Below are 137,069 nucleotides of genomic sequence, written 5' to 3'. Positions count from 1 at the left end.
GTACGTAGAAACAAAAGACACTACATTTTTAAAAATACTGTCAAGCCTGAGATATTTCTACAACAGAAGAGTAAATAATCTGCACATGAGCTGCCCATCATCTAACACCATCTAAACCACATTCTTGGCTTTTGACTATACAGAGAGACACAGAAAGGAGGAATCATTCCAATTAAGATACTCATATTGATCAGTTAATCCAAGAGATCAAATTTTGTCTTCTCTGGTAATGCCATCTACAGGCAATTCTCAACTCACAGAGCAAAATTTATACACTTTAACGTACTGTGTGCTTGAAAACTTTATGTTCTGATATGGAGTGTGGATCTAGAACTAGTACAGTCTGCTTCTGTGTTTTAATTTGAACATCTTGCTACTTACATATTTTTTCCAAGGAACAAACTAACTCAGATAAGACATATACACTCCTTGGAATCACAGCAATTGTGAAACACCAAAAGTTGTTGCGTTTGTCTGTTGAGAAATGATCTTAGAACTGACATTCTCTCCCATCCTGAAATGCTCACTGGCCTGCAATGTTTAGGATCACCAGTTTGATTAAAGACTTAATGAACAAGAAAGGAGATTCCTAATCAGACAGATTTAAAATAATGTTCAGAAAAACTGCAGGAAGCATCCCCCCATTCTCAAATTTAGGAAGGAATGGTCCCAAGCTGCTGTTTTTTAAATGGCATCCATGGCTGTCTTCTATGTGTATGATCTTGTTCAAGATTTTATTTATTGCTCATTACAATGGCTCTCTGGGCAATGTTATGATTGCACACTGTAAGCAATATAAAACAGCCAGTTCATATAATACTGAACATAACAATTAACGATAATGGTGGGACCCAGGGCAGAGTTCTGCACACTGAAGTGTGGGAGCAATGCATTTTTTGCCTACTCCCCAAATATGCTCTCGAGAGTAGGAGGATCCTCTGGAACAGTATGAGAACCTCCACAGAAGGAACCTCATTGTAGCCAATACAGTCCTTCTGTTCACTGGTGGCTTTGATTCAGCATAAATCCTGCCCCTTAAATGCAATGGTGAAAGTGGTCTTCTTGCTGATGATCCTCCTCTTTCCTCTGGATTTCCTGTCCCAATCTACTCCAGAGGTGGTGTGTGTGTGTGTGTGTGGCTTTAGGTGGTGAGGAGTGCTGCAGAAGAGCAAGGGTTAAATCATTTAAATCACCAGAACCTTCTGTTCATAGAAAGATAGCCCTGGAGACAACCCAGTACTTTTAAATATAAGAACTTCTTAAATGTACAGTTAAGATAAAAGGGCAGCACATAAACATAACAGAACAACTTTTAAAAGAACGCTGTAGCAACAGAAGACAAAGAAAAGGAGAGAAGAAATTGAAGGCTATGAAACTAAAATAGAAATTTGACCATAGCAAAATTTATCTATTTATCCTGTAATCTGAGAGTTCACTTATTATAGTCAACACATTTTAAACTTAGTACTAGTTCATTCCTCTTTGCACAAGATGCTCTCTTTTCAAAACAAATTAATCTGCTCTGGATGACTGGGGAACTGTCAGAACTAAGGGTCACACAGGTAAGCTCCACTGTGTATCAAAGGTTATTGCACTATCAGAACTATTTATTACATAGTTTCAGCCCACAGTTGTAAATTAATAGTGGTTGTCTCTGACAAGCAAACTGACCACCACAAACAGTTGTCACTGAAACAGAGGAATATATTGTGGCTTAATTAGTAATTTCATATGTTCCTACTCTGCATGGTATTTGCCTACCTGAACTACATGTTCCAAGTGTTATTGCAACAGGGAAACTGTTACAAACAAGTCTGCTCCAAGTCCTACTGAAACTAAAGTTGCTATTTTATTTAGACAAATGACAACAACTTTGGGCTTCGTGCAGATTTTTGAAGGTAAAAAAGCTTCTGCCATGTTGCAAAGAGTCCTAAAGTCTTTCAAACTAAATAGCATATGCATTTATTGAACTTTAGGTTCTTCCTGTTTCCTCCCCACATCCTACACTAGCAACCACACTCAAAGCATCAGGACAAGCAAGTGAGCTGTAGAGCATGACATGGCTGGAAAGCCATTGGAAACTGCCTAGAACCATAGGAAGAAACCAAGATTAGAATGCTAGCCCTGAGAACTGCAGAAAAGTAGCTTGATTAGAAGTGTGTGGGAAGGTGCAAGAAGTAGATGAAATGGGAAAAGTGACAAATGACAAGGAGGAGGAATAACAGAAGGAACTTCTGAGGAGGTGGAAGCTCTGGAATTGGGATGGGGCAGGTGCCTGAATCAGTGAGCAGGCGTGGTAGCCATTTCATGATACATGAATAATTGCCTCCTCCAGTTAAAAATTCAGGCTACAGCAAAAGACAGCCAGCAGTAGAAACTCCTCCAGACTCAAAGGATATTTTAGATTTAAGAACTGTTCAATGTGTCTTTACAATCCCCACTGATTTTGATCAGGTTCTAATTTCTGCTTACAAAATGAATCTGGATTGATTATGGTACACCCTGTTCCATGAAAAAAGATCATTATCACTGCCTTTAGCCAATTATAGCTTTTACAATTTTTCTTAAGTAGCCAAAACATTTGTATGGAGTCTCAAAAACAATCGAGGAATGTGGACATCTTAACTACAGTAATTCAAAAATTTATTGGTTATTGACTTTAGAAATTACTTTGAAAAATATGCAAACCAACCATTCCCCAAGTGTTTAGAAAATAACTTGATTTTTTGGGGGGGAGATACCTTCATAAATTGGGGGGGGGGGTGTTGAAGTCCTCTTAGACTTACAGCACATCATGGCCTCATATAAACAAACTTACCAGGATGTTCCAAATTACAGTAAATACAATCCTGTGACTCAGCCAAAAGATTGACTGCCTTGTTAACTCAAAACCTATAAACCACATCACCTTTCTTGACACTTAATATGCTTCTCACATGACACACAAGTGCATGCTTCCTCAGCCCAAGTGACAGGGTCTCCCTAGCAAAGCAGACACGAGGTCGTGTTCCAGACTGTCGCTCTCTTCCCACCCTAGCAACCGACTGCGCAGGAAACCTGGCAAAAAAATCTTTTTGCCCCTATCGCGTCCTTTTTGCGGTTCCCCCACCTTCTTCCGGCGTGTGACTGCAGCGTGAGCGGGAAGCAGCGTGCTCGTCATCTGCATGCAGACAGCAGAGAGACGGGAAAGCCACGCTGACCCAGCCCCGCCAGATGTCCTCTCCACTCTCCCTTCACCCCCTCCCCGCACGCCCCAGTGGTGAGTCACACTCGGAAGCGCAATAGCCCCGCCGTGGCCAGGTAGCGGCCGGGACATGTCTCAACTTGTTTCCTTTCCTCACCTCAACGAACCGAGCCACGCAGCAAGGGGTGGAGAGAAACGCCCCCGCTTCCTTTCCCAGAGTCACGACTCACAGCGAAGCCCATTGATACAATTCGGGAGTGTGTGTGTGGGGGGGGGGGGGGAATCTGGCGTGCTTCGTTCGCGCTGTCTAGGATCGGATGCATCTCTTGGGCAGAGGTAGGCACCAAGGGCGGACTGGCCTTTTCTAACGGAGCTGCAGTCACCCAGAGTATGGGAAGAGGCGGCTAATGACTACTCATTAAGAACTGTCCCAAATCTTTATGCACGCGGCGTCCCTTCTGAACCCGCTTTAAGACAAGCGGAGGCGTAATCCGAATTGTTGAGGCTGGCGCTTGTGATTGAATACACTTGTTCCCCTATTTTAAACACGCACGATTTCACTAACGTACGCGTGTGTGTTCGTGTTTCTCCCCCACCCGCCACCGGCAATCCTTGCTCTGTTCCCTTGGTTGCATCCTTCGCCTCCCAACTGGCGGGGGCTTTCAGGGGTACACGCGGCCCGGTGGCCCCCCAGAAAGCAGCGCGGCGCCGCCCGGCGTAAAAAAAGGGGGGGCATCGGGCAAACGACACGTCGTCGCGACTGGGTTTAAAGGTCGAGAGACACGCCGCAGAGACAACCCCCGATTGGCCGGGCACGGATGGAAAGGAAGCGGGGGGCACGTGGCGCGCGCGGCAGGGCCATGTAAACCCCCACCCCATGCAGCATGGCGGTGGGGCTTGCAGGCTAACCGACGCCCTCCCCCCTCCGTGCCGACCGCAAACATCGAGGAGATGCTTGTTGCTGCTTCGCTCCCTCCATCCGCGCGGCTCCTACTTCTCCCCCACCCCATCCCGCCACTTCCAGACAGTGGCGACGCCGCCGCCTCCCTCCCGCCCAGACGCCTCCTTCGGAAAGGGCGTCGAAGCCCCCTTCTCTCACTCTATGCCTCCCCTCCATGGCTCAGTCGAGTCAGGACGCGGCCATCTGCCGCCGCCGCCGCCTTCACAGCGACGTGGGGAAAGGAACCCAGAGAAAGAAGAACAGGTTGAGGGAGCGGCGTCCTCCTCCCTTTTCTAGAAGAGAATGGAGGCTTTGTGTGCCGCCGGCGCCTCGCCTGAGGACGGCGCCTCAGCTGGGAAGGGGGGGCGCTTCCACGACATGCCCGCCCGCCTGATGGAAACGCCGTCGGGGCCCAAGGAACAAAGAAACGAACATGGAGGGAGAGAAAGAGAGAAGGGGGGGGGAGAGGGGAAAAAACGGTGATTAGAGGCGGCGAGAGGGTCGCCCGTTACTCACAGGAATATGGTTACTCATTGAAGACTGTAGCCTGATCATACAGCCTGGGTGCTGAGGGCGCCACCGCCGAGGGCAGGAGGAGCTGAGCCTGAGGGAAGCGGAGGCGGCCGCGGAGGTGGTGGTGCCGGAGCAGGGCGGCGGCGATGGACCATGCAGGGCGGAGGAGGAGCCGGAGGGGGAGAGAAAGAGAGAGACGGGGGGAGGGGGAGAGAGACCGAAGAGGGGGGGCGCGCGCGCGGACACGAGGAGGAGGAGGAGCTCCTCTTGCTCTCGCTGCTGCTGCTGCTTCTGGTAGCGGCGGCGGCGGTGTTGCTAACGCGGCTCTGACGGCAGAAAGGAAAAGCGGCAGGGCGTGGGAGGGGCTCGAGGAGGAGCTGCGGCGGGGCCTCTGCTCGCGCGCTCTTCTGCGCAAGGCAAGCAGAAAAGCGGAGAGGCTGGAGTGGGCGGAGCTGTCTTTAAGCGCCGCCCCGCTCTCCGGCGCGCGCGTGTCATGCGACGCCCCGCCCCGTTCCTCTCCAACCCGCTAACCCGTTGCCTTTACGAAAAGCAGGGTTGGGGGGGGGGAAGCTCGGAAGCTTTGCCGCGTCACAGACGCCTTCCGCGAGCGGCGGCGCCCGGCCAATCGGAGGCGTCGGAAGGAAGCGCGCGGCCACGGTCAGGCGTGTGGCGGTGGGCGGGGATTTAGAAGAGGAGGAGGGAGGAAAGGGCGGGGAAAAGGAAGAGGCTAAAGGCGGAGGGAGCCGGTGAGAACCGGTTTGGTAGAAAGCCGGCCTGCGAGCAAGCAAGCGGTGGCCGCGGGCGGGGAGGTGACGCCAGCAGAAGGGCGGAGCGAGGCAAGCGCCGGCCCTGATTGGTTGTCCTCGCTGCGAGCCTCCCTTGCGCTGTTGGCCTTTGAAAGGCCAGAGCCGGAATTCTTCCGATAAGCGGCTGCCTTGAGAGGCGGGTGCTCCTGACTGTATTGAGTCCCTTTGAGAAGAGAAACCACCTCAGCTTTGCAGTAGAGCATGAGCGCGCACACGCCCCACCTGCTCAGAAATAATGTTGCAGTCCCTCACAAGTTTAACAGGTGTGGTGTATTGCTGCGGCATAAACTCCCTGCAGGTTGAGAAGTTTCCATTTCATGAACTGCCTTCCGCGGGGGCAAATTCCTGAGTCGCACATAAAGATGTTAAGGGTGACGGCTGCCGTCAGTCGCCGCTCCCCGGCAGCAGAGCCAGTGGTCGGGAACGGTGAAAGCAGCAGCGCGTCGACGTCTGGGTGTGTAGGAAGGAATCTGTCGGGGTTATCCCTGAAATAAGTTTTGTGGCACCATAACAGATTCATTGTGGTCCTCTTCTGAGAAGGTTGTTTTGTGTGCTTGTGTCAAGAGGTAAAAAGGTCCCACGAGACTTTGCAAAGTTTTTGTTGAATTGAAGCAATGTAAATTTACACTGCCATGTTGACAGCGGTGACCTTAAACAGCTGCTTGCTATGTGGTTTGTACAAGAAGTGTTGCAGCTCAAACGCACTTCGGAGCAAGTCCTGTTCAGATCCATGAAACTTACATGCACAAAACCAGAGCTATAAGGATTGCAGCCTAAGGGGGAAAACATTTCAGGTCTATCCACAACCTGGACTGCTCTGTAGCAACTTTGTTTCAACTGCAGTATACTTCTGGAAGCATGAGCATAGCCGGAGGGGGGGGGCAGAGGGGCAGCTGCTAACTGACCAATCACATCGATTATGCTCCCCCTAACAAAAATCCTGGCTATGCTCATGTCTGGAAGTATTGCTGAAATTCTAAAATGGGAGATGCCTGGGGCTCACACCCTCTTCACAGGAAACTTTGGGTTGCACTGGGTGCCAAATCTAGGGGGTGCTGCAGGGCACTGCAACTATGACATAGTGGATCGAGCAGAAAAGAAGGAAAGGCAGGAGGGGCATGTGCTGAATTTTGGCCTCACACAGGGCGCTGCTGAAATTTGAAAGACCAAATTCCACCCTTGTTCCAGGTCAGCAATACATTCTTACTATGACTTCCCTTGTTCCAAAATTGCTCACTGGCATTGAAATGGAGACCAGCACTAACTCCTGGTGAACTTTTACACAGTTGATTTAGCTTCCTCTATGGAATTTATATTTCTTTTAATTGGAAGGAAGTGATCCTAGCAGTAACTCTAGCACTATACAATAGGACAGCTAAAACAGTTTATAGATGCAGGTTAACTACTTATTTTTTCGAGACTGAAACAACTAGACTCCAGTGCATAGCTGTCAACCTTCCCTTTTTTTGGTGGGAAATTCCCTTATTCATGCGCCGTTTCCCGCTGCTATCCTGGATTGTTAAATATCCCATAGACTGTCCCCGGGACAGGTGAGGCTGCTGATCCCTTATTTTCGACGCTGCTGATATTATTTTCAGATCTGAAAGTTGACAGCTATGCTCAAGAGCATCGGTCTTCATCTGGTTGATCTGCATCCACTAGTGGATTTAGGTGGCCGGACCTAAGGTGTGGGTCTCTCACTTACAAATATATAGTGTAAAACTGAAAAATGGATTCTTAGATGCATGTCTGGACTACAAGTGGGTCCTTGGTCTGAAAAGGTTGAGAACTATTGCTATAGAGCAGGTACTGGGAACCTTTGGCTCTTCAGATACTACTGAACAACAATTCCCATCAACCCCAGAAAGTACCGTATGCCTAGTGGCAAAGGGTCCCCACACCTGCTCCACAGTGACCTTTGCCAATGCAACAATCATCCCATCACTCCCTGCCTTTCATTCCTTACTTTACTCTGTGTTAAATGCATATTGATTGCAAACAATGGTGGTTATTCCTGAAGTTCCCATAAGAATAAAACTAGGAGGGAGAGAAAGTCTGATACTCAGTTTAGGATTCAAGAGGGGATAACCTTTCGTTTCCAAAACGATCAACAAAATGTAGACGAGGAATAGACTTTGAAAGGGATTTTGCCACAGAACTGAAAGGTGGCATTAAAAATACTTAAATAAACAAAACTGATGGATAAACTGCATGTTGTTAATTTGGGGAACGGGGGGTGGGGGTGGGTACAAAAGTGCTTCCACAAGCTAGATAAATTTTGTTCACATTTAAAAGAAGAAAGAGTTTTCCAAATCCATCCACAGCATCACCCCCAAGATGCTATTCAGTGCCAGAGAATTTCTTTTAAAATACACTTCTATTGATATCAGGCCAGAATAACTGCAGTTCTGTGAACATGAGACCAAAATCATTTTGCATTTCAACATCTTCAGATCAGAAAGCACCTCAAATCATCTTTAGAAATGTGTTTGTTGGGTTGCCTCTGAGATCCTTTTACAACCTCCAGGCAGGCATCCATATTACAGATAGAATCTGACTGTAGGAAAACGTGTTTGGCATTACAGAAAAGAAGGTGCAGTGGAACCTGCAGCTGTTTACAGGAAACATATTGACCTACCTGTTTGCGCATCAGCCGCACCTATTAAGACAAACCCTTTTGAGTTTCGTGATTATAAACCAGGTATGTCCTGGTTTAAAATCCAATATGCAGGTTTTATCTGCTTATGCCTATACAGTAATTTGCACCCTTCTTAATGCTTTATTCATATAAATTAGCACTATATTGAGATATGACTTTTTAAAAAGTATTTATTTGCTTAACTCTCACCCTAAAGTTGCATAGTCAACATTTTCTGAGCACACTGCTATTAGAAAAGATTACTAGGACCTGATTTTCTGTCTTATATTTGTGTTGGCTCTGATCCATAACAGGAAGTGGCTGCAGGGCTCAAAGTGTAAAGAGAAAACATGTGGGATAGGTTGGTTTCAGATTAGGAGAGGCATAGTTATCTATGTAAAAGAAGTGGGATTGTTTTTAGTTCATCTGAGAAAGTGGAATATCATTCCACCTTACTTTGAGCATTGCTTTAGGGCAGGCATGGCCAAACTTTGCCCTCCAGATGTTTGGGGACTACAATTCCCATCATCCCTGACCACTGGTCCTGTTAGCTAGGGATGATGGGAGTTGTAGTCCCAAAACATCTGGAGGGCCTAGTTTGGCCGTGCCTGCTTTAGGGGGACACACACTACCATCCTTAACCAACAAAGAGGAGATGGGTCAAAATATGGTGGCAGACAAGTCAGTAGCAGAATACTATGGGGAGTCCCCAGATTGCATAATCACTTGGAACAAAATCAAACTTCTGGTTGTCATTAAGTGCATTTCCAAAGAATTGGTCCCATTGCACAAGGAAAGTGAAAAGGGAGGGGTTCAGGAAGACTTCATTTGTTTTGCTTTGTTTTGCTTTTCTAAAAAATGTACCAGGACTGTAAGCATAGGAGAGTGAGGAGATACACTTTCACCCAATGCTGAAAATACAAAATGCTCCCCCAAATAGCTGATATTAACTGCAGAGAGGAGACAAACATACACTCAGCTTCGGCTGGGGAGGGTGGGATATAAATAAAATTTATTTATTTATTTATTTATTTATTTATTTATTATTGTGCTGGTTCACCATTGCTTCTGTGGTAAATAGCAGTTTGGGAAGATCTACATTGATATGCTAGGGATCTGCCTTGAAGAACTGGCATGCATCAAAGGGTGAACTCCTTTCTCCACACAAACTGGGGGTATATCAAACTGCATCCCACACAGCTCCTTCCTCTCCCCCAACAACAAAACTTTGGGAAATCATATCACATTTAATTCCAGTATTCTCTGCCACAGAGAGGTAATAATTAAGGACATATACTATATATGAAGTGCTTTTGGTATTTTAAAAAACTATAAGTGAAGTAGACTAGAGCATCATGCCAGAACTGTGTTCTCATTCAAACAAAAAATCTCTTGAATCACCCACCCGTGCTTGGTTCAGGACTGGTATAGATTGGGTAAACTAATGGTACAGAACATAGACAGCTTCAATTAAATTATGAGATGCTTTGAATTGCATCACTTTGTTGTTGTTGTTGTTGTTGTTGTTGTTGTTGTTGAATAAGCAGACATGCTCGTAGATAATCCCAACAAAACCCACAAAGGATTGTATTTGTTAACACCTGATTGTTAACAGTTCAGTGTACTGGATGAAGCAAAGATCACCAGTGTTGAAGCAATGATTCTTCAACATCAACTTCGTTGGACTGGTCATGTTGTGTGGAAGCCTGATTATCGTCTTCCACAGCAACTACTCTATTCCGAACTTAAAAATGGAAAGCGTAATGCTTAAACAAAAGAGGTTTAAAGACTGTCTCAAGGCAAATCTTTAAAAATGTAGTATAAACACCGACAACTGGGAAACATTGGCCTGTGAGCACTCCAGTTGGAGAACAGCCTATACCAAACGTGTCATGGAGTTTGAAGACACTCAAACTCAGAACGCAAGGTAGAAACGTGCTAAGAGGAAGGCACGCTTGGCAAATCCACACTGTGATCAACTCCCACCCAGGAACCAATGTCCCCACTGTGGAAGGAGGTGTGGGTCCAGAATTGGCCTCCACAGTCACTTATGGACTCATTGTTAAAACCGGGTTTATGGAAGACAATCTTACTTGGCTACGAGTGATCGTCAAAGAAGAAGTAGTTCTGGAAACAATGGAGGGTTTGGGCAAGGAAAGTTCGTTAATTTGATTACACATTTTACTTAGCATTGCAAAGAAATGGCTTCAGGCTCCAATGATAAAAAAAAATACCTTTAGGATCTAGAGATGAAAGGAGCTAAGGCTACAGAGTAACAATGGTGTCATTTTGAGTTTTAGATATAAGAGAGGCATTTTTATTCTAATGGAAATTCTAATGGAAAACAAGAAATTCTTACAGATAATCAACAGTGCTGGATTTCCCTCCCTCTATAATGACTGCTGCAGAGACATTCCATAAAATTTGACCTGGGAGTTGAAATAGGGCTGAACTGATATAATCTATCAAAAAGTATCCTTTGAACTATAATTATTTGCAGTGGGTTGTCTAGCTGTTTTGAAAAACAATTATCGCTTGTTCCTACTGATAAGGTTTGTGACACTTCATAATCTCTCCAGCATTTGCCCATCCCCATTCTTAAGATCAGAATCTTTAGATTTAATTTGGATCAGATATCATATAAAACAATCATTATATAGAAACACAAAGAATCCCTTGCTTTTTTAAAATTGTGTAGGGCTTTTGCAGTTACAACCACTCCTGCAATTTTAAAATGTATACCATTTATTGGTTTTTGTATCTTTTTACATAACAATACAGTTAAGGAATAAGAACAATAAAAATAAAGGTCAATAGAGGATCCTAGCAATTTGTAGTGCATTTCTATATATTTAAAGGGAACGCAAACGGAATAGAACATAAAGACATAAGAAGAGCCTGCTAGATGAGGCCAATGGCCCATCTAGTCCAGCATCCTGTTCTCACAGATGCCTGGGAAGCTTGAATGCAGGACCTGACTGCAGCAGCATTCCCTCCACAGCAGCTGCCTTCAACAGTGGAGGCAGTGCAGGCTTCCTCAACCTCAGCCCTCCAGATGTTTTGAGACTACAATTCCCATCCTCCCCGACCACTGGTCCTGCTAGCTAGGGATCATGGGAGTTGTAGGCCAAAAATGTCTGGAGGGCCGTGGTTGAGGAAGCCTGAGGTAGAGCATAGTCATTGTGCTCATGTGATTGGAAATGGGCATCCTACTGTGTGCTTGCATGCTCATTCCTCGTTCCTTCACTGCAGGAAAAACTTAAGGAATAACCCAGGGAGATCTTGCATTTATTTCCCTCCCTTGACTTTACAAGGCATAATCTTCTTAATTGCCACATGCAATAGTAATGAACGAGCTGACAGTGAGGTACTTTTGCCACGTAAGTGAGTAGACCTGTGACAAAATTGAAAAGAGCCCCGAAGGATCTCAAGGATCCTGTGCCAATCTAGTTGTTGCTGGACTACAACTCCCATTAGCTCTGACCAACATGCTCAATGGTCAAGGATGATGGGAGCTGGAGTCCACCTCTGGTATATCTAGTCTAGCACTGTGCTCCTCACCATGACATTCTGCTTCTGAGCTTGGAGACATCATATTGCCATCATGAGTAACAGATATATATCAAGAGGCCTATGCTACATTAATTCATCTTTCCCAACCATGCGCTCTCTAGATATTCTGGACTACAACTCCCATCATACCTAGTCAGCACAACACCTGAAGGGCACCAGCTTGGGAAAAGTTTGTCTGAAGCAAAACTGGCCTGGCTATCTTTTTAAGACCAGGATATGCCCATTGACTCATGCCTTATTTCCTGTCGTTTAACTCTAAAGACTAATACAGTGGTACCTCAGGTTACATACGCTTCAGGTTACATACGCTTCAGGTTACAGACTCTGCTAACCCAGAAATAGTACCTCGGGTTAAGAACTTTGCTTCAGGATGAGAACAGAAATCGTGTTCTGGCGGCGCGGCGGCAGCGGGAGGCCCCATTAGCTAAAGTGGTGCTTCAGGTTAAGAACAGTTTCAGGTTAAGAACGGACCTCCGGAGCGAATTAAGTTCTTAACCCGAGGTACCACTGTAATCCATAAGAGAGGCTCTTCCTACTGCTTCAAGATGAAGGTGTACTAATTCTGTTCAGGTTGTATATTAAGGTTCTTAATAAGGAATTTAGAAATTCTAACATTATATACAATGTAGAAATGAAAGAGTGAGATTTTCCAATAAAACAAATCTTAAAAACCTTTCCTACTCCTACAGAAGCTAATGGGAAGAAAGTTCTCAAGAGAAAATATATACAAAACATTTTACACAACAACACACTTAAATATTTGACTGTAAGTAGTTTGTAACCTATAAAACATTAAAAAGATACATATTTGGAAATGACATTAGAATTCAGCCTAATTCAAAATTGCCACTTACCTGGGTGTAAATCTCATCAAATCCCAAAGGACTTACTTCTGAGTAGGCATGGATTGGATTGCACTGTTGTACTAACTTCTAAAAAGCTTGTTATACCTGGAAGGTTTTGTTGTTTTGGGTTTAAAAAAATGTTTTTATACTGTCTATCCATTCCTGCATGACAGAACTTAAATGATTAGTTAAACTTTCAAAATTACCATACTATTATACATGAATAATGTTGGGTGCAGTAAGTAGTTGGCAAGATCATATTCAAAACAACCAGGAGATCCATACAAACAAGCTCTTCCTTGAGAACAACATGCATTACAAACCTGGATTTCAGACACAGCATATCAGTGTCAGCAAGCTGAAGCAAGGTATGAACCTTGTGGTACTCTGTGTTGATGCTCCCATTAAAAACCCTCACGAGACATATAATTTGCGGAGACTCTTGCACTAGCCTTGCACATTCACCTTCCACCAGAAGCTGCCAGAGTTTGTTTTTATATAAACAGAAGGTACAACAAGCCACCTCCAGCTCAAATAAAGCATAGGCCAGAAATCCCTCTGTAGTAAACAATGCTCTTGTTTGTGGAACTTGCCACAAATACGGCTTTGTGTTTTCATGGGTTCAGAATACAATTATTCTCTCATTAACAGTGCTATCTTCCTATCATGCCCCCAAATCATCTTTTTCCGTTTTTGTTTTTATTAAAGCCAAATGAATTCCTAAAGTTCTTCAACTACATTTGATCATCACACTATGAATGTGATTGGATGGGAGCCGAATGCCCTGTAAAACTGTACCTGGTTAACATTCATTTACTTTCTTTCTCTAGTACATTTCTATCCCACCTTTCCTCCAAGAATCTCAAGGTGACGTACACAGTTCTCCCCTCATTTTTTCCTCATGACAGCCCTGTGAGGTGGGTTAGGTTGAGAGAGAGCGATTGACCCAAAGTCACCCTCTGAGTTTCATGACTGAGTGAAGATTTGTACCCTGGTCTTCCAGACCCTGGTCTGACACTCATTTAGTGTGAAGCTTCGAAAACTATTTCTGATGGTGTTGAGGAGGATTTCAGTACCCAAGATAGCTGAGCCTTATTTCCTGTAATGCCAGCTGAGGCCCTTCTCTATGTCCCTCATCCTAGAGAGGTTCGAAGGGTGGCAACATGAGAACAGGCCTCTTCTGTGGTGGCTTCCCAACTGTGGAATACTCTCTCAGAAAGGCTCTCCTGGCGCCATCATTACACATCTTTAGGCGCCAGGAAAAAATATTCCTCTTTACCCTGGCCTATGGCTATTAAATAATCTATGGCCTGTGAAAGTATAGGGCTAAAGATTGTAATAACTATTTTATTATTTGCCTGCCTGTTAGTGTGCTGTTTTGTTATGTTTTTATTATTGTTCTGTAATGTGTTTTTAATGTTGTTGTACACCGCCCTGGGGTCTTTTGATAAAGGGTGGTATCTAAATTGAAATATTAATAATAATAATAATAATAATAATAATAATAATAAAAAAAAAAAATACAATGCTACACACTCATCATTTATTTCAGGTGTCGCTACATATTTTATGTGAACAGGGAGTCACAAAAGGAGAATTCCCTACCTTACTGGAGCATCCACTGGATTAAGATGAGTTACCTTCCTTCATCACTGGGCCTATCTGCCTTCCATGGGATGTTTAAAGTTTCAAAAGGGGAAGGTAGCATTAGCCCAAGCTAATTGTAGTGGCTAATCTGATTACAAACATATTGCTCATACTATCTATTTACATGAGAGTAGTAGGGAGAGGTGGGTCTGCTTTTTCTTTATAATTCAGATGAAACTCAGTAGAAAGGGGTTTCTGCAAACTTTACAGTTTCAGGGCTTGAACTAAGGACTGTAAACTTTGGGTGGGAGGAGGATCAGCTATATTTAAAAGGTCAAATATTGAATTAAATAAGGTTCAGTTCAGACACAGAGAATGGTGAGGAATTCTCCCCCACTTTTCAGTTTTCCTTAACACAGATTCCTAAAAGCTCATTGTCTTCTTTTCACTGCCATATTTTCCCCACAATCTACTTTTCTCATTAAAGGCAGTGGCATAACTGATATTTATTAATTCAGTGGAATTGATGCCGTATTAAAAAATCCCACCTCTTCATAGTGGCTCACGTGTGTCTTATACCTTAACAAAAAGATTTCTGGCACTTTAAAAATAAACTGGGATTTTTTGGGTGTCAAACCAGTTGTAAAAACAGATTTCCACATGATTCACATAGACAGCCTACACAATAGTTTTGCAGAAGGAAGTGATGCTGGTGCTGCCTTAGAGGGACTTCCCACAGGTAGAATTTATTTTATAACCAGTGATTTTCCACAATTAAAATTATTGTTCCAAACAGCTATTAATAAAACCCGAAAGAGCCACCCCCATGGCCAAGATGCTTCTATAATGCTTTAGTTTAATAAACGTTATATTTAAACAAAATCCTCTGCAATTTTAATTAGAAACTTCCACCTTCTGCCTCCAATTGCTTCCTGTTCAACATTACTGCAGGATTACTGATCCTTGGCATGCTCTCTCCCAGGAAGTGCCTTCTAGTACCATCTTTAATATTCATGTGATGCCAGGTGAATTTGAGGGCTTCTTGATTTTAATTCTGGTTTTGTTTTATTCTGTTTAATATATGCTCTGCTGTTTTAAATATTATCCATGAGTTTTATGCATTGTCTTGTTTAATCATTCCCTTTTAGCTATTGCCAGTTACTATGGCAACCACTTTGGGGTTGAAGAGTAGAGTAGAAATGTACAAATACGGATGAGTTGCTCCTTATTGCCCTTAAGTACTTAGGTAGTTCCTGTTCCTTAAGGGGATTCACTTTAAAAAAAACCAAAAAACGAGTGGATAAAGTTTAGCAATTCCAGACTAAGGCTGCAATCTTAACCCTAATAATCCAGATGTAAACCCCACTGAATTCAATATGACATGCCTTTGAGCAGATGTGGTTGGTACAGTGCTGTAAATTAGTAATAGCATGTGGAAACCAGATTTCAACCAGATGTTGCAGGTGCTGAATGGAGAACCACCATGGGGGAACAATGTCCCTACAGCCTTCATGTGGGTACCTTAATATATGAAATGCCCTGCAGAGACTGTAGTTATTAGTTTGCCATTTGGAAAATGAGCAGGTGCTGCAAATATAGTTCAGCTGAAATGACCCGTGGCATCATTATGACTATTGTTATTGCCTTTTCCTTACAGACTATCATTTCTGAATCCATGGGGATAACATTTATTAGGTCTACAGTCTTTAATTGCTAGGTTAACAATTTGCGGCTGGTGACTGTGTACAAATTATGCATTTAAAGCGCATTTAAAGCATATTTCCCCCCTCAAAGAATTATGGGCATTGTAGTTTGTTAAGAGTTGCTTTGAGTTGTAACTCTGTGTAGGGTTGACTACAGTGCCTAGAATTCTTTGAGTGGAAATAAGTTGCTTCGAATGTGCTTCAAAGGTATAGTGTGTACACCATCCTAGTTAATTATTCGTTGGAAGCTGAAAGGGTGTGTTTATTGTTTTTGATTGGTTTGGTTCATTATGCTTTGTAATAGGGAATAAAAAAGAAAATATTTAAAATATGGTTCCCCCCCTCCAGCAGTTAAGGATACCCTTTGTTAAATAGTACAACAATTTCAGTATTCCAAAAGGCACTTGCACTGTCATTTTGATAATATTAATGTGTTTAATTTAAAATAATTTGTTTAAACGTGACTACGCAACTTGTTGTCGGCATCCATCTGTCTTGAAAGATCATGGAGTACGGTACATCTCTGGGATGAAGTCAAACTGCTGCGTTAGTAACACCAAAGTATAAGCCTGGGTGGTGTATATGGAAGTCCTGGACTACCCAGATGACAAGAACCCCCTCTTGGCCTTGCTGATATTGTCCAAAGGAAAGCAGAGCAATATGTTTGGTGCCAGCTTGACTGCAGGAGTTGCCAGAAGGAGACATACAAGGCACCATCCAACTGTTTTAGGGACTCCCCTCTGGATTTGTGTAGGGTTTACTCCTCCTTTCCTTCTCCTGAAAAGATCCCTCAAGGCAGCGGAAGTTTAGGATCATTGTTCTCCTAGATGGGCTACTTCACCTTCGTGACCATTGGACCCATTATTGGTCTCACCTGCTCAGTCCACCAGAGCTTGTCTTTGCATGCAGGAAGTATTCCCTAACTTTCTGAGGGTTTGAGACCCATTGGCTACCCTCACCTGGTGTAGTCAGCCAGTTGAAGCCTTTCCCAGGGTGTGGCAGCTGCCTCATGTCAACAGCTTCTAGAAGCCACAGATGAGAACTGAGTGCAGAGTGGGGACCAAAGCTGGACAAACTACCCCAGAAGGCGCACAATGTGTCCCCCACCAGAGGTACTACCCCTCCCCTAATGCCACCCACCCACCCCAATATGCAACTAAGACATCTTTCATTGGTTGACAGTGCTACTATTTAGTGATGCTTTTAGTAATGTACATTTTTGGATTTATATTTGGAAGTAAACCTAACATTTTTAGACTTGGGCTCTAAATTGTTGGCAGGTGCATTTCAACCCTGGGATATCAAATGTTAATAGACCAGAAAAATGTTGAGTTTTAAGTTCTCTTAACTAAGCAGTTTATCACCATGGCAAGTGGGCTTAAAGCATTTATTTACAGAATTGCAAGGGCAGTGATAAGGTAGCTTCCATGTAACTTCTGGGGTGACCTAAATAAGAACAATGGTTCATTTTGTCCTCTACCCTTTAACCTATATTGAGCATAGGTGCTTGATGGAGTTAACAAGGAGAAAACAAAGGTCTTTAAGAGTTCCAGCACAGTTCCATTGATGCTTCCTGACTCAGGTCTAAGCATGATAGTTCTTGCCTCTAACCTTTCCTGTAAATTACAGTTTCTCTTGTTTTTTCATCCTTTGGATAGATGGGAAATATGTCCAGGTGCTGTTCTTGAAAGGGCAGCAAGGACAGGGCATGGAAGACGTTAAATGGAAGTGACAATGTTGCCATAGAGAATGAGACAGATGAATCCAGGAGGAAAGGACCCCACTATGGAAAAGGGCACATACATAGAGCCATTGGCCACTTTCATATGATCACATCTTGCCTTAATATGCTGAGATATGTACAAGCTTCATTCAGCCACAGAAATCCCATTTTCTCCTCTCTTCCCATGAGAAAGTGCACAAGACTGGAAGCTATAACCTGAGACCTCCGGGTATAAGGCGGTATATAAATAAAATAAATAAGTAAAGCTTCCCATTATATACAAATCAGGGGTTTCATACTCTGGGTAGTTTGAAAGCCTTTAACTATAGTTTTCTGGTTCGAATGTTGACTGTGGTTCCTGTCTTGCTCCACTGCTCAGATGAAGGAAGGAGCAAATTAACTGTGTTGAAGCTCATGTATATCTTGACTGTGTGAACACATCTGTTGACTGAGCCAAGCCCTGCCTACACTTCCCTTTCTATGTAATGTGCGGGGTCCTTATAACATGCCCATCAGCAGTAAGCTGATATGTCCAGTACTGCCTAGTGTCCCCCAAAGCACAGATGAATAAAAAGAAAGAAGATGAAAGCTTGCCGGATTATACCATTTCTCCTTTGCTTCCCTGCATAAGATGTATTTTTCACTATAAAAAGGTAAAGGGACCCCTGACCATTAGGTCCAGTCGTGGCCGACTCTGGGGTTGCAGCGCTCATCTCGCTTTATTGGCTGAGGGAGCCGGAGTACAGCTTCCAGGTCATGTGGCCAGCGTGACTAAGTCACTTCTGGCGAAACAGAGCAGCGTATGGAAACGTTGTTTACCTTTCCACCAGAGCGGTACCTATTTATCTACTTGCACTTTGATGTGCTTTCGAACTGCTAGGCTGGCAGGAGCAGGGACCGAGCAACGGGAGCTCACCCCGTCGCGGGGATTCGAACCGCCAACCTTCTGGTCGGCAAATCCTAGGCTCTGTGGTTTAACCCACAACGCCACCCGCATCCCTATTTTTCACTATAGTGGGGCTCTTAAAAGACTTACACCACTGAACAGTCATACTGTGGTGTGCATACAAGCAGCGGCATACTTAGGGGTTGGTCAGGTTGGTTCCTGCCAAGGGCGCAGGCCTAAGGCTGGGTAGGGGGAATTACACCTCTCCACTCTGGCCTGGAGTGGCCAGGAGTCCAGTTTGCACACTCCCCAGGCCGCTCCTCCATTGCCGCTGCTCCTCTAGTCAACTCAACAGACAAATCCAGTTTCTGGCGTGGGCTGTCACGGCAGCCCTGTGGGGCCCCCTCCGCAGTCAATGAAAAGCAGACTTTCTGGTCTATTGTCTCTCCTGGCCTCAGAGGCGCCAATACCTCTCCTTGCCAGGGGGGCAAGGAATGGGGCAGGGGCAAAACAACTCCTTGCCAAAGGCGCAAGGGACAGGGTGTGTGTGCCCATAGAGCTCCTTGTCAAGAGCACAAGTTAGCCTGTTGTTGTTTAGTCATTTAGTCGTGTCCTACGCTTCGTGACCCCATGGACCAGAGCATGCCAGGCACTCCTGTCTTCCACTGCCTCCCGCAGTTTGGTCAAACTCATATTAGTAGCTTCGAGAACACTATCCGACCATCTCATCCTCTGTCGTCCCCTTCTCCTTGTGCCCTCCATCTTTCCCAACATCAGGGTCTTTTCTAGGGAGTCTTCTCTTCTCATGAGGTGGCCAAAGTATTGGAGCCTCAGCTTCACGATCTGTCCTTCCAGTGAGCACTCAGGGCTGATTTCCTTAAGAATGGAGAGGTTTGATCTTCTTGCAGTCCATGGGACTCTCAAGAGTCTCCTCCAGCACCATAATTCAAAAGCATCAATTCTTCAGTGATCAGCCTTCTTTATGGTCTAAGAGAAAATGAAACCAAGTTATTGTGAAATGCACAGGGTTGTTAACAGATCCTAATCTGACCTCCTGCTAATCAGTAGAAAGTCAGCCTTGAGAGTTAAGACCTGATTGTCCAGAACTGACTTTGGAAGAAGAAGCTAGCTTTACCAGTCACATTTAAAAAACAACAACAACAAAAAACCTTACATCAAGGATGAATGGGTGATACAAGGGTGTGGATGGAATGCTTCCATCTGATTCTAAATTTATTTTAACCAGCATGTAGCACTGGCACAACATCCTAAATCAGCTGTTTAAAGAAAACAGTGTTTAAATCCATGCACTGTAAGAGCCAGGGCAGCATAAACTATCATTAGCAACCATACATCTCTGTAATCACCAGTGCCATTATGGTTACTTTAAGGACTCCTACCTGTTTGAGGCAAGTGTTATGTAAAGTATATGGTAACAGAACAGGAAGCTGAGTGATGTGAAGTAGAGTTCTCTGTCTTCCACATCTAATGATAGAAAAGCAATGTTGTAGTTAGGGAACCATAAATATATCATTTAAAAAAACACCTACCTTCATCTATTGAATATGGCACGGGATATCTTAGGAAACATACTGCCCTACTCTTAGCTTCTTCGGCTCTGTAATTTCTTCTTCCTGCCTTTCTAGGACAACTTTCTTCAGGGCCGGCCCTACCATTAAGCAGAGTAAGGTGGCCACCTCAGGCAGCTTATTTTATGGGGCCTCCCAACATCTTTTTATTGTCCATTCACAATTATTTGTGCTTGTGATGGTTTCAGGGCAGTTATGCTTTCAATATTGTTGGCACCTGCAAAAGTTTTGGGTCAGACATACTGCTTTTCCAGTGGGCTCATGTTCTGCAGTTTCCTGCTGGAAAGGAAGGGAACAGGGCTTTCTGAACAACTCTCAGCCGCTTTTTAAAAAACTACGGTTTCCAGGATTGTTTAAAGTGGTGTCAAAGTAGCAGATGGGGGCCACATCATTGAGCTTAGTGGGGGGGGGGGAATCAGTCATAGGGTACTTACATATGGAGAACAGGAAACAGGATCCTCCCCCTGCAAAAGCTATCACTCCAATTTGTGGGATATGATAGTCATAGCAGGGGGTGAGGCTGAGATAGTGCATTCACCCTTGCTCTTCGCTGTTACAAAATTAAATCTCCCCAACATCAACAATTAGCCACTCCTGCCTCCAGCAGTGGAGCACATTGTTCCATAACTAGTCATGTTTATGTGATGCATACTGGTATTGTTTTCATTTTTCTAATCTTAAATTCAATTCTCCACGTTTCTGCAGCAATTTGCAATTTTAAAAACGGGGGGGGGGGGGATCCTCATGAAAGTTCTTGAGCATTTTAGTGTGAATTTCTTCCAATAAACACATTTTTTTCTGTGTAATTTTGAATAATGAATTTTCGTATGCTCTTTTCAGTAATATATTCATTTTTATGCACATTTCCTAATAATTTGTGCATTTTTCTAAAAAAATTGTTTCAGAAAATGTGAATTTGATTGATTGATTCAGCTTTCAGAGCAAACTAAACTGAATTTCTCCCCCATTCAATGAGTAAACGTGCATAGAATTTCACTATAAGTGTGGCTATGTGGGCATCATTTTAAATTTCTTGAGGAATAATAAATCCTACTCTTCCTGCATATTTTAATACATTCAGTCCTGAGGCATGATTCAATTAGGTGATTAACCTCTTTATAAAAAAATTTTTTTCCTTCCAGTAGCACCTTAAAGACCAACTAAGTTAGTTCTTGGTATGAGCTTTCGTGTGCATGCACACTTCTTCAGATACAAGTGTGCATGCACACGAAAGCTCATACCAAGAACTAACTTAGTTGGTCTTTAAGGTGCTACTGGAAGGAAAAAAATTTTTTTGTTTTGACTATGGCAGACCAACACGGCTACCTATCTGTAACTAACCTCTTTATGTGTCTGTAAAAAGGGAAATATGTGCAAAATAACAACAACAACAATAATAGATGCATGGATGTCAATGCATTCCCCCCTCCCCATTTTCTTTTTCAATTATAGTTAAGAATTCAAGTATCATCAAGTATCATCATTGTCAAGGATATCAGAAAGATGATTTCCAAACAGGGTTTGACTAGCATCTGCAATAAAAAAAGGCAGCCATACGTGTGTGTTTTACAATTCCAGGCTTGGGGCTGCTTTTAGAAAGCTGATTTTCGGTTCCGTCAAATGGACAATGAATTAACTAGAAAGAGTCAAAGGGGCAGAATGTCTAAACATGAAAGAGTTGGCTGTGGCAGATCTGAAGCAATAAAGACTGCTTTGGGGAAAGGATAATTGAGGGCTAGATTGTTACTATGCCATCTGTTCTGTAAACACACATTTCATAAGTTTCTTTTTGTCTAAAACTACAAGACCAATGGTTCCCAAAGTATAACAGTAAGGGCAGTTACAGTGAGCTTGGAGTGACTGGAGAAGTTGAAAACAAAGCTTTCCCCTTATAGTTATTCGTAGTGAGGCCTGATTCAAACATTGCAGCTTCCCCACTGAAGACCACCGTCTTTAAACATTTTAATGTGTTGACATCACCTGAGCACAGCAACTTTTGCAAGCTGCATACCACATGGATCACTCCAGTGCCCATGTAATTACCTGTTTTCATATAATATGTTCGTTATCAGGATGCCAGATTTCCTTAGGATACAATATTCAGTCAAATATATCCCTCTTCGGAGTTGGCAGAGTGTTCCATTTCTCTCTGTTTAAATGACAGTGACAGTGTGAGACTAGGATATATTTTATATATTTAAAAATGGTGCACTTTTTTCAATGTGTTGCTATTTGGACTGTAAGTGGGGGAAATCCCCTGGAAAGTATTTCTGTTAAGTATAACTAGATGTCAAGATACAGATAGGTAGCCGTGTTGGTCTGCCATAGTCAAAACAAAAAAAAATTTTTTTTCCTTCCAGTAGCACCTTAAAGACCAACTAAGTTAGTTCTTGGTATGAGCTTTCGTGTGCATGCACACTTCTTCAGATACGGTATCTGAAGAAGTGTGCATGCACACGAAAGCTCATACCAAGAACTAACTTAGTTGGTCTTTAAGGTGCTACTGGAAGGGAAAAAAAATTAAAAAATTTTTTTGTTTAGATGTCAAGAGACATCTTGTGGAGGGGGCACACAAAGAAGAGCTTCAGATGATGATAGCAGGGTCTGGGATGCTGGACCAGAAGGGTCTTTGCTTTAATCCAGCAAGGCTCTTCTTAAATTCATTAATCTTTTGTTTGTAATTGTTGGGTTGCGTCTAATGAGAAGTCCCAGTCACACAAGGACTTCTGCTTGCACAACAGAATTCTCCCTCTCCTTTCCCTGTGCACCTCAAGAATCTGCTCTGGAAGGTTGGCGAAAACCCCAGAACAGATTTAGGGTGCATGTGGAGAGACGAGAAGGAGGGAGGGTTCCACCTGTACATCCTTGTTTTGACGGGCTTTGTTACAAACTGTCCTTTCTGCCTCCTATACAGTATGACACACTTGGATTTGTTGGAGTGATTCAGACCTGACCTACCTCTGTTGATTTACCATCATTATCACTGTAGTCCTCAACTGCATAGAACCATCATGTCACCCACTATGCTGCTGATAAACAAGACCATTGTATTTCAAAGGATGATTTTATTGCACCTGATATGGACCCAGTGGTATATGATGCTCCTTCTTATCACCAGAATGAAGATTGGGAAGGTTAATTCCTTTTGCATTTCACTCGTTTTTCTTTTCAAAGCTCTTTCGGTGAGAACTCGGAAAAGGCTGTAAACCTTCTGTTCATCTATCATATGAGCAAACTTTATTCCATCTCATAGTAGATGATACATGCAGTGCTGGAATAATCTGGTATAAAAGGCTCTCTGCATACAGCTTTGGCATCTTGTTTGCAGTAAGCATTTTCAGCCTGACTGCAGAGGTACCTACCGGCTGTGCATGCTGAAGGCCGCTCCCTAGAAGGCCCTTTCCACCTGGCCTACGGGGGAAGGACCCAGGCTCACTCTACCCTACTTCAGTGATTCCTGGGGGACTGGAGGGACACCTACTGGCTGTGAGTGCTGAAGGCTGCTACCTGGAAGGCCCTTTCCATCTGGCTGTGGGGGCTGGGCAGGCTTACCCTGCCCTACTTCAGTGACTCCTGGGGGACTGCAGAGGCACCTACCGGCTGTGAGTGCTGAAGGCCCTTTCCATCTGGCCTATGGGGGAAGGACCCAGGCTCTCCCTGCCCTACTTCAGTGATTCCTGGGGGACTGGAGGGACACCTACAGGCTGTGAGTGCTGAAGGCCGCTCCCTGGAAGGCCCTTTCCATTTGGCCTGAATGTTACGGAAAAATCTAGGTGCGAGGCTGCTCAGTCACCCAGCTCGTCGGGCAGAGCTGTGGAATAAAGGAAGGAGTCCAGTCACCAACCGGAGCAAACAGCTGTAGACCAGAGTTTATTGCGCAACAGGTTCAAAGAGGAATTTTGAACCCCGAAGAGGGGGTGACAAGGACTTTTTAAAGTTTCTATCTTATCCCAGCATACAGTTCATTGAGCATCATCACTACATCATTGCTACATCATTGCTTCATCAGAAAAGGGGAGGATTAACACAGGAAGAATGTGTTAGGGCAACAGGCTGATACAGAATATGTATTGGGAAGTACATTCTAAGCACCTACTACAGTGGGGCAATAGAACTTTGGTTTGCATAGTCTGCCACCTGGGCAAGACCTATAAGTACATGACCTCCTGCTTGACCGAGTGGTTTCCAAGTCCTTGAGCAATGAAGCAAATTGGCGGTGGAATGAAGGAAACTGGCAAAGGAGTTGGTTTTATATGATTTTTACAGCTGGGTAACTTCCCTGAGTTGTCAAATCGAAAGGATACATTTATGCATAATACTTGTAACATTTAACAACTTTAAAGATGTGCCCCCCCCCCGTAATTTTCGTAACACCTGGGTGGGGGGCAGGCTCACCATGCCCTACTTCAGTGAATGCTTTAAAATGTTTTTAACTAGTTTTAATTTGCGGTGTTTTAAATTTTGGTTTATGGTTTGGTTTTTGCTGTGTTGGGGGTGGGATTAATGTTTAGTTGGGGCTGGGGGGTAAGTTTCCATTGCCCTGTCCCAGCTCCTGCTAACCTAGCAGTTTGAAAGCACACGAGTACAAGTAGATAAATAGGTTCCACTGTGGCGGGAAGGTAAATGGCGTTTCCGTGCGATCTGGTTTCTGTCATGGTGTTCCGTTGTGCCAGAAGCAGTTTAGTCATGCTGGCCACATGACCCGGAAAGCTATCTGTGGACAAACACCGGCTCCCTTGGCCTGAAAGCGAGATGAGCGCCGCAACCCCATAGTTGCCTTTGACTGGACCTAACTGTCACGGGGTCCTTTACCTTTTACCTTTATCTATTGTTTCATATAGTTTGTATTTGGTTCTTAAGGGGAGAGGGTCAGGGCTGCTGGGGAGTGAGCCCCAGCCAACAGAATGGCTGGGGCAGGTTCCATGGGGGGGGGGGATGCACTGAGACACCCAATCTCAGTGATCACGGGTAGTAGAAGGAGTTATGTTAAGACCAGATCATGTCATTACCGAGGACGCAGGTTTAGTTGTTATTTGAAGACTATCCTTGCCTCCAGGTCTGGTCTTGACCAGACGGATACTGGAATCAACAGGGGAGACCCACATGAGATGAAGGTGCTGCTGTGTAATACCAGGTCAATGATTCATAAGACCACTGCCATCCACGACTTGATCATGGATAGAGGACTTGACCTGGCATGTTTGACAGAGACTTGGTTGGATGAAGCAGATGGGCCTGTCCTTGCCGCTGCTTGTCCACCAGGTTTCTCGTACGCACAGCAATGCAGGTTATATGGGCGGCGGGGTGGTGGGGTTGCAGTGATTTTTAGGAAGTCACTAGTTTACACTGGGCGTCCTATTGGGAAGACCCAGTTCTCTGAGTGCATGTTTTGGAAGCTGGGCAATAGGAAGAGTACAGGATTCCTTTTGGTATACCGACCTCCCCGCTGCACCAAGGATTCCCTGGCCGAGCTGCTTCAAGTCGTGGCGGATGTGCTCCTGGAGACACCTAGCTTGGTTGTCCTAGGGGATTTTAACATCCACGCCGACATGACCTTACAAGGGGCCGCTAGGGACTTCGTGGAAAGCATGTCCTCCATGGGGCTGTCCCTGAATAAGTTTGGCCCAACTCATTGCCGGGGACATGCCTTAGACCTGGTGTTCACATCTATGGATGTTGCTGATCTGACATTAAGTAAAAGTGAAACAAAAGAAGTGCCATGGTCAGATCACTTCCTGGTGCAACTGGACTTTTCCGTGACCCTTCCCCTCTGCAGGGAAGTGGGACCAATTCGGATGGTCCGCCCCCACCACTTAATGGATCCAAATGGTTTCCAGAGAGTGGTAGGGGATGTTTTATCCCATGTTGATGGCCTTTCAGCTGATTCCCTGGTGGCCCGCTGGAATGTGGAGTTAACCAGGGCTATCGACTGTCTGGCTCCGAAGCGCCCACGCCGACTGCATGAAGCCCGGACAGCCCTGTGGTTCTCCCCGGAGCTGAGGGCAATGAAACAGTCGCTGAGACGGCTAGAGCGCCAGTGGCAGAAAACTCATTTTGAATCGGCCCTGACACGGGTTAGAGCTCAACGTCGAGCCTACCAAGTGGCGATAGCGACGGCGAAGAGGACTTTCTTCACCGCCTCTATTGCATCTGCAGAAAATAGCAGCAGGAGACTCTTTCAGGTGGTTCACAATTTAACGGAACCACCTTTCTCATCGGGCCCTGGTAAAGACCCCAAGATCTCCTGCCACGATTTTGCAAAGTTTTTTGCAGATAAAGTTGCTCAGATTCGGAAAGAGGTAGACTCCACCATGGGAGCAGGGCCGAGGCGAGAGAGTGCTAGAGTCCTGTCTAATCAAGTTGCATGGAATCAATTCCAATCTGTTACCTCCGAGGATGTGTACAGGCTGCTGGGACGAGTGAAACCAACCACCTGTCTCCTTGATCCTTGCCCATCCTGGCTAATAAAAGCAAGCTGGGAAGGGCTGGCTGATGGGCTCTGCGGGGTGGTGAATGCTTCGCTCTGTGAGGGAGCCTTCCCAGACCCGCTGAAAGAGGCAGTTATTAAACCGCTTCTTAAAAAAACATCTTTAGACCCAGCCAATATGGCCAACTATCGCCCAGTCTCAAATCTTCCATTCTTGGGCAGGGTGATTGAGCGGGTGGTTGCTGAACAACTCCAAGCACGCCTGGAGGATGCGGGCCATTTGGATCCCTTCCAGTTGGGATTCAGCCCTCATCATGGGACTGAAACTGCCTTGGTCACACTGGTCAATGATCTCCGGAAGGCTAGGGACAAAGGTAAGAGCTGTTTCCTAGTTCTGCTGGATTTCTCAGCAGCCTTTGATAACATCGACCATGATATCCTTCTGGACCGTCTAGAGAAGCTGGGAGCTGGGGGCACTGTTATACAGTGGTTCCACTCCTTCCTCCTGGGGCGTGTCCAGAAAGTGGTATGGGGGGATGAGTGTTCGGACCCCTGGGCTCTCACTTGTGGGGTACCTCAGGGTTCCGTCCTCTCCCCCATGCTTTTCAACATCTACATGAAGCCGCTGGGAGAGATCATCAGGGGGTTTGGGCTGGGTGTTCATCAGTATGCGGATGATACTCAGCTCTACCTCTCTTTCAAATCGGAACCAGTGAAGGCAGTGAAGGTCCTGTGTGAGTGTCTGGAGGCGGTTGGAGGATGGATGGCGGATAACAGATTGAGGTTGAATCCTGACAAGACAGAAGTACTTTTTTTGGGGAACAGGGGACGGGCAGGTGTGGAGGATTCCCTGGTCCTGAATGGGGTAACTGTGCCCCTGAAGGACCAGGTGCGCAGCCTGGGAGTCATTTTGGACTCACAGCTGTCCATGGAGGCGCAGGTCAATTCTGTGTCCAGGGCAGCTGTCTACCAGCTCCATCTGGTACGCAGGCTGAGACCCTACCTGCCTGTGGACTGTCTCGCAAGAGTGGTGCATGCTCTGGTTATCTCCCGCTTGGACTACTGCAATGTGCTCTGCGTGGGGCTACCTTTGAAGGTGACCCGGAAACTACAGCTAATCCAGAATGCGGCAGCTAGATTGGTGACTGGGAGCGGCTGCCAAGACCACATAACACTGGTCTTGAAAGACCCACATTGGCTCCCAATACGTTTCTGAGCACAATTCATAGTGTTGGTGCTGACCTTTAAAGCCCTAAAGGGCCTCAGCCCAGTACACCTGAAGGAGCGTCTCCACCCCCATTGTTCAGCCCAAACACTGAGGTCCAACGCCGAGGGCCTTCTGGCGGTTCCCTCACTGCAAGAAGCAAAGTTACAGGGAACCAGGCAGAGGGCCTTCTCGGTAGTGGCCCTGTGGAACGCCCTCCCATCAGATGTCAAGGAAACAAACAACTATCTGACTTTTAGAAGACATCTGGAGGCATCTGTTTAGGGAAGTTTTTAATGACTGATGTGTTAATGTATTTTAACATTTAATGTATTTTTAACATTTTGTTCGAAGCTGGAGAAATCCAGCCAGTTGGGCGGTGTATAAATATTATTATTATCATTATTATTATTATGAATGAATCTGTATTTGCATCAGCCACCAGCCATAGCAATAAAACAACAATACAATATACAAAGAATAGAAATAAAAGGTGAATTATATAAAATACATTTTAGGGTTTTGAATCAGTAGTCAAATAGTGGATCTTATTCTGATTGCCCCAGCTAAAAACCTTGCAACCTTTGCTGTCACCTACTCTTATTGATCTGTCAAGAGAAAGGACACTGTGGCAGTGGTTGGGCGACCCGGAATGGACAATAAAAGAGGGGTGATAATCTCATTCCTTGAGTCTTTATAAAGAGGACAAGCCAGAAGGGGATGTGCCACCGATTCGGTACTGTTATTATTATTATTATTATGACAAGGCACAAAGTCTCTGCAGCAACTTGGGAAATCTTCTAGGATTTTACTAATAAACATGCTAGCCATACAGGACTCAGCAGCACCAAAACACAGATTATCAAAAGAAGGTCAAGTATAGCTGTGAGATGTTAAAGCGAACTTGAGTCACAGTACTGAAGATAATATATCATATATTTCAAAAGTGTTAGTATAATCAGACTCTCTCAGGATCAGTGTGAATGAGTCAAGGGTGCTGACTAAGAGTCTTGTGGCACTATACAGACTAACAAAATTTATTATGGCATAAACTTCCACGTACTAGAATCCACTTCATCTGAAGTATGAAGTATAATTCTCACTTGTACACATGGTGATAAGGGGAGGGGATTGTAAGCAGTCAGGCCAGAGGCACATAAAATACGAAAACTCCAGATAGTGACAATTCAAACAGAGCTAGAATATATGCAAGATAAGCACAGTGACACCTTGCAACAGCAGTGATAAGACATAAAACAATCAACTTTGTAATACTGAATACTGTAAATTAACACCTGTAGTTGCAAAGAGAAGCATTGCCTCTGTTCAGACACAAATGAATAAAGTTGAACTTCTTAATGCAGTTTTATGCTGGAGCCTTTCTTTGAAACTCCTTTCTTAAAGGCTGGTCACCTTGAGACCAATAGCAGAGCAACACCCCTCTGGAAATTGTTAGTACAGTGGTACCTCGGGTTACATACACTTCAGGTGACAGACGCTTCAGGTTACAGACTCCGCTAACCCAGAAATAGTACCTCAGGTTAAGAACTTTGCTTCAGGATGAGAACAGAAATCGTGCTCCAGCGGCGCAGCGGCAGTGGGAGGCCCCATTAGGATAAGAACATTTTCAGCTTAAGAACGGACCTCCGGAACGAATTAAGTTCTTAACCCGAGGTACCACTGTATGTGATTCTCAGTAACAGAAATGGAGCACATTCTATATAATATTATTGCACAAAACAGAGAATGTCTCACGGTGAATAAATATATGTTATGTACTGAGTTGAATAGGATCCAAAATGCAGCAGTCTGATTGGTCCTAGAACAATGCAGCAGTATGATTGGTCCGCAGGAGCCACCCAATCCAGCTTCAGGTGGAAGTGAATCCGCAACCTGATTGGCCTACAGGAGAATCCCTGAATTACAGTAGCCAATCATGTGCGACCCATTGTGTAAATAATGTATATAAAGCAGATATTTGGGGGGAACTTTCATTCCTCACTACCATGAGCTGAATAAAAAGCATGAAATCCACACTCGACTCCAAGTATATTTCAATATACTTTAAAAAGCCTAAGAATGTACATATGGCAGCTGTAACTCCCAAGCATGTACATATGACAGCCTACTTCTGACAAGCAGCAATGAGTAGTTATGGGTAACCTCTCTGGACTATACCACAGCAGGTGTGGGTGCCCATGTCAGGATACTCATGAGGAAGAACAGAAGTAGGATAGGACCTTTAACCATGACAACTAGCATTCTATGAGCAAAAACAATTTGTCTTTTCTTCTTTTTCGGAGGGAGGGGAATTCTATCATGAGACCCCAATTTGCATTGCAAAGCGGTGCAGTTCAAGCACAGGTTTACCACCTCATTTACTGTCAACCTGAAGTAGTCCTCCGTTGGCCATGGGTAGGCAAACTAAGGCCCAGGGGCCTGATCCAACCCAATCGCCTACTAAATCCGGCCAGCGGACTGTCCAGGAATCAGCGTGTTTTTTACATGAGTAGAATGTGTGTTTTTATTTAAAATGCATCTCTGGCTTCTTCGCCCTGCCAGACCTGAAATTGTATTATGAAACATCATGCCTCTGTTGGTTGAAGGAGTGGATGAGATTAGAAAATGGAGAATTGTTAGACTTGGAAGGATTTGATAACAGATTTGGTTGGCATGCATATTTATGGTGTGATAAGAAAAAAATTCATAAAGGTTTTGAAAACCACATCTTCAGAAGATCTCTTATAGAAGTTTGGGATAGGTATAAAAACCTACTAGAACCAAGGATACCACACTGGTTGTCTCCATTAGAGGTGATTAGTGTTAAGAAGATCAATGAGGGGGAATTGGGTAACATGGGAATCTGATTGTTAAAGAAGGAGGTAAATGGAAATTGAAACCCTATGAGGAAGTTAAAGAATATGTTAATGATTGGTTGCATTACTATCAGGTTAACGAAATGTCTAAAAAAGAACTAAAAGAGAAAGGTTATGTTGAAAAAGAATCGAAATTTCAAATAGAGATATTGAATAATGACTTTAAAATTCTATCTAAGATGTATAAATTGCTGCTGGAATGGTATACCAAAGATGAAGAAATTAAATCGGTTATGATCCATTTGGCTAGAGATTTTGGATATAATATACAGTTATGTGGATAGATAAAACTATGGAATGAAACGTTAAAATTCATGGCCTGTACTGCGTTAAAAGAAAATGTTATGAAAATGGTATATAGATGGTATATAACACCAGTGAAGTTAGCAAGAATGTACAAAATGTGTAATAAATGTTGGAAATGTAAAGAAAAAGAAGGGACTTTTTATCATATGTGGTGGGAATGTAAGAAGGTGAAAGGCTTCTGGGAAATGATATATAATGAATTTAAAAAAATGTTGAAATATACATTTGTCAAGAAACCAGAGGCATTTTTGTTAGGAATGGTAGGAAATGAAATAAACAGAAAAGATTATAAGCTTTTTTTATACGCAGTTACAGCGGCAAGAATACTTCTAGCCCAAAAATGGAAAAAAATGCATATCTGGGTTATTTGTGGTGCATAGGAATTCGTTCATTCCCCCTCCCCCAATATAGTCTGCCCCCCCCACAAGGTCTGAGGAACAGTGGACCGGCCCCCTGCTGAAAATGTTTGCTGACCCCTGCCATAGGCACCAAGTATAAGGCTGGTCGCTCTTGAGAGTCCCATGGACTGCAAGAAGATCAAACGTATCCATTCTTAAGGAAATCAGCCCTGAGTGCTCACTGGAAGGACAGATCGTGAAGCTGAGGCTCCAATACTCTGGCCACCTCATGAGAAGAGAAGACTCCCTAGAAAAGACCCTGATGTTGGGAAAGATGGAGGGCACAAGGAGAAGGGGACGACAGAGGACGAGGTGCCTGGACAGTGTTCTTGAAGCAACAAACATGAGTCTGACCAAACTGCGGGAGGCAGTGGAAGACAGGAGTGCCTGGTGTGCTCTGGTCCATGGGGTCACGAAGAGTCAGACATGACTAAACGACCAAACAACAACATAAGGGGCACAGGTCCCTTTGCTTTCCTCCAATGTTGAGAACAATCTGTTGTGGAGGAGGCTGAGAGTGGAGCTGAGGGGAAGGAGGGGGGAAGCAGCTCTGGGCCAGTGACAGCAGCAGGAGGAGGAAGAGGCCAAATGCAGTATGACTTCACAGTGAATGGCAGCTCCTCCTCCTCATGCTGCAGAGGGGAAGGAGGGTGGAAGCAGTCCCCAGCCAGTGGAGGCGAGAGGAGGAGGCCGAATGCCAGAGAAGAGGAGCCACCAGCCATTGAAGTCGCACTGTCACCACATTTAGCACCACCCCTGGCTCCTCCTGTCGTCATGCGCACATCATGGCATGCGTCATCGGCCCCCTCAATCTTCTGCTCAGGTTGGCACCTCTACACAAGACCAATTTTCTGTGCCCAAGGGGTTTGTGGCAGAGGAGCCCTCTGAAGCCTTGACTCTCAGGGCTACCTCCATCCCTCACATCAATGCATTCCACAGCAAGATCTCAGGAGGGCTTGAAAGCCTGTTCACAAGAAGCTTCCCGATGGTGGAGACAATGCTGCTGAAAACAGCAAGGCCGCAGACAAAGTGGGCAAGGCCATCACACACAGTCCTGCACATCAAACACAATTACATCTTAATCACACTTGAAAAGGGCTTATGCTGAGTGGTAACCCTCTTTTACAACTGAAGGGAATTTGTATATTTGTAATACAGCTTGTGAGGGGCGGGGTCTGGGTTTCAAAGGGAAAAAGACAAAATATCCTACTGGCCGAGAGCTTGGGAATCTCTAAAACTGTTCATTGGATGGCCACCATTTTTATTTTTATTTGGAGCAGCACACCAAACATCTACACAATTCTACCTCCACCGTTGGAGACAGTGTGTCTCTGAATACCAGTTGCTGAGAATTACTAGTGAGGAAAGCACTGCTGCACCCATGTCCTGCTTGCAGGCTTCTCACAGGCATCTGGTCCCCCCCCCCCAATAACAACTGTTGAGTGGATGGGACAGTGCGATAGGAACATTAGAAATCTGGACAGAAGTGTAATGTACTGAAGTTCTCACCCTGGGCCAGCAGGGGGATACTGTAGATAGTTATGCAAATGAAGGATCGAAAGTGACGTTCAGTGATTGGATAGTTTTAGAAAGTTGCTACAGTTACATTGTTCTGGAGCTCTATATAAGCAGGCTGACTGAGCTCTTCAGTTCAGTTCTGTTGTGGCCTCTGAATAAAGAAGAGCTGTTTGAAGTATCGCTGTGTCGTCTGATATGTTCACCCACAACTTAACAAGAAGCACTGCCACAAGAATCCCTAAAGCTAATGCTTTAAATACCATGTCTGAATGCAGCCTAATATACTGCTATGTCATTCACAGAGTGGGGTAGGGGGGAGGGGGCAGCCTATTTCACTGGAGAAGAAAATACAGAATTAGAATAAACCCTACAACAGAATAACACAAACACTGTCTCCACAGGGAAAGCAAACAGCAAGAACACTACTAGGACTCTTTGGTCCCACAGGCCTGTGTTGCCATAGCAACACCCAAACACAACACACCAACCTTGATATCCTGGGAAGCACATGATGCAGCAACTAGTAAAAGAGGAACGAGTAAGGACATAGCCCCTTAGCACTGGCATAACACTTCATGCCTTTTCATATGAAAAATCTAAAGGAGGAAAGTGTTTTGACCTACGCAAAGTACAGATAGCAAAGAGGCAGGAAATGCACAACAACAAATATAGTATGGCACTGGCAGGCAAAACCAAGAAAACATAGAAGCCCAGACCCCCGTTTCCTTAGTTGGGCACAAGAGGTGATATGGAACACAGAACATTCTTCATCCCCATTTGCAGGAAAGCTATTTATACCCCGGCTTAATTTCTAGGGAAAAGAGGCATCTCCCAGGAGCGACCTGTTTATTAAGTATTTTCTTGCACCATGATTAGGCCTCTTACCATTGATCATGTTCCTGATCATGTCAAACAGATTGGAATGTATGATCTATAAACAGTGGGCATTGCTTACAAACAAAATCAGGATGAATGCTCAAAAAGAACAGGCTGTCTGAAAATGACCTAAGGTCTGTTTGTGCAGGCCAGGCTTGAAAGTATTTGGAAGTGTACATCTTTATGCACATCTGAATCCTGCAGCATTCACACATGTGCTGAAGGAATGGGTTTCCAAAATCTAAAATCTGACTGCGCAGGCAGTCTGAAACGGGCCCCAAAATCCTCATTTTTCCTTCTCCAAGGGTGCATTAGCTAAAACCCATTAACTTGAGCACTTGAGCAAATGCATAACAAGAACACAACTGTATAAACAAAGCTCTCTCCTTTATCAGTTCGTGATGCCTAATGAATGGCCTTGTCAGTTCCAAAGTGGAGCAGACCAGGGATGACACATCTGGGTACCACATTCCTTATCTTGTAAAGGTAAGAAGGTCACCAACTCTAAGAGTACTCCTGGCGCCATTCCCGGGGGGCTGACAAGGTCTGTGCGTCAGTGTAGTCAGGGGGTAAGATAAGACCCAGATGTGTCATCCCTGCACAGTCAGATTTTAGATTTTGGAAACCCATTCCTTCAGTGCAAGCGTGCGTGCACACGTGCACACACAGTGCGGTGCAAGTATTACAAATAACCTGAACACTCACATGTACCTCACCTTTGTCTGACTATTCTGAGGCTCTAGAGCTATAGAAGGAGAAGTTGCCAGGCAGATGCTTCCTTCTCATAAGCAGAGGCTACCGTAGGATTTGTGTTGCAATGCAGGTAGAAGTAAAACAGACTTCAGACAGAATAATAATCTTGGCCTCCTCAGGCCTGGTGATGATACTGCTGACAGCTGGAGGAGGAGAAGCAGAAACAGATTAAGAGGTTAGTGCTGTAGGTGAAGCTATTTGAGGTTATAAAATCAGCAGGAGGATTGCAGTGCATAAGTAGGAGCCAGGATAATGTCTGGTATTGCACAGCACACCTGGAGACAAGGAGGAACTTTGTAAGTTCTTTGTAACCAAAAGTCTGACTGCTCAAGGTATATGTACACATCACACATTAAACCACATTTAAAACACTTTCCCCTACTTTAACCCTCACTAAGCTACAATTCCCATCAACCTTAACAAACTACAGTTCCTGGGATTCTTAGGAGCGGGGGAAATGTGTTTTAAATGTATAGTGTGCATACAGCCTTTGCTAAACATGCCCTCTGGGCTCCTTTGAACAAGAGAAACCAAGAGCACTTATTTTTGCACATTCCTGACATGCATGACAATTTCTCTGTTGCCACACCCTGCTGCTCCTTAATCCCAGTTTCAATGGCTGTGTTCTGGAATGATGCTTTTGATGTTTGTTTCCCCGTCACCTTGCTTATAAAAGACAATGGAAAGATAACCAGTAAAGGCCAGCATGATATTATGCTTTATGGGGATGGCAGGAGAGGTGGTGGACATAGGAACAAAGCCCTAAAGAAGAAAGATGTAAGGCACTTTAAAAAAAAGAAGAGTTTCTAATGTTAACAACAGCTGCAGAACTGAAAAGAAATCTCCATTGCTAGAGATGGATGTAAGAACTCGTTTCTGATTACACAATAACTAGTTATTAATTTATTAGTTATTTTGCATTTATTTATTTAATATATATCCCACCATGTTCTCCAAGGAGCTCAAAGTAGCATGTAGAAGAAGAAGACTTTGGATTTGATATCCCACTTTATCACTACCTGAAGGAGTCTAAAAATGGCTAACATTCTCCTTTCCTTCCTCCCCCACAACAAACACTCTGTGAGGTGAGTGGGGCTGAGACTTCAGAGAAGTGTGACTAGCCCAAGGTCACCCAGCAGCTGCATGTGGAGGAACAGAGACGCGAACCCGGTTCACCAGATTACAAGACTACCGCTCTTAACCACTACACCACACTAGCTCTCCCTCTCATTGAATCCCCACAACAACCCTGTGAGGTAGGTTAGGTTGAGAGACAGTGACTGGCCCAAGGGTACCCATGGCGGAGTGGGGATCTGAACTCTGATCTCCCTGTTCCTAGTCTGACACTCTAACCACTGTACCACACTAGCTTCAACAGCCGTATAAGATAGTTCTAGAGGGGATAACATCCATGTCACAGGTAGGAGTGGAGGCCGAGGTCATATCCATGCCATATCCCAGTTTATACCACTTTAACAGCTGCAGTGAATCCTGGGAACCACAGTTTTTTGAATGGAAGGGTAGCTCCCCTAGATCAGCACCCTTAACAAACTACAGTTCCACTTTTAAAGTGGAATAAGTGCGCTTTAAATGCATGCCGTGGATATGACATTTAAGTCAAAGATAGTGTGGATTCCCAAGGGCCACCCACTGTGCTTATGCCTGAGATGAGATTTCCCAGCTCACAGGTTCTAAAAGCCACTGTGCTATGAGGGAGAAAGGGGCTAGACAGCAGGCACGATAAGATCACACCCCCCCCCCAGGCCTTGCGTTGAATTTGCATCACATATCCTGCAGTGTATGCAGTGCTCTCTGGTGTAGTTATTGCTAATGATATCCCAAGGCAGTAGGAGTTATGTGAAATTAGGCTTCAGCTTTTGAATAATTAGCTTCTTGTGGATAGTGGTCATGAATCGTATTATTTTGAATTAGAACAGGCTTGAGAAAGGTGTGGGGGGTAGAGGGTTGTGTGGTTTTCTTTCTCTCTTTAAACTACTGCTGGGAGACTCTGGCCTGCTTCAGACATAATGATAAATCATAATGCTCTTCCATTAGAAAGAGTGAGACTCCTGCCTCGTGTGGCAATGCTGGGGGTAGGAAGCAGTGGTGAGATGTCAGGACAACAGAACTGGCCATGCCATGTGGCCTGCCTTTCCTGCATGCCTTACCTAACTTGCTGTCTCCAGAGAATGCCCTTTGCCAGTGTGGAAGTAAGATTCATTTGTCAGCCTAGTAAGCTTCTGTACATGGAATGGGAGAGGAACACCATATAGTTCCGTTGCCTTAGGAAGCCAGAGGCCTTAGGTTGGCCCTGACCATTGTTGAACATTGCAAGGAGAAGCCACGGCAAGCCTTTGCATGTGAAGGGAGGTGATTGGAAGTTTTCCCTTTCAGATTTGACAAACCAACGTTACTTGTTAACATCTAGGGAAACAGTGGTTTATTCTATCTGTGGTTAGGGGGGGAAACTGGAAGCATATACTTATCCTAGTGTCTATGAGCTAGCTAGAGTTACATCAAACTGCAGTTTTGCCAGTTCTGAGGTAATGGAAAACAGTGATTTCTTCAAAACCAAAAGTAGAAGTTTTTTATCTCCTTGCTTTTCACATGAAGGAGCAGAGGGAAAGGACCGTGTGCCTCAGATTCAAGGTCAGGGGTGGGGAACTGGATCTAGCTGGTGGGCTACATTCTTATCTCACTGATCCATGTGGGCCAACTTTGATATGTAGGCAGAGCCTCCCACCTGTCAAACACCTCATATCATTATCAGCTGGCTAGCAATGATAACAAGCCCCTTTGAAGTCCATTTTCAGGCATGGCAAGCTGTCTGCAGAAGAAACAAGCCTGTCTGCAAGCACAATCTGAATCCAATCCGCCCCTGCAGATGGACAAAGCCGGGTTTAAGAAGCCATGCTTTCAGCATCAGTTGGCACTGACAGCAAGCCCCAGTTGCAAAGGAACGGTTGGGAGCTCAGTTTAATCCTCCCATTGTTCCTTGGGAGCCATGGCGTGACCAGCCCCTCATGTGATATGAGGCAGGTGGGCATGTTACGGTGAAACTGTATTGTGGACCAAACTGGGACCTGAATCGGGCCTAATTAGGTTTGGGGGGTGGAGATTCTTCACCCTTGTTCTAGGGCGTTAGGGTTGTGTCTAAACTGGGCTCTTTTTTAACATTATGGGCATAATTCACCTAATGAACCCTGTCAACAGAAGCCCTCTCTTTCCCCCATATCCCCCAAAGAACCCCCAGAAAAGTGCATGGGCAGAGAGGAGGATTGTACTATTTTATGTGCTTGTGCAGATGGAACATGTGTAATGGTGTGACACTGAGTTCCACCATGTGCCTAAAGCGAGCACTTAAACTCAGCAGTATGTTCAAAGTGGGCCTCCATCTACGCTCTTCTGTGTTAATTCTGGGAACATGATGTACTGGCCTCCTTTCTTTCTCTGCACCTGGAAGCTGTTGAAACACTCTGCAGTTGGTTATCTGGTTATTGTTGTCTTGTTATCAGCCTCAAATGGCGAGGGCTCAGTTCAGCTTTAAAATTTATGCCACAGTTCAGCTTTAGAAGTTTACCATATAATTGACAAAAACATTAAAGCACAAGCCTTGACATTTTAGCCTAAATTTTCATTGCGCTGAACATACATTTTGCATATCTCTAAATCAAGCAATAAAGATGAAGAGTCTCTGTGAATGCGATGCACCTTTTATTTATTCAATCAGAATTGTATTATCTGCTTGTGATTCAGTTCATTATCTTTTTCAAAGCTTGGGGGTGGGGATGTGTATTTTGTATGCTTGCAAATGCCAAGAGGCAATAAGGGGTAGAGTTTGGCACCAGCCCTCAAACATTCCATATCTTCATTTGCTTCTAAAGGACAATAGCTGCTGCAAGAGAACCTTATCTCATTGATTGGCTCCATCTCCCACAGTTTTTGCTGCACAGAGAAAATTCAAGACTCCTATTGATTTGTGTTTACGCCAAAAGCAGAATAATCTGGAGAGGGCTGGAGAAGTGACATGGGTCTCAGGACATGACTTCTCAGGGCATGGTCTTTTCAATTCTGGGAAGTGACATTGATGGACGGTATGGTTGCCAATGGGCTAAGAACAGTAGCATGCCCAACTCCCTAAATGTTTTGGGAGGAGGTTCACCAGCCCCCAGAAACTGTGTGTTTAAGATGGTGAAATTTGACCTTGTTGATATATATAAAAGGCAGTGTGAAAACAACTTGCAGCATATTACCTGGTTGACCTGCCTGATTTGTGTAGTTCACACTTGTGCACTAAGCAACAAGGTTCTTAAGCTTGTGCTGAGTGTGCCATTGTTGCACATGCTGCTATATATGAAACAACACAGTCCCTCCATAGTTATTTGTGCAGGTTCTTTTGAGCAGAGTTAAACAAGACAAGAAAAAGCCAAAAGTAGGAAGTGACAGTGGCAATGCCAGTGGGGGTTGCTATCTAACATGCTCCCTTGCACAAGTCTGCTGGGCCACTTGTGGGTGAACTAGACATTATAAGAAGCACAGAGCCTGCTGTTGCTCCATCTCTCTTTATACTCTCTGACTGACTTTAGGTTCTCAGGAACAGCTCTGCAGCAAGCATTCAGGGCAAAGCCTTGGAATGTAAAGGCCAGGTAGAACCTATTATGGCTTAAACAAGTTTAGCTTGTAGTAAGAGAACCTGACTGAAACCCAGATTGGAACTACTCCAGGTTACGGGTGGATAAATCAGTCTTTTCCTGGTTCATGTCATCTTTGTATGGGTGCACCCATAAGTGTATTCCATCCCATTACTATGTTAATCTGCATTTTAAAAGAATCCACATGAAATTTTGCATTTCAATACTGTATGGTTTCAATACAAACATGGTTTCTCTTAAAATATGCATTTTTGAACATATTTTGAACATCTCTTAAAAATCAAGAATGGCATTGGCACATATGGGAAATGTGAAAAGCTGCCAAAACCTAATAGCTTAATCCTCAGCTTCTACTCAGAAGTGAGTCCCTTTGCGTTTAATGGAGCTTATTCTTAGGTTAGTAGGTATGAGATTTCAGCCTAACATTTCAGCCTTAAATTGCCCCCCCCCATTATGTTTTTATTGTAATTTTACTGGTGTTAGCTGCCCTGAGCCCGGCTCTGGCCGGGGAGGGCGGGTATAAATAAAATTAATTTATTATTATTATTATTATTATTATTATTATTATTATTATTATTATTATTAACAGTGTAATCTGTGTATGTCTACCCAGAAATAAGTTCCACAAAGTTCAGTGGAACTTATTCCCAAGTAAGTTTGTCTAGGATTATAGCCTAAATTCCTATACGTCCAGGAGGTGCAGCTCAGAACTGTTCATACAGGATTTTGCAAATACCAAATTCCTTAAGCATCCCTGCTCCAGATTCTGATGTGCTAGAACTACTAGAAAAACATGAAGTGAACTTCTGAACATTACAGTGTTCTTTATCACACTGTGTGTTTCTTTACCCATGTTCCTTGCCAACCAATGATGTTGAGGCAGGGACAGGAAATTGCACAGCATAAATCACGTATTGTTTGAATTAGATTCTACAAGGGGTGCAAATAAGTGGCAGCCCTGTGTCTCCTAAAACATCTAGACTGGTCCTTCCTGTACTTTACTAGGGTACTCAGCTGTGAAAATCAAAACGGTTGCATAGTTTTGTTTTTAATATCAAAAGCCCCCCACTTCACACCTCCACTACTCCTGCCAGTTCAGGAAGGAAACAAACCATAGGCTGGCTTCATGTTATGTGCAAACTAGGACTCATGGTTTGTTTGTTTCCAAACAAAACCATGCTCTTAACTTACCTCTCATGATTTGGTTTTGGGGAGAAAGCACCTGTGCAGGTTTGCATGTAATGCTAATCCTTCCTCTAGTTTGTTTCCTGAGTGGAAGAGTTAAGTAAACCCAAGTTGATTTTTAACTATGGTTAGCGAGATATGTGAACAGGGCCAATGTTAACCGAGTTTTCATACATGAAGCTTAAAATTACCAGTTAAGCTTCTTGCAGTGCTAACAACCAGTTTTTATATTTATGAGCAAGGAAGGCATTTGTAATTAAAATAAGCATTCTAACCAAGATAGGTTTCACATTTGCAATACAAAGCCCCTTCCTTGAATGAAGAGCCACCAGTTCATGAAATTGTTAACCCATAGAATCATAGAATCATAGAGTTGGAAGAGACCACAAGGGCCATCGAGTCCAACCCCCTGCCAAGCAGGAAACACCATCAGAGCACTCCTGACATATGGTTGTCAAGCCTCTGCTTAAAGACCTCCAAAGAAGGAGACTCCACCACACTCCTTGGCAGCAAATTCCACTGTCGAACAGCTCTTACTGTCAGGAAGTTCTTCCTAATGTTTAGGTGGAATCTTCTTTCTTGTAGTTTGGATCCATTGCTCCGTGTCTGCTTCTCCGGAGCAGCAGAAAACAACCTTTCTCCCTCCTCTATGTGACATCCTTTTATATATTTGAACATGGCTATCATATCACCCCTTAACCTCCTCTTCTCCAGGCTAAACATGCCCAACTCCCTTAGCCGTTCCTCATAAGGCATCGTTTCCAGGCCTTTGACCATTTTGGTTGCCCTCCTCTGGACACGTTCCAGTTTGTCAGTGTCCTTCTTGAACTGTGGTGCCCAGAACTGGACACAGTACTCCAGGTGAGGTCTGACCAGAGCAGAATACAGTGGCACTATTACATCCCTTGATCTAGTTGCTATACTCCTATTGATGGAGCCCAGAATTGCATTGGCTTTTTTAGCTGTCGCGTCACACTGTTGGCTCATGTCAAGTTTGTGGTCAACCAAGACTCCTAGATCCTTTTCACATGTACTGCTCTCAAGCCAGGTGTCACCCATCTTGTATTTGTGCCTCTCATGTTTTTTGCCCAAGTGCAATACTTTACATTTCTCCCTGTTAAAATTCATCTTGTTTGTTTTGGCCCAGTTCTCTAATCTGTCAAGGTCGTTTTGAAGTGTGATCCTGTCCTCTGGGGTGTTAGCCACCCCTCCCAGTTTGGTGTCATCTGCAAATTTGATCAGGATGCCCTTGAGTCCATCATCCAAGTCGTTGATAAAGATGTTGAATAAGACCGGGCCCAAGACAGAACCCTGTGGCACCCCACTAGTCACTCTTCTCCAGGATGAAGAGGAACCATTGAAGAGCACCCTTTGGGTTCGGTCAGTCAGCCAGTTACAAATCCACTGAGTGGTAGCATAGTCAAGACCACATTTTACCAGCTTCTTTACAAGAATATCATGGGGCACCTTACAAGAATATCATGGGCACCCAGATGTTTGCTTTTGAAAACCACTAAGTAAAAATAGTATTTCTTACTTCCCTCCCCGCTTTCTCCTTCAGGAAGTAAGTAGAAGTAACTTTCTATTTTATCAGTTTTCCATTACACATTTTAAATTCATTTGCTCCCTCCCCTTCTTCACAGTTTTGTGAAAAGTGTCCCTTTCACTGTTCCCCCATGTCTCCATCTGATAACAGCATGAGAAAATATCTGCCTCAGCAGATGACAGGTCTGACTCAATGTCCCCATTATATTATGCCTCCATGACACCATTGCCAAATATAACTGCCCCCTGGTTATTTTCAATTGTCTGCTTGTATGAAATGATGTTGTTTCACCCACCACCCACAAGCCCTAGAGAGCAGATAATACTGTAATAGATGGACCAAGAACTTAGCTTAGCAACTTCATGTGTTCATGGGAAAGGACAGCTTGAGAGGCAATTCTACAGCTAATGGGAAACTTTCATATGGGAAACTTTCATAAACTTCTGCCAGTGGGGAATCCAAGGTGGTCTAGACAATCAATTTATCTTAGACAAGTTACTGGCTTCTTTGTCCAAGGGCAAACTTGCTCTAGCTGCTTTTCCTAATAATCAGTACGAAGTAAAATGTTGCATACTTTAGTAAATAATACAAAATAAATATGAGTACTGCAGGAGCATCATTATGTAAAGTACTTGACCATGGTAAGTAAATATGCTTATAGAAAATACTGTCAGGAGTGCATGCAGGAGCCAGGCCCTGTGACCGGTAGGGCTTCGCAGGACTGGGGCCTTCCTAAGTTTGTTCTGAAGAGGCAAGGGGTGGCCGCACAGGTGAGGTCGATTGGTAACTCACAGCACCTGGTGGCAAGAGCCGGGAAGGGCTATAAGGTCAGCATTTCCCTTTGGCTCTTTGCCACAGCAACACGCTTCCTGCCTTTGGATTTTTGACTCCTTGCTTTCTGATCCTCGGACCCTTGGCTTCTTGACTCCCAGCTCCCTGACCCTCAGACCCGTGGCTTCCTGACTCCCATTCCTGCTCCCACCCTACCATCTTGCCCCCGGTCCCGACGTCCTCAGCTGGGACTTCGACTGCCCATAAACCGGACCGTGACAAATACACACATAGAGCATGTAAAAAAAGAGAAGCACAAATAAAAGTTACTCAATATTTTAATGAATGACATTTGAACAATTTGAATATAACGAGACAAAGGCCTGATTTGTACAAAAAATATATTAAAAAACCCAAAGGGTAGATGCCACAGTACTACAGGCCCAATTCCTGCATTGTGTGGGATGGACCTTCTGGTAAAACGGTATCTTCAGGACACCCTCACCTGCAGAGCTTAGTGATCTGTTGGATATGTAAAGGATGATATGATCTTTCAGGTCCCCTGGTTCCAAGTTGTATAGGGTTTTATACAACCAGAAACTTGAGCTTAGTCCTGTAGCTTATTGGCTTTAGTATACCAGCTAGAGAAGTTATGAAGTTACAGATATAAATAATGTAAGGATAGTTGAGGTTTTACAACTTAATTTAACTAAAGTAAATTTGACATGACTAAACATTTCCCTTCAGCTAAGTGCCCTCAGTTTCTGCCACAAGCACATCCAGTTCTTTTACAAATACTTTAGTTGTAAAATTGTGCTTAGGCAATCAAAATATCTGAGGACTAACAGACTTGTTTTGACAATGCCTTTGCCTCTGCCCCCCTTGCCTTTTGGTGTAAGGGGTTACTGGGGCAAGACTTCTCTGTGGTGGTTAATCACAACAGATATTGTTAACAGACCACTGGCTGTCCTTTCATTGATCTTTAGCTATAATTAGCAACATGAGTCATATGGAAACTTTTGGCTGCCTTCCTCAAACTATTTATTTCAGTCGTCCTATTGATTTTAATGGCTGCTCTGTGGGATTTCACAACTCAACAAGGCTCCTGAACCCTCTATGCAATCTGAACCAAAGCCATCCGAGAATGGAAGTGACTGGCAACTTACTCTTCCTCTCCGTTGATGTTTAACTCAACCAAGGACCATGCTTCTTCCATGCTCCAGCACTGCCGTCAGTTGACATCTTAGCACAGAACCTTGACATCTTGCAGAAAGTCTTAGAGAACAAGGATGGGACAAGGCTGAAGGACACTCATGTAGAGACTGACATGCATACATATAAAAACTATTTAACATGTGCTTTTTTAAAAAAAACAGGCACCTTGTTACACTCCTGCTGTGCTTTGGATCTCTCACCTACTGATATCTCCTTCCTGGTCCTCTGCTACCTGAAACTTTGGCAAAACATGGAAGCTGGGGAAAAGGGGAACTTTTTGGGATTATGGCTGACAACTAAGAACCACAATCTATTCCAATATAATTATGTTCAAGCATGGAAAGAAGTTAAAAAGGACTTGGAAATATGGGGGGAAATGACATTGCCCATGTTGGGAAGGATTTTTGCTATAAATATGAATGTTTTACCTAAGATGTTGTTTTTATTTCAAACAGCTCCAATAATTAACAATACAGGCTGCTTTAAAGAATGGCAGAAATATATGTCTAGGTTTATCTGGCAAGGGAAGAAACCCAGAATAAAATATAAAATATTAATGGATGCTAATGAGAGAGGGGAGCTTCACATGGCCAGATTTCCATTTATATTATGAACCAGCATGTTTATGTTGGTTAAAAGAGTGGATAATGTTGGAAAACACTCAGTTACTAGATTTGGAAGGCACGCTCTAGGAGGCTAAGGCAGGCAAGAACCCACAGCCGAGGTGGGGCTCGCTACCTCGGGGAGGAGGTGAGGGTCACATGCCTCATCAAGCCCAGATGCTGCAATCAACATCCAAGGCATAAGGGGAAGCAAATTTGGCTAGGCCATTTAGCCAGGCGTCAATTACTCAGTTTGGGTGACAGCACAGAAAGCTGGGTTTGTGGCACAAAACCAACACACCACTTTGGCACTGGTTTGGAGCCAACTGGACAAGGTTGGATTTTTTGGCATTAAGTTGTGACCCAGATTTGCCTTGTCAGTTACTTGGTTTGAGGGGTGGCAGGGCAGCACAAAACGTGGACTTCGAAGTGCAAAATGGCACAAAACTAGCCCAAAACTTTGGCATCAGTTTGGTGGTATCCGGAATTTCGGGGTCACATGTTAATGAAGCTCAAACCCCGGCTGAAATGTATGAGAACTATGCAAAGTGCTGTAGCAATATTGCTTGTGCAGCTTATGACAAAAGAGTTGACTAATAGCTCTTTCCACATGAATCTTACCTTTTGCTGGTAGCTTTCCATTTCAAACTCTCTCATCCCCAATAACAGGTAAAGAGGTAAAGCGGCATTCCATCTACTCTGAGAGAACTGTAAAATAATGACTCTTTTAATTTTACTCTACAATAATTAAGACAGCATTCCTATACACACTTATCTAGATGTCCCATTAAACTTTGGGGAACTTACTTCTGAATAGACATGTTTAAGGTTGTGCAGCATAAAAAATATTTATCTATATTTTACAAGATTGATGATGCTGTTTAATAACATTAAAAATTCATCAGAAAATGGCAATAAAATCATCACGCTTTAAAAACATGTACACATAATAAAAATAAACAAAATATAGAAAAAAATCAACCATTTTCAAAACAAAGGATAAAATTATGTGTTTGAGTAGACTTTTCTAAAAAAAAAAAAAGTTTTTAGTAGGCATCAAAAGCAGTGAAATGAAGCTATTTGCCTAATCTAAACAGGCAAGAATAGGTGCTGCCACACTAAAGGATCCTCGCAAGTGCAAAATGGACATGATGTGTCAAAAGTGCCAGTTCTTCAGACTGAAGCTTGTGGAAGCAATTCCTTTGGAGTAAGGTAAAGGTAGAAGTAAAGGACCCCGTCCAGTCAAAGGCGGCTGTGGGGTGCGGCGCTCATCTCGCTTTTTAGACCACTTGCACTGGTAATGTGCATTTAGGGGCAAGAGAGAAACACAGAAAGAGATGCCCCATTGAATTGTGTGAAGTGGTGCATATTCCCTCTTAAGCTATTTCTTCACTTGCGTGTTGCTGTGCCTATCTGTGTTGGTATGACAATGCAGGAATGAGTGGGAGGGGATTGTGGTTGTCTGTGCATTTGTGAATGTTAATGAGAATAAAGGAATACTATGAAAATGGTTCACTTTTTTTTTAAGGTAGACAACACCATTGTTAATATTAACTTTCTCTAGGGGAAAATCATAACCTTCATATTATATTACATAGTTAATAATTTAGCAAAAAGATTCTATTGTTGTGACAAATAATTTCACCAATAACAGCATGGGTATCTATTCTGTAAGAACTGTAATGATTATAATTATTATAATAGAATATTGGTGGGGGAGAAACTTACAGTTGGCTCAAGAGCAGTATACATTTAAAGCACAGTTAAGGCACATCACGGGACATGGGTGGCGCTGTGGTCTAAACCACAGAGCCTAGGGCTTGCCGATCAGAAGGTCGGCGGTTCGAATCCCCGCGACGGGGTGAGCTCCCATTGCTTGGTCCCTGCTCCTGCCAACCTAGCAGTTTGAAAGCACGTCTAAGTGCAAGTAGATAAATAGGTACTGCTGTGGCGGGAAGGTAAACGGCGTTTCCATGCACTGCTCTGGTTCCACCAGAAGCGGCTTAGTCATGCTGGCCACATGACCCGGAAAAACTGTCTGTGGACAAACGCCAGCTCCCTCGGCCAGTAAAGCAAGATGTGCGCCACAACCCCAGAGTCGTCCGCAACTGGACTTAACTAGGGTCCTTTACCTTTACCTTAAGGCACATCACCCCCCCCCCCCCGCAAGAATCCTGAAAACTGTGACTTATTAAAAGTTCTGGGAATTGTAGCTCTGTGTGTGGAGTAAACCACACTACCCAGAATTATACAAGGAAAGCCATGTGCTTTAAATATATGGAAGCACCCTCAGTGGTCTATGCCCTTGTTAGAGCAGGCTTTTTCTGAGGCTGTTTATGATGAAACCCACCTGGTCACTTTTAGCTTATAGTTTCAAACTTTTTCCTAAGGAGCTATGATCCACCTGTGACGTTCATTTTAGCCCAGAAGCACATCATTTTATCTCATGGAGCTGCGTCAGTTGTTCAGGGGGAAGAAAAGAGTCAAGGTGCAATTATGAGAGGCCACCATGAACCTGATCATTATGTGAATCATAAAAGATTCCCTGCTTTTGCTTTAAAGTGCAAAATCCAAACATTTTGGATGTGAACATTTAAGCTGTGCAAATGGTGCCACCTACTGTATTGCAAAGCACACAACACATTATTATTTTGTACAGGAGAGGGTTCTTTTGTTCAGTTTGTTAGCATGCATTCCGTTGGTATTCCTCAAACCTCAAAAATACATACAGTGGTACCTTGGTTTTCGAACATAATCTGTTCCGGAAGACCGTTCAACTTCCGAAACGTTTGAAAACCGAGGATCAAAGGGCTGTCAGCAATTTCAATGGGGAAAAATGAGAAACGTGCCTTGGAAGCTGTTCAAGTTAAAAAAAAAATCGAAAACACTTCCAGGTTTTCGGCGTTCGGCTTCTGAAACGTTTGGCAGCTGAGACATTCAAAAACCGAGGTTCCACTGTACTTTATTGGCAATGAAAACTGGCTTCAGATCAGTCCGCAGTTCGATGCTACCCGCTTCTTTCTTGTGCTTTTAACAACAGTTTCATATACAGATGTTATCAGTTAATGGTGCTTTAGCACCACACTTTCAAATGCTTCCCCTGCTGATTCCTTTATATCAAGATTCTTCAAATGCACAGAAGGCTAGACCAGGTTGTTCCCCACCACACCCCCCTGGCTTGTTGGAAACCCAAATTCTGAGGTGTAAATTCACTTAGAAAGAAGATGCCTGGAGTATGTGAGGGACTGAACTTTGCTGTGGAAAGTTCAACATTCCCCCCCCCCAATTTTTTTTATTGGTTTTCACAACATTATAAACAAACAAACAAACACATAGAACAAACAAACATGAATCATAGCCTTATTAAAAATCACACTTATTAATATTGTTAAGTGACTTCCTCGCTTCCCCTTGGTTGAATTTCATTGCATGTCCTTTTAATGGTTTTCCAAATCACAGTTCTTAAAAAAAATTAACTTAAACATTAACATCCTTAGATTTTCACATTATGAAATTAAACATATTAATTCATCACTTAACTTAAATAAAATCCTCAGCCAATTAAGTATCTGCAAGCTGTTTTCAGTTAATTTAACTTAACATATTTAACTAAGTAATCATTAAATTTGATGCAGTCTTCCTGATACTCCTCCTACAGTATCAGTATCAGTAACTGGAAAGTTCATCATTAACTCAGTCACCTCCTCACTGTTCCGTGCCCTGTATTTTCTGGGTAAGGGAAACACCTTCGTGCGCGCACACACACACACACACACACACATTTCCCATGTTCCTAGTTCAGCCCTTTTACACTAAAGTGGAAAGTGGCACCAATGTTTTTGAGTAATCAATTTTTTTTACAGCCTGGGGGCTTCCAGATGACCTGTTTATTAAGTACTCATCCTGATTTGTTTTGTAGGGGGTTTAGATGAAGCTAGCTATTTAATGAGCTTTCATTCTGATTGGTTTCCAGGGAGGTTACGTGGCAGTTGCATCAAAACCACTGTCTTGTTACCGCACACTTTCCAGTGCTTTCTCCCCCAACCTCAATTTCCTTATTGCTGAAATCCAGGTCTTTAAAGAAGCAGGTTTGTTGCGCAAGATCTCCCAAACAACTATAATTGTGCAACCTGAATTTTCTGGTGTACAACAGAATCTCCCCCTACACCCACCCAAAGAAGTGACACACTGGAAGCACCCTTAGTGATTTAAAGTTTGCATGGTAAGTAGGAGTGCATTCCATGAAGCCTTTAGCAGGATCAGGATGCAATGCTGCAGAAATCTACACTTGTCTGCATGCAGGTAGAAGAGGCCAAGGCTGCGTACACATCATAACGTTAAAACACAGCTAGGTTGTTCTTTTTTCCTCAATTTGGATCAAAACTAGTAGATGGGAAGAGGGGGAACCCATCAATATGCAGTATTTTATAAGAAACAGCAGGTTATAGAGTGGATATGGATTGTGGCAAATGTCATGTGTACATTCCTTTCCCAAACCAGTGGTGGGAGTGCAATGGATGAAGAATAAATGGGAATTTGTACAGAACATGGGGTCTTCTGAGTGCAATGAGTGTTTTCTATGTTTTAATATCCACTTTCTACCAGTGCTTCTGACTTCCCTGCGACTGCTAAAGGCTCCTGCTGTTGATTTTGGAGCTACCGTCTGCCCCTCTAAAAGGCACCTGAACTGAAAGTTTGAGGATATGCCAATGTATTTGAATTAATCAGTCTCCATCTTAATATACTGCTTTAGCAATCAAGATCGGCAACATATTTAAATGCAATCAATAATTAGATGGAACATGATTAAACAACTCAATGTTCTTTCATTTGTTTGACAAACCCAATGTTCATCCTAGCTCCATCCCTAAAACACTCTAGAGAAGTAATCTCTCTCTCCTCCTCTCCCTCCCCCACTCCCCCTCATCTTTTTAAATGCATTCTGAAGTGATGCACAATAATTTTAAAAGCTGTAGATTGCAATACAAGAAAGCTGCATTGCCCATAAGTTCTAATGAATTCACCAGCTCATTGAAACAAATGTGTTTAAGCCTGCCTCTGCATGGGACTGTGGCTAGGAATATGAATTTACACTTTTGCAAGCAGCCTGCATATGGACATGAAGGATCTAAACACTGGATTGCATGGTTTTCAGATCCTGGATTGCATGGCAGCACCAACCATTCCTTTGGCTCTGAGTCTCTTTGAACTGAGCCATCCATGGGGCCTGCACTCACTGTCTGAACTCCTAATTTGGAGGAGTGGACAGCAGAAACTGAAAAATAAAACAAAATCCTGTTTCTTGGTATTGGGATAGGTTGCAACATATTAAATATAACTGATTCCAACCAATGGAATCTCACACTACTGTATCTGCATACATATTTTTATCTACCCTTTTCCAAGACTATAAGGGTTAATTCACATATCCGTGTTAGCTTGAAGATGTAGACGTTGAAAAGTGTGTCGTTATGAGTGTTAATAGGTGATGTAAAATATTGTTCAGCATCTGATCAGATGTAGCAGTTGATATTGCAGCCCTGAACAAATGGGTTCTGGAATAACTTCTAATTTTAATAATTGGAAATTAGCTACCAGTTTTTGAGCATTTTCTAGAAAGGCCTGTTGTGTTCTTGCAGGAGAATGAGGTGGTTGAATCAAGGGTGCTGAGAGACCCACAATTCCCCTCCCAATGCTACAATTTCTACAGTCGTCCCTCTTCATGGGGAAATCTGGGAATTTTAGGTCTGTGGGAGGTCTTCTACCAACTCTCAGCATTCTTAACAAACTACAGCTCCCAGAATTCTTTGGGGCAAGCCACGAGTGTCACTGTAGTGCTTTAAATACACGGTGCGAATGTGGCCTATGGATCATTAATTTCAGGGGGAATATTCTGAGTGTGACTTAACTGGATATAACCCCAAATGTTTATAAGATTTTGGAAAAGATAAAAGAAGGAGAGAAAAAACTGAGATCAAAGCCAAAGTCACATGAAATTTTGAGAGAAATCAAGTTTTACCAGAGGCAATATATGGAACTGATGAATCAGGAGATAGAATGGAAAATAAAACAAATGAGACAAAAGACATTTGAATCGGCAGACAAATGTGGGAAACTTCTGGCATGGCAATTGAAGAAGAGACAAAAATTGAATATGGTTACAAGGCTACAAGTTGAAGGAAAGAACATTTATAAACCAAATGAGATTAGAAACTGTTTTCAGAGTTATTTCAGGAGACTTTATGCACAAGGGCCGGTGAATGAAAAAGAGATAGAAGAATGTCTTAAAAAATATGGATTACAAAAAATTTCTGAACAAAGTAAAGTGATTTTGAATCAGAAGATAACTGAGCAAGAAATTGAGGGAGCCATTCAAAATATGCAATTGGGAAAATCTCCAGGACCAGATGGACTGACCTCCAGATACTACAAAGCTTTGAAAGAATGGCTTATACAACCGTTGAAGGAGGTCTGTAATGAAATTTTAGAGGGGAAGAAGGCACCCGAATCGTGGAAAGAAGCGTATATTACACTTATACCAAAATCAGAGACTGAGAAGAATCAGATTAAGAACTACCGCCCTATATCATTACTTAATGTGGATTACAAAATTTTTGCAGACATTTTGGCAAAAAGATTGAAAAGAGTTTTGGTGGGAGAGATTCATAAAGACCAGGCGGGCTTTCTTCCAGGAAGACATTTATCTGATAATGTGAGAAACATAATAGATATTATGGAATTATTAGAAGCCAATATTAATACTAAGGCAGTATTAATATTTGTGGACGCGGAGAAAGCCTTTGACAATATCTCTTGGAGCTTTATGAAAAAGAATCTTGAAGGGATGGGGGTAGGCCAAGGTTTTGAGAATGGTATAGGTGCAATTTATTCTGAACAAAAAGCAAAACTGATTGTAAATAACGTGGTTACTGAAGAATTTGCTATTGAAAAAGGGACACGACAGGGGTGCCCAATATCCCCATTACTTTTTATATCTGTCTTGGAGGTTTTATTAAACATGATCAGAGGGGACCAGCTGGTTAAAGGGATTCAGGTCGGAGCTAAACAATACAAATTGAGAGCGTTTGCAGATGATCTAGTATTAACTTTACAAGAGCCAGACACTAGTACGAAAAGAGTTTTAGAGCTAATACAAGTATTTGGTCAAGTAGCAGGTTTTAAGTTGAATAAACAGAAAACGAAAGTACTGGATAAAAATCTAACAGTTGCTGAAAGAGAGAAGTTTCATAGTGAAACCGGTTTAATGGTAGCAAAGAAAGTGAAATACCTGGGGATTAATTTGACATCTAAGAATGTGAACTTATTTAAAGACAATTATGAGAAATGTTGGACAGAAGTTAAGAAAGATTTAGAAATATGGTCAAATTTGAGACTTTCCTTGTTAGGCCGAATTGCTGTTATTAAGATGAATGTTTTGCCGAGAATGTTGTTTTTGTTTCAAACATTGCAGATTGTGGATAAAATGGATTGTTTCAAGAGGTGGCAGAAAGACATATCTAGATTTGTCTGGCAGGGCAAAAAGCCCAGAATAAAATTTAAGATATTAACTGATGCAAAAGAAAGAGGGGGGTTTGCCCTGCCGGACTTAAAATTGTATTATGAATCAGCGGCTTTTTGCTGGCTGAAAAACTGGCTGCTTCTTGAAAACACAGACATTTTGGATCTGGAAGGGTTCAATAATAGGTTTGGCTGGCATGCATATATATGGTATGACAAGGTTAAAATTCACCAAGGTTTCAAAAACCATATTGTTAGGAAAGCACTATATAATGTTTGGATTCGGTATAAAGATTTGTTGGAAAATAAAACCCCTAGGTGGTTGTCACCAATGGAAGCTAAAGAAGTGAAAAAACTTAATATGGAATCTAAATGGCCAAAATACTGGGAAATTATAGAACAAGAGGAGGGAAAAGTGAAATTGCAGAGCTATGAGAAATTAAAGTCTAAAGTAAGAGACTGGCTTCATTATTACCAGATAAATGAAGTTTTCAAACAGGACAGGAAAATTGGCTTCCAGGTGGAGAGATCAAAATTAGAAACAGAATTGTTGGAACCCAATACTAAGAATTTGTCAAGAATGTATAACTTGCTGTTGAAATGGAATACACAGGATGAGATGGTTAAATCAGCTATGATTAAATGGGCACAAGACATTGGTCATGACATTATGTTTGCTGACTGGGAACAGTTATGGACTACCGGTATAAAGTTTACGGCATGTAATGCCTTAAGAGAGAACATTATGAAAATGATTTATAGGTGGTACATGACCCCAGTCAAGCTTGCAAAAATCTATCATATGCCCAATAATAAATGCTGGAAATGTAATGAAACTGAAGGTACTTTCTACCACCTTTGGTGGACGTGCCCAAGGATCAAGGTCTTCTGGGAAATGATCTATAATGAAATTAAGAAGGTACTTAAGTGTACCTTTCATAAGAAACCAGAGGCCTTTCTCCTGGGCATGGTGGGCCAATTGGTGCCAAGGAAAGATAGGACGTTTTTTATGTATGCTACAACAGCAGCAAGAGTTCTTTTAGCATAGTATTGGAAGACACAAGAACTACCCACGCTGGAAGAGTGGCAGACGAAGGTGATAGACTATATGGGACTGGCTGAGATGACTGGCAGAATCCGAGACCAAGGGAAAGAGACGGTGGAAGAAGATTGGAAGAAATTTAAAGTTTATCTTAAGAACTGTTGTAAAATTAATGAGTGCTAAAATGTCATGGGTAATGTAAAACAGAATTGCAGTGACAAATAATTGGGTAAGAGAAAAAGGATTAAAGAAAGTGAATTATAAGTAATTGAAATTAGGGGTTGCTGGAAAAGTTTAAAACAGGGATGCAGAAAAGGGAGGTATGGGGAAGTCGTTGAAACAAGGTTTAAGAAAAAGAGGTTATGAAATTATACTTGTTTATATGTTTGTTTGTTTATGTGCTGTCAGTTGTATTGTGTTTTAATATATGTTGGAAAATCAATAAAAATTTATTAAAAAAAATATATAACCCCAAATGTTTAGATGGTTGTGCTCTCATGCCTTATCCAACCCACACTCTAAAATTTTATATGTTAACACAAAGTGGATAATACTATCTGAGCAGACTGGCTTTCCCGCTTGCAACTGCAATGACTGTGGAGCAAACAGAAACCAGTGTTAGCCCCCAAAGGGTTGTGCTAGGCTGTTCAGCTTTGTCTCTTGTCCTGCTGAGTCAGTTTAACGAAACATGCAGAACCCAAATGCCCATTTAGCAAGATGCTTTCTATCCCTTCCCATCCTGACCTACAACAATGCAGGCAAAGGCATGTACAATACGAATTTGTTCATTCAGCAAGATTCTGAACCCTTTTCACAAAGAGCCAAGCGAAACAATGGCCACCAACATCTAGCAAGGGACACACAAGGCTGATTCTATTTGGTGCTGCACCCTTTCTTGCTGTGTTGGGTTCAACAGCACTTTGCTGTTGGAATGGCCCTAAGAATTGCATCAATAGCTTGGGTTTCAGAATAGCAACAAAATAATTACATCATACAAAACAAAAGAAAAAGCTTGTGAAAAAAATAGTTGAACAAAACTGTTTTATGCTTTCTTTGTCTTGTGTTTCCTGGCAGCTGGTTGGCTACAAACATACATTTTCTCTCTAAACTATTCTAGCAAAGCACCCTCCTGGTTGCAACCCTTTCTATGGCTTCTTTCCCCCAGTTGATCATTGGCCCAGAAGAGAGGAGCTTCTGGAAATTCTGTGCTAGCTCATGTTTGTTGCAGATTGGTCCATTGTAGACACCTCCATAAATACCGGGTGCATTTCCTTAGCCATATTGAATGAGAGCTGGAACCAAAATGTGCAGGAGATGGACAAAGAAGATGCCAATGGCCAGGTAAAACATATGTGTGTTGTGAATGATGTAAACAAAACTTGCTAGGTGCATGCTTTGCTTATGAATGGTGGTGAGGAAAAAGAATCTCCATTGCACTGTTTGGTGAAAAATAGTGCACTGAAAACATTGGGATGTAACCTTAATAAGTTGGCAAGCAAGCAAACAAGCAAGCAAGCAAACAAACAAACAAATAAACAAGCAGAAGACTGATTTCAAGAAATTAGACTGAGCATGCAGTGTTAGGTAATAACTTAATCAGTCCCAAACACCATCGCTTTATGTCTTGGATCTGGAACTGCTAGACAGGCAAAGTTTGGGGTGTTTGATGCACTGTGTGCTTAGCAAGCAGCAGCATTTTCCCTTTGAAGTTAGATGTTGAGCTAAAAGCCTCCAAAGTCAGCTAGTTGTCTGTGCTAAGCTGAAAGGTTAACTATTTGTGTGCAGTACACATGTCAGGAAGGGAATTCAATTAAATCAACGCTGTCTGTGCTTCAGTGGACAAATCTAAGGCATAAGCCATCAGCAGGGCTGTCTTAAGCATATCCTGCGCCATGGTGCAAAGCTCCGTCCGTTGCCCCCCCATTTCCCAGAGTTCTTTAGGGAGGACAGCGCTGCTGGTGGGGTTGGAGGAGGCAGGCAGCGGCTGGAGGGCGGCTCCTCCGGTGGGGAAGAGGCAGAGGCTGGACGCGGTGCCTCCCAGCTAAGCTGGTCGCTTTGTGCTGCTGTGGCCACAGCAGATGGAGGCTCCGGATGCGGCGCTGCTTCGGCGCGGCATGGCAGAGGTGGGCGAGGGTGGCGAGCTGATGCTGGGAGGTGCTGCGTCCAGCCTCCGCCTCTTCCCGGGCGCCCTCCAGAACTTGGCACCCCGGCGCCCCGCGCCACTAGCCTCTATGGGTAAGACGCTCCTGGCCATCAACTTCTAATGATCTGAGTGAGAGAGAGATGAAGCAGTTGCTAAACTCTTCTACGGGGCCTTAAAATGCTGGATTATACCCCCAACTTGTGCTGTATTAGGGAAAAAAATTTCAGCAACAATTAAGACAATTTGTGTGGATCTGTCGTGGAATTCTATTCAATTTTGAGCCAGAGCAGAACTCCAATGTATAGCTAGCAGAGGAAAGACTTAAACACGTTGCAGGATCCCCCCAAAATAGACCAGAGGCAATTGTATTTCATCCAGCAGAGCTTTACTGCTACTGAAGGCAAATGAGCATAATAGTCACAAATCCAATACATTCAGGATTTCCACTGTCCATAAGAAATCCAGTTGCAGCAGACTTAACTTAAACTTGCAATAACTTAACCCACACTTTTGTGTATTGCATACAAAAAGTCAAAATGCTAAAACTGAAACTTGGTTTAAAAAAAAGAAAATATGGGGTGTCTTAGAGTTCTAAGGGAAGATGGGGTACGTGGGCCACAGCTTAGCCACCCCAGTCTTCCACCACAGAACTTTGGCACCACAATCTGCTGCCCTGTGGAGCAGCTTAGCATCAGATCATTCTAAACTCTCTGAAACACCCCCCCTCTCAAACCATACATTGTTAATGCCCAGTATTCCCATCTCTTAAATCATTTGCTTTCCAGTGTTTTTAGAGAAGGTAAAACTATCTTTCTTGTAATTCTTCTCTCTCTCTCTTGCTTTCTTTTCCTGAAGATCTCACTGGGGAGAGATGAAATATTGATGAATGTTTTCCATTCATACTTTGTATAATTTAGTTTTTTCTTCATGCTCAGCTGTGGGAACTCTGCTTCCTTTCTGATTAGCTGTTTGGTATACAGAATGCAGGATTACTTAAAGACTCAAGAAGACAATGTTTTTAAGAAAATACCTTTTGGACAAGCAAACTTTCCTAGCAGACCTCCTTTATCAAGAAATGATTGGAGACTTAATTATAATAAGAGGAAGCCTGCTACCAGCTTTGGCTGGTGGCCCAGCTGTGCCCTTATCTGGACAGGGATAGCCTAACTACGGTTGTTGTTGCTCTGGAAACCTCTAGGTTAGATTACTCCAATGCATCATATGTAGGGCTGCCTCTGAAGACGGTTCGGAAACTTCAGCTGGTACAGAATTCAGCAGCCAGGTTGGCTTACTGGGACAAGACAGTTTGAGCAAATTGCACCGATCCTGGCCTGCCAATTAGTTTCTGGGCCCAATTCAAAGTGCTGGTTTTGACTCATAAAGCCTTAAATGGCTCAGGACCACAAGACCTCAAGGACCGCCTCTCTCCATATGAACCTACCCGGACCCTGAGATTGTCCTCTGAGACCCTTCTATGTGTGCCTCCTCCATGAGAGGTCTGGAGGGTGGCAATAGGAGAACGGGTGCTTTCTGCAGTGGCTCCCTCTTTGTGGAATGCTCTCCCCAGGTAGGTTTGGCTGGCGCCTTCATGATACATCTTTAGATGCCAGGCGAAAATGTTGACATCCAATGTCCTTTTATATGTGTTGTGGAATGGGGATTATTGGTTTGTTTCCGTTCTTATTTTTGTTATGTATTTTGTGGTTTTTTAATATTGTAATTTTATGTTGTGAACTGCCCTGAGATCTATGGGTATAGAGCAGTATACAAATAGTAGTAATAATAACAATAACAATAATAATTAAGGCAGATCCCTGGGTGTCCTGCTTTCTTGTCTGACTGGTGCTAGATTGCCCATAATCTGTCAGTTTAAGAATACAAAAACAAGATGAGATATCTATATATTGGATTCTATTAAACATTTAACAGAAGAGCGAGCTATGATTAGGTTGTGGTCTAAATCCCCTTGCAGTGTGGATGTGACAATTGTGCATTGGGCCTGGGATTATGGAACGAATAAATTCCGTAAGTATGTCAAATGTATAAAGTGTGAATTAAAGAGGGCTGCATATTTCATTCGATCAGAGCATATTGTTTATATTTGCTGATGATTGCAGAGCACTGCCGGAAATGAAACTGAGGAAGTTGATGGCAACTGCATGTGTGGATTGAGAAGAAAAAGAGGAGTCAAAGTCACTGGGGAGCAGAACCTTACAACAGGATGTGAAACTATGGACACTTCTCACCCTGGAAACACTTCTGATTCTCTCTCTCATCAAAGAAAGCTTGCTCACGTCAAGCCATGTACAGATGAACTTCTTCAGAAACCACCAGGCTTCCCAGCAATGCAGGAAGCAGATGAGAGCCCTCCCAAATATTGTCATACAACAGAAGACCCACAGCAGGGCAGAGAGGAACCTCACAAAAGCAGCCCAGAAGCTCATGGGGCAATAGAAAATTTCGGCAAAGAAGACCATGCACTGAAAACAGATTTAGATGGAAAAGAAGAGAAAGTTGTGTGTCTAAATACAGCGAGAATCTGGGAGAATGCAAAAACACCAGGAAATGATAAAGAGAAACTTGACACAGCAGAGAAGGAGTGGAAGTTCCACATGACTGAGAAAAAGGACATGGACCATCATGCAGCAACCCAGGAAAAAGACGAAAGCAGAGTCTCTTTAGCTTTGGGCTCTGGAATTTCCAAAGAAACTTTGCAAGAGTTGAAAAACCTGTTGAGAGAAAGCCCGGTGCTGAGTACCAGGGTTAGGAACAGTGGCAAACCCAGGAGTCCCTCTTCCCATACACTTCCGCTGAAGTCTAGTGATAATCAAAGGAGCTACATGGAAATGTTTCACCCTCATTTAAGAGGAGGTGATCAGAAAGTCCTCTCTGGGCGCAAACCAGGAGCAGGGCTAGCAGAGAAGCCACCCCTGCTGCACAGCTCTGCTGGGTTGGATAAGCAGCCATCCGAAAGCGAAGATATGGATCATTCTCCTGGGAGGCAACAGACACATTCCCCCAATGCAGGCAGTGCTTCAGAAACTAAATTTGAGCCCACATCTGGTAAGGAAGTTAAGTCTTTGCCTGCAGCACACCATATAGGGATGGGAGTCTTCCCAGTTAAACAGAAGTATTGCCTTGTCTTGTTTTTATTGATAACACAGACTTGTGTGGTTTATGGTATACAAGGACATTGTGCATCAAAAAGGTGTGTGTGTGTATAAATGCCACAAGTGGGAGGGTCAGAGGAGCCCATTCAAACTCAGTAATTAGGGCTCGGCAGGGGAGAAGAAGGTGGGTGCCTGTGTTGTGTCATTATCAGTGGCCCCCCCCCCAATGATTTTTGCAAAAAGATAAATGCTTGCTTCCACTCCACCCCCCCCCCACCTCTGCAAAAAAATGTATCATGAAAGCATGAACTCTGAGGGGGGAAAGCTGCAGGATAGCTCTTGAAAAACAAGGACACCATGGAGATACTCCAGGCATAGGCAAACTCCGCCCTCCAGATGTTTTTGGCCTACAACTCCCATGATCCCTAGCTAGCAGGACCAGTGGTCAGGGTTGATGGGAATCCTTTGATTACTAGTCCAAAACATCTGGAGGGCCGAGTTTGCCTATGCCTGCTCTGCTCTAATGGGAGGGGGCACAGGAAGGCTTCAACCCAGATTGTCCCCAGTGAGCTTCATGGCTGAGTGAGAAATTGAACCCAAGTCTCTCAGGTCCTAGCCCAGCTCTCTAACCACTATACCACACTGGAATGAGCAGAACTTTCCTGAGCAGAACTTTTTAAAGCTAATCTTAATTAAATGCATGTAGCAGTTTTGTCTGAACAGGCTCCTTCAGATTCACCCAATCCATTGCTTGCTGCCTTGGGTGTTCCATGCAGAAAGCGAGGCTATAAACTGTAATAATAATAGACATCATTTAATAGAGAACTAGGGCTGTGTCAAGCTCTTCACCTGCACGTCACCTGGCTAACATTATTGAAACTTAATAAAGGCCCATGAAATTCCTAAAGAAATATTGCCTGAGCAGGAACACTGCAAATTCACTTTGGATTGCATGTGGATTAGGCAAAATTTGGAGACAGCTTTAATTGGCTCCAAAGTAGCACGTATCAGTCATGTGGAACTAATCTGAATAAATGAGTCCAACAAATGATTGAATCTGTGACCACCCGGAATCCAGAAAGCTAGATTTTTGCATCTTATCCAAACTATATCATAATTAGACCCCTTCAGACAACTGGTTGCATTTGCTTCCGGCAGTTTAGTGACTACAGCTGTTAATAATGAGTGAAAAACCAGCTGTCTGAGAGCAGCAGAGGCCTGTTTGAAGTCTGTGGGGCTCTGGCGGGGGGTGCATTCAGCTAGATTTTTCTCAGGGTAGCCCTATTAAAATGAATGAACGTGACTAAGCTAGGTCCATTAATTTCAATAGGCTTACTCTGAGTAAACTTCAGTTGATTACCACCTAAAATGTTTCACCATTTATACGTTGCATATACACAGACGTTATCTAGGTGTATTGCTAAGTTATTATTTGCAAAGTGTATCTTGTTGAGCCTTAAGACATGCTGCACCAGAGGCTTTTCTGCTTCACACCATTAGAATCAAGATGCTTACGTGTACAGTCGTACCTCTGGTTACGAACGCTTCTGGTTACGAACGCTTCAGGTTACAAGCTCCGCTAACCCGGAGGTAGCTGCTCCTGGATGCGAACGGAAATCGCTCGCTGGAGGCGCACGCGCAGCGGGAGACCCTATTAGCGAAAGCACGCCTCAGGATAATGACAGTTTCAGCTTAAGAACGGACCTCTGAAACGAATTAAGTTCGTAACCAGAGGTACCACCGTACTGATCTTTGTGTGGGATCGCGCGCTGCATTGAAAAGATATACCAGCGTGGACATGTTGATGGCAAATATTTAAATTTTGACCTGATCAAGTGTATTTTCATTTTTAGAACACAGCAGAGATCCCAGTGTAAAGAGCATTCCCCTTCACTTGGTCTCTGAGATTGAGCGCATTAAAGAACAGATGTCCAGAGACAATATACGTTTTGTCAGGTTTGAAGCAGCCGACCTTCATGGCGTGTCAAGATCGAAGAGCATCCCGTCTCGTTTTTTCCGGGTACGTTTATCCATCCCCTGTAGCAAGTCTTCTTCTGTGTTCCCAGGCCATGAAGAGACAACTTGTTATACCACAGACCTTTGCCATGTACAATACAATTCCAGTTTACACAACATATATTTCCTCCTTTGTTCATTGGTACCCCATAAGGCTTACCGTATTTTTTGCACCATAACACTCACTTTTTTCCTCCTAGAAAGTAAGGGGAAATGTGTTATGGAGGGAATGCCTACAGGTGGCATGCCTACGGATTTTCCTCCTCTAAAAACTACGTGCGTGTTATGGTGTTATAGAGCGAAAAATATGGTATTTCATTTCCTCCCTGCTGCCCCCCTGCCAAAGCGGTCATTCCTCAGCCCTGAAGAAATGCAAATCTAATTAAGAGAACTTGTCAGTGTTGATTCTTTACACACCCAAGACTCGCCTTCCCCCAGATTTATCATTCTTTTTCTAAACATTTGCAACATGCACAAGAATCCTGTTTTATTTGACATCGGCAAATTGCAGGAGGAGGCCAAGAGCAAATTACAAAAGGCACTGAAGTGATAGCATGGGAATCATTCTAGTTTGGAAGTATTCCCTTTTCAGCGATTAAATCAGATAAGAAAATACCGTTGTATGCATGACGGCTTAATAATAATATTGGTGATGCTGGTGTTCCAATAAATATGAGTCATATTATGAAGCATTTGGTAGCAGCTGTATAGAAAGTAGTGACCTCTAAGGGCCTTTTGGTGTATTGTTTATGTGATACTCAGCATGGATGGTTTATATGCTGCATTTTAGCTATAACCGTGTCATGAATATTTCAGGTTCCATTGAGTGAAAATATATACTGGCATTACTGGAAACCTAGTAAAACCTTGCTTTCATTCTAAACTTCTTTGAAGCCCCAAAGGCAATTTTCTCTTAATTTTGTCCTTACATCTTGCTGTAGTTTTGAAGCTATGGGCTCAGATCCAATTTTCTTTCACTGATGCCATTTAGGCATTAGCAGAAATGAACTCTCTTCCAGGGAATTTAATGCTCTTGAAAGGCGATGGGGTAATGGGACCATCTTTTCACCCATCACTCAATTCAAAGTGCAGGGAGCCAGGCTCACCCTTTTCAAATTAACCTGAACTTGTCTGATATATCCCCAACCCAAGCTCAAATTAAAGTAGAAGTGAAAGTGTAAATCATCTGATGTTCTTCAAAATAAAATAAAAAATAAGTTGGAATGTAAGATGAGCACAGGTGTGCAGGACTAGGTCTAACCGCATGTACAATATTACAGGTTACTGACATAGGATGCTGTTGGATTCTTGAAAGGAGCTTTTGATCCATCGTATGCCTCTGCTAATAGAGAGAGGAGGCAGTTATTAGGAATTCTATTCCCCCTTTGCAGAACCAAAGGACTAGTTGGTTGCCTGCCTCCCATCCAGGTGGTTCTGTTTCTACCTGCACATTTCCATACTTGATTGTTGGACTGCTGCACGTCTTCTTATCTTTCTGCCTTCATTTATTGTCACATTGACAAGTTGTTTGATGGGTTTGGGGTGCTTTTCAAACATGTTTCAATTCCCCCCTCTTTCAGGTTATGACCTCTTTCATTCCCCTCAAGTGTTGGGGGACCTCCCAGAACAAGGTGGAATGTGGGGTGGGGGCCTGTAAAGGGAATAACGAATAAGATAAATCACCTCCCCTCTTCTCCCATTTGTGAAGGTGTCTGCAGGATCACGAGCCCTTCCCTGAAACCAAGGGCACCAGTTGGATTCCACCTATTGTCGGGTTGGCCAATGTCACCTGTTAACAAATTTGTTGGATTATTTTGTTCCAGTTACCTGCTGAAATCCTTTGGGTATGCAGGGCAAACTAGTATTAAGGGAGTGAACCTTGGAGCAGATGTTTTCTGTTGCAATCACACACACACACGCTTGTATGTAAGGAAACTAAACTTGTAGATACGGAAAATAGATACTTGGATAGAAAAGTTCCCAGTTCTAGTCTAGCTAACTAGTCTATAGTAGAATAAGGAAGGCATGAGGTCCAAGAGGGAAGTATGAGAAGTAGGAAGAAGTTGTAAACAGGGTGCAACCTGAGACGCAGCTGGTTGCTAACCTTTCACAGAGGAAGTTCACCGAAGACTTAGTGAACTATACCACAATCCAGAGAACCACACAACCAAAATGCTCACTGGGCCTTTTTATTTCCCAACCCTATTGGCAACCTCCAATGTACTCTGTGTGTGCCTGTTCAAAAAAAAGATGCTAGAGGTCCCAATGGACACTTAGAAATCTTTGGATCTATCTCTTGTGAGATACAGTGCATAACTCCCTTATGGAACAAGTTGCTGACACCCCTGCTTTGGAAGTGCGGCCCCTTACATATCACCAAGAAAGAGGAAGTCCATCATCAGAATTAAAAGGGCAAAAGAAGACGCATATTAGCATAAAATTTGCATGTGTTAATTTATATTTATAGATTCAAATTTAGAAATATACTATAGCTGAACTAGAAATAATCTCAGTTTAATGAAAAAGATTCTGTGTCTGCTCAGTCTGCTGTCCTGGTGCTTTTAATTGTTGATGGGCTGCTTCAGGGCTCCTGCTCTCCCTTCTTAGGGTTCTGTATCTTTGAAATGGTCTTGCACCAGATAGCCCTTCAGACTATCCTCTGTAAAATCAGACACACAGCTACCCTTGCGCAGAATTTGAACTCATACAGGCATAGCATTTCTCACTGTTGTAATCATAATTGTACCTTATTATTGCAGTGTTAAAGTGACTACAGCACAATCCTAACAGTTTCTTCCCTCTGTTTAGGCCAAAGCAATCCATGGTGTTGCCATGCCCAGAGGTTACCTTGAACTTACTCTGAATCCCAAAGATAATGAAATAAACCATATAAGCGCCAGCAATTTCAACTGCGACATAATCCTGAGTCCTGAATTATCAACGTTTCGGGTTTTGCCATGGACTGAAGACACTGCTAGAGTGATCTGCGATTCCTTTGCTGTAACTGGCAACCCTTTGTTGACTTCCCCCAGGCACATAGCCAAACAACAGCTGGGGCAACTCCAAGACCACGGCTTTGCCCTGCGTTCTGCCTTCACTTACGAGTTCTGCATTTATGGCATTGCCGAAATCATCAATTCAAAGACAATCACTTTCCCCACTACAACCATGCTCAATAACCAAGACCAGTGTTTCATTCAGGAACTCATTGATGGGATGTATCACGCCGGGGCGAACATTGAGAGTTTCTCGTCTTCCACAGGACCTGGCCAAATGGAGATCTCTTTTCAGCCAGAGTTTGGCCTCAGTGCAGCCGACAGTGCCTTCACCTTCCGCACCGGCATTAAAGAAGTGGCCAAAAAGTACAATTACATTGCCAGCTTTTTCACGGAGAATGGATTTTGCAACTCAGGCATCCTCTCCCATAGCCTTTGGGATATCACTGGGGAGAATAATTTGTTTTCTTCTGGTTCTGGAGCCCCCGAGTTCACCGACATAGGGAAGAACTGGCTTGCTGGGTTATTGGTGCATTCTGCAGCTCTGAGCTGCTTGATGGCTCCAACCATTGGCTGCCGTAAACGCTACAACGTGTACCGGAAGGATTCCAAGGAGATGGTGTCTGTGAAGTGGGCATGGAATGATAACAGCTGTGCATTTAACGTCAAAAGTCACGGCGAGAAAGGAACTCGGATTGAAAGCAGGCTAGGTTCAGCAATGGCAAACCCTTACTTGGTTCTGTCTGCTACTATCGCTGCTGGTCTGGATGGCATAAGGAGAGGACTCAGTTTCCAGGAGGCATCAGAGGAAATCCAGAGCACTGCTCAGTTCAAAGTTGCAACAATCCCGCTGAAATTGGAAGATGCTCTCATTGCACTTCAGGAAGACGAGTGCATCCGGGAAGCCCTAGGTAACACCTTTGTCCGGTATTTCGTCGCTATGAAACAGTATGAGATGGAAAATGAAGAGATGGACGTGGAAAGGAATAAATTTTTAGAATATTTTATCTAGCACAAGTGCATGACATTTTGAGAGCCACTGTAGTGTCATGGCTAAGAGCCTGAGCTATGGATCAAGAAGTTTCCAGTTTGAATCCCATCTCTGCCATGAACTCATGGGGCAGTCTTAAGCAAACTGCTCTCTCTCAGCCTCAGTCCTCTCATCTGCAGCATGGGAAATAATAAAATTGACCTACCTTACAGAGTTGTTGTAAGGATCACACCCAGATAATGCAAATGCATTACTCTGAACACTTGTTAAATGCTATACAGAGTATTAGAATTGTTTATTGGTAGAAAGATTGGTTTCCATAGCTTTGTAGTAAATATAGATGCTCTTGAACAAGGCTTTTTCAGTTTCCAAAAGCTGGCATATAGAGCACCCTGATTCCTTTGCCCCAGAGTTCTGTATATGTTTGGCATACTGAAAAAAACAAAGCTGGCTAGTGAAATCCTTTGCTGCATTGTACACACTTATTTCCTGGATTGTTTCCTTCAGTACCAGTTTTGCAGTAAAGTGCTGAACTGAAGTTGTGAAAAGCTCCAGCATGAAGATCAGTCACCAATAAAAAAGGTTGTAAATAATTCCAATGCTGTTTTCTTCAGCTTTGTATACAGCAACTGGGAACCATTCACATATAAGATAAAGCCTATCCAAGTGTAGCTCTGTTCATCAGAGAGTGGTTTTATTTTAAGCTAAGTTCTAAAAGTTTTATACTTCTTAGAAGAATAATTGCTGAACTACGGCTTGGATCCTGAGTTCCATCTGGCAAACAGAAGGACTCATTCTAGACACATGGTGACGCAATCCAGTGAAGGATGTCACTGGTGGATGTGATTCTTGCCACCCCCACCCTAGAGTTGAAAGGTACCCTAACCATCCGAAGCAGATTTTGGGGGTGGGCTTCACTGGGAAGGGGGAAACTGAAAAAAGCTGCATCCTCTTCCCACCAGTGGGGTATGAATGAACCTTTGCTCACAGAATGCTCCCGCATGTAGGGATTCAGAGAATTCTACTGGAAACAGAATTGGAAATGGAAATTGCCACAATTTGCATGCTCATCAAAGGTCAGGAACAGAAATTGTCCAATTATCTATGCAGTGTTCACAGAGATAGAAGACAGATAGATGATAGATAGATAGATAGATAGATAGATAGATAGATAGATGATAGATTGATAGATGATAGATGATAGATAGATGATAGATAGATGATAGATGATAGATAAAGGTAAAGGGACCCCTGACCGTTAGGTCCAGTTGTGGACGACTCTGGGGTTGTGGCGCTCATCTCGCTTTACTGGCCGAGGGAGCCGGTGTTTGTTGGCAGACAGCTTCTGGGTCATGTGGCCAGCATTACAAAGCCACTTCTGGCGAACCAGAGCAGCGCATGGAAACACCATTTACCTTCCCACTGGAGCGGTACCTATTTATCTATTTGCACTTGACGTGCTTTCGAACTGCTAGGTGGGCAGGAGCAGGGACCGAGCAACGGCAGCTCACCACATTGCGGGAATTCAAACCGCCGACCTTCTGATTGGCAAGCCCTAGGCTCTGTGGTTTAGACCACAGCGCCACCCGCGTCCCCTAGATAGATAGATAGATAGATAGATATAGATAGATAGATCAACCCACTCATATTCACTATCTTTTTAAAGTCTGTGAATGTTACATAAATATTTTATTTTCTGCATTGTTGTTGATGTTTTCCTTCTGTCGAAATGAACCAAAGTTAATAACCCATTTGATTACATAATTGATTATGCTAGTTTCAGCCACTGGGGAGGATGAGGAGAATAATGTAGGTTTTAGCAGAAGCTGAGCTGTAGCAGAACAGAAGTGGACCTGATTGCGATGAACACAGGACAGGGCGGAAATCACTGCCTCCAAGCCTTTCTATCTAAGGAGGAGAATACTGATGTGATCAATGACCCAAAAGCAAGCATGGAAGATGGGTGGATGCATGCCTTGGTTACTAGATAACTTCCCTCTCATTCCTCATCAGACATGCTGCAGGAAAGTTTCCATTCTGTGACGCTAATGGTTTTTTGTTATTGAAAAATATTAATATTTTATGGCGCTGAATTGGTTTAAATTCAAAGTGTGAAGTTGGTCTGTTACGTTTTGTAGGAGGTCATTGGAGATACCACAAGGGATGAATGAAGCTGCATTTATTATTTAAGCTGCAAAACAATATCCATTGTAGCATGACCTGCTAGAAGCTGCATCTTCTGGAACTGATACTTTTCTTAGTAACTGGCCAAACCAACTCTGCCTTGAAACATCACATGTGAATTCGGCTCTGTCTGTTAGCTTATCTCATTAAATGCAGTAAAGCCCTTTGTACAAGTGCACCTCTCATTTCACCTGCAACCTACACATCTTTCCCTTGAACGTGGCATAAAATAACATCTTTTAAACGTAGCGCTCTAAGGAAGAAATCTGTGGAGGAATCTGCACAGCAGGGTGGATTGCTTCATTAGGTAGTTCAGAATTCTGATGGATGCCACGACGCTCTTCTCCATTAGCTTGCATCTGCTGTAGTTTAGCAACATTTTTTAAAAATGTTCCTTTCAGTAACTCTGTTAAATCCTGCAGTCACACAATGCGGACAAAATGAAACAAACTCCAAGAAACTAAAAATATTTTTTTAGACTTGTTGATTGCTTGTTACCCAAAGTTCTCCAAGTGACATACAACACATTTAAAACAAAACAAAACACAGACACATTATACCATTGATTCCTACAAAAACCCCACAATTCATTAAAAGATATATTTGCTTTATTATATATTGTTGGGGGGGGTCACATTTCTGAAGGCTCCTCTGTGTAGGTTAGAACCAATACTTCATATATCTTAGATTTTATATAGGTGCAGGAATTTATCAGTAATGTTATCCTCCATCTCCAGCCTCAAGTGGTCCTCCTTCGTGTATGGTTTAGGCTTAAAACTGAGTTATTCAAGTATTGCATTCTTTCATCGATCCATATATTTTAAATTGGAACATGCTACCTAAGTCTTTAAAGCACAACTTTTAATATCATCTGTATGCATAATGAAGAATATAAAAATTCTCATCGTTATGGAAGAGAAAATCACTTCTGCGAGATAACATAAATGGACCGTTTATCATAAGATTTTTTTTTTAAAAAAGTGACATGCTGAAACAAATTATGCTTGTGATCTTAATTTGCATGTATCTATATGACATTTGTTGGTTTCAACACTATTTATGAATAGTGTGTTTGCAACAGGGACAGAAATGTATTGTTTTGCTGAGTATAAATATGGACTGATTTGGGGCTATTGGGTTTGATTTTCAAATATAACTTAGTTCCCTGGAGTGTATTTTGTTGCATGACCCCCCAAAATAAAAGCAACAAAAGGATATTAATTCCACATCCTTTGTCTATTTTGTTGGTTGGTTGGCATCCATCGGTCTTGGGGGACAATGGAGGAGTGTGCCTTTGTCCATTTTGTACAGTGTATTTAAAAGTGTGATACTTGATTATTCACATGCCTCTTCCATGAGCATAAAACAAACAGCTCTTCCCCAATGAAATAATTTTTGGTGTCTTTATATGTGTAACTCATGAACCCAATTCCACATGCTTTTAAAATATAACAAAAATGCACAGCGCTTCCTTCCCCCCTACAGAAAACAATACATGTATAAGTGCTTATGTCTATAACATGTGCCCACACTTAAAAAGCTTAATCAGCCATTGTCTTCTTGTCAGGAGGTTATTTCTGAAATCTGTTCATGTTGAGTTCTTCTTAAATTGTTCTAAATTAAGATTCCGGAATCAATGGATGTTTTTGTTGCACTGAGAGATAAACACTGTGTGTGCTTTTCGTGGAGGTGCCTGGCAGCTGTGCCACACCACTCATGCATCCGGCATGTATGAGAAAGGGCACATGTGTACAGATCCTCCACACACGGGAGATCCATGTTCATATGTAAGAGCACCTTCCCTGATGTGCCAGCTGGATGATGGAGGGTGTGGCACCCAGGCATGCAACAATTTAAATGAAGGGGGAAGAGGACAACGGGAAGAAGGAACAAGGAGAAGAGAATAAATACGGAAACGAAAAAGTGAAAGCAACTGGCAAAAACTAGAGTTAAGAACAAAGATGTCAAGTAGCAAGACGCAAGGACATGCTGCAGAAGTGTTGAATGACTCTGTTATGACTGCACAGGCAAGTCTTCCATTGCACAGTGAACAATAATGATACCTTGCACCTGCTTATTACGTCTGGGTAGATATTATTTTGAGATACGGTAAGACAGTCCTATATAGATAGACGGATAGACAGATACAGAGCTCAGCATTACTCACAGTCCCATGTGTCTAATGACAGCTTTAGATTCCTGAGTTATGAAAATGGGATTTGATTTGTAAAGAATGGCTCCTGATGCTGTTTGTCATGAACACCACGAGCAGCAGGAGCAGTTCTTCTCCAGACTCAAGGCAGAGGGCAGCAGCACGCCACAGAACTGACGCTCGTCTCTGCTTCCATCAGAAATCACTGTAGGTTTTCAGCCCAGAAAAATACCACATATCTTTTTTTTTTTAAGGGTAACACAAATGCCCACAGCTACTATGCATCTTTCCCCCTTGACGTTTGATTAATTTGTTGTTTAGTTTTTGTAACCTTTTCATGCTCTGCAGGATGCAAAGTAATATATAAGGTTCCCACGGCATTATTATAATTATTTGGAACAAAGGTGTGAGATATAAATTAAAGTTGGGGACCTGCATCCCCAGTAGAAAAGGCATGGGGTTGTGGTGGCTTCCATTTTCCAGAGTGCTATGGGGTAGCCTGGAAGGGGAGAGCAAGTGACAGTCATGATTTTGGCTGATTCACTTTTCTAAAAGAAAAGCCACACTGGTATTACAGATGTTAAAATCATAGAATTGTAGAGTTGGAAACAGAGCCGTATCTAGGTGATCTTGTGCCCCTGGCAAAACCATCCAGATTGTGCCCCCCAGCCACAGACAAATTAGCTCTTCTTTCCGCCTCTTTTCCAACCCCTCCCCTTTCCACCCATTCAATTCACTCTCTATTTAAAACCATTTCTTATTAGGTAATAATCAAGATTTATATGTATGGACATATTTTTAGCCAATTTTGTGCCCCCCATCGCCTGCGCCCCTGGTGGGGGGCCACCTCACCACCCCCTAGCTACGGCCCTGGTTGGAAGGGACCACGAGGGTCATCTAGTTCCACCCCCTGCAACGCAGGAATCTTTTGCCCAATGTGGCGCTCAAACCCATGTCCCTGAGATTAACAGTCTCATGCTGTACCGACTGAGCTGCCCAGGGAAGCACCTGCCAGTATGGCAATGGACAGCAATGATGGGAGTTGCATTCTGAGAAGATCTGAAGAGCCACAGGTTCCCCGTCCCTGTATTAAGAGGAAGATGCTTGTAACTTTGCTGGTCAGGCAGAGTGTGAGATAAAGGTACTGTATAGACTCATTTTTGGTATCTGCCACTTGTTTGAGTTAGCAAGGACACTAGTGGGGCTCATTGGTTTGAGTTCTAAACCTGTGAGGCTGCTGCCATCTGCATAATAATAGCAGCTTGAAGAAGGAGTTCTGCATTTTGAGATCTAGGCATTTTGATGAGGTGTTGGTTCATGAGACAGCTGGCTTAATGCAACCTCTGCTGGGTTACCAGCCTGAAAGCTACGCCTGTGTGTGCTTGCAAATGATTGTTGCAAACAAGCCAAAGAAGGCCACAACAAGCAAATTATATATTTTAATGTGCAAACAGATTTTGGTCCATGTAGACCAGTGGTGGGGAGCCACTGGCTCCAGGACTAATTTGGTCCATTAGGCTTCCCACATTAGGCCCACAAGGGTATTTTGTTTCAAAGCCATGCACACCTTCCCTACACCTGAAGTCATGTATGGTGTCAGGTATGGGGCAGGTAGAGATGTGGTTGGGACAGAGGGCGGTTGTATATTGTACAGGGTGTTTTGAGTGTACTTGGATACTCCGATTTGAGAATGAGTGAGGAGAGAGCAGAAGGCTATGGACTGACTCACACAGTCATTTCTTGTGGCAGTGTGGGTCATGTGGTTCTTCACTGCCTTTAGCCACTTTAACATTATCTATGCTTAGTCCAAGATTTATTATTCTTTTGATCCTTTTTTAAAAAAAGTAATAACTTATCTGTTAGAAGCTTGTGCATAGTAATCTTAACACACTGAGATGGGTAGATTTTGAGGAGGTGGAGGGATATATAAATTGTCAACAATAATTTCATGGTTTTAACACTGGGTGTGATTAATGGTTCAAGATTTCGGCTGTCATCATATACTCAGTTACCAGCTTAAATTCCATTGAAGTAAATTGGATTTAAGCAATTCAGCTGTATGTAGGATGGTAGCCCTGAAAAGAATGAGTAAGAAATAACTGTTGAGATTCTAATGGTACTACCTTTCATGTCTTATTTTGCATGACAACTGTAATTAAGTATGTGTACTCTACATATACTCAATATTTTGGGGTGGGTGGGTGGGTGGAGCAGTGGAATCTTTTCTTTGTTAGCAAAGAATTGGTTTTCTTTTTCCTAGAAGCATTCAACAAAATCTTGATGCAGGTCTTCCACTTTCTTATAACACTGCTGGAAATCAACCAACAATTTGCTGGAGTATCTTTGCGTAGCAAAATTTTGTTTGTGACATCATCATCCCACCCATGCCTGCTCACGTGGCTTAAATGAACTCGTAAAATATATCACAGAGGCTGCAATTCTCTGGTCCCTGGGAGAGCATCCTAAAGGCTATTAGATGCTTGGAATGTAGCAAGCTGCCTGTCAGACAATTGGTCCACTTTGTTCAGTGTTATCTATCATTTAAAAACAGGGAAGTTTTTCTTTTATTTGCAGAGGAAGCAGTTTGCATTCCAAGCACTGATAGAAGTGCTTTGAATCCATGCTGCTTGCTCCAGCCCACTTGGCTGCTCTAAAGGGTTCAGGAACGAGAAATTCCCTGAAGTCAGGGCTTCAGCTGGGCATGGGGCTCTCTTCAAGCCCCAACAACCAGCCACTTGTTGCTTCTTGTAGAGAGCCCTGCGCTGTGCTTTGGCAATCAGCTGACAGTTCCAAGTGCCTTTAAAAGGACGTAAGTGCTGCTGATCAGCTCCTTTCGGCCCTTCTGGGATTTTACCTGCCCCACAACTGACATCATATATGACCTCAGTTTTGGGGCAGGTGGGTGTGGCTTGAGCAGAATGGCTTGGTGGGCCAAATGAGAAGGGCTGGCAGGTCTAATTAGGTCCATAAGATGGAGGTTCTCCACCCCTGCTCTGCACAGACTGGCAGCTGCTATCCAGGATTTCAGACACTATGTTTTCCTGGGTCTACCTGGAGATGCCAGGAATTGAACCTGAGGTCTTCTACAATAAAAAGCTCTGCACCACTTCCCACTGCTAAAGATATCAACAGATGCTTCTTCTGACTGGGGCCCTACAGTGAAAACCTGGGACTCTCAAACAAGAAGTACATTTTGCACATATGTAACCAAATTTGAGGTGGCTCCATGCTTCAGTGTGACCTCCCCATGTAGATTCTGCAGTTGCTTATATTTGTAAGAAATATGACTACAATGATGCCATGGGGATCAGATCCAGCTCATGCTCATTCAGCTGAGCAGATTACTGAAGTCCAAAATATATGTGTTTATAAAAAGCTCCTTGATGAATTACGGCATTTAAAAACCTTGTCCATGAATATTGGGAGAATTGGTAATAAATATGGCAAAAATGTGGCCGGACAATGTGCTCAGGAAGTTTTCATGTAGATACTTCATTGCTGCCATTTGGGAAGAATGGTTTGCTTCCATCAGCAGGCTGTTAAAACCAACCCAGAAGACTTGCTGAGAGCGCCACAGTAAATTAGAGAGTCCAGAATTGCACAATGTAATACCCCCCTCCCCCTGGTGCTCCTTACTAAATCAGAGTGTTTCATGGCAAAGTTACGTGGTCCAGTTTCATGGCCTTGTAAGTGAAAATCTTGCTACAAAGCTGTAGTATAATCTTTGGTACATTTTTACAGTAAATCAGTAGGATGCGCACAACAGAATTATACAGCATACTCCTTGGTATGGTACGATAAATCAGTGGAGGCTCACAATAAGGCTCACTGGGTGATAAGTCATCAAATGACTGGAGCAAGCTGCTTCCTTTGTTTGGAATAATATGGATTTTATGGCTTTGAAAATATGAGCAGCACATGTCAGTTGTTTATAATACTAAGAAATGGGCCAAGGAGGCCAAAGGGGCTGTCTTGGATTCCCAACAATCAAGGATTTTTATGGTTTAGAAGTTCTTGAACAACCATCATGGTTTATTTGTCCACATGGGCGTATGAATGATGAGTAGTTCACTGCCCACTTTGTGGAGGGCAATGGGAGCTGTAGCAGGGGTGTAGCTTAGCATGGTCATCCCCACTCATGTGTTGGTTTCACACAGAAATAGATAGCCTGAGGAGAGCTGTAGAAAGTGCCTGAAAAGTCTTTTTCATCATTATTCTCTCTTCCCCACTAAGCTTGGACAAGTGGTTTGTGAACCTCAAAAGTCTCCATTTTCTTCCTCTAACTTTCAGACACAGTGACAAAGGTTTCCTTTGGGCCTCTCAGCATCACGCCATCCTAGGAATGTCAGCAGCAAATAAGGACAAATGGCAAAGAACTGTGTCAATTTAGGCCCAGCTGCTAAAGTATTTCTAACCTAGCTTCCTCCAAATGACCCAGGAATGGTTGTCAGCAGGCTGCCATTCTACTGAGCAGTAATAGGGAGAGGGAGATTACAGGAAATAGCTACTGCCTTGCAAAACATTGAAGCTAAACAGCTATGAAAAATTGTTAGAGGTGCTCTCAAGCTGTGGAGTCACCAGTTTAGAGGCCTTCAAGTCATTTTTTCACCATCCACAATGTGTAGACCCATTTACAAGGTAACAGCGACAAAAATCTACAGCACAAAACTTAATTTGGGGTGCACCACCCCAGTTTTTAATATATTATTTTCTCTATATTTTGCCTGCTACACAGTGTGTTACACCAAAATAGAGTATTAAGCTGGACACAATTCACTGCTATCTCAAAGAGGACACTCTGGAGATGTGGATATACACCCTGCGATTAGCTTTGGACCACCACAATATATACAGCCATATCTTGGCATCTAAGGGTCATCACACATCAATGAGCATTGTCCATTGTGCATTATCTAACACTGGCTTTGATTGGATTGTGGCTCTTGAAAGAGTTAGCCCCCCACTCCAGTTATGGAGATATAGGATATGGGGTTGTGCAAAGCCTATTTTGGGATTCAGGGGCTTATAAACTTCAGTTCCATAATAAGTTTGTTTACTGAGTTCTGTTTCAACTCAGCTCTCATGCCAATAATGAACTAAGGAATAACAACAAACTTTAGCATCTTTTCCTTTCAGTCTGTGAGTAAAGTGGCCAAGTTCTCTTTCAACAGGGTGATTCGCTTCCCTGTATTTCTTCAAACGATTCTTTCCCTTGTTCATAAAGAAGCAGCTATAGTTTCTGGATAATTTAGGGTTGTCACCTTTATCATGAGTTAGCTCTTACTCCATTAACAGCCGTAAGGCAGGCACAAAAGCCACAGGCGACTCTTTTGCTAGGTTGGAAAAAGTTTGGGTTGATAAGGACATAAGAAAAGTCCTGCTGGATAAGGATCAAAGCTCATCTAGCCCAGCATTCTCTTCTCACAGTAGACAAGCAGATGCCTCTGGGAAGCCAGGAAGCAAGACCTGAGTGTGGCAATACTCTCCCTGTTTGTGACCCACAGCAACTCATATTCAGAAACTTACTACCTCTACCAGGAGAGGTGGAATATAGCCCACTGTAGCTAGTAGCTGTTGATAGACGTATCCTCCATGAATTTGTCTAAACTGTTTTTAAAGCCATTCAAGGTGGCTATTACAACATCTTGTGGGAGCAAATGCCATTATGATACGTGAAGAAGTACTTTTCTTTTGTCCATCCTGAATCTTCCAATGTTTAGCTTGTCCCCAAGTCCTAGTATTATGAGAGAGGCAGAAAGACTTCCCCCTATCAACTCCCTTGACACCATGTATAATTTACACACCTCTATCAGATCCCATTGTTATTGTCCATGGAGTTTTCTTGGCAGGGGTACTGGAGTGGATTGCTGGTTCCTTCTCCAGGTGGATCACATTTAGTCTAAACTCTTGTCTATGACCTGTCCGTCTTGGGTGGCCCTGCACGGCATAGCTCATAGCTTCTCTGAGTTATTCAAGCCCCTTCGCCACGACAAGGCAGTGCTCACTGGAAGGACAGATCCTGAAGCTGAGACTCAAATACTTTGGCCACCTCATGAGAAAAGAAGACTCTCTGGAAAAAACTCTGATGTTGGGCAAGATTGAGGGCACAAGGAGAAGGGGACGACAGAAGACGGGGCGGTTGGACAGTGTTATAGAAGCGACCAACATGAATTTGACGAAACTTCAGGAGGCTGTGGAAGACAGGAGTGCCTGGTGTGCTGTGGTCCATGGGGTCACGAAGAGTCGAACATGACTAATTGACTAAACAACAAAATCAGATCCCCCTTGTCTTTTTCCCCTAAACTGAAAAGCCTCACATGTTGTAATCTTTCCTCATTAGGGAGATGTTCCGCCTCCTTATTTTGGTTGCCCTTGTCTGATAATTTTCATTTAGCTGTTAAAAGGAGAGGAACCTTCAGGGATGACTCCATAGACTAATGACAGGTAGCAGATTCCACCCCCAGTTTCCTGCTCCCCCATTTGTTCCCCCGGCTTTCAGTCAAAATATACTGGCACTGGCACTGCCAGAAAAAGAGGTGGCAACTTGATGAAGATTGTGCTCATATGCTGCAGTCTTCTCATAATAAAATGAATTTTCTGTTCTCCATTAAAAAAAATACCCTCGAGTAACTGGTGCAGGGTTGTTTTTTTAATATGCTGCAACATGTTTGCCTATAATAGCTCAAGATATCTGGAAAATGTCTAATCTGTTCTACAGGACTCCGTGGTTCTGTCAGCTAGAGGATCCAGCATTTCAAAAAATATGTAGGGCATTCTCTCTCTCTCTCTTTTTTTCTAATCAAGGAGAAACAATCTAAAGTGTTCTTTTTCTCATTTTCAAAGCCTCCTGAGGGTGTAGTCAGAACAACTATGCTAGTTACAATTCAATTAAATGACAATCTCTGCAGAATAAATTACTGACATGCACATGCATTTAGAGTTTTTAAATTATCCATAAAAGCTTTACCAAAGAACAAAAAAATCTCTTTATGAGTTTTGCAAATGTTCATCAAAGTAAGTTTCAAAATGTTTTAAGCTTGATAACCCTTCCTTGTGCTCTATGCTTCTTAAAAGGATTGTGATATAACTGCATTGCTCTGATAGAGCCTTGCTGTTTTTGTTTTTGTTTTTTTTAAAAAACAAGCTTTAAAGATGATTTTTAAAAAAGAAATACAGAATTTGAATTTTCAGTAAACAGATTTTTTTCCCAACACATCGCTCATGTGTTCAAAAAGCAATTTGGTGTGGGAGTAAATTGTTGAGAAAAGTTTGGTGCTTAGATCTAATTGCTTGTGGGCATTGCATTGCTGTGGTGGATTGCCACTGAAAGGGTAACTCAGCATCCTATAACACCACATGAGCTATAGTTTGCCATCGCGGCTCCCGAACATTTCAGATATATGAAGAGAAGCACCATGAGAGACTTGTGTCTAATCTTTGGCATCATTTCTGCCAACCATATGCTGGAACCAAGGGAGCCCAAGTGGAAGAGAAGGCAAAATCTACAGCAAGGCTAGAGAACTTGTGATATCTCCATATATTATCAAACTCTAATTCCCATCAGCTCTAGCCAGGATGGCTAGTGATCAGGGATGATGAAACTCCTAGTCCATCACCATCTGGGAGGCCATAGATTTACCACCCCTGCTATACAGCAACCCATACTAAAAGGTGCTAAATTAGCAGGTTTGGCCAGTGACTGTAGGGGAGTGAAGAAAAGGGCAGCTTGGAGCCAAAGAAAAAGCTGCCGAGCAGTTTCAGCACTATGGACAGCTCCTAGTGAGCAACTTGCTCCCAATAAGGTTGGAGGTGGACTCAGGCTTTATATAGACCAGCCTTCAGTCCAGTGACCCTCCAAGCATCATCCCTTTGCTTGAAGACCAAGGGCCAGGCCCCTATCTGGCACAGTGCACCATTAGGGGTGTGTGATCTTTCAGGAGACATGTGAACCCCCAGGCTCAGAGGATGGCACTTGTGAATGTCCTGTGTCAGGCTCTGTGTCATAAACCAAATCCATTTCCTTTGCCAGTGGTATATCAGCCCTGGATCCGGCCTGCTCCTCCCCCTCTGATCTTGAGGCCTGGGCCATGACAGAAGAGGGAAAGAATGTATGGGCTTTGTAGTAGCTGTTGCAGAAGAACCAGTAGTGTGGAACATGTTGGAAGCTGTTGGGAGGAAGCACTGACTGCTGAGAGGAAGCACTGACTGCTGAGAGGAAGCACCAGCCATAGGCAGGTTTTAACACGCATCTCTTGAGGTTAGGATCATTGGTTGACAAATGATTTCAATATTTCCATTAACTCAAAAAAGGATAAATGACTTAGTGGAAATTTGTTTGGAGCATTGTATTAGTGAAACTGAGTAAACTATGCTGCATAATCTAAGTGGACAGAAGGTAGATTGGGATCCACTGACAGATCATGGGGTGATTTGCAGTAGATCAGCAAGAGTCTCTGAGCACCTCCAGATGACCTATTTATTGAGCATTCATCCCAATTTTTTTGCAGGAAGGCTAGACAACATTGCGTCAGAGCAGGCATTACCCCAAAGTTTCACTGCATTTCCCACTGTGCAAATAAGGCAGAGGAAACAAAATAAATTCCATCCAGTACCACATCCTACTGGGGCCATGGTTTTCTAATGACAAATATGTGTCTTTTCAGCCACTAGATAGAGCTAGGGAACTTTAAGCATTGCAGTGGAGCTTTGATGGCCCATTTTGCCTTTTTTATCACATACATACACAGCTTCTTTCAACCCAAAGTTCCCTTATTGTACTAACATGAAGGGTCACAAGGGAATGCTTCTGTTGAGAAATTAGGCTGAAACCTCATTTACCCTGGGTCTTTAATTTTATGTTAGGGTGATAAAAGAGATTTCATTACCTAATTAATTATTTGTATCAAGGAGGAAATACGATCACAGACTACTTTCATTATTCATAATCTTCCTAAAGAAATCTTTCTTCACAAGTAATAGGTTCACTCTTCATATTTCTATATCGCGTTTCCAAAAAGCAATCGTTTTGTACCCTACAAAAAAATTAAAGACAGACCGTTGCCAATGGTGTGTAGTGGCGAACTTTGAAATGTAGGAGCTCATCATAATAGCCCAAATAGTTATTACCACAAAGACACACCCCAAATGTCAACCCAAAGCTTCTGGCCTAAATACACTTATTTGGGACTTAACTTCTAAGTAAATTTTTTAAAATCCAAATGACAAAGGTAGCATTTACAATTCCTCTCTAGTAGATTGTTTCTCTATAATGCGTATGGTTTGGCTTGCTTACTCGAGTTGCCTGGGTTATTTTGCTCTACAGCTTCTTCCTGTATCAGATAGTTCATTTGGTAGAGCAAGAGATTCATAATCCAAGGGTTGTGGGTTCAAGCCCCACATTGGGCAAAAAGATTCCTGCATTGCAGGGGGTTGGGCTAAATGACCCTTCTGGTCCCTTTCAGCTCTACAATTCTATGGTTCTATGAAACAAACAAACAAACAAAAATCCTTCCAGTAGCACCTTAGAGACTAACTAAGTCTGTTATGATAAAGCTATTTTTAGCCATCTCACCCCTTGCTTTTTCCTGTAAGACCAATTGCAGTTGTTAACAGTCGTCAACAGGTTTACCACACCTATCAGCCAATCACCCATTCCCACCACCCTTCTGAGTAATACCCGTCCCCACCCTCTCACTATATATAAGGGTCTGGTGACTTCTGTTTCAGTGTATCTGAAGAAGTGTGCATGCACACGAAAGCTCATACAGTACCAATAACAAACTTAGTTGGTCTCTAAGGTGCTACTGGAAGGAATTTTTTTTTATAAAAAAAATTGTTTTGACTACGGCAGACCAACACGACTACCTGCCTGTAAGTAGAACTATGGTTCTATGAATTTATGATTCTGTGTGGCACTCTGGAGTTGGAAAAGGAGGTATGAAAAGACCAGCTGGACTATGTATGTCCCATCCTAAAGGCAGGGTCCATCCATCAATTTTCTTATCTTAAGTTAAATGGAAACCTAAAGAGACAAATCTAGTGGCAAAATTCCACCTCAGCCACAAAGCCCAGTGGGTGACTTTTGGGAAGTCACTATTCCTTAGCCTTAGCCTGCTTTGCAGGGTTGTTGTGAAGGTAAAATAGGGGAGAGGAGAATTATGTATGTAGTGCTGAACTCCTTGGAGGAAAAGTGGGATATAAGAAACAAACAAGTTGGTAACATCATTCCACCTCAAATTGATTGGGACTTAAACATTAAAATTATGAAACTTCACATTTTCTGAATCTTACATCTTTGTATTTTTTAAATGTATTTTTATTAAAGATTTTCTTGGTTTACAAAACTGTCTGCAATCTCTCTCTCTCTCTTTTTCCAAGTAACATTTTTTACAGATCAGTTTCATTTGTTGAGACATTAGGAAGAAAAGGGGGAAAGAGGTGGAGGGGGGAAAGGTGAGTGGGGGTGGGGTCAGGTGGCGGTGTTTCTATTTTACTTAATATATGTGGGGTTTTGTGTCAGCGATGCTTGTGCAGGTTCTCTGCTATTCACTTGTGTTATCTTTGTATTTTTATGATTGCAAACCATGTCCTCTTTCATCGATTCCTGTGATCTTAGACCACTGCCACACCTAATAAAAAAAGGTTGATTTAAAGTTGGCGTGACAGCTGTAACTTTGAATTTCCTTGCTTTTACTGCCAAAAGTTATAACCTTTAAAAATTCTCACAGAAGCCAATGTTTCACAGCCCAAAAATCTTACTTTTACTAAAATGATCAATTGAATTCAATTTAATTTTATGTAACCCCATTCATACAAGCATCTTAAAGCACTTTACAAGAGGAGATAAAATAACGAGATAAAGCATCTCGGTGGAGAAGACAGATGCTCGCAAGACTGTGAGAAAGGAAGGGTGCCATATTGGGAGGCAAAGGAAGAAGAAATGTTCTCAGGAGTTGCCATGAATCCCCCATGTAAATCACTACAAAGCAGGAGCTAAGCAAGGTGTCTAGCCAAGGAACGGCTTTAAAACAGCTGTATTTGGGAGGAGAGATCTAAGAAAGCCTTGTGATGCTGCCCTGCTTAATCCATAGAGAGAGTGGCATAGCAAACCTAATTTACCTTTATGCTGGACTGTGTTCTTGGAGCAACTGCCAGATTCATCACCCTGCTGCATTGCTGTTTTTTCTTTCCCCCAGTCATTTTTCTAGCCAGTCAAGTTCCTCAAGTTCTAGAGCTCCCCTGATATTTTCTTGTGGAGGAATGCTGGGTGAGTGGGTTCTGCTGAGCCCCATGCAGATCCCACCACATGCAGTCTCCGCACATAAAAAGAATACTTCAAAGCTAATAAAAACAGTTTTCAACAGAGCTCAGAATCTGGAATCTTCAAATAGCTCATCCAAGTCCACATCCAAACACTTATGGCTCTTCCAGACGTCCTGTTTATTAAGCTTCCATTTTGATTTCCTTGTACAAACCATGCACAGAGATTAGACTATATGAGGGTGGAATCTACACACATATTAAAAACGCTGTGAAAATCTTTCTTTAAAAAAAAGTTTTGAAAAATACATTGAATTTGGCATAGCTCTCTCTCACCATTTAAAACGTTTTATTTGCAGCTGTATAGGTAAGTGTCAGATCTTTATGGAGCATTCATTCTGATTTGTCCCCAAAAATATTATATGGTGACAATATCCTTATATAATATTTTGCACATCTTCCCATTAACCATTCATTCATCCTACATGTTTCAGTACCTGTCCCCATCACTTTCCTAATTGCAGGGAGTCCATTTTGGTTTTTTGGTTTTGTTTTTAAAAAATGAATGGGTTTCTTAAGGGCAACAGAACAATTTAATCCACTTTATGTGCATAAACCTAAATTTTCAAAATGTTCTTGAATCCCTTTCACAAAATACCAGGTCTGAAGGTGACCCTAAAAATGGGCATCTTCTCTTCACACATGTTGTGACTGTAACAGCATTCATGAGCTTCAGATACCTCAGTTAGACTTCTGCAGACAAGACTGCAAGTTCCAGCTGTCCACCCACATGGCTCACAATACAGAACTGAGACCTTATTTAAGCATCCAAGTATGAATTAAGCAGCTAAACCCCAGGCATTCTTTTCTTACAAAGACTTGCCCTTTGGGCTTTTCTGAGGCATAGGGAGCAGTGGGAGGTCCGCTTTAGCAGGCTAAGGCAGGCAAGGACTTCAGATGTCCTGGCCATCAGATGACTTCCAACACATCATTTTGGAGAGCATCTCCTTTTGTCATCTGGCGAGATATAGGAAGATGTAACTTGATGCAAAGTGACAAAGTATTTTTCTTCCCCTGGCAATATTTCTCTTGGAAATTATTTTCAGATTTAGGCACCTGATTTTGCTCCTTGTATAGTTTACATGGGAGAACGATTTCACGCTTTATGGTGTGAGCAAAGTTCTCAGCAGCGTTCAAGGACCAGTTCTTGGATATGTTAAAGATATAACACAGCGACAGAAAAAGAAAAGAAAGCTCTTAAACAGCAGTTGCTGTGCTTTCTTTTTTTACACCTCATAATATTTATAGCAGTGTTATCAACAGACTTCAAATATCCACTATTTTTAAATCAAGAAAATTTGTCACTTTGACACAAATACACAGGCCCATTTAACAATGTCTAATAGTCTCTCTGTGACCACATTCAGACATAATGCCAAACCATAGTTTGTAAATGACTGAAGCAACACCAGTTTCCATGCTGTGGTTTGCAGTGGGCTAGCAAACCAGGGTATCAAACTAGGATTCAAAGCTGGTTTGCAAACTGCAGTTTCTGTCAGCTGCGGTTTGCTGTCACATCTGAATTCACTGTCAAACCACAGCTTAGGCCATTGCTCTGCTTTAAGGAGACAGGACTGAACTTATGGTTCTGAGTGCTGAGCCGATGGGAAACTAAAGCAGGCACAAGCATCAGAGTTGTAGTACCTTAAAGGCTAAAATAATTATAACAGCATAAACATGGTTTAGTGAAATGTCTGAACTTAGCTTCAGTGAACTAGTGGACTTGCTAGGGCTGGCTCTACCATTAGACAGAGTGAAGACATTCTGGATGTTAGGAAAGAGCAGTAGATAGATGGGTTTTTAACCTAGTTTTCATTATATTTTACTGGCAGGAGGGGGATGGGTACTAGCGAAAATTTTGCTTCAGGTGCCAAGAGAATGTGTCCCACTTTGAGTACCACCCACCTGGAACTGAAGGGGAGAGGTGGCACCATTTGCTGCTTCACCTTAGGCAGCAACCTTTCTTGGGGTGGTCCTTAGTGTATATGGACTTGAGAATTAGTCCCACGTGGTCTAAAATGTGAAACAGGGATCCCTCTTTCCCTGCATGCGGCAACTGAGATTGTATAATATCTCTGACTTTTCTTTCTGGAAGAACAACGGCAGGATCTTTCTTTCGTCAAATGTGTCAGGACATTTAAAGGCAAACAAACAAAACCCCCAAGGTTCTGAGAATTAAATGAATGTACGAAATGTAACCAGTTATTCCCTCCCATGCAAACAGCTGCCGCTCTCATGATGGAAACCCTTCAAGGTCTTTCAATATTTACATTCAGGAAATGAGACAGAGTCAACGGTGTACCAAGGATTTGCTGGGAATTTCTATTTCAAACATTCCTGCCCCTAATTCAACCTTTCATTTTTACAAGGTCATCTTTTTAATAGTACTGTTCTTGCCTGACTTATCACCATTTGGCTAACAAAGGATGTTAGAGGGGAAAGATTTATTTTGTATAAGCTTTGAAGAACTACTGGAGCTATTCAGAATTGGTATCAGTGCTCGTAACACCAAACAATGAGGGTGGAAGACTTAAAACTGAAAGATAGTGCCAAATATTTAGAGAAATGAGGGCAGCCACACACAAAAACAGGACAATATTACAAGCAGGGGGTTTCCTGGATTCACTCTTCCTGTAAGCTGGGTAGAGTACAGCATCTTTTATTGTTTTAGGTACCAGCTGTATACACAATTCAAAGTGTTGGTGTTGACCTTTAAAGCCCTAAACAGCCTCAGCCCAGTATGCCTGAAGGAGCGTCTCCACCCCCATCGTTCTTCCCGGACGCTGAGGTCCAGCGCCGAGGGCCTTCTGGCAGTTCCCTCATTGCGAGAAGCAAAGCTACAGGGAACCAGGCAGAGGGCCTTCTCGGTAGTGGTACCTGCCCTGTGAAACGCTCTCCCATCAGATGCCAAAGAGACAAACAACTACCTGACATTTAGAAGACATCTGAAGGCAGCACTGTTCAGGGAAGTTTTTAATGTGTGACATTTTAATGTATTTTTAATCTTTGTTGGAAGCTGCCCAGAGTGGCTGGGGAAACCCAGACAGATGGGCGGGGTACAAATAAAAAATTATTATTATTATTATTGGAAGCTGCCTTATACTGAGTCTATATTTTATTGGTCTATCTAGATCAATACATATACTCTCCAGGATTTCAGACAGGGAACATTCCCAGCCCTTTTGGGGATGCTGGGGATTGAACCTTGGACGCTTTTGAATGAGAGGTAGAAGCTCCAAGAACAACCTACAGGCCTTCCCCAAATGTACATATATAAGTGGAATGGACTAGCTCAGAAGGTGGTGGACTCTCCTTCATTGGAGGTTTTTAAACAAAGGTTGGGTGGCCATCTTTTAGCTGTGATTCCTGCATTGTAGGGAGTTGGATTAGAGGACTCCTGGAGTCCCTTGCAACTCTACAGTTCCTTGATTCAGTTATTCTGAACCATGTTGAAATTGAAACAGGCCTTTCCCCAAGAGGCAGTTCCTTTAAGAAGGTTGTTGCATGCATGTGATCACATTCATTCACCTGGCACAAGAGATGGCCGTCCACACTTGCTACTGCTCCTCTTTCCTCCCTCCACATTTGTGCTACTTCTCCTGCTACCCAGTTGAGCCATGTGGTTCCTTGTGGCACATGGTTGTGGAAGCCACCCTGCATTGATTACTTTTTCTTTATTTTACTTAACAAATCTGATGTCCATTCTTCCCACCATATTGAGACCTTCAAGGTGGCTTTGAGCAGAATTGCTTTGGGTAGGGGCAGGTTTCTGCCTGTAGATCTTCCACCCTGGAACAAATCAACAGGCCTCTTTGCATTATATCTGAGTCCAGGGCCAGAGGGTATACCAGAGAGCCGATACTGATGGGGTGCTGATGATACCTGCTAATTTATACTGCCCCAGGGTGACGGTGACATATCCCATACAAAACTGTGAGCGGAACAGAAACAATGTCCAGGTCAAGGAATGTGTGTGAGAGAGAGTATGTTCCTGTCATACTGTTCTTCCAAGAGACAGCTGACTTGATAGTTTTGAGAATTCCTACAGAAAGGGATGGATGGAATTGTCCTCTTCCTTCTTTTAATATCAGTGGCATTTCTTGGCTGTTCTGGTCTCAGCAGACGTGGGAAGATCTCATCAGAAGTAACTACTTTCTAGAGCAATTCAGGAAAAGAACAGACAATAATGTCTGGGTCAGGCATGTGTCAGTCCTGGCTGCTTCTGCTACATAATTCTGCCCACAGGCAGGTGGTAAAATGCCTATGTCTGCATTTGCAACAACCTTGTGAATCAGAGAAACACAAAGCACTCTGTTCCCTTTATACTGGATATGTTAGTGTGACCTGATTTGCTTGTTACAACAGGGAGACTATATCAGCACCAGGCATAGTTATTGTCACCTAGGACAAATAAGTTCAGTTGGTTTACAGCTTATAAAAAAATGCAGAATAGTGCTTCTTCACAGATCTACTGCTTCCCCCCACCCCTCCCGCATTCTGTTCTTTAAAAAGCAGATCTCTCACATTCATATTTATGGCCATTTATTTCTTTACAGTATTTCTAAAGTGCTTAATATCGCTAGACACAATATAAGTGCACACACGCATACTGTATAAACATACTCAAATATAGGCCCACCAGATGGAAGTGGCCTGCCTGCAAGGCGGGGGCAGGTTCAGTGAGACCCACAGCCGCTGGTCTCAGGTCAAAACAAGGGGGTCTCTGAGGCATAGGGAGCAATGGGAGGTACGCTCTAGGAAGCTAAGGCAGGAAAGGCAGGCAAGGACCCACAGCCCAGGTGGGGCTTGCTAGCTTGCTAGTTCAGGGAGGAGGTGGGTGGTTCCTTAGCTAGAGTAGGCTCAGGAAGTGAGGATAGGTGAGGTTCACATGGCTCCTCAAACCCAGATGCTGCAATCAACATGTAAGGCATAAAAGGGAAGCCCCATTTTTACTGTCACCTCTGGCCATCAGATGGCCAGGAGTGAAGGTAAAAATGGGGTTGAATGGGTTTTTTTTAGAAAAGGAGGGAGTAGGAGGCATGGGAATAGGGGTGAAGAGGGGCATGAAAGGGGCTGCAGAAGAGGAACAGATGGTGACTTCATAATTGAGCGGAAGGTGAAACTAGTGCTTAATATTTGCAAACTGTGGAAGGAGGAAGATGCAGGAGGTTACCATGGAGGTTGTGTACAAGGGGAGGTTGCACAAAAAGAGGGGCAGGAGCCATGAATATGGGGGTGAAGGTTAAAAGCGGGGTGCATAATAGAAGAGAGAAGTGGTAAAAATGGGGTTGGGAAGGTGAAGAGTGAACTGAGTAGTGGGGAGGGAAGAGGAAGCTTGAGGGACTTAATGTGGGGGAATGGCAAGGGGGGGTGAATGGAGGGAACAGGAGCACACACACATACATATAAAGAAACATATCTATAGCATTTAGCACAAAGAACATTGGTTAGGCAATCTAAAGCAAGTTGTCACATGACTTTTTGTGATTTATGCACTGTGAAATAGAAATTTGACTTAGATAAAACTCTAGTGTAAAAAATGTTTTAGAGGAATGCGAAAAAGTCAAGAATGATTGCAAAAGTGCCTTGCTGTGTTCCCTATCAATCATCTGTACCCTCCTCCCAAATCCCTTAAATTCCGGGGTACCAATTTCTCTGAATTATTCTGTTCATCATAAATTAGCAGGCTAGGAAGTATATTATCAGCTGTGAAACCATGTAATTAGTTTCTTTATGGATGTGCAGTTTGGGCTGGATAAATATATATATATATGTGAGGGGGAAATCCTGTCACCCAATGCAGATGCCGTTATGAATATGACAGGTCATTTATGGAGGAAAAAGGTTGTATCTGATAATTTGTTGGAACTATTAGCATATAAATGGCTGTGGGATGTGTGAAATATTATCTGACGAATACTAAATCTAAATTGCTGAGATGTCCAAATAGGGATTTAGTATTTTGTTACTGTTCTGTGCTGATAGCAGTTCAGGCTTAAACAATTTGCAGACACGGTTCTCATTTCTAAATGGAGCCACACACTCCCCCTCCTTGTTAAAACAGAGAGAGCTATTGAAGCAAAAGCATAGATTACACTTATTACCTGAAAAGGTAACCAGGTGTTCAAGGTGACTAACACTCTTGATTAAAAAAAAAATATGTGTGGGGGTGGTGTGCAGTTTGCACTGTGAAATTACTTATGGAACCAGTGAATCTCTTCCATTAACACTCCCTGACTGAAGTAAAACCATCTAAAATCTAGAATGAATGGAAATCCTCCTTTCTCCATATACACTGGACATGCAGATATTTACAGTATTATTATTGATCATAAGGGTTATTTATTGTGATCTAGAGCAGGGGTAGGAATTTGGATCTGCCCAGCAGACTAGATCTTCACATTACCTGATACCACAATGACATCAGGGGATGGGGTGCTTTAATGTCCCCACAGTTGTGGAGACTTTTTCTACACACACACACACACACACACACACACACACACACACACAATCTCATGCACTGGGACTTTTGAGGAGTATTTGCTGGGACCTTTGATGGATGCCTTAGGAGGTCCCTGGAGGCACCTGGTCAGCAACTCCTAAACTCACACATATCTTTAGTCCTGCAGAACCATGGCATGGATACAGATGGAGATGGGAGGTGTGCAGACGTCAGAGGCAGGACTGGGACACCATTGAACACCATTGGGAATATGACGTGAAATGGCAACAGCTGTTGCAGCACATCCTTTGTCAGGTTCACATAAATGGCCACAGATTCCTAGCAGAAGATTCCAGAGCTTCAGGATGAAGTACTGGTATGTCCCTTCTACAGAATTTGAAGATATCGAAAGGACAGCCCACTTAGTCCTGAAGCAAAAGCCAACATACTATAGATTTCATTTAAATTATACATTTATAAATGTTTACATTCTGAAAAGAGTGTACTGTACTATTTTCTATGAGCTAGGGCTGCAATCCTAAATGCACTTACTAGGAGTAAGTTTCACTGAGTTTAGGAGGATCTACGTCTCAGTAAATTTATAATTTCACTGGTATGATAATAAGGCCACAATCCTATACCCATTCACCTGAGAGTAAGCCCCATTTAACTCGGTGGGTCTTCTGAGGAGACATGTATAGAATTGCAGTCTGAGAGTTACTTCTTTTGCAAAGTTTAAGGCAATTCTGGGGCATTCATTTGAATCCATTCCCACATTTCCTCTTTCCCTTTCTAATCTCTTACATTTTATGAAGATGATTATGTTCCTCATTTTTATTACAAGCTTTGTCATGTTGAAGATTGGGTTTCTACCATATTTTCTTGGATTGGTGTTACTTACTAAACCCATGCCATAAATGTTTCTCAGGGAATAATTCAGCAAGCAAATGTATAACAACAGTTAGCCATTTATATGATAGCTTGCATCTATTGTGGCATACATGAAGATAACTGGCTTGCTGAATAAACTCTTTGTGATGAATTGTTCATTCAGCCCTAATCTACAGCTGCCATGATACAATTATATTACCTATTGTAGCAATAATTTTTTTACTGACCTTCTGGTCCTGCTTTTCTCTCTCAGTGAAAGTTTACTTTGTTCCCTAAACTTTCTCTCTCTTGCTCATCCCCTGGTTAGATGTGAGGCTACTTACAAGATCCTAATGGAAGGTCTGTTAAACTTTGTTGCGTGTTGAGGTCCCCAAGCCACCTCAATAGCTCACACATCACACATAATTTTTGTTTAAGTTTTTTGGCATAATTTTGGCCACAACTTTATTTAAATACATAACTGTGAGTGGTTGCATAGGCATTGGTTCCGACTATCTCTCCCCCCGTCCAGGGACAAAACTGACTTCCAGATTCCAGCAGAAGCCAGTCAGGGAAAACAATATTGGGGGGAAATGAAGCTGGGCACCAGACCCTCACCTCTCCCCACATGCTCCCAGAGGCTTGCGCGGCCCAAGCCCAATGCCAGGGACTTGGACGAAAGCATGGCAAGCCCCTGGATTCCTTTAACGGAATTCCCTTGCAACACCAGCATTGGAGGGGTAGGCACTTACCCCTCAAGCAACCAATTTTTAAACCAATGCCTAACCGCAAACCTTACAAGTTGTGGTGATTTGCTACGCAGTAGGCAAAAACCAAATGGCTCCAGCCAAATGGACAAAATTCCTACCAGGCCCCTGCCCCAAAAGCAGGCGACCCCATGACAGGCATAGCAAGGTCAAGCGCAAAATCCCCAGTTTAGGGAGGGTGGGCAGGTGATCCGGTGCACGCGGCAAAAGAGAAAGCCCAAAGCTGTGTGCCCAATATTTAAAACCTTTGAGCCCAACCCACAAATTGGTAACATTGGTAACACTGAGAGCCAGTGTGGTGTAGTGGTTAAGAGCGGTACTCTCGTAATCTGGTGAACTGGGTTCGCGTCTCCGCTCCTCCACATGCAGCTGCTGGGTGACCTTGGGCCAGTCACACTTCTTTGAAGTCTCTCAACCCCACTCACCTCACAGAGTGTTTGTTGTGGGGGAGGAAGAGAAAGGAGAATGTTAGCCGCTTTGAGACTCCTGAAAGGGAGTGAAAGGCGGGATATCAAATCCAAACTCTTCTTCTCTTCTTCATTGAAATCTCCCCAGAAACACAAGTACCCAATCACAGCCTGTGGCCATCCAAACAGATCTGCCCAGCAACAGTGGGGTGGCCTGCTAGACCCCACCGCAACACGTGCTCTCTATTAAGAAGAACACGCTTTACAGCATAGTCTGGTCAACACACACAGCAGAATGGGGAGTAAGAGTTAATTCTACCTTCTGGGAATGCAAAGGGAAGAAGGAGGGGTTACAGACACCATTTTCCAATGCTCTCTTCTTTACAAATTCCCTGAAAACAGAAAACCAACATAACAGGCAAAGGGTTGAAGTGTTACTCCTGATGTGCAAGTTTCTCTTTGGGTCAGAGCTGGGCTGTGAGCAGCAACCTCGGGGTGAGCCAGGAGCCAAGGTCCAACCAGTAGTCAGGAAAAAGGAAGTCAGAATTGAAAGCATCCACCCTGTGAGGGAATCACCCACTTGTGGATTGACTTCAATAGAGCCCTGTTTATTCTCCTACATCTTTCCTTGGCTCATATTGAAGCAACTTTGCAGGACATAAGAGGACTGGAAGATCTGGGCATACATCCCCTCCAGTTCTCTCTCTTTCTCCCTGTTTCTCTCTTGCCTGTAGATCAGAACCTTGGATAGACTGCAACATGGCTTTGTATGAGGAAATGCCATATCCTGTGTACATTATAATTATAAAAAACTTTAAAGAGATTAGAACTGCCATTTTATTAATTTAATTTCTTTTTTGCCACTTTTTTGCCTCTATTTTTTTCCATGCTCTTTTGGTTTTTTTTTAGTATATTGCAAACTTTGGGTGGCCCCTGTAATGGAGTATAGAAACAGTAACACAAATAAATTATGCTTTAATTCTTTCAATATTTTCTTTTGTTTTCAGGGCCACTTTTTATTAGAAGGTTGCAATGGCAATGCTGTACATACAACTGTCCCAGCTCAGTGAGAAAAGCCAACATTTTCAGAACTTAATCTTATGGATATGCAATGTTTCTTCCCCCCACCTCCACACTCTGCTGACCTCTAGTACCTACAGCTGAAGCCCAGGGTTGCCACCACAAAGTGGAATGAGTGCCAAAGTTATATGTTACCTTCTGTATTCTTGATATTTGGCACGTGAACTTGGGACAGTGGAAGAGAAGAGAAAGCAGATCCTAGGACACAAGCTCAGCTGATACATAAGTGAGGCAAATAGGTCTGAGGTGCTTTTCCCTTCTCATTTCCTCCCACTCTATCCTATTGTGACGATTCTTTCTAGCAGCAAATGTAGATATGCAGCTGTGCTTCTCAGTTCTCAATTCCCACCATGCAACAACTCTCAGATTTGCTTGTGCATGAAAGCCATGTGGGAATGGAACCATGTTGACTAGACGTATATGTGTGTATGGCTGCACAGGATTGCAATGCTTCCTGCTATTTTGGCCGCAGTTTTTGGAGCCACTAGGATCAGAAGAATGCATTCCCATGTAGATGTGTACCCATCAGCTTCTACTACATCAGCATATGCAAGTCTGAGGACTATAGTATGGAATTAGCCCCAGTCAAGGAAAACAGCTACCCACTCAATAAGATAATAAGATATCAATATCTTATCATTAAAGGACTCATAGCTGAGTATGTGCTTCCATGAAGAAGAAGAAGAAGAAGAAGAAGAAGAAGAAGAAGAAGAAGAAGAAGAAGAAGAAGTTGTTTCTAATAGCAGGACCTGGGAAACAGCAGCAAAGCAAAGGTTAGTGAGAGCTACATGGGTCTGCCACATGCTTCAGGAAGAGTCTTTGGTGTGCTACAGGCTCATGAAAAATCTAGGGTTGCCCCACTTACTCTTGCAAAGTATATTGTAAAGATGAGAGCTGGCATATGCTCTATTGGCATTAATCAAACACACACTGGGAATAGACAAGAGGGAGCTGACTCCCTGCTTAACAATTGTTCATGTCCTCAGTAGAAAACTTCTTCACCCTTTGTAACTCACCAAGTTACAGTACGGATGGCAAACCTGTGCCCCTCTAGAAGTTGTTAGGCTGCAACTCCCATTATCCCTCAGGATTGGCAATGCTGGCTGGGGCTAATGGGAGTTGGAGTCCAACACCATTTGTAGGGTCACAGATTTTCCGTCCCTGTGTTAGACCATGTAATGCACCGAGTCCTGCGAAGTGGAATATAAGTCAAAAGTCTGGAGTTTTAATTCAGTGAACCTCAGCTAACTGGGAAATGATACATTTAACACATCACATTTAGCCAGTGACTGCGCCACAGACTACTTGGATGTAAATCACTTTCATTTAAACTGCACATAGCATGAGCAACTGTGCAAGACTGAAGCATAGATGTATCACTTAAAAACTCCCACCTGCTGCCTTCATGTAATTGGATTCTATCTAACCTTAACAAAAGAGTCAAGATATTTAAATGAGCAAAGAAAGAAACAATCGGATGGCGAGATAAGACAAAGAACTTCTGAACAGCCATTGAAAGCAATGGCAGATGAAAGATAGCAACGCCAAGAGAAAAACCAAAGGAAAAGCAAATTACAGAAGGAGATGCAAGAAAAGATAAGGCTGAAGATGAGGTTACATGAATCTTATTAGAAAGCCTTTGATGAGCTCTTTTGAGTCTCCCTTCCCCATGATCCCAGGCAGGAGGCGACAAATTGGATTTCACTGCAGTGCAATAGTTTTATTAAATTAAGAAGGAAATTAAGTCAGGCTAACTGTGCTTGATCCAGGGTGGACGGAATCACCTTTCCTGAAGCAAGGGAGGGTGTTAGCCCTATGGGTGTTGTTGGAAGTCAGGGAAAGGGATGATATGAAAGTACCGCTGGCTCCAAACTCCCTTTGTACATGAGACTCTGGAAAAACCATCAATTCAAAAAATGAAGCAGCAATTCTGCAACATCACCTTCTGTATGTGTATGCTGCCCAATGAAGCACTTCGTGATGTTCATGAGCATGCCTGCGTGCATGAGTGCATTGGTGTGAAAGAGGACTGATTTGTGGGAAAGCCTCTCCTCCTACCAGAGGGGAGGAGTTGTGAGCGGGAGCCAGTTTCCGCATTGGCAGGGCGGCGTATTTGGCCCCCTGCGTCGGTTTCCCGGCTGCCACGCCGCGCCCGTCAGCCAGGCAATAGGGCTGGCTTGGGGGTAAGGTTTAGCTGCATTCAAGTGGCTGTGGCAGCACCATGCCCTCATGCTGCTGCCTGGGAATCCGGCTTGTGGATCCTGTCCGATGCCCTGCTGGTGGCTAGGGCCATGGCATGACCCCCAGTGACATCAGGGGAAGCTTCCAGTTGTATTTGCATCAACAATCTCCTCCCACTGGTTGTTAACCTTCGGATGACTCCCTGCTGAGTGGGGTGGAGTCATATATATATTGTTTGATCCAGTGCCTAAGCCAATACCACTCACATGCCTTCTTTAGTCCATTAACCTAAAATACATGTGTCCTTGGATCTTATTTGTCCCTAAGCAGGTGGTGGGTCCTCGACTCACAATGTGCACATCTAACCTGCTTCCAGCAGCTGCTTCTTTCTCAGTGCATGGTGGCTGCTTATGCTTGTGGTGCTGAATAGATGAGAATGTCTGTTTGAGTATGTGTCCATAAGCATGTGTGTACAATATTATCTTAGGAAAGGCAACTGCCATTCACCATAAGCAGAAACTGCAGTCTTGCATATTTTCACAGAGTGTCTCCAATAGGGAGAGTCCAGTTAACACGTCAGCTTCTGCTTGCTGCAGATGGGTGAGGCAACCCATTTGCTGCAAACAGGGAGCCTGCTGCAGCAGGGATGGCATTCATCTTTAACAGGGGTGGGGAACAAGCAGTATTCCACATGCTGCTGAACTACAACACCCACCAGCCCCAGCCAGCATGGCCAATACTCAGGCATGATGGGAGTTGTAGTTCAGCAATACCTGGAGGGACACAAGTTAGTCTCCCCTTAGAAGGGAGGAGAAATCTCCATAAGCCGAGCAAGTGTCTCTATCTGCACTGCGACTTCCTCTCTTTTCCCCACTGCAGTGTGGAACGGTTCACACATTGCCTGCTCTAACTCCGGCCAAGGCAAAATCAAACAATAAAAAAGGGGGGTGAAAAATCTGCATGGTAAACCTAGAACAGTGCTTGTAATTTTAAGTGAAGGCTTTATCATTTTTATTTCTCACTGTAAACTTATATATGTGCTATGCATTAGGCACAGATAATGGATGTGCTGTTGCTGGACCCGTCCATGCCGCTAACTCAGTAGGCATATTAAAGGAACTTCTCTTCTTAATGTCTATCCTTATGGCTCTCTCAGTGCCAATTCCAACTGCTATGGAGAGATTTTCAAAGGAGCGGTGGCAGTATCCCGACGCAAAGGCCTTGCATCGTCATCTGTCATGTTACTCCTTCCTAACTTGATACCATGTTGCATATCTTTCATCCCACCTCTAGAAGGGCAGTTACATAATGCAACCGGCTGTGCTGGACATGTCAATGCTAGAGCATCACTGTGCAAAATTCATCTGAGATTTGGTCATTTTTGGAGGGGTCAAAGAAACTGCAGAATTCACTGCTGTGATGATGTGATGATGGCCACCAGAATGACTACCTTAAAAGAGGGTTAGATATAGTCATTGAATCTGTCAATGGGGACGAGTCATGATGGCTAAATTACCTCCAGCGTCAGAGGCAGTATGTTGGGGTACAAGACTGGGAATCATAGAATTGTAGTAGAGTTGGAAGGCACCCTGAGGGTTATCTAGTCCAACCCCCTGAAATGCAGGAACCTCAACTAAAGCATCCCTGACAGATGGCCATCCAACTTCTGCTTGAAAACCTAAAATGAAGGAGAGTCCACTACCTTCTGAGGGAGTCTGTTCTACTGCCAAATAGCTCTTATTGTCAGAAAGTTCTTCCAGATGTTTAGTTGGAGGAGGTGGGAGGTGGACCTGAGAAGGCGGACTGGAGTGATGCATGCAGGCCCAGTCTGATCCGCCCCTGGGGTAGAGCCACCTAGACTGCCTGCCCACAATTTGCTAATTGGTAGGCAGGATGCACCAGCCTAGAAAAACCCAAAAGCCATGTCCCTCACTGGATCATAGTGTCCATGAGGTTTCTGTCCTGCAAAGGCACCCAACCATCTAAGGTAAGTGTCCTTCCTGAGGTTTAGTCAGAATCTCCTTTCTTGAAAGGTGAATCCATCGGATTGAATCCTACCCTCCAGAGCAGGAGAAAACAAGCTTGCTCCATCTTCCATGTGATAGCCCTTGAGATACTTGAAGATGGCTATCATATCTCCTCTCAGTCTTTTCCCAGGCTAAACATACCCAACTTTGTCAACCATTCCTCATAAGGCTTGGTTTCCAGACCCTTGATCATCTTGATTGCCCTCCTCTGCACATGTTCCAGCTTGTCAATGTCCTTCTTAAGTTGTGGTGCTGTTCTGCTCCTATTCTGCTTGCGGAATTTCCGTAGGCATCCGGTCATAGTGAGAACAGAATGCTGGAGCAGATGAGTTTTGGGTTGGATCCAGCAGGGCTCTTCCATATCCTCCAACATTCCTCAGATGAAAATAGCGTCATTTGTGGACTAAAGTTGCTTCTGAGGCCCCTCCAGGATTAGGATTAGTTTCATAGTAGATCCACCTCTGCTCAGAAAGCTTAACATACCACAGTTCCTCTGGTTCTCTGCAGGAAGCTATGCTGTTAAAGTGGTACAACAGTGCTTTAAATATAAAGTGTGGATGTGACCCATGATTACTTTAGTCTAGTTTTCTTGTGGAAAAAATAAAAGCAACTGGATGTTCCTTTTGTGTTTTTAGTCCATCTTCCATTCCATTTGTCCACAGCCATCTTCATTTCAAGCACAAGAGTGAAACAGCACCCGTTTCAAAAAGCTCTGGAATGACTTGGTTAAAAGGTTCTAAAAACATTATAAACACAATAATCAAATTCCCACTGAGATTTAGATTCTCTTCTCTTCTCTATCCGCTGCGGAGTCAATGAACAGTGGTTGGAAGCACAGAGGCTTTTGTTGAGTGGGGTGTGGGGGGGGGGGAGAGATTCAAATAAATATGGAGACCTTTGAAATTCTGCCATCACGCTTCAAAAGCCTTTCAAGCAGCAGATTACTATTTATTTTTGTGATAAGGAAAGAAAGGAAAGACATTTCTGTTAAGAAGGTTTGTGTGCTGAATAGCTACAAAAGATATACCCAATCTATCTGAAGGAGAATGTGCCCAGCGCAGACATTGCAAGTAGCTCGTTTCTGAAAGAAGTCAAAACATTCAAACAAGGCCCAACTTCTTCCCTTTGGACGGCAGTAATTAAATTTCTTTTATGTGGAGAAAAAGGCAATGTCAGCTCCCTCAAATGAACTATCACCTCGAGGCAATTTTCTATAGGAATGCATTGAAGTTGGGAAAATACAAATCCCACATATTTTAAGACACACACCTCCAATAAAAAAACTATACATACAGAATGGGATGTTCTCAACCTGAAGAATCCCCAAAGAGGAATATATATTTGTGAAAAGATAATTCATATTTTGTTTCTGTGAATAGTGATTGGGGAGGGGTGGTGGTGGTGGAAGAAAGCAGGCAAGAAACTAGGAAAACAAACATGGCCAGAAAGTAGTAGAAATGCAGTTGCATGGAGATAATGGAGTGTTAACTAGCAAGCCATGTCCCTGGCTTACGCTAGGCTCGCAGGCATCCATCCTCCAACTGCCCTGTCAAAATGTGTTTGGTGAATTAACATCATTGTTCCTGATGGAACATTTCCTTTGCTCAGTGGCAGCCTTTTAGTTCTCTAACTGGAGGAGTTCATTGGCTGTCCCTATTTTGCTGCAGATACCCAGTGACTTTTCTTTTCTGATATGGTTTTTGTTAGTTGTAGATTGTCTTCAAAATTAGAAAGATAAATTTCGAGCTCTGAAAATAATTGATTTCCTGCTCATGTGGAAATGAAACCTAGGTGTGAAGTTCTTTTCTAAATGAGATTATTTCTCCCCTCTAGTTTGCTTATCCTGGATAGTCATATTTGATTTTACTTAGATTCAGAATTGAGGAGAAGGCATTTTAGGTATCAATGAGCTGTGCCATTATGAAAACCTAGACAGGCTGATAATCTCTTCTTGTTTCTTGCTTTCTTGTAGCTTGGCAACATTAGGAATTGCATGAAAAACATAAATTAGCATTCTGATGTTGAATTTTTGTGGTGGTAAAATTTTACCAAACAGTGGTACCTCAGGTTAAGAACTTAATTCTGAAACCGTTCTTAACCTGAAGCACCACTTTAGCTAATGGGGCCTCCTGCTACCGCTGCGCGGCTACCATGCAATTTCTGTTCTCATCCTGAAGCAAAGTTCTTAACCCGAGGTACTATTTCTGGGTTAGCGGAGTCTGTAACCTGAAGCGTCTGCAACCTGAGGTACCACTGTACTTCTTTACTTCTTTGGTATCTCAGTAAAATATAATGCACCATTACATTGGTCTCATTTTCATTCAGTCTCAATGTTCCAGCTTCTAATTAAGGGCGGATCTTCACTCACGGTTTTAAATGCTAAGCATTAAGAAAACGGTTTTGATAACATATTTGGACACATAATGTCCTACTTTTAACATTCATAGTGCACTATTAAAATGTGACACAAGAGGGTGCAGCAGAGCAACCAGCAACCAGCAGCAGGGAGACAGCGTTTTGACGGGGGGGGGGGGGGACAAGGTGTCAGGGACTAGACTGAAGGGAATGAGATTGAGAAGGAATGGTGGAGGTCACCTCCCCTTCTCCTGAAGCTTCCAGAGGAGAGGAAGGCAGTATGGAATTACAGCAGTGGTTTGAGGAAACTCACAGCTCAGAGACAGGTGAACAGAAGAGTTGGGAGGTGTTGGGAGAAGGGAGGTGGGGGGAGACAGAGCCAGGAGAGACGGAGCAGCCAGCCGACATGTCATCACTGGAGATGACCCCCCCCCTTCTTCCAGAACTCGGCATTCATTGAGGGTGCAAGAGCAAAGGACTCAGAGATGATTAGCCACTGGTGGCCACCATAAGGAAAAGTGCTGTTGGTAGGAAGGGAGGAGGGAGGAGCTCAGTTGGTGCAGTGCCATAAATCGGGAGGCAGATTGCGTTCCTTCGTCTCTCTCTGTGATGATTGAATAATCTCATTAGTAAGAACTCTTCCTTGTTTTTCTCTGCTCCTTGCGGCCACCAGGGGAGGGAGAGAATTCCCCGGAGTCTGACACAAGGTAAAAAAAGCTTTAATGAACAAGTATGCCCTGTGATGTTTTAGAATGACATATCATTCTAATAATGTTAAACAGATCTATGTAGATCAAGCCTTAGTCCAATGCAGCCCTTCAGTCCTCTCTGTCTGGCTTTGGGACTCTCCCCAGGTCACTCCCTTGCCCAGGCACTCTCCTCCGACCACACGCCTCACTAGCCTTTCCCCCCCACACTTGGCTGAAATGTGTCCTTGAACTGTTGAAGGGGTGCCAACTTGAATAAAATATTGGGAGAGGGACAGGTAAGCCTTGCCCTGCATAACTGAGCACAAGATGTGGCAAATGCACACCATTTGAATGGCAATGCTGATTAACTTTAGGGGGGCCGCAATATTTTATTGCAGGAGCTGAAGGGACCTCACTCCCTAGAAGTTGGCTCCTATGAACTGTTGTAACGACTCCTGCATGTCTGAATGGATTATAGAAGAGATGATGATGAGTGTTTGCAGAAACTAGCAGAAGATATAAATTCATGGCATTACCACTTTCCCCTCGGGCTCCATCAGTGACTGGCATGCAGCGCCCAGAATGTTGCCCAGAAGGAGATGTGGCCCTAGAGCTGAAAAAGTTCCTACACAACACACAGCATTGATTCCTTTTTTTTATTACAAAAGAAAGGTACAACCTCCTCGTTACAGTGGTTCCAGGGCACACACGGGTGCTTTCATGTACTAATAGAGTTCTGTGTGATCGTCTTTAGTTTCGTAGGTACATATCTAATAAGCAGAACATATGCCTGCCTTGAAGCAAATGCTCTGCTCATGCGAAGCTCTAGGTGTGCATCTGAGCACACTGGAGCCACTCAGACAGGGCACGTATACCTGCATTTTGACTAAATCTTGCGAGTAGTCAAGACTGATGGCTGGGGAAATGAGGGAGGAAAACTAGACAAAGCAAAAGAGAAAGCCATTGTCAGGGTCAACCTTCTGCTCTTCTGCCTTTCAAATAGTACCTATTAATAAAGGCAAACAATATGCTCCTAAACGGTGCACATAGCCTTGCTACTGCAACTTTCATCATGAGCAACCAGCTCTGGAATCCACAAGTGTTAGAATAATGGTCCTTGTGGCTTGGGGGCTAACTAGGCAGGACACTTCCTAGTGGTGGCGGTGGAGCTGAGTGTTGTTTAAGATAAACAAAGCAGGTAGAAGAGGGGAGTGGAACCCACCCCACCATTGTGCACTCCTTCTCATGTAAAAAACAGACGTTTGCACCCTCACTTTGCACATGGATGAAGCAAGCATGTGGGATAAAAGACACGTGGCTGCCCTGTCATGTCTCATGTGGCCTTTTGCCTCTGGGCCATGGGATAGCTAACCACTTGTGTGTGCTCACATAAGCAGTGAAAACTGTTTCCTGTCCCCACACTGGCTGCCTCGGGGCTTATCCACACCAACCTTTTGCTCCGCTCTTTCCAGGGCAGAGGTCTGTGCTTTAACGCTCCATGTCAGAGCATTCTACCTCCCTGCCTCTAGCTTTCCCCATGAAAACCTGCTCTTTAAAGCTGAATCAGAGCAAACATCAGGTTTTCTGTGGATTGCTGTTTGCTCCTATTGAGCTTTAAAGAATGCGTTTTCACAGGGAAAACTCTGGAGCAGGAAAAAAGGGGATGCTTGGACATGGAGCTTTAAGTCATGGACTGTGCCTGGAAAGAATGGAGGAAAGGTAATAATAGATAAGCCCTCACCCTACGTAATGGCAGCGCTGTCTCTACCTTTGCTGCTTCAGCCCTCCACCTTCCTAGCAAAGAAGGCCATGGTAATACTGAACTCAGTTGAGTTGAACTTGCTAGGAAAGGCTTCCAGAATTTGATGTGGAGACCCCCTTTGCAAGCACACAAGATTCTGGGTGTAGAACTGAGCTCATAAAAAGAGATCAATGACTGAAGGATATTTATATTTCCTCTGTTTCTTTACTCAGTCTTGTTTATATTACATTCTAATTAGAGTTTTCCTTTGGTGAATTCCCACAGGAAATCCGGCTTTATTTGACTTTCTCTCTCCTGTTAAGGAAACGATAATCTAACATCAAACCTCCACATCAAACACCATATAGAAGAGAGATAATCCTCTCCCTTTTCTTGACAATTTGATATCACTCTCCTTGCTTCCCCTTCTAGGCTATCCAAAGGAGTACAACCCCTTCAAGGTGCTCAGTGTTGAATCCATCATGATCATGATCATGATCATGATCATTATCATCATCATCATCATTATTATTCCACCCTTCATCACAAGATCTCAGAGCGGTTCACAGGATAAAAACACAAGGTAAAAACACAAGCAAATAGTTAAAACAAAAACAACAAAACAATAACCCATGGTATTTATTTATTAATGCATTTTGTTGAAAAATGTGTAAACCTCCTTTGCTGCAAATACAAGATAGCTTACAATGCTGATGGGACCTTGTTTATTACCTCTCAATGGAGGTAGAGAGGCCCACATTTTATGCCAGGTACAGTTGCCCTGGTAAGGGTGTAATACATATTCAACAACAGCCGGAAATTGAGCCATTGAAGAGCCTCTCTGCATTTATACATTTAGCTCTCAGCAGCCACTATTCAAACATGAGAGGATTAATTACATCTTTGGTACCTACGGCTCAATTTTCAGAGAATGGTTGTGAGGCTCAGTTAGTTTATAAAATGTTTACAATTCCTTGGAGAGAGGCCCTGTATGAAGACACTGTGCATATTATTAATCAGCAGCATCTTTCCATTGCAACCTTTGATTACATTTTCATAACATGTATGTGCACTTCTAAATTTTTTAGTATTAGCACTTCCGATTATGAATATCAAGAGACAATTATTAAATTTAAATTTATAAGCTTTTTTTGGCAAAATGGAATGCTTCTATTTGCAGATTTGTAGACTTCCAGAATATCTTGAAGCCTCTCTCTTAATCTTTACTTTTATTTTTTATTTTGGTTTGCTACATCATGCAGGTCTAGTGTTAGGAGGGTCATGCCAGAGCCAAGTGAACAGAATGTAACTGAGAAAAATTGTGTTAGCAACTCACCATCCCTTCTGACCAGTGGCGGAGGAAGCCCTCAGGCGCCTGGGCGGCGTGCCCAGGGGTGGGGTGCACTGCGGGGCCTCCAGAGTTTGCCTGCCGCATCCCACTCAGCCGCCCTACAGCTGGGGGGAGACAGCAGGTGGACCATTTGGGCAGCGTGGAGCCTGCGCCCAAGACACCGCGTCTCTCCCAAGAGAGACATGTGGCTTGGGTGTGCTACAGGCCCCACGGTGAGAGCCGCTTGGCATTTTGTCACCCCCCTCAGTGGTGACACCTGGGGAGGCCCGCACCCACTGTACCCCCTTCCTCCCCCCTGCTTCTGACACCCCCCAAAAATAAAAAAGATAATGGGTTGGAGAGCCAGTGTGGTGAAGTGGTTATGAGCGATAGACTCGTAATCTGGTGAACTGGGTTCGCGTCTCTGCTCCTCCACATGCAGCTGCTGGGTGACCTTGGGCTAGTCACACTTCTTTGAAGTCTCTCAGCCCCACTCACCTCACAGAGTGTTTCTTGTGGGGGAGGAAGGGAAAGGAGAATGTTAGCCGCTTTGAGACTCCTTCGGGTAGTGATAAAGCGGGATATCAAATCCAAACTCTTCTTCTTCTTCCACAGAATCCTCTAGAGTAGAGCAAGACACATCAGCATTCTTAACATGTGTGTAAAATCTTTGTTTGTCTCAGAGTTTGTACAGTTATTTTCTCTTAAAAGTGAAACTTTAGTTTCTCAGAAATGACCGGTGTACAGTTATTAGCTGTCAAACCGCCCCCCCCACACAACTCAGATGTTAGATGAAGGGCAGATCCACACCATAAATTTGAAGCACACCCAACACACATTTAAATGTCAGCTTACTAATTAGGATCTTAAACAAGCTTCAAACTATGGTTTAGCAAGCTTCAAACTGAGCATCTGAACTGGGCTGCTCTGGAACCAGTGCTGCACACTTAATTGGCTTAGCACTCATTTCCTCTTCTAATGTCATCGTGGGATTTTTTTTTGTGTGTGTGTGTTTGTGTAGGTGTAGGGAGGTGGTTGCTATCTAAAACTTTCCCCAGTACTTCACAGATCTATAATTCTAGGATAGATTGCAGGGGAGCTACACGCACGTACATGCATACAAACACAAACACTTAATGAACAGAAAGATGGAGTTCCTAGCTGTGCACAGAGAGAGCCCACTGCCCATGTGTAGAAGCCCTCAACAGATGCTTTAATGAACACACACAGGTCGGGGCATCACCTGCTGCAAGCCCCCTTGCACTTTCATTTCCTGCAGATTTTTGGATGCCTGACAAGTGCTAGAATTAATTGCAACGGAAAACTCTTTATTTGCCTAACCTTAGGAAAGTTAGCCCAGTGCCTTATTACTTAGCCACTGGGGCACACCGTAACATAGGCAAACAAAAAGGAGATAGAAAATATGAAGCATCCTCTGTTCCAAATGCTGCAATGTCGTTTGGTGCGTTTCACAGTCCAAACTCTTGATTCAATAAAGCTTTGAATTATTGTGCCTAGCTGAAAAATCAGACAAGAGTGGTGATGAGAGTGACTGCTTCTGAAGCATTTCTTCTCCTCCTTGATTAACAAGCTGTGCTTGATCATGCTCCAAGCTGCCTACTTGCCGGAGACTCTGACTTAGGGCCAGATGTTGCTGGCAGACTGATTTAGAACCTGGTGCTGACTCAAAGTTGCCTACCCAAACAGAGGGATAGTTGAGTTTTTTTATTATGGCAAATGACTCCTCAGGATGATTGTGGATCCAGCAATTCCCCATATTCATTCCCAGGTCCCAGTGCCGGATTTATGTATAGGCCAAGTAGGCTGAAGCCTAGGGCCTTTAAATCTTTGAGCCTCCCCAGCCCGCCTGCCCCCCAGCAGGCAGTCTCCCCTCACCCAAAATTGCAAACCCAAGACTTCATGCTAGAGCAGGGCATCTTGGGCCCAGCAACTATGAAACTTGGGGCCAGTCAGTGGGGCCCAATTTGAAATTCTAGGGCCGAACTTGAATTTTTTTTTGTGGGGCCCTAGTTCACAGCCAAAGTCTGCAGAATTTTAGAAATATAAATCCATGTGCTAGGTCATTTTCACAAGCTCAGCAAAGCCCTTCAGAAATCAGACCTGTTATTGAGTTCTTGTGCAAGTTTGTACAGTTCACTTCTGGATTTTTAAAGGAAAATTAGAGAAGATTTTGATGAGCTTGAGAAACAAGCAGAAGCCACCTTGTCAAATGTCAACTACAAAACAAGAAGACAAAGAGTGAGGGAACGGCAAAGAAATGACAGAAGTGCACCTGATGCCTTAGATGCACTTTCTTCAAGAGATAAGTTTAGGATAAAATTCTTTATTCCTATATTAGATGCACTTGAAGCCAACTTAAAAAGAAGCACTGTGTACATTGATGTTGCACAATTGTTTTTCCATTCTTGCTATTCTGATAGCATCTAAGCAAAAAATTCAGCAAGGTTGATGGAAGCATACCCAGAAGATATTGACCTGAAACTTATTGATGAACTTTTGCATTTTCACCTGTACGTGAGACAAAGCCATAGGCTTACAACAGAGAACTCTCTGTCTCATACAGACCTTTATCAAATTATATACAAGGGAAAAAATTCAGATGGCCTTTCCTAATGTGGAAGCAATTTTGCGGCTATTTCTTAGCTTTATGGTCACTAACTGCTCGGGAGAGAGGAGTTTTTCAAGACTCAAAAGAATTAAAAATGTATTAAGGGCCACGATGTCTCGAGAGAGCTTGTCTGCACTGAGCATTCTATACGTTGAAAGCGAAAAACTTAAACAAATTTTGATGAAGTTTTCTGATGTCCTTTAGAGGAGAAATTGTGAATTGCAGAATTTTAAATACCCATCATCATCATTGGCTTCACTCAATTTTGTTTATAACACTCTTCCATTTTCTTCTAGTTGTGAGGGTGGGAGATTGGGACGGGCCTCACAACTGGAGTAGCCCAGGGCCTCTCTTCATCTAAATCCAGCCCTCAAAGGTTTTGTGACCAGATGCTGTGTTACTTCTAGGTTAAGCAAAAATCAAAAAGGAGAAAGAAAACCAGGGGCTTACTTTGGGATTATGGATTCAGCAAGACAAACTTGAGAAAAGCTTGAAACAGAATTATGGTTTGGTGGAAGAACTAATGAAGGACAGCTGCAAGGAATTCAGAGGCACGAACAGCCTGGAGTAATTATTCATTTGGGCTTGTATCGGTCAAAGAGTTAGAATTAATTGTAATAGAAAACTCTTTCTTTGCCTAAGGATTAAGTTAGCAGAAATATAATGTCTGCAGAAATGGAATTGATTTTCTAACTGACTTGTTCTGAAGCCATTTCAATAAATAGTTTGTAGGTATCCTGCTCACACCTCTAAGGCAGCAGTGGGCAGGCTTCATGCTTGTCAGCTCTTGAATGTTGCATAATATAACACCAAGATTTACCAGCTAGAGCTGGGGGGGAAAGATGTATAGTTAGAATTAAAGATCAGGGTGCCTCTGAGCACATTCAGAATTTGTTTTTAGTACCAGAAATGGACTGAGTTTTCACACAGTCCTTTCACACAAAAGGCCACACTAGGCTGTCACTATTTTCAGGTGGGATCCAAGCACATTCTGGTAAAATAAGCCTGCACAGCTATGGTTGAATGGGAGGTCTTTCACAACAAACCAGCTTCCCCTAAACCAGTGGTGTCCAAACTTTTTTCAAAGAGGGCCAGATTTGATGAAGTGAACATGTGTGGACTGCAGCTGAGGGACCCCTTCCCCCTCCTGCTTGCACGCAGTAGGAGTGGGATCAGGGCTGCTCCGATGGGGAAACTTTGTGCTACCTAACTGAGAGATCCCTGCCCCCTCCTGCTTGCACACAAGTAGGAGTTGGGAATCGGGGCTGCTCTGATAGGCAGTGCAAAACCTCCCTTCCCAGCTGAGGGATCCCTGCCCCCTCCTGCTTGCACACAAGTAGGAATGGGATTGGGGCTGCTCTGATGGGAAGGGAGGCACCGTGCTACCCGAGCCTCGCCACCGCAGCTCTCAGCCCTCCTCCACTTTCCATACCTGGCCCACCGCACACTGCTTCCCCACCACCACTGAAGGACCAACAACTCAGGTGCTGCCCAAGCACATGGAGAAAGGAGATAGAAGCCTCAGAGGAAGGGGAAACGTGGCGGTTGAGGTCAAGGTGGTGGCTGCCCCTCTGCCACCGCCATCACTACAGCATCAACATCCCAAATGTGTATTGTAGTATTTATTTATTTAGCTACGCCCCCAGCCAACCAGATTGGTCGACCCAAGGAGTGACGCAGCTAGGGACTCCCTAATGGTGCGGGGGGGGGGGCTAGCCATGCCCCCCACGCAGAGGGGAGAGCTCATGACGAACCCGCAAAAAGGAAATGGCTTTGGTGGGCAGGCGCACGGGGGCCACAAGAGATTGCTTTTTCAAAATTGCCTGGGGTGGCCATTTGAAGCCAGCCTGGGAGCCACAAGTGGCCCCTGGGCCAGACTTTGGACATGCCTGCCCTAAACATTGGACTTTCTGCAGTAAGGAAACTGATTGGAACAGGAGTGCCAACTTAAATAAAATATGGAGTGGGGCAGGTAAGCCCCACCTTGCATAATCATTCACACGTTGTGGTGCACTCACGCTATTTGAATGGCAGTGCCCATGAACTTTGGGGGGGCCCTGGCACCCTCAAATATTTTATGGGGGGGCTGAAGACCCCTCGGCCCCTAGGAGTTGGCTCCTATGGACAGAAGAATGCTGTGGAAAGTGTGAGATTAACACTGGCTTTAATACAAAGTTATCTAACCTCCCCACAATCAAAGCGGAATGACTGCTTATTAAATAGCCAACATTGTAATCTTCTTGCAAACAAATCAGGATGATGCTCACTGGATGACCTCATCTGGAGATACTCCAGGTTAGCTATCTTAATTTCAGCAGCTGTATTTAAATAGAACATGTAGTTTCCATTGACAGTGACAGTGAAAGCACCACTGAGAGTTCTGATAGAAATACACGTACATTTTCCAGACCATCGTTAGAGTCTCAGCTGGAATTGGAGAAGCCACTGTTCACTGTAGGTCGCTATTCTCCCAAAGAGGAGACGGTCAGTAAGGAAGACCTGCGCCTGATACACAGATCAGAGAAAGCTACGAAGGGTAAACCATCCAACAGTTATGCTCAGGAATTTGCCAACACAAGCTGTTGCAGAAGTCTAACTTCTGCATTAAGATTTCTGCAGACAAATCAAGATGAGTGTGTGTGTGTGTGTGTGTGTGTGTGTGTGTGTTTTTAAGTCCATTAACAGTCCACTTGTAACTTCCGGAAAAAGAGCAGTGATTTTGTAGTGCCCAGAGCTTCCTGTCTAGAAGCATCCAAAGTTTGAAAAACAACACGTTATATAAGCCTGCAAAATCAGTTTGGCTGGAGACCAAAGCGGGACACACACAAAAATGAGCATATGTACTGTCTGTAATGATGTTTCAGAGATACTCTCTCTCTAGGTCTCTGATAAGCTATCGCCTGTTCACAGCTCCAGCATTTGCAGAATCAGGTTTTCATCTTGATGACAACTACGGTTCTGCCAGAGATTCAGTGAAGTGAAATAAGTAGAGGAGGGAAAGTCTCCTTTCATGATGTCTACAGCATTCTGAGATTTTGAAATGAACTAGTGATATCTCGCTGACATAAGCTTTCGAAATGACTGGGCAAGAGATTTAGCTTGGGGGCTGCAGCTACGTTATAAGTGAATAAGGCACATGCAGTTTGCAAGGTAACTCTGGGCCATATGTTCTTTGTTTTTCTGTTTTAACCAGGAAAAAAACATCTGGACTTGCTTTATTTGGAAAAGGATAATATCCTGGGGTGTCATTTAAAAGCATCTGTACTTGACACCAAAGAATTATGAACTGAAACACAGTGCAGAGTAATGATAATTGATTCTGTATTATGTTCTTACAGGGAATCGATAGCCCCCACCACAGAGATGTTAATTTCCTTCGAAATGGCTTGATTTCACCCCCTTAAAAATTATTATCAGTTCTTGCAGCAGGCAATTTACTGTAATAAATTACTTGTCCTGTACATTTTTCAACATCAGGAACAAAATCATTTCCACCTGTTATTATTTATAAACTAGTGGAATGCCTGCCACGGAGAACTGGAGCGAGGTGTATGTTCCAAGGGCTTCTGTGATGGTGGTGGAGAGGGGTGGGTCTCTTACTGATGCTGCAAATACAGAACAGGCAGCAGAAGAGAGTCATTTTAAACTGAGCATATATTCTCACCAACTTTTGTGTAGTTAGATAGGGCAGGCATGTCCAGAGTCTGTTTCGGGGGCCTAGTCTGGCCCGCCGGTCAGTTTAATCTGGCCACTGTGGCAGTTTATTTCCTGGGGTAAAATCCCTGCAAAGCTCAACAACTTCAATCCTAAAAAAAAAAGCTTAACAACTTCAATCCCAAAGAAGATCAACAACTGTGTTCGGTACTCATGCCTGTTCACTTCATCAAATCTGGCCCTCTTTGAAATAGAGATAGGGCATTGGTGCATCCACCTCCACCATAAACACCCAAATGAGGTCAGAGCAAACTCAATGGGCACAATGCTGGCTGGCTAATGGGAAGGGGAACAGAAAACTGGCATCTGTAGGGGAAATGGAATGCAGTGGGTTGAACTCTAAACTAGCAGTGGCTTGTCTGGTGGGGCAGAGTAATAATAATAGTAATAATTTGTTTGTTGTTTATATGCTGCCCATCCAATTGGCTTGCTCGAGCCACCACTCTGGGAGGCTTCCAACAAATTTAAAAATCAAGCACAGTAAAACATCAAACATTAAAAACTTCCGTATACAGGGTTGCCCTCTTCTAAAAGTCAGATACAGTGGTACCTCTGGTTGCGAACGGGATCTGTTCCGGAGGCCTGTTCGCAACATGAAAAGAGCACAACCTGAAGGGCCCTATCTGCGCAAGTGCACAGTGCGATTTGGCGTTTGTGCGCATGTGTGAAGCACAATTTAGCGCTTGTGCACATGCGTGAGCAGCAAAACCTGGAAGTAACCCTTTCTGATACTTCCGGGTCACCACGGGATGCAACCTGAAAAAACGTAACATGAAGCAAACGTAACATAAGGTATGACTGTAGTTATTTATTTCCTTGACATCTGATGGGAGGGCATCCCACAGGGTGGGCATGACCACTGAGAAAATCCTCTGCCTGGTTCCTTGTAACCTCACTTCTTGCAGTGAGGGAACTGCCAGAAGGCCCTTGGAGCTGGATCTCAGTCTCTGGGCTGAACGATGTGGATGGAGACACTCCTTCAGGTATACAGGGCCAAATTTAGGGCTTTAAAGGTCAGTACCAACACTCTGAATTGTGGGTCACAATCAAAGCCTCCTGGCAGCAGCATCACTGCTGCTTGCCAGCAGGGAGAGGGACAACGTGGTGGTGAGTTGAAGATGCACTGGTGGAGACAATTTGGGGCTCCCAGTGATGCACTCATGTAGCCCAGACCTCTGTGTCTCCTCACCCCTCCCTCTCCCAGTAAGCAGCAATGACGTTGCTGTTGGGAGGCTATTGCTTTGGCTTCAGCCTATCAGGAGATTAAAACACTAAGGACTGGGAACCCAAACAGTCAATAAGTACTAAATATGTCTGACTAGTGATATGGGGGCAGGGGAACAAGAAAATCACATGGGAGGGGGAATAGAATGGAATATTCAGAGGAGGGCATGGTCAATTGATTGTACAAGTGGAGAGAAGGTCTCTAAACTACAACATTTTGTTGCAGGTCCCACTCGTAAAAACAGAATTCGTAAAAACAGAAGTCAAAGGCTTCTGGTACTACACGGAAATGCTTATTGTTCAATTATGCATGTATACATTGCAGTGACATTTCATGTAACTCAAAGCTTTCATTCAGTGTTGATGTTTAATCTGGGGGCAGTTAACATTCTGTCACACAACAGAGGAAAATGTTAGTGAAAGGCTTTAAAGGCAGTGTTATATTATGTAGTCAAATGGGTTTAGAAAACAGCCCTGCACGGTTCCTATCTCCATGTTGTGACAGCATTAGTCTTTGCACCTCTGGTGGAAAACAAGTAAATGAAGAAACACATGGTAGATTCTTCCAGTAATGGATGCTGACAGCTCTACTAAATTACACATGTAGCTTGATTCATTGGAACACGGTGAGGTCACAAACCCTTCCCACCCTGAAAAAACAAAAAAGAGTTGTGAAAAATTGACTGCCGCTCTTTGTCATCGAAAGCAGCGACTGTTTACTTGTTGAAGTGCACTGGCCAACTGAGGGAGGTATGAAAAAACTGTTGAGAAATACTGCCTACACAAATGAGAAAAATGAAATCATGGCTCAGCTACTTTGTACTCTCAGCATTGCAGTAACTGGAGAATGTGCTGCAATATGTATAGTAAGAAGAGAGGCAGGGATGAGCAGTGGGCAGAGCATTGGCATTGTATATCTGAGCCCTCTTCAGCTATGAACATCACTAGGTGGCATTAGGCCAACTTGCTTTCAGCTTAATGGTCAAAGAATGTGTTATATTAAATTAATATGTCATATTATATTAAATATTTACCATTTTCTGAATAGCAGCCACTTGGGCCAAGGCCATGGCGCATGGTGAGGGTTTTATGAGAGAGAAACTTTTTTTATGAGAGAGAAACTGATATTGGTGACCATTACAAATGGAGTGGGGATCTGTTCTAAATGGATTTGTGCACAAAATTTAGTGGTTCTGACCCAGTTATGCTTTGCCTGCATCTGGCCATCTTTGAATTGCATATCTGCTAATGTCTGAGTTGCTCATGCAAAATCACATAGCGGGGGGAAAGATGGCACATATAATTTGTATGAAACCCACCACGCAAAAGATTAGGTGAAGTCAAAATGGCACCTGCATCCAAAAATCAACGAATACCCCCATCCCCACCTCAAGAATCTTTGTGTCCAGTTGGGTGAAAATACCTCAAGAGGAGGTCAAATCTATGTCAAAAACCATGCAAATTGATATTTTGGCCCACCATCTTGATCCAAAATGGTGCCTGGCACCCAAATGTCAGCATAGACTCCCATCCCCACCTCAGGAATCCTTGTGCAGAGTTAGGTGACACTATCTTGAGAGGCAGTTGAACCTATGCCAAAAAAGCAGGCCAAGTCACCCCGAAGACACAGTTTGGTCCACCATCCTGATTCAAAATGGTGGCCAGCATCCAAACTTCAATGAAGAGTGCCATCCCAACCCTGGGAACTCTCATGTCAAGTTTGGCAATGATATCTCAAGACGTGTGAATGGAAAGATAACAAATGGACAACTTTCCAAAATATGTAGCGGATACAGGCCCATCCTGACAAGCTGTAGTGATGTGAAGATTCAAGGTGAATGGATTAAATATATAATATATAAGATATTTTAAATATATAAAGTATCAGCATACATTTATTAGAACCAACTGAAATGTCACAAAGTCAGGAGAAAGCTTTCATGTTCTCCAAAAATCTTCATCAGGCAAGTTTTTGACACCCACCCCTAAAGGGGAAAAGTACGGTAGTAGTTGCTGCTGATGTTTTACCCCCCCCAAAAAAAAACCACACACACACCTTCTGTTCTAAACATGGTGCAAAGGTAGAATCATGCTGTCATGCAAACATAACTAGATTAGCCACACCAGATTGGTTTAATGCCATGTTAAGGGCTATTTGGACCAACTGCTACAAAATCTAGTAGTTACTTGGCCCTGTAAAAAGACAGAGAGATATTCCTATAGAAAAGATGGGAACTTTGCTGGCTGGGGCTGATGGGAGTTTTAGTCCAATACCATTTGGAGGGCATTATGTTGGCTATTCCTGTTGTAGGCTATGCTGGAACTGATCAGCATGGAAGTGGCAAACAAGCAAGAAAAAGTCTCTGTGGGGAGAAGGGGAGAAGGGAGGAAGATACATGCCAAAGAAAAAGGAACAGATGCTGCATTTGAACAGAAACCTGGCAGGCCAAATCCTGGCATAGAGGTAACGTCAAGAGACGAGGGTGAGCATCCCTGCTGATGCCAGGCCAAGGAACGCCTGCAAACAAACCTTCCTTCATCTTAGAAAACCTTTCTGAACCCTCCCACTCTTTTCACAGTCTCACTTGTTGTTATGACAGCGAATTGGGGAGCAGGAGTTTGATTGCTGGGATTTTAACAGTTCCAGGCTTGCATTATTTATGGGTTTGAGAGTCGGGTTACCATGTGGGTGGTGTTAACATTAGCGGCCTATCAACATATTAATAAATACGAAGCGTAATTATACAAACTGCACAGAAAATGTGTCTTCACACCAAGGAAAAGTACAAAAAATAACGAGGCGTACATGCAGCAATTGTGGCGGGGGGTGGGAAAAGCGAAGCAAGCAGTTTATAAACTGATTGGCTTTTGGTTTCTGGTTGAGTGGGAAATATATGGTGTTTTGAGCTTCATATCTCATGGGCTAGCTTACATGGTTCAGTAGTCACTTCCAAGGTCGCAAAGTTCCACCTGATTTACTAAATGTTACTTACTTGAGATGCTGGTAGTGCATGCTGCATGCTTATTTATGTCTTCATAAGTATACAGTTATAGCCATCCGTTCCCCAATACATGTCTGAAGTAACAGAGAGAAATTAAAAACATCACTCATGCAGTATCCAAAGTGGCCATTTTGGTCACTGAGGAAACGACTTTCATTTAGAATGCCAGAGAGAAATGCAGGGATCAGCAGAAGGCAGAAACAGAATGGTGAGTGTCTTCTTGGTACAAAAGGGGAGCCCTGAATTATTGTTTTTACATCTCCATCAATATGGCATTCTCCACAGCCTTCTTTCCAAGGCAATTTAGAAATCTTATGAATTTAGGGTCTTTTTATAAGCCCGCGTCCTGATCCACTAAGATTTGTGGCAAGCCCCAGGAAGGCATTTGTGTCGATGGGGTTTCCAACAAAAACTGCCTCAATTTTATTCAGTGCTGAGAAGTAAAGGATGCAGCAGGCTTTATAGAAATAAAACCTCCTCCTTGGTTGTGGGTTCTGTGTGAGCATTATACACCCTGCGGCCTTTGGATCAGGGCTCTAGAGCATTGTGTCTCTGTTCCAATCCTTTCTTCAGAATGGTCACTTATTTAGATATTTTATTCATTCCTTCTCAAAGGTAACATTTAAAATCAACCGCCCCAAAGGTTGACAAAAATGCTTCCTATTGCTTTAACCAAAATTGACACCAAAAGCGCATTTTGGAGCCATGCTAAGGTTCAGCTTTCAGCTAACTCCAAAAAAACTCCCAGAAATTACTGACCCACAGGCCTTATTAAGCCCAGCATGGGTCCCAATTTGGTCCACTAGGCTGTTTTTATAAAATGAAACATGTCCACTTGCCGTGATGTCATATGTGATGTCAGGTGAGCAGCAGATAAGGACATGCCTGCAAAGGAATAAACAGGAGCATAAAGGGCATGCTCAATTATTCCCTTGCAAACAGGGCTTGCTGAGCAGCAGATTGGCCCTGAAAGTAAGCCCTGCTGGAAGAGGCTGCCCTAAGCAATTCCCTGCTGTGAGCCACCCCAGTACAGCTGAAGGGTTTTGCTGACAGTGCCAGTAAGCTGATAGGTCAGCAAACCCTGCTTTGCCCATTTGGGGGCACAGTTGGATTCCATCTCTGCCTGCAAGCTAACTTCAAAGAAGCTCAATGTAACTGCGGATCAGTTGATCCAGTGAGTCCCTCTAAACTTTGACCAATGGGTGGGGGACACCCACCTGTCAATCACCTGGTGACATTATTCCCTTTTTCAGAGGAAGGCATTCCACAGCTGTAGAGCAGTCGCTGCGGGTGACTTTCTCTTTATGGTTATATCATGGGAACTTCATGCACAGAAAAACAATGTTCTTGGTGGATGTTAAGGGGTTTGCGAAATAAGGGGTCAGGCACCCACTAAGATATGGAGAACAGCAGGATCACACCGCTACCTGCTGCAATCACAACTACTTGAGGTTAACTCATGCAATCCAGGCCACAACAGAGAGCTGATACCCTGCATAATATTAATGGTTTATTCAAAAGTAAAAAACAAAACACAACCCTGGACACAGTGGCGTAGCGTGGGTTGCTGGCACCCAGGGCGGACAAGCTGCTGATGCCACTGGAGCACCACCTCAAGGGAGCCAAGCAGGGCCACACTGTGCCTCCCCGCTGCCCACGCAAGGGGGAGCTCAGTCAGCCGATGCAGCCTTTGGCAGGTGAATCTCCCCGATGCCTGCAGAGAGGAGCATCGGGCTGTGCAGCACTGGGGTGACCCCTTGCTTGCTTCCCTCCAGCTGGTCCTACTCACTATGGGCATAGGCTGCTCTGCCACCTGCACTGGGGCAGGGATCCACACAGAAGCTAGCATCTATGTGGGGGCACCTGGTTGTGCCCCCTCAGAATTTTGCCAGCAGGGCTATGGTCCCCCTCGCCCCCCACACTATGCCATCGCCTGTACAAAAAGCTAGAACATAAATAAATAAAGGAGACACATTACCAGATATTTATGCTCTATTTAGAGGGTTTTCAAAAATCATGTACCAAAAAAAAAGGGGGGGGGGAAGTATGGCAGTGCCAGTATGTTTGTGTCACTTGCTGGTTTGGGCCTGTTTGTTAAATTCTGTGGACATGGTTTTAAATTTGTATATGCCAAAAGAAACCTGATCCATGCAGCCTGAAATAAAGACACTCTGAAGGCAAGTAAGACAGATATTGAGATTTGGTAGGTTGCCCCCTCAGTTTTACATTGCTGGAGCAGACTGGGACATAAAGCCTTCTTAATCTCATGTGGAGAGACGTGCATGTTCTGTACAGGATACTTTACAATGCAAGGCCAGTAATGTGAAATCCTACCCTGCACATTAAATCCACAAATTACAATGTTCATTATTGAGATCATTCTCACTGTGTTCAGTGTTTGGCTTAGTAGTGTACTCTGAATGTGGCAGTGGTGGAAGGATAAAAACAGCCCATATGCTGACGTTTATACTTCTGTATCATATAAACCAGTTCAGTGGAGCTGACCAAAGAGGCAGGATTTCTTCAGGTGCAAAATTATCCAATAAATCAGAGGCTTCATGTGGAGATGTGCTAAGCATCCCTAATCATCCCCACTGAGGTCATTGGGAGGAGAAGGTCCTCAGAAGCCTGAGCCCAAAGAAGTTTAGCATGTATTTGGAAAACGGGGGGAGAAACGGCAGGCGGTCACACTAAAGCATGGGTGGCTAGCCTGTGGCCTTGCAGATACTGCACCCCAGCTCCCATCAATCACCAAGGGAAACTGAGACACCTGCCTCTTCCAGCGTACAATATCAGGCTTTCTGGAGAATGCTTGTAATATTCCAGTGTGTACTATCAGACCCAATGAATGGATGCAGTATTATCGCTCAATCATGGGCAGGATGATGAGGTCAACCAAATAACAGAATCGTTGGGAAACCTACCAGACTGGCCTCCAGTATCTATAACTGAGGTCAAGAACCTTATCTCACAGTTTAAAAATAATAAAGCACCAGGCATAGACTATTTGTCCCCAGAACAGTTGAAATCTAACATTGACTGGTGGGCCTCCCTGCTGGCAGTAATATTCTCATTTATTGATTCATCTGGGTTATTTCCTGATGTTTGGGCCACAGCAGTAGTCAGCCCTATACAGTCATACCTTGAAGTTGAACGGAATCCGTTCCTGTTATGTACTAAGCTTGGATCCTAGAACAATAGGCAAGTAGGATCCTAGAATGCAACAACTGAGATTGGCCTGCAGGAAAAGACCAATCAGGCTCCAGGAGGGAAGCAGAATCAGCCTATCCATACCAGGTCACTCAACCATTTGTACTGTGTCCTTTCTCCTAGCAGATCAACATAATCAGGTGACAGCAAAAACTGCAAAAATATTTAGCGGGGCAATTAGAATAAGATCTATTATTTGATTATTGATGTAAACCTACAGAATGTATTTTACATAGTTAAATTTTTACCTCTGTCTTCAGTACATTGTATTTTATTTTATTGCTATAGATAGTGGTTGATGCAAATAAAGATTCTTCTGATTCTGAAGCTGAGAGCTACAGTCCCATCAACATCTGGAGGGCCACAGCTTCCCAACTGTAAAGCAAGGCAAACGGCTTTAGAAAAGAGCTTGTGTTCATGAGACACAGCAGTAAAAGTACTTTGAAAAAAAGCCTGGCAAGAGCATACCAACAGGCAGCAGACTCTTTCTAATGAGCCTCAGCTGCAGAACGAAACCATATCTGAAATATGCATGGTGGTTCAGTTTGCGGAAAACACAGTTACAGCATCTCACGCAACTAAGCTCTTCCTGTGCCAGGCAATACAGGTGGGATCTTCCAATCTTCGTCATGTGCTGGTGGTTGTGGTATGAACACCACAAATAATATATGGAAGAGATGGAAAGAGCCCTCTAGTTTCACTAAAACACATGCATTTTCCCAACTCCAAACAAACAAACCACAATCAAGTTTGGCAACTTGGTTGTTTAAATATATACATATATACCCAGATACTTGGTCTGGGAAAGGTCTGTCCCATGAGAGCTTACTGGACTATGGCAAGTTTTTCTGGGCTCTACCATTTCCAAAAGCTTTGCCCAACATTGTGGGCTATGCTAGACATGAACAAAAGCTTCATCTGCTACGATGGCATGGCAGTATCATCCTCTGTCGATATGCATTTAACCTATGACACCAAAAGAATTCTCTGGACCTGCAACCGATGCTGCCAGATTCAGGATGGTCCAGGTTCCAGTCTGCAAATGGAACAGCTAATCAGTCACCAGATTTCACTCCGAATGCCTTTTGGCAACAAACCCTTTTGTTGCTCCCTGCACTTCACTAGTCTGCATTCTTATTTTCTTTCACCGGGAGCTTTTTCTCCATAGAGCTTACAAAATGAAGCAAGCTTTGAATTTCATTCCTATTCAGGAAACTGAATACTTTATGGAATGAGTGTCTCCAAGAGAGACAAAATGAGATTTTTACTCCACACAACAAGCTTGTACCAATTTGCTCCTGAAAAGTATTTTCCAACCAAGGAATCAAAGTAGTGCATTAAAAAAAAAAAAAAACACCACCCCAACAACAACCCCACTATTCTGCTGCCTGAATTCCAGTAGGGTTAATCAAAACAATTCTTGCATCTAGCTGTTCTGTGCACTTTTCTTCCAGCAAGCCTTTAAAACTGCATTCCTCCTTGCTAACCATTGTAGAGGACACTTTTTACTTTTACTTTTTTTAAAAATCACAATGCGGCTTGAATCCTTTCTTTGTTCCATTTTACGAGAGTGAGGCTTTGGCAAGGTTCCTCAGTGCTGACACTGCCTTCAGGTGCTTCAGAAATTGAATCTGTGTTCAGCATGATGCCTCAAAGGAGGTTACAACAGCAACAATGGATAACATCCAGACAAATACACAGAATGTCAAGATAATTTTCATCTGTTGTAACTGGGGGAATTGACAACCAAGATTGGCACTAGACAGCATTTGCTCTCGGGAGGGTTGTTTGGACTGCTATGTAATGCAGTGGGCAACAATGGAAGCAGGGAATGGGGCAGAATTCCACTGCCGTATCATTTGTACTGGCTTTGAAGGCAGTGTAATGAAGCACAATGGGATTGTTTCTGCTCTCACAAGTCCTAAAATAGTGCCTCTCATAATAATCTCTCACACAACTGGGAAGAGGAGCACCGCTTTTCTTTCTAACAATTGTCGGTGTGGTTTTCAAGCCCGGGTGATTCTTGTTACTCTACAAAGAACTTGATGAAAGTAGAGGTGTTGGAGAAATCTGATGGAAACAGAAACAGGAGTGGATATTGTTCACCTATTCATTCCTTGTCTAGAACAGAAATCAACAATTCATTTGCTGCTGCTGTTTTCAGTCAAGCTGCAGAGGAACGGAAACAGCACTGCATGCAAGAAATACGGGGCAGAATGGAAATGAATGCCTGCTTACACCCCCAGTTGAAAGTAAATGGAGAAGCTGTGGTTCCTGAAGCAAAGGCATAAGATGTTCATGCCTTTCGAAGGAACTCCAAAGGACATAAGCAATCGGCTCCTTAACAAGTGTTGGCAATCGTGTTTAAGTGAGAGTTGTTTCAATAACTGGCTTTTGGACATTTATCAGATGTGGCAGCAGTGCTGATCAGAAGTGGCACTTCTTCCATTATCACTTCCAGTTTTCATGTCAAAGGGAAAGAGGAATAAATCTCCTGCTCCAAACCCTGCATTTATTCTGCACAAGGGAGAGCATAGCACTTGCCAAGGGGCTATATGTGTGACCCCCTTTGCATGAGTCTCGGGGATGACGCAGGAAGAATAACTTATCAGTGTTATTTCTGTTTCTTCTTCTTATGCATCAGTGTTTCTTCAGTTGCTGTAGTCTTCCCACACCCTCAGGAATGAAGACATAATATAGTTATGGGAGATTAAGGAATAATTGTTTTAGTAACAGCAAATCAGATAAAAGCCAACACTGTGGTACAGGCAGTGCAACTGGGGCTGGTAGGTGCAAGTTGTCCCCTGGTACCTACCAAAGGCAAAGCTACCTCACTCAGGGCGCAGGCAAGCCAATTGGCTTAACCATGTTCCTGTTTCTGAAGAGGAGCTGAGGGGGCATCATGGACTCCATCCCCATTGTTTGGTGTTCAGTGAAGTATGCCCAATGGAAACCAAAGATCACCCCCTTGCAACTTCAACTTGAGCCAGCCAGCAATGGCATGGCCATCCCTCACCTTGTAGGAGCCTCAATATGTTTGCCATTAAATTTAGCATCCCTATTATTTCCTGTCCATCCTTCCCACAAGCCATGACCATTGCCAATCAGCCAAATAATGGAGTCTACAAAACAGACAGAAGTATAAAATGTCTATTAGACAGGAAAGAGTTTGTGGCTTTGATTCTTTTCTCTTTTTTGAGGGGGGAGGAGAGATTAAAAACTATTCTTGACATTTTCCTTGGGTGTGGAGCCCTACTGGATCAGATTCCACTGAGCAGAAACATTTATAGAGAATCAAACCACGGAGGTGAATCATAATTCACCTTGCACCTTACACCTTGCAGGACATGATTTGTTCTCATCTTAATATACTTTCCTATTTTTATAAATTAAATTTCCTCCAATTCTAACTCACCATTAGGATTGAAATCTAGACTATATAGTATTACTTGCACCCTTGGAGATTTTGCTGAACTGATTCTGATTGTATGCATCTCAGATTCTTCAGCCATTTTAATCAAAAGTGTTTGCTTACAATGTTTCAAGTGCACTTTCTGATTTACCCACAAAAAAGATTATGCATTAACTGAGAAATAAGGTTATCCAGTATTTATGCCCACTGTAAATGTATCATAGAACCATCCAATTAGCCACTGTAGGCAGCTAGCATAATAATGCAATTTAATGTTTGGCATTTCTAAAGCTCCCTTTTTTTCCTCATGGTACATTATAGGTTCTTTATTCCGAAGCCCTTTCTTCACTCAAATCACATTTATAAATAACTGCTGCAACACTCGCAGTTAGGCATTGGTAATGTTTGAGATAACTTTTTTTAAAATGGTAATTGTGAGAGTATTGTCTTTTCAGATGCAGGTAACAAAAGCTAGATTTAATTTCTGCCATCTTCCCTTCCAAAGTTTCACTTTGTTGTACAATTTTTCATCACAGCCTTTACATCATGCAAGAGGTTTGTTCCTTCTTCTAATTAATTTTTAACATACTGTCGCTTCCAGTTTTGGACATTTGCCTCACCTCCCCCCCCCCCATTTTATTTCTCTTCATTCTGAACCCTGCTACTCAACCAGACAAAATCAGTTCATTTCCCAACACACCTTGATTAAATTCACAGGCCTGAATGTTTAAAGTACTTATACATCGCCTGCTTTATTTGGAAAAAAAGTACGCAAGGCAACTTCCAATAAGGATAAAACAATAAAGATATGAAACATTAAAACCCAATGAAATACAAAACAGAAAATCAATAAAACATCAGGAATACATGGTGTAAAGCAACAATATATACCTAACAGAAAAGCAAAGCAATCTAGATCCATGTCACTGTTCATTAAAGCATAGACCAGGTGGGAAAAAACCCAGACATACCTTGGCATATTAAATTCCATCAGGGAAAAAGGCAAAGGCAGAAATAAATATATAACAATACTAAACTAATAATCCAAAGATCAACAGAGTTGGTACCGGGCAAGCGTCTCTGAAGTGGTTGTTCCTAACTACCACAGGGTAACTAACACAGAAACAGTTCTGTCTCCTGTCACCAGCCTTCTTAACTGCCAAAGCTGTGGGCACCCAGAGAAGGATCTCTGAAGGTTATCTGAATGACAATATAGGAGCAAGCAGTTCTATAGGTGTCTAGATCCCAAGCTATAAAAGGGCTCTAATGACCACAAACTCCAGCTTGAATAGCACACAGGAACCCAACAGAGCTGCTGGCAAGATACATTCTGCATAACTAGTTACAGCGTTCAGCCCAGACATCTCTCTCTCTGCTGTCCTGGGCTCCTTCAGAGGAAGGTGCTGGGAATAAATTTGACAAATAGGCAAGTTCAGCTAAGGATGTAATAGGGATGCACCACTTAATGTGGAAGAATAATAACTCCTCCCTGCTTAGGAATTTGCCTATGGGTGTGCTCCCCCAAGTAACTTTTTAAAGTGTGTATTTTTTTTTAAAGTGTACAGAAATTGCTGGTCCTACTTTTTGGCAAGAAAGGAATATTAAATTGTTCTGGGATTTTCAGCAGTGCCCCTTTTAATGGCTAGTGGCAACAGTACTAGAATTTAAGGCAACTATTCCATTATTTTGGCTAGAAAAGAGATACAACTGGGATTTTGCAGCTGGCTGTGGCGCTGTGGGTTAAACCACAGAGCTTAGGACTTGCCCATCAGAAGGTCGGTGGTTCGAATCCCTGTGACGGGGTGAGCTCTCGTTGCTCAGTCCCTGCTCCTGCCAACCTAGCAGTTCGAAAGCACGTCAAAGTGCAAGTAGATAAATAGGTACTGCTCCGGCGGTAAGGTAAACGGCGTTTCCATGTGTTGCTCTGGTTTGCAGAAGCAGCTTAGTCATGCTGGCCACATAACCCGGAAGCTGTACGCCGGCTCCCTCGGCCAATAAAGTGAGATGAGCACCGCAACCCCAGAGTCGGCCACGACTGGACCTAATGGTCAGGGGTCCCTTTACCTTTACCTTTAGCATGAAATATGGTGTTGGTGTGTGGGCTTGACTGCTGTTGCATTTGGGAGACCGATTCTGCTCCCAGCTTACTTCTCATCAGGGTGTATATCTGATAAATGAACAGATATTAGGGGGTGTGCAATGGCTCTTTCTGTGGGGGCTGAATAACAAGGTGAATCAAAAAAACATAGATGCAGATACAGGTGCAGAAACGAGGTGAATCTTAGGGCCCATGCAGATACTCAGAGGTAAAACTAAACACCTTAAGTGTGCAATATTTTCTCCACAAAAGCCCAGCAATGCTTGTCCATGGGATTTCTTACTGTTCAGGCAAGTGAGGAGCAGAAAACGATACATTTGCCAGCTGTCCATGGGCTGCAATAGCTGGAGGGAGACAGTAAGTGGAGATGCTGGACTGAGGAGAGTATTTTGGGACCAGTCTGCCTAAAGAGCCGTAATGCACATGCTACAACTCGTGCGGGAAGGAGCTTAGTCTCAGGGAAAGCCAGCAGGGTGATTTCTGTTTAACAAGTATACCACCCATACCCTTATCTTCCCTGTGTAAGGCATGAGCTTTTTGTAAGCTCTCGCCACAGTATTTCTTACAACTTTAGACAACACAGACAGCTCCAGTGCTGAAGAAAATGTAGCTAAAGAAAGCAGCCTGCTTCAGACCTGGTTTTTTGTTTTTGTTTTGGCAAGGATATCAAAAGATTGGAGCAAAGGGAATATAGGGCTTTCTTTGAACTGTCTCAGGACAATGAATAGAATGGCTTTTCTTTTGAAATCAATGTTTTTGATTTTCCGCTTCTCGTTCCGTTTAAAAAGATCACATTCTTTTAATTCTCAGAAACCAATTGCCAGGTAATATTTTTCTGCATCACTGCTACTTACAAATAACTATTTTATTTTTCCATTAGCAGAAAGTTTCAGGTTAAGTTGGAAAATGCCAGTAAATTCTCAGAACCAAAGTCATCCCATCAGCTGTTGAGTGTATATGTTTGAACCCAGCTGGTTTTATTACTGCTGAATTGGCTGCACAAAGATTTTAAACGGGCTTTAGTGAGGATATGATGCACACCCACATATAAATGCATATGTTAGTGAAAATAACATAAAAGCATGCATTATATTAGGGGAAATTACTTTGCAAAATGTGCATTTTAGGCAAAATTGCATATTGAAATTTATAGGAGATTAAAAATAATAAGCCTCAGAGTGATATAGAAATACGGAGAATTGAATTTATTTGAATTAGAGAAAAGGAGGTAAACTGAAAGTGAAATCGACATATTTGCCTACCCCATCTAGAAGAAACCTTAAGCACCTATTCCATGTTTATACCTACCCCATGCTGAACTGCATTCGCAGTAAAGCTTTGACAATATCTTTTCACATCTTGTTTTATGTCATCCTGGCTAGTGCATATGTCACTTTCTTCATGGGAACTAAATTATGTTTTGCCTTAACATACTAATTGTGCATTTTTCTTACCTATATATGAACGCAAACCATTTCAAACTGTGAAACAACTCTATCTAACCTTGTTAGCAATTTATCAGATAACCTGTTTTCTCGCAGGCGACCATGCAGTCCTTAAGGCCATGAAGTTCTTCCCTCCCACCAATCTGGCAATACAAAATTCAGTGTTAAACTCCAATTGGCCCAAGGCAAAACTATTTAATGGATCACGGAAATCAATGGAGTTTTCACCTGAATTAAAATTGGCCCTCAGAGTAAAATCTGCATGGCATTATAGACTAGACTAGACTATTAGTGCCATGGCTGCCACGGTGTCAGTCAACGTCTTGGAAATATTAACTTTTATTTCAAAATCAGGGAAGAGGATTTAATGGAATTCTCACAGTACATTCTAATATTGTACAGCAGCTGGAAACTTCATTCAATGTTAGTGCAGTTTTTACTATTCTCCATTTATGCAACTATAGCCACAAATTTGTTTTACTTTGGCTGATGACACCCCCAACTTATGTTCTCAAAAATGCAATTTGGTACTAAAAGGCAAAAGAATTAACAATAGCTACATGGATTGGTCATCTTTAGATGCGGCATGCCTCCAGTTATCAAATATTGGAAACAACATCCGAGGGTGATTTCTTCTTCTTCCCCGACGTGATCATTAATCCTTTTTAACAGCATCATAAATAAAACAATATGAACCACTGCAAAATTTAAAACAGCTAAAAAGCAATTCCCAATATATTGTGGGTCTTTGGACCAAAATAAAGAATTGTTGTTGTAATTTCCAATATATATGTTTGCATGCTTCATTAAAATAAGACTGTGTACACACCATACATTTAAAGCACATTTCCCCCTCCAAAGGATCCTGGTTTACCCCGCACAGAGCTACAGTTTCCAGCACCCTTAATTACAGCACCCAGGTTTCTTTGGGGGGAAATGTGCTTTAAATGTATAGTGTGTATTCAGCCCTTTATTAACATGTGGGGCAAATGCACATTACGAATGGCATTCCTGCTGTGCCCCACCACCTATTATCACTTTTATGCCACAGTAGTGAGCCTTATAAGGGCAACTAGTTGGCCACATTTCAGCTGGGAAAGCCAGATTAAATGGGCCTTTGGTCTGTTCCAGCAATGCAATGTTGCATTCCTACTAAACTTCCCACTTTTACTTTTCTTAACCTGTTGGGACAGCTACTATTTCCATCACCCTCCCTTTTTGCTTTTTTCCAGACGTGCCACTGTAGATGCAGATATGTCAAGAGCTGGGTTAAATGACTTGACTTGTGTCAAGAGAGGGCTTGTTTCATTTCCTAGATGTCAGGACAAATGGTGTCTAAAAAATGGACTCTCTGCCTACAATGCTACTCCAATGGCTGCATAAGAAAAAAAATTACACCTGAGGGCAAGACCTTGGCATTCTTTAACACAGCTCCTGATCTGAAATCTAGACGAAGGAGCTATTTGCCAAAATTACTCTCTTGAAGTGGAAGATAAGTACTACGCCCTTTGGTCAAGAAGAAATTGTTAAACCATTACATAGAGGCTTAAAATCTCCATCATACCAAATAATGAGCAACTGGGTGTGTTTTAAGACTGTGAATTCATGCAAAACAGTATTAAACCCGAGCTAAGATTTGCAACAGTTACATATGATTTGGCTATGTAGCATTTTATGCATATGGTTTGTCGGTTGAGCAATGTTTGCTGGTGATGCTATATGATTGCTTTTAGCAACAAGCTGAAAATTAACACTAATAATAAGCTCACACAATCTTGGTCAGTAGCAGGAGCTTTCTGTCACACTGGGTCTATTATTATTTATCACCTGACAAAAGGAACCAAATGTAGAACTGCACATTCAAGGCCAGACCTGGTGCTGGTGTCCAGATCTCCATCAAATATAAGAAGAGCCCTGCTATTTACCACTGTCATCAGCTAGAAGCCCCCAAACAAGGCATGATGACAGCAGCTCTCTCCCATGATTGTTCCCTAAAGATGTATGCTGCCTCTGAGCCTTGAGTTAAGCTATAGCTACCATGACCAATAGCTGCTAGCATCCTCCATGAATTTGCCTAGCACTGTTTAAAAGCCTTCTAAGCTTGTGACTGACTCCCGGTCAGCTGTGCTGCTGTGGCTTGCTGGGAAGTAGATGGAGAGGCGGCAGTGAGGTTAGATCAGTGCAGATGTGGTGCCCATGCCAGTGTGTTTGCACTGTGCCTCCCTTGCCCATGCTGCCGCCTTGTCCCTACCTGCTACCTTCCAGTAACCACCAGTGATGCAACTGACTGGAGGTCAGGTGAGTACCACCACCACACCATGCCGTCTGCTACTGTTTGGAGGGCTTGTGAGGAATGACAGTAAGTAGGAAGAGATTCAGACCCTATCACCCTGACAGGAGTCTGATGGTATCCACTCAGTCAGAGTTAGCAGAGGCATTTTCTGATTTATTTATTTTTATAGTAGGTGAGTGTTTTATAGTAGGTGAGTGTTTAAGGGACCATCAGCATTTCATAAATAGAGTCTCCCCCTTTTTTTTTGCTTTAGAAAACAGCAGCTGGATACCAAATCTGCTGTACCAACACCCCAACCCATATGTTATCTGGGCACCAAGTTATTAATACAGAGACAGAAGAGGGCTTGGGTGAATTGGCCTAAGTGGTAATACGATTTGGCCACATGCTGTTTGAGCGGCAGAGAGCTAACTCATGTTCATCATTGCCTGCTGGTCCTTTCTGAAAGTGGAGTTATGGTACAGCTAGCTGCCACTCAAGATTCTATATAAAAGCTTCTTGTAGCACCTTATTAAATACCTAGATTCATAATGAGCTCATTTTTCTCTCACACAGATATATTATTAAGGGCTAAAAAGGACCACGGTTTTAATTTTCCTTCTTCTTGGACTAGAATTTGTTGTTGAGGCAAATTCCTTGCTAGTTTAAATCCACCGTTTGCCTCACTGGATAGGCTGCTAACCATTGCTTTGATGTACTCTTTGGTTATCTTACATCTGGCACTGAAGTTTAAGTGGCTGGACTTCCCTGGTTTTTTGTGAGCATGCATACATACACTATTTACAAGCTGCCTTTCCATAGTTAAACCTTAACTTTCCATAGTTAAAACCATGCTCAAGGTGGCTTACAACATAAATCAGAATAAAATTCTATAAATTCTAGAAAAAGAGGTGCCAGAACTCACCACGACAATGGTGCCCACCGGAGAGGTGTCAGAACGGAATCTAAAATAAAAATACAAAAAAATAATATCAAACACAGCAACAAGCCCCCACCAACAAAATGCCTTAAACAACACCTCAGCCCAAGAGTCTGTTCAGCAGCCTCAGCTTCAGTAGTTGGGTCAGTCGGGCACCCCACCCTCCCAGGCCAGGTGGAAAAAGGCAGACCTTTCATGTACTCCAGCCTGTCATAACTGGAGTCCACTATTTTTTTTTCAGGGTTTCAAGATCCCCCAAGTCTCTCTACAAAATATTTTCATTAGAAACTTGCTTAGAAGTGTGTCCCAAATCTATCAGCATTAGTAGAATCTTATTTTCCTCACATACAAGAGCTTGTCCCAATAGATAGCTCGTTTTTCTAAAATATAGTTCACCCTGAAAATGAATAAAATACAATGCCTCATTTTCTTTCAATCTGTTTATATTTCTTCTATTAGTCTCCCTCCCCTCCCCCTCCCCCAAAAAAAATTACAATTCAGAGCCTCACCAGTATTGGACACAGTTCTATAGCTCTTTTCATGCGTTTTTGTTGTTTAAAATTAATCCTTCTTTGCTTCTAATAAGAGAAATAGCTAACAAAGGGCACTTTCAGCAAATTTATGAAAGGAATGCTAATGTTCACTTCAGTTGCCAGAAATGTCTTCAGCTCTTCTCTGAGTCCCAACACTGCACCATGCGGTTTCATGCTTGCTGTTTCTGTCCTTTCTCTAGGGTCTGTCTGAATTTTGGCATCAAAGATGGATGCTGCACAGAGTCACGGGGTCAGATTTTTTGTCTCTTCAAACAGTAGCAGTCCCCAAGGTTTGCGTTATCTTTTTGACTGCTTCCTTGAAATATTATGGTTGTGAGAGTAGTCAAAGCCAGAAATGTAATCCCAATTTTTCGCAATCATGCATCGCTGATAACAGCCTTGCAAATCAGATCTTTATGTATTATGCCCTAATCTCATGATCACAGGCAATGTAGATGCCAGAGATAAGAGACTGCAAACTGTGGTAAACACCTGTTCAGGGAAATGGAATTCCCACCCCCCCACCCCCAACAAATATGAACAACCTGCTTGACCAGAGGTGGCAACAGGACAAAAGAGTGTGTTTTCATCACAAAAAGTGAAGTTTTCCTCACGTCACTTTTAACTCCCTAAAACACTTCTGCTTCCATGTGACAGGGCTTTTCAGCCCCCTTTCTGCAGCAGCAACTCTCTGTGCCATTGACTGTTTAATTCATAATATCCCAGCCTTCCTCCAAGTGTCTTCCCCGCTCCCTTGTAGCCTCACAGCAATCCTGTGAGGTGGGTTAGGGTGAGATGTGATGGGAGGTTACAAGTCCCCTCAGTGATCTTCATGGCCATGTGAAGATTTGAACTCATGTCTCTCTGCTCTGATGCTCCAGTCATAGCACCGCCCCCCTCACACAAAGAATCCTGAGAACTGTAGTTTGTTAAGGGTGCTGTTAAGCCCCTCACAGAGGTACAGTTCTTAGAGCTGCCTGTGAAGTGGGATTGTTAAAATACTCTGGAAAACTGTAGCTGTGTGTGGAGAATGGGGTTCTCTCGACGACTCTCAGCACCCTTCAGACACTGCAACTCCCAGAATTCTTTGGGGGATGCCATGACTGTTAATGTGGTATAAGCAGGGCTTTTATTTTCCAGCTGGCATTCTGGCACCTCTCAGGTGACCCCTAGAAGCAGGGGGAAGAAACCTGACCATCCTCAACAAAGCCCTGATGCACCTCTGGCTCACAAGGAGACCCTTCCCAGAGCCCAAAAAGAATATCTTCTGTGGGCTCCAGAGAGGGTTTCCTTGCGAGTCGGAGGTGCGGGTGAGGAAGGTTCCCCTTGCCTCAGCTGAGCAGCTTCAACAAACCTGCCCCTCAGCCCAAAGATCTGGGGTAGCTTTTCTGAGGGATGTGCGTTCTGGCACCTTTTTGTCTTGGAAAAAAGCACTGGGTATGAGAATGTTTTAACTATTACACCCAGAAGGTTCTCAGTCCCCACCACAGTCAAGTCCAGTGGCTCTCCAGAATGCCAAGGGGGCTGCCACCAGGAGGAAATATTGCTTCTATTCCTGTGACAAACGTTTACAACATGGCTGTAGTTCTTGAAAACGGCTCATTCTAGAGCTGGTCGGCTCACTTCAATGGGGCAGTTGTGGTGAAAGTACCTTGAGAACCAATGCCAATAAGTCGTACTTGGTTTACAGGAATACAAGCAAAAGTAAAGGCAGCCCCCCTGGGTGTGCTTTCCCCTTATAGGTGGAACTTAAGCAAATGGTATGGGAGTCATCAGCGATTAAATAGTGAATAAAAGCAGCTAGATCTGTTTCCTACATACATTAAAATGAATGTAAAAAGGATGTTCTAGCAACACCAGTCACTGTCACAGCGCTGTACTTTAGAGCCTGCCAAAACGTCCCTCGGAGGAGCTGTCATCCTATTGATATTGAATTTTTACTTCCCAGCCACAGGCAAGTGGCGGTTGAGAGCATTCAAACCCCAACAGGAAACAGCAGCCTGGGAAGTTTAAAAAACTACTCATTTTAAGTGAAAACCCATAATTAAATAACAACAGCTTGTGCAATATTTTTAGGTTGGAAAAAATGAGTGACCCAGCCTTTCATTTATTAATACTAAAACCTCATAAACTTAAATGAAGGATATGAAGAATGTCCTGGTTGTTGTTTTTTAATGCCGTATTTAATGCCTTTTTAAAACAAATCACAAGAATTTCAAACAGGTATTTTTAAAAATAAAAAGGGAAAGACTTAACACTCTATCCCTCTCCTCCCTCTCCCGCCTTGCGAGCAACAGAATTCTTAAACTTATTATGTTCTGAGGATACAATGAACCCATAAAACCTGACAGCACCATCGCACATTCTTCAATATGAATATCAAGAAGAATCAGCGGGGAATTTCAAAGATAAATTTGATTGTTTTTTATGACTCTTGCACTATTCCTTAGTGAGTGTTCACTGTAGAAAGTGACATCCTTTGCCATGCATTATGGTGCTTGCATAAATAGTGATGAGAATACGTATTCAATAAACCGAAGGAACCTGAGCATGGATAACTTTGATGAAGAGTTGTTAGGAGAGGAGACGCTGACAATGAAAGACAGAGTCTCTCTTTCTCCTCTTTTTATTTGTCAAAAAGGCAACCTAGTAGATTTCTCATCAGGTGTGTTTTTGTTTAAAGTGAAGTGAAACAAAGGGAGATAAAAAGATATGGTTATTGATTTGCTCAAGGTCCCCTCTCCTGCATGCTGATTGCTATAGATGTCTGTTAAAGACCCAGCAGAACTTAGCAGAAGGATGTGTGGTGGTTAATGCATTCTGTCTTGTGGCTTCTTAGCAAATACGAAATGTCAGTGCAGATGATTAAAATTTCTGAGTTGATGGAAACATCAGATTTTGACAACAGTGGAAACCTTCAAACAAAATAAAACTTCAATTAGAAAAAAATGAACCAGTCAACATAAATACTTTCCTCAACCTCCTGTTGACCAAGCCTCAGGCTGTAGGAGCACTGCTACTTCTTCCTGAATTCCAGTCACCTGCAGGTGGTCATTGTCAGAGGATTTTCTGATAAGGTTTCTCTATAAGGATAAATCACAAAGCATGGTCATTTTTTAATCAGAAATTTTCCTTTTTCAGATGAAGCATTTAGCTGATCGAATCCACTGCCAAAAAATATTAATAGATGGTGCTATAGCCCCACTCCTTTGGGGGTCTGATAAATAAACACAGGAAATGAGGTATCTTCAACCTTTTCAAGACTAAGGACCCACTTTTAACTTAAACATACATTTGGGGACCCATTTGTTAATCTTTTACAATATATTTGCATGGTTGTAGTGCTCCTGTTGCCACCCACCTTGCATCAGGCCGTGACCCACCAGTTGAAGACCAGTGCTTTAGATGCCACAGTTTCTTTGGAAAATTTGACGCAGCAAATTAAGTTCTCTCCTTTCCTTTTGACAGGCCTCAGATGGGTTAGAACTTTACAAGCACACAGAAGGCTGATATTTAGGCATCTACAGTAGATAAATTCTCTGAGATGTCTTAGAGGAAATATAACCTAAAATCTCCTCCAGCTATAGTACTCAACTCCTTTCCATTAACATGCTCAAAGCCTTTTCAAAGTGCTTTCTTCTAGCAGTGTTAATGCTCCAAGCAGATAGAATCTTCATTTTAAAATTCTACGTGGGTATCATACGAGATGCAGAAATGTGGGTTATGGTCCCAACAAGGATCTACACCGAGGTGTTATTAAAGCTTGCTTTTATTGTTATACATTCTATGTTAATAGGCTTTTAGTGCTGGATTCCAAAGATGCATTGTGTTCCATTTAATATACCTATGATAGGATCACGTTTTTCTTTGGAGATTTTGGTGCATGCTCTGCATGCTAATTAAAGTACAATAGGGTTTGTTCAATTGAGCAATAAAACACCTAGCGTTCTAATCAAACAATGGCAAATATATAGAGTCCTCGTAATTTCTTAGCTTACTGAACCAAGCCAAACATGTAGCAGTGTGCACAGTTATTATATGTGACATAGTAACTGCAGCATAAACATCTAAAAGGAGCATATGCATGCTTTGCGTCCCAGATGCAGAGATATTGTCCTGAGAGCTTGTGAAACTAAGGGTTGCAAGCTATATTGCCAATGCCGGGGTGATGGGATAGTGCACCTGAAGCAGCAGACCAGATTAGAGGGCTCAGGAGAAACCATGTAGGCCAAAGAGGAGAATAGTGCAAGAATTACAGTGGTACCTCGGGTTACATACGCTTCAGGTTACAGACTCCGCTAACCCAGAAATAGTACCTTGGGTTAAGAACTTTGCTCAGGATGAGAACAGAAATTGTGCTCCGGTGGCGCGGCAGCAGCAGGAGGCCCCATTAGCTAAAGTGGTGCTTCAGGTTAAGAACAGTTTCAGGTTAAGAAAGGACCTCCGGAACAAATTAAGTACTTAACCCAAGGTACCACTTACTTTGCTTGCAGGGTCAGCCATACCATTAAGCACAGTGAAGCCAGTGCTTAAGGTGGCAAATGTTGGGGGGGGGGCAGCAACAGCCTCCAGGGAGGGAAGGAAGGATGTGGTCCTCACAGCTAGACATGAAAAATCAGAGTACATTTAATTGTGTAATGTGGGAAATTATATACTATTATGTACAAATGCATCAAGGCTGAAATCCTATACTAACTTACCTTGGACTAAGTCTCATTGAACCATATGGGACTTACCTCTGAATCATAAGCGTCAGTTCCTGGGGGCCAAGGCACTTTGCCCTCCTATGTTTTTTGAGGGAGCCGGGTGTCCTCAATGTTCAGAGGGCATTTGGCTCCGCCCCCTGGCTCCTCACAATGTTGCACATGTGACATCAGAACGTTGTGTCAGGCCCCATCAATCATCTTGAGATGTTGGCACCTCTGCTCTGAATACACATGTCTTTTATACTGCTTGTAACTGTAACAGGGCTCCCTATCTATGTTATAGCACAGTTTATACCAAATACATGAATAATGCATGGATGTTCCCACATGGATGTGTTTGGTGTGAGATTACTTCTGGAGAAGCAAGGAAAGGGATTATCTGCCCTACACAAGATGAAGTGAGCTAGGAATCTAACTCCACACAACATAAAATGTCTTGCCTACAGCACTGTGGCAATGGTGGTACACCTTCTTTCACCAACACAATCCCTTGGGATTGCTGTTTATTTATTTGTTGTTATGTGTTCATCCTACCTTTCACCCAAGGAGCTAAAGGAAGCATGCGTCCCACCCACTTTATCCTCACGACAACCCTGTAAGGTGGGCTAGACTGAGATGAATTGGCCGGACGCTGTTGAATTTAATGGTTGAGCTGATAGACAATCCAGACTAGAGGAAAGTCTTCCACGCATCCCCAGCTGTTTTTGAAGGATGCCAAGCAGGCTGCTTCATTTTGTCTCTCACTAGGAACTGTATTCAGAGAAGGAAGAGATTTGAACTAACGAAGAGATTTGAACTTTGGGGCTCTCAGATCAGAGCTTATAGCTAGGGGCAAAAGGGAAGCCCCCTTTCCATAGTAATGCTCCTATGAGACACACCAACTCTAAGCACAGAGATATGGCTTACTTGCACATTGTTAGAAAGATTTCAGAATTATCTGCAACCCCTGCTTCCCAGTCTGAGCAATTTCTCTTATGAACAAAAAAACAGGGCTATCCAGATTTTAGTTGCATCTCTAATCTCAGCCCAACTGACCAGGTAATGGATGCCACTGTTTGCTGAAGCAGCTGAATTAGTATGACAGTCATTAGGTTTTAGTTTTCTCTTAAAATGTCTCATTCAAGTAACACCTTTGCATGTGTGTGTGTGCGCGCGCATGCGCGCAGCGCAACAATTTTACTATCTTTTTTGAGGAACAACTGACAGATGTGTTAATAAAGTTTGGCCAGCTGGTTTAGAGACAAAGAGGCACAATCAATTTAGACTACAGCTTTAGAACTACATAAAACAGCTGTATCCCGCTGATGACTTCTAATACTTTTGCATCTTGCACATTATCGCATTCAAAATCCCCATAACGAAATGCATGTTTCGTTTAGTGAATATTCCTAGCAAATAATTTAAAAGGAACAACTTTCACATTTCCTAATTCTCATTCCTTGCCCATGTGAGGAAGACAAGAATGAGAGCATCTACCAGAAAGGTTTGTCATTAGGAATGAAGAATGCACCATGCTATAAGCACGTCTTGTGCAGATTTGCATTGAGAGGTTGGACCTGTGAATGCAGGAGGACATGGTATCTGGACTCGGAAAGGTGTTTTTGTGTGTGTGTGTGTGTGTTTGCTAAGGAACTAGTTCTGGTCCAAGTTCATCCTCTCCAAAAAGGAACCAGCTTCAGTTCAAGTTTGTCCGTTTTATAAAACAAACTAGTTCAGTTCAAGTTTATTCAAGTGGACTTTTTATTTCAAAGAGTTATTCCTCAGCACACACACCCTGCATCCTAATGTTTCATGCTGCTGCACTGAGGTAAAGGGTACAAAAGTAAATCAGGAGTTACAGTGCCACACACAAGTAATGACAGACAGACAGAATGTGAACAAGTGAAGCTTTTGTCATAACTGTATCTCCGTATTAGGCTTACCCTGTTTAATTTGTGGCAGCCACACAGCTATTAAAGCCACAAGGCATCATGTGCTTTGTTCCTGTACTTCTCGCTGCAATGCACTACTGTTAGAAGATAGTGAGTCCCTTCAACAGGGAAGATACAGGAAATGCCTAACATTCCTTCCTTCTGATTGCTTAGCAACAGTGATTAAGTGACCAAGCATCCTTAGCAACAGCAGCATCTCTGTATCTGCCAAAAACCTTAGAATGTTGCCTACACAGTTTGCTTTCTAACCTTCTTCAAAGATGTCAGAATGATTTTTTTAAAGCCTTTTTTATATAAAAAAACAGGCTTCCTGTGGGGGAGGGGGGAAATGAATGATAATATTAACTAGAAATTGTTCAAAGTTCAACCGCAAAATGCATGTAATTCATATTTGGTTCATCTGGCAATTGTGATAATGAGTTTCAGATATAGCTCAGAGGGTTTTTTTATAACTAGTTCAGTGAGCTTCATTCAGCTAAACTAGTTAATTCCAACTACTACAAGGTACCCCTAGCGATTCTTAGACAGGGAGGCACAGAACTGGAATCTTGAATATGATAAAGGAAGCATGTAGGCCTCATCTTAAAGTTCTGTGACAAAGCATTTAAATTTATTTCAGATACTTTTGCCACACCTTTCTGGGCAATGTCCTCACCAGGCACTTTACATTCATAATGAAAAACAGCATCATTAAAGAAATACAATTGAAATTGAACAATATGCAAAACAGTGAGATGTCAGCAAAAAATCATTCATGGAAAAGAAACATGAAATACAGGTTTTTGTTTTTTTTAAAAAATAATTTTTATTAACTGGCCAATCACATAAAATTAAATCACATCACATAAATTCCAAATTACAAAGCCAAATTTTTAAATTTTTGGGGGGGAACCCATACTTCAAGATCCAAAGGGGGATTCAGATCATCTTCTTATTACTGTGTTAATGTCCAAATCAGTCCCAATCAGTCCAAACAAAATTCATAATTCTATCCAGTCTTATCTTGGTGTTTCCACATCATATCTTGTTCATATAATTTCTATTTTTCCTTTACGATCTCTTCTGTTAGTCTCCTTAAGCTGATAAGCAAAATAATAATCCTGTTTGGATTTCCCGTTCCTCCACTAAGTCCAGATGGTTTCCATATATCTCCTTCGTAGATAACATCGCTCTTTCCATCATAAATTTGGCATTTGTCGCTCTTAAGTCCCACCGAGAAGTTGATCCACGATATGTAAACAACTCTATTTCTCTCTTTCTCCTCCCAGACCCAAGAGCTCCAACAATGCCTCCCAAAATGGCGACGGCATTTTTAACTGCGTCATTCCAAAACTCTTAGCTTTCCAGCTTCATCTTGAAACATTGCTTTGGTTCGAAAGTTTATCTCCACACAGCCTTAAATCCACAGCTTAAGTCCTTAGTTTCTGACTCATTAGGGGAGGGGATTCTTGTTAAATCACATAAGAAAAAGGAAGGCAGGTTTTTCCCCCCTCCCCCCTCAGTCATACCGTATCTTGACGTATCTTCTCATATTTTATTCTTGTCTTGTTATCAGAGATCTCTTCTGTCAGCAGTCTTTACTCCCCCTTTTCCTTGAAGCATGTGCAATTTATCTCGTCCAAATTGTTTCTTTTGAAGTTGCTTGCTACTAGCGGCGCGAATCAGTGACGGCGTCCAGGAGTGCCGGAATCCCACAGGAGGGCTTTGTGCCTAGTGCCCCCACCCCCACAAATTCGGGGGTGGTATAGGGCACAGCAGGCAAGGGCCGTCCCCCCCACAATCCTGGGGGGGTTAAGGAGGCTAATTACCCCCATCATAGCCTCCAAATTACCTCGTGTGGGTCGGAGAGATGTTATTGTCAGCCATCTTCCGAAGCGCAACCTAGTGGCCCCCAGGTTTTTGTATCCCATTTAAAGGACCCTTGGTGAAGAGGGTCCTTGGTGAAGATTTCAGGGAAGAAAGATCTCAAGAGCTGGGCAAGTTCATGTGAGTGGCTCACGTGCTTTGGGGCCAAATAGCATGATCCCAAACCATTTAGGAAATTAAAGTTTTTAAAAAAATCATTAGCATTTTAAACTGAGAAACAAATTAGTTCTACCTTCACTGTCAGATGCAGTATGTATCTGAACATCAGTTGCTGGGAATTGCAAATGGGGAGAGTGCTGTTGCACTCCAGTCCTGCTTGTAGGCTTCCCATAGACATCTGCTTGCCCATTGTGAGAACAGGATGCTGGACCAGATGGGCCTTTGTTCTGATCCACCGGGGCTCCTCCTATGTTCTTAAATTGATAATGCAAATTTTGAGTGTAATCCAGCTTCTAGTATTAGCAGTCACATTTTGTACTAATTAAAGTTTCTGAACTGCCTTGGAAGTCATCCCCCTATAGACCAGCCTGGAAGCAACGCAATCAGTTTCTGAGTAGGTCCATGTTCTCCAGGCAGGGCACAGCTGGCACACCAGCCTTGCAACTTTGCAGCAAGCAATCTCTTGCTCTAGTGGGTTCACAGTCAGGGAGTCACTCAGGCATATAAACAGCATACACATTCCTGGCTGATCTCAGACATAACACGTGTGCTAATCATGCTTTAGAACCCATACCACCATTTGAGCATGCAAATGTATAACTAGCAAACCACTCTCTGCCTTTACCCTCCATCTGTTCAGTACTCTGCTTCAAATATCCAGGAGGCTGAGCAGCCTCGTGAGGTGGAACAAGGGCCCAAACTGTGGTTTCTCAACGTTGTCTGTGTATACCAAACCGTGGCTTGCAAAATAGCTTCAATACGTGGCCTTAAATCCTCGACTGTCAGCATCAAACCAACCACAGCTTGTAGACAGGCTTGGGTTCAGTTAGCTAAAATAAACTGTGGCTGCGGACTCAATCACAGTGACCTCCGCCCCAAGGGAACAAAGGCCTAGCCCAAGATGGGCGCAAAAACTATACAGGACAATATTCTGGGGTTTTAAAATTGGCCACAACTTTATTCACTTTCTTCTCAAAACTTCTCCTTTTTATGTCCATGGAGTTTTCTTGGCAAGATACTGGCGTGGTTTGCCAGTTCCTTCTCCAGGTGGATGACATTTAGTCTAAATTCTCGGCTATGACCTGTCTGTCTTGGGTGGCCCTGCACGGCATAGCTCATAGTTTCTTGCATTTATTCAAGCTCCTTCACCACGACAAGGCAGTGATCCATGAAGGGGCCACAAAGCAATATTCAGTTGTTATTCACATTAGCTCTATTCAGGTGCAAGTTATAAATATATCTATTTATCCAGGACTCCAAGTCTTGAATCAACATCAATTCTGGATGAGATGAAGCTGACTGCTTACTGCTGCTGCTTTGTGTTGAACACATTTTTGCCTGGATGTTTTAACTGTATATTTCTTATATCTTATTCTGTTGTATATTGTGTGCTGTGAGCCATCTTGTGCTCGTATCTCAAAGAAAAGTAGGGGATAAGAACTGCATAATGAACAAATGAATAAATAAACAAACATTTATCTATCTATGTCATTGTGAATCTGGCTTAATAGGATCAGAAAGCAGAAGCCGAAAGCTTGTGCCTCTACCCCTACCACTTTGGAGCCCTGAGTGAGCGAAGGCTGCCCTATTCATCTCAAAGTGGAGGAATATGCCTCAAGCAATCCCCGACTTTGAAAGAAGAAGAGTAATTCTACTGTGGGAGGAAGGAATGGCACTTTCACGCTGGAGCTTTGTATCGCTGCCAAAAAGTACTTTGCTCCAGAAAATAGACGTGTTTTTTTTTAAAAAAAAACATTATGCAGTAAACAAATAGATCATTTCATCCTTTATACCAGGCATAGGCAAACTCGGCCCTCCAGATGTTTTTGGCTTACAACTCCCATCATCCCTAGCTAACAGGACCAGTGGTCAGGGATGATGGGAGTTGTAGTCCCCAAACATCTGGATGGCCGAGTTTGCCAATGCCTGCCTTATACACCCAACAGACCACTGTGGTCTACAGAAGAGGGCCTCTTGAAAATACCATGTGATGTATGAACTGGGTCTTTCGTGTGCTGCCATTTACCCAGAAGCACCTCCCCGTTATGCTAGCTTCCTGGCAGACAGGTGGGTTGCATGAGCTACCTGGGAGACAGGAGTATGCACCACCAGGAGCACCAGGTTGGTGGGTTTGCACCATGCTCACATCCCCACCGCCTCTCCCTTCCTCAACCATTCCTTCGTAAGCAACAGTAGCCCACCTGCCAAAAAGGTAGTTCAGTGGCTCCTTCCCACCCAGCAAACGCATTCTGCACTCAACCATATCTGACAGGCACCATCTCTATTTTCTTTTGGGCATCTCTTGAAGACCTTCCTTTTTCAACAAGTCTTTCAAGCGGAGATTATTATCTCCATTGATCCCCATTCATAGTTGTATGAGATCTGTACTTGCTTTTACCTGTACTTATTTTTCATTGTTATTGTTATCACTTCAGGGTGTTTCCTTGGGAAGGGCTTGATAAATGAAATAAATAAATGAATAAAACTCATATTCCTTTCCTCCCAACCTTTCTTTCCTCACACTCCACACCCTCTACCCTGAGGGGAGTAAACCTCAGGAGCCAAATTTGCATTTGCTGCTACAGTGCTAACCAAGATGATCTAAATAACTCGCATCTCACATCTCTGTAGCCAGCACCAAAGCTATTGCACCGAGGAGAAGGTAAAACACAAATGACAGCGCTTGATTGCCAATTTATTTCAGGGGACACGAGATATGCAGCAAAGCATCTCTTTCTGTCGTCGCTGCCAGTGGTTAGGGAAAACATTTGCGGAGAGACAGGAGTAGGTGAGCAGGAAGCAGAGAGTGAAAGGTATCGAAGCCCGAGGCCTGAAAGCACGGTGTGAAGAAACACGACTGCTGCCCGCCACATTTCTGCATTCTCAGGCAGAGAGAGATAGAGAGAGCATCTCTAAAGGGGTGTCTGCTCTCAGGGCAAAACGGATTATGACTCCAATGAAAGGTTGTTACAAAAATCTATACAATGCACTTGTGAAAGTGCACTTCATTAACTGGGTTAGAGACAGACAATTCTTCAGTGGCATTAAAAAAATAAAAATGCAGCCGTCAAGGCTGCGAAGTTATACAGATTGCACAGACCAAAGGGAAATTGTGTGCGAGAGGAATCCTTTGAACAAATACAGCCTGTGATTTGCTCTTTCTCCTGTGAAGGCTTCTGTTATAAGGCAGCACTGAGGCAATTATTTTGCGTGAAGTTGATTTTAAATGCCAAATTTTGAACATTATGTGGAACAGATTTTAATCCCACCTTGTTTTGATGTCTCAAAGAGAGAAGGGCTACATTATATATATATATATATATATATATATATATATATATATATATGTATATGATTATTTTAGAGTTTATTGGTTAGCACACAATGGGTCTCGGGAATTTGAAGAGATTGCAGAGGCACTTTAATGAAGTACTTCAGAATTTAAAAGAAAAAGATGACAATAGGTTTTCCCCCTCCCATAAAAACCATTCCTATATACAGCAATATATTAAACAATATGAGAAAGCTTTCAATTGAGATTCAGGTTGGATTCAGCTTCAATTCTGCATGCAATTAAAATATTGATTAAAAATGTATTGGAGTCAACGGGGGGGAAGCAAAAAGGATACATCTACAAAGCAAAGGTGGTGGGGATGAAGAAATCACATGAATAATCAAAACAATGCATCAAAATTAGATGCCGAGCTTTAAATGGCAATAGAAGATTACGTGACACATTTTTGTTTGCTTTGTGGGATTGAAATATTGAGTTTTTGTTTGCAACACACATCCTAATGAGAAGCAGATCAATAAAACATTCAGGATTTTATCAAAGTTCTAAAATAAGCAAACCTAAGGAATTTGAAAAGCTATATTTATTGGAGTCAGAGTGCCTGAGTCTTCTGCAACCTTTTGATTCAATAAGCAGAGGTTGGTAAAAAAAATGCTCCAGGAATGTCTGTCTTACTCAAGGCTGTCACACAATAGCACATATGCTCCCAGACCTGTTCACCAGAGTAATACCAGACAGGCTGAAGTTACCAGGCATCAGTGAGGAAACCTTCCATATTCCATCCTTTCTCATGGAACTGCTCCAGAGGACCAGCTTATTGAGTATCCATCCTGATTGGCTTGCACAAAGCCTATACAGAGGTTAGACTGTGTCTGGTCTTTATCAAGCATTTGATCTGATTCGTTTGTGGGGTGCTTACACAATAGCAATCATTCATCCTGATATTGTGATGGCCTG

The 137,069-nt window shown here is 43.0% G+C and overlaps 2 protein-coding genes and 1 long non-coding RNA gene across 3 annotated transcripts in view; 1 reads left to right on the top strand and 2 right to left on the bottom strand.

Annotated features, from left to right (window-relative positions):
• The window catches only part of LOC310759797 (uncharacterized protein), an 8,779-nt gene extending 3,644 nt beyond the window's left edge, over window positions 1-5,135 (bottom strand). Inside the window, exon 1 of the mRNA XM_083607516.1 lies at window positions 4,641-5,135. Coding sequence (XP_083463642.1) covers window positions 4,641-4,679 — 39 coding nt within the window. The 5' untranslated portion in view covers window positions 4,680-5,135. The remainder of the gene's footprint in view (window positions 1-4,640) is intronic.
• Window positions 5,136-34,314: 29,179 nt separating this feature from the next.
• On the bottom strand, window positions 34,315-123,651 carry LOC310759902. Its single transcript, XR_014546627.1, has 3 exons — window positions 123,611-123,651; window positions 44,938-45,024; window positions 34,315-34,488 (listed from the first exon to the last, which is right to left on the bottom strand). It is a non-coding gene; the product is annotated as an uncharacterized lncRNA (long non-coding RNA).
• LGSN (lengsin, lens protein with glutamine synthetase domain) lies at window positions 54,176-65,205 on the top strand. Its single transcript, XM_083605758.1, has 4 exons — window positions 54,176-54,217; window positions 57,137-58,082; window positions 59,983-60,149; window positions 62,954-65,205. Exons 1-4 carry the CDS (start codon window positions 54,191-54,193, stop codon window positions 64,151-64,153), a joined length of 2,340 nt encoding a protein of 779 aa, XP_083461884.1. The 5' UTR covers window positions 54,176-54,190; the 3' UTR covers window positions 64,154-65,205.
• Window positions 123,652-137,069: the final 13,418 nt, after the last annotated feature.

Source organism: Podarcis filfolensis, assembly GCF_964270895.1.
Source record: "Podarcis filfolensis genome assembly, chromosome: 3".
Classification (NCBI taxonomy): domain Eukaryota; kingdom Metazoa; phylum Chordata; class Lepidosauria; order Squamata; family Lacertidae; genus Podarcis; species Podarcis filfolensis.
The sequence above is the reverse complement of the archived record's forward strand: the minus strand, read 5'-3'. Positions and strand labels throughout refer to the sequence as shown.

Excerpts from the sequence above, each read along its gene's own strand:
- LGSN (XM_083605758.1), top strand. The coding sequence starts at position 54,191 with ATGGACAAAGAAGATGCCAATGGCCAG. Across the intron at positions 54,218-57,136 it reads AAGAAGATGCCAATGGCCAG|AGCACTGCCGGAAATGAAAC; the intron begins GTAAAACATATG and ends TGATGATTGCAG. Across the intron at positions 58,083-59,982 it reads TAAATTTGAGCCCACATCTG|AACACAGCAGAGATCCCAGT; the intron begins GTAAGGAAGTTA and ends TTTCATTTTTAG.